The following is a 144,179-nucleotide window of genomic DNA, read 5'->3' on the forward strand; positions in this document are numbered from 1 at the left end:
TTTTTCACCGTTACAGCTGACTGGGGAGTTGGGGGGTGCAGAAGGGGTGTTACTGGTTTCTAGTGGACAGCAGGCAGAGATGCCACACAATATCCTATGAAGCACAAGACAGTTATCCAGCAAAGAACTATTTACTGGACCCAGAATGTGGATTTTGCTGTGGTTGAGAAACACTACTGCAGAGGACTGAAATGCAGGTCTCTGAGTGTCTGATTCAACCTATAACAAATCGTTAACTTATGACTCACTAAATGGAGAATGTAATTCTTCCAATAAGAGGAAAATGAACCCAATTCTCGTGTTTGACCTAGGGGAAGTGCTATCTCTATGATGTCTTTATCAAATTAGAGGAAACTGCATTTATCAACTCCTACAGCCTTAGCATTGCTGCAAAACCAGACACATGATTTACATTTTTTTATATGAGCACAGTATCTGTGGCCACAGCAAGTCTGTTTAGGAGCTGTGGCTGGGAGGGTAGCCTGCTAGTCCCCTCACCACTAAGAAAGATCAGAATAAACCAGGCATTCCTTGTGCCCCCCACCCACTGCTTACTTGAAGTAAATGAAAATTGCAGCTTTTTCCATCTTTCAGATGAAAATATTTTAGTTACTTGTGATTCCCACACCTATAAAAACAATGTGCTTAAAATGCTACAGTCTTAAAAAACAAATATTAAAACCCCAGTTCATTCAAGACATCAGGGGAAACAAAAATGATTTGTGGGATTTTTTTTTTTCTTTCCTGATCAAGTAACGAACAAAATCTGCTACAACACTACAGTTTTAAAACATTTTAAGCCATAGCATTTCACTGTAATGAGTCTGTGGCTTTGCAAGGCAAGCTCAAAAGTTATGACAATCAACTAAATCCCAGGGGGAAGAGTTTAGTTGTGTATGTGCTGGTTTTGGGAATGAGTATTTTGTAGAATCAAAGATTCCAATAGTAGCTGGGTTTTCTCAAGCCTAAATTCTTCTAAGATGCATAATTGGATATTATGCAGTTAACTGAGAAGGACTTTTAGAGAAAACAAAAACCGAGGTTCTTTTAGATCTTCTTGAACATTAAAAGCTAAGCTTTCAACTCCAGCCAAATGCCATTACCATGAATTTCTTCCAATATATTGTTTAGTCACAATGCTTTATCCTTGATATTACATATGGTCCTGAAAGTTCAAAATTATAAACCAAGACTCCAGGACTTGTAATCCTAGAGACAGACTGTGACCAACACATAGCATGTGATACGTTTATTTTGTAAAATGCTACTAACGATAAAGCTGAACTGTGTGGGATTTGATCAAAGCCTCCGCTGAGAGGTTTGTGAAAGGTGGCATGGATAAAAGCGGCCGGTCCCCCCAAGTGGATGCGACAGCAACCAGGGTAGGGACGGCTACTATACAATTACAGAAAGGGTAGTGCGTTTCCTGCTTGAAGCCTCCAGTTTTGAAAGGAATTTGGGACTTTTTTAGGCTGAGAATAATCGTTTCCTTGGAAACGTCACACCACATCCTCAAGGACTTGGACTCTCCCCATCATGGACAACTGTTGTGGGGACCAGGTAACAATGGCCTCCATGTTACCCAAGACAAGCCGTGAAAGCAACGGTGGTGACTATTATCCAAGACCCCACCCCTCCCCTGTCACTGCCTTCCTTCATCCTGTCCTCAAGCCCAGCCCCAGTCCTCATTCCCACCCTTCTTATGACAGCCACCTCACAAAGCAGCCCGTCCTTACCTCTGTCTACAGCCTGCCCCATGTTCTCTCTCACCATCCCTCCGGGACTTCCTTAGCACGATGGCACCATCGAGCCCTCTCTTTGCTTCCTGCTGATGCTGCACAGGATGAGCTCGGGCTTCTAGTTGGTTGGTGACCAACTGGAGGTGTCTTTCAAGCAGAATCACTTAAGCACTCAAGACGTACGGGGCAGTTCTCGATGGTGAACATAAAATTAGTTTTGCTTTGAAAATTTGGACTGATTGGCATGACAGAGAGGAAAAGAGAGTTTTTTCTTTTCTTTTCTTTCTTTTGTTTTTTGCCACGTGAAAGAGTAGGAACAAAACTTCATAGACAAAAAATGTCAAGGCATTTCTAGCAAATAGTTTGTCCAGAACCACGGCAAGTAAGCTTTAATAGCAAAGGTCGGCACCACCCTGGATGTAAGGCTGAAAAAAGTTTTGTTTTGTCAAACAAGACAGAGGAGTTATTAATGTTTTGAGGTCAGAGTGGTTACGTGATCAAAGTGTTTCAGGAAAATTAATTAGATAGTGTTATGGGTTGGGGTTGAATGTGGATGGAAAAGAGTCCAAAAAAGAAAAAGGATCACTTAGGAGCTATTAGAGTGATGAGGACTGAGGGGATGAAGGCCTGAGCCTGGGTGGCAAGAGAATGGAAAAAAGTATGAAAGACAGAACCAGCAGCAAGCACAATGCACATGCTCGTCCAGACATCCGGGCAGCGGGAGGAGGAGGAGAAGGGAAGTCAGACATGACTGGGAAGGCTTCCATCACCTGCCTCGTCAGGGATGTGAGACGCCCCTGGGGTACTTGCATCCCTCACAATCGTCAAGCTGGGACAGCGTGGCGGCGGGACCCCCTAACAAGTGGCTGGTGCTGCAGGAGCAGGTGCTTCCTGCATTCTGAGTCTCAGCCCGCCCAGGCCCTGGCCCCAGGCCGCCCACATGCCGCTCCTGTTGACTCTGTCAAGTTGAAGGCAACCTTTCAGAACGGGCCCTCCCTCGGTTTTTGAAGAAGCACAAAATCTTGTTTTCTGGGGCAATTGTGAAGACACCACCCTTCTTCAGCCCTCTAGTTTGAGCCCTTCAAGCCGGCTTAGTCAGCGTGGTGGAAGCAACACGGTTTCACGGAGTCGCGTGGCCCAAGATCTGAGTCCTGACCTTCTTTCACTTTCTGTCTAAGTGATTTGGGACAACTTATTTAAGCTTGCTGGGCCTCAGTTTTCCCCATTTAAGAATGGGGCTGATAATAACAGCCATGCACGGATTATAAAAATTAAATAATATATAAAAGCAACTGGCATGCTGTAGAGTGGCTGTACATTTAGTTCTAAAACAACAATGATAAAACAGGTGTTTTGTTGTTACTGTGATGCCTACAGAACACTCCGAAGTAAAGATGCCCAATGGGACCCCCTCCCCGAGGAGCCCGTGACCACAAACAAATCTCTCTGCTCATTAATCTGCCACGTGAAGACCCAGACCCAGACACACAGGGGCTCAGTTAACTCAGGAGTCACTCTCACAGTTAGGACCCTAAATTCCTCCAGTCATGAACATGCCCGTGAATTTAGAGCTTTTCTTTTTTTCAAAACCAAGTGAATTCATCCTAATTTAATAAAGAGTTTAATAAAGAGAACTTTAAAATAGCGATGTATGATAACTCCTTTTAAACAGTTAAGTTAGTATGTAGCGTTTAAGTGAAAAACTGAAAAATGTGAATCAACTCTTTCAAAATAATAAAACTTAGCTTCTGTTTGGTTTTTTAAATGAACTCCCTTTTCCTCAAATCCTGGATCAACTTCTCCTTGCACTTGGGAGAGTCCTGCATATCAGTTTGCAGCATAACCAGTCCATTTACAAATGGGCCCATTTCTGAAAATAGACTTTAACATAAACACAAATCTTTCCCAGAAATCAGAACTTAAATAAGAAAAGCAAGGCTGTTTGGTAGGATTTGTTCAGCTACTCAGCTTTTCCTTCTCCCCTTCTGCTCATTTGAGGAAACGAGTTGACTGTAAGGAAACCACAATAGCCTAGTGTTCGTTTACCTTTACTGAGAAAACTGATGAAAACTCAACATGGTGACTTTCTGCCATTTATTTACATGGAAAGTGTAAGTGGGGGAGGGGAAGCCATGCTTGTGATGCATATGATTGCTTCTGTATCTGGGGTAAACTTGTGATTTGTGTTTGCTCTATCCTTGCAAAGCCCCCTTTAAACGTCATCTTACGGGATATAGCTTTTCACCCCTGCCTAAACAGAAAGCTTTCTTCCTCATCAAAGTCCAAAGCTTTTGATCTCCCTAATCTCCAGCTTGCTCACCGTCTGTGCATCCACAAGTAAATGATGTTCTCTTCAGTGCCTACTGAATCTCTTAAAACTCAAGGAAATGTGCTTTTTTAAATTTCATTCTTCATCTAAGCTTAGAGACCGCTGATAGTGATTGAATGCTGAAGAGGTGTGGGTGGTGTAGACAATTCATGCCCATTTTTATTACTGCTTAAATTTTGAATTAAAGATTCAATATTTCAGAAAAACAAATGCTACATTAGCACCTGACCTGAATTTTTATGGTGTCATTTAACTGCTTTCGGCAACCTGCTCACCCCTTCGAGCCCAACCGAGCAGTGGCCACAAGTTTCTGGGGAGCCCTTCAGGCCTGATCTTTGGACATCTTTCAATGTGATTATTGGTAGTTTGGTTTTGCAGAGAAATGTTATGATAGAAATCTTATTTAAGTTATGTATCAATTTTAATTAAATACTGATATTGAATATTATAATCCATTTTGTACAGTAAGAAAATTGGAAAGTATATCATCCCATTACTCAGAAATAACCCGTGTCCACATACGGGCAAAAGTTATTCTAATCTTTGTCTGTTTCCCACATGCTTGAGATCATTCTTTATATACAATTTTACATTCTACTTTTGTTTTGCTTAAAAATCATATCATTAGGTAGGTCATTAAACACTCTTCACAGACATCTGAATGGTTATCTGATATTCTGCCGTGTGGATATACTTAGGTCAATTATCCAAGGTGGATGTTTGGGTCATTTCCTACTTATATTAAAGCTGCCATAAATATCACTATTCATAAATCTCTATCTACGCTTCTAAATATTTCCCTGGGATAGCATCCTAGAAGCATAACTTCAGGATTAAAGGATCTTGGATTTTAAGGGTATTTCCCCCGACATTTAAAAATCGGAATGACTTCTGAGGTTTGGTAAAATGTGGTATTTCACAATTATCAGGGAGAATAAATACTCTTTAAATATCCACAGGGGTGAAGTTCATGGTGTGACCATAAGTTTCCTTCTGTTTCTTCTTTTGGCTTTTTATAATTTAAAATAGAAGATAATTTTTGGAGAAATAAACAGAAGTTTCTATCATCCAATTCATAATGAAAATTATTACTGGAAAAAGTCAACAAAAAGTTAAACTCTTGGCAACTAAAATTGTACATGGTACAATATATTATTAAATAAAAATATAAATGTAAAATATGAAAAACAGAATCTTTGTTAAATGAGAGAAACAAAATTTGGCAGTGCTTCACTGTCACAGCTGTTGCTCCTGAAGCTTCCAGGGCTTTCATTGATCCACAACTCGGAATATTTATTTAGCATCTATCTCGTTCCATGCAGATACATAGTGCTTTTAAGCAGTGAGCATCCAAACTCCCCCTGAGCTTTGCCACAGTCCACCCCCCCAAACGTAACAGAGTATTAGGTGAGTCTTACATGCCTAGGGCCACCATAGTGAGGTTCCATAAACTGGATGATTCAAACACCAGTCACAAGACTAGAAGTTCAAAATGAAGGCGTTGGCAGCACTGGTTCCTCCTGAGGCTGTGAGGGAGATGCCCCTCCATGCCTCTCTCTTAGCTTCTGGTGGTTTGCTGCCTTCCTCGACTTGCAGATACATCACCCCAACCTCTGCCTTCATCTTCACGTGGCATCTTCTCTCTGTGCATGTCTGTCTCTGTGTCCAAGTTTCCCTTGTTATAAGGACACCAGCCACACTGGATTGGGGTCTAACCTAATGACCTGTTTCCAATAAGGTCACATTCTAAGCATTTCCACTGTTCTGGTCAGAACAAAATACACATGCATACAAGCTATGAAACACAAACTGTGTAATTTTGGTGATTCTGCATACATGTTGAATGTGCTTATATTTACACTTAAGACTGGCATTGTATGATATTAAGGAAATGGTAAAGTTCATGTTAATAATTTAACATTTTAATTTATTTTTACTTAAAAGGATATTAAATAGCAAATTAAAAATTCACAGTAAATTGGGAGAGAAATGACAGCAAAAAGGAAAAAAGCTTTATATTTTAATACCTTAAACAGCACTATTTTCCAACATCTTGAACAAGGGCCCCACATTTCTATTTTGCACTGGGCCCTACAAGTTATGTCCCATCTAGTAGACTAGAATAGCCCAGCCCCCCACAAATGGTCCCAACATAAACCCTCAGCCACCATGATGGACACCCGGCACCAGTGACTCCAAACACCAAATGCTAGAGCTCCAGCTCAGACGCCCTGAAGAATTACCACATGTGTAGTGGCTTAAACAACCCACTATATTGTCTTACATTCTGGAGACAGAAGTCCGATGTGAATGTCACTCGGTTAAAACTGAGGTGTTGGCAGGACTGGGTTCCTTGCTGGACACTGGAGAAGACTCTGCCCTCCTGCCTTTTCCACCTGCTGGAAGCGCCTGCATTTCCTGGCTGGTGGCCTCTTCCTCCATCTCCAGGGCCAGCAGCGGTGGGCAGAGTCCCTCTCACGTATCAAGTCTCTCCTCCTGCCTCTTTCTCTTCTCTCTAACCCTGCTGGGAAAGTCTCTCTGATTTTAAGGACTCACGTGATGAGACTGGAGGAACCCAGATATCTCAGGATAATCATAGCCCGCACGGTATCCAGAGACTTAATCTCCCAGCCATATCCACCTCCAGGTCTCATGGAAGGGCAGTCACTTGTCAGGACGTGGAGAACAGGGGGAACCCTTACAGCAGGAGGGCTAAGGAGACCAAGGCTTTCGTCTTCCTGGCTGGGTCGCACAGGAAGAGAAAGCAGGTTCTGGGTAGAATACCCAGCAGCTGCAACAGCATGTTCATTGGTGGAGAGAGAGGGCAGAGACAGAGGCAAGAATTACACGAGATCCTGGTTCCAAAGCAACATCGCACAATGCGGCAGGAGGCCAGGTCGAAGAGGCATGGTCTGCCACCCGCACACCGCTGCCGTGGGCGCTTACGGCGGTCCCCCCAGGACTGGACTTGCAATATCCTGCCACACTCTAAATGCAGCAATTAACTTTGTTGTCCTATTTTCTCCAGTGTCAGATTTATGTTTCTTTTGCCTGATTAGATAGCCACAATAATCATGTCAGAGAGAGATGAAGACACTCTAGGAAACGTAAAATTCACATATAGCTTTCGAGTCCTTTAAGTCAAAATGGAATTTTTAAATCTGGGTATTATTTATGGTGATATTAAATTTGGTTGTTGTTTTTAATGCCGTTTAAATTGCTATAGAGGCATAAAGCAACAACAACAATAACCAAAAAAAGAAAAAAAAAAAGATTTTAGTGACACCTAACAAGCAGGCTTGTGAGTCAGGCTTTTAGCCTAAAACTTAATTAACTCTGCAGTAATATAGCAGAGGCCATGCACCATGTGTAAAAGAAATCCAAAAGAAAGGGGAGAAAATTCATGCCTACAATAGCAATAGCATTTTTACACTGCTGATTTCTGAGTAAGCAAGGCACTGGAATCAGAGAGTATACTCATTTTTAGTTGGCACATATTTTTTGAAGAAATAGAATATTTTTAGCTAGGGGAAAAAAAAAGCATGCAACAATTTAAAAAGAAAATGACTCTAAGTGCTTTCACCCAAAACTCTAATTTTCACACAACCTAGACAAGCTACAGGCACTGTAACAAGTCTTTGATTAGGGAAGCTGGTGACGGAGGAAGAGGGAGGGGGCTGGACATTAAGGGGGGCTGAGTGCTGATCAGAAAGCAGACATGGAAATAACACATCAGGGTTAAGAAGAAGAATGGAGGAGGGCTGTCACAATATCCCTAGGCCGCCAGGAACTCACGGGAGCACATTTTATTTACAGGTAAAGGTGATTCTTTCCTGGGCTCCAACCAGTAAGCAAACATAAACCACTGCTCTGTCCTAAGGGGTGAAAGAAACCCTGTTCTTGGGTTCTGTTTCTGGCCGCCTGGGCAGCCTGCCCAGGATGAAGGCCAGCATGGGAGGCTGGAGGGAAGTGGACGCACAGATCAGCCTGGGCTGTTGCAGCCCGGTGAAGCCTTCTCAGCTGAGCTCTGGCTGGACGCTAAATGTTCAGCACACATCAAAGCTCTTGACTGGCGCTCACACCATCGGCACCAAAACTGTTACAGCAACAAGGCAGCTCCACGGGGATCCCCAGGAAGGGGATGGAGATGCCAGACGAGGGTGGGTGCTGGAGTTCAACTCTTTTGTCTTCGTGGAGTGTGCCACGGTGTCGTGACAGAGCACACACGGGGGTGATACCCGAGGTCACCGCCCACTGGTGAGGCTCTCCAAGCCAGAGCCGAGGCCTGCACAGCACAGCGCCACACAGGGGCCTGAGACCCGCTCTGAGTGGGATGCTTTCTGATGTATTCCTCCTTTCCAACTTGACTCTCTTTGCCCTCTTCTCCCAGAGGCCTGCTCTCCCCGGGAGGCAATGAGTAATACAATGCTGTCCTTCCCAGGATGCGGTGGACAATCCATGTCAAAGGCTAAGTCCCCAGAAGGTTGTAAGAGGTGTGCCCATAGCAGAATGTCAGGGCACTGGGGCAGACTAGTAACAGATCATTTTAGTCAGGTGGTCTTTTGGTGCCCCCCCAGATTATACTGTCGAGTAATCATCATCTCATTCTGTCTTCTGTATTGTGATGCATTTATACACACTTGGTTTTGTTAGATCAATTGTTAATGCAGCAGGTTTTCTAAAGCAACTACGGGGGGATGGAACAAAAATAGGACACCATTCCGTCCTTCAAGGATCTGACAGTCCCACAGGGGAAACAGGTATGGGCTGTGATACCAGGCTGACTGTAAAATATGCGTGTTTTAGGTCCACTGTGGAACTGTGCAGAGGAAGCACTGGCCTCAGACCGGGGCCAGGGTGGGGAGGTGAGAAAATGTCGGGGGAGGGAAGCGTGGTGCCAAGAAATCGTGATAGCCGAGGGTGGAAAGGTCAGCCACGTGGTGTATTTGGAGAAAGGCAAGTAGCCCGTGTGCTTGCACCATAGGCAGAGGAATAAAATCAAAGATGACATGGTAAAGGTGGTCTGGAGCCAAACTACGAAGACTTGAAAATCATACAAAGCAACATGATCCGACCCACTCCACAAACTCCCAGATGGGAGAGACCCCGGCACTCCCCTTCACAGACACGGAACCTCAGTGGCCAAACCACTCAGCCACCGAGCAGCAGGGGTGGTCCTCCTATGCCGGCCTCGTACTGCCAACCCGCTTTCCCCCTTGACACAGAGTAGCCAGGCCCAGGGCCTTCTGTGCTGCTTACCCTCAGGGCCGGTCACCTCAGTTCTACATGTGTCTGTTGTGGGATTACCTGTGTCCCCCCAAAAGACATGTAGAAATCCGAGCCCCTGGTGTGTGCGGATGTGACCTTATTTGGAAATAAGGTTTCTGCAGTGTCATTAAGGTGGAAGTTAGGATGGGGGTCGTCCAGCATAGGATGGGCCATTAATCCAATATGAGTGGTGTCCTTATAAGAAGGGAAGAGACACCGAGACGAACGCAGAGGGGAGAACCCCATGTGAAGACAGACACAGAGAGGATGCCACAAGTGATGACGGAGGCAGAGATGGGGAGGTGTAGCTGCCAGCTGAGGGACGCCAGGGGCAGCCAGCACCACCAGAAGCCCAGACGTGGCTCTGCTGACACGGACTCAGATGTCTCACCTCCAGAACTGTGATCACACACATCTCTGCAGTGGGAGTTTGTTGCAGCAGCCCTAGGAAATGCATGCCACGTCCAAAGCAGCTCTGGAGCAAATGTACAGCTATCTGAGTGCTGGGTTTAGGCCAAGGGTAGAACTTACAGAGCATCTGTATGGATGAACAGGCTTTCCAGCCTCCAGGTAATTCAAACCTGGAGTCTCCTCACCTTGCTTAAGGGCTAGAGTTTAATGCCCTCCCATCACCGGCTCAGGGGCTGTGGACTGGCTTTGCTTTCCCAGCTGTTCCCGTCCAGAGCAGGACAAAGGGAAGAATTCTCCAAAAGGGTAAAACTGGGCCAATCCCAGGCTCATATAATTTGTAAGAGCATTCAAAACCAGACAGAGAAATGTTTGACTCAAACATTTGAAAAGAGACTCAAAGTTCACCCTCCTCTGCCCATTCCCTCCTCCAGCAAAACAGAGACACGGTCATCTCAACTGCCTGCTGTTTACACATAAACTTTATCCCAGAAACACATTTTGGAGTTAGCAAAACTGTAAGGATGCCAGAACAGAAATTCAGAAGGCAGAAAGTCAAAAAAAAAAAAAAAAAAAAAAAAAGGCTGACTTTTCTAAAAACTACGGAAACCAAGACCAAATAACAAGGATTGTTCTAGAATTCAAAACAGCTTGAGAGAAAGTATCTTTGCCAACAATGGAAAACTCAATAACGAGACAGAACAGAGGAAAACGCTACCCAAATGAAGACAAGAAAGAAGCATGGGAGGGCTGAAACATCCGTGGACTAAGTCCGTCCTGCACCCAGGAACACCCAAGATGTGGTCGCTTACTCCACTTGCAGGAGACAAACATTATAAACTTCGTTTTACGGATGAGAAAACAGAGACGCAGAGTTGGGCTTGTCTGTCGCCGTCACAGAGATAATGAATGGGAGAGCTGCGTTTCAAAATCCAGTGTTTTCGATTGGATTTTGTTTTTAGGATTTTTTTTCCAGATTACCCAGGCACAGCAAGAAGATGGAATTTTGGCATCCTGATTAAGACGTATCAGTACTGAAATGAAAACACAAAGGAGTTAAATTGAAGACTGTATACATTTTTTAAAATACGGATAATGAGAAATGAGAGCTTCCAGGAAAAAACAGAAAACTTAGTTTTGTCCAGGTATCACTGTTCTAAGGCAAGCATGAACAAACCAGGCCATAATGCAAGAAAGAAAAATCTGCTGAGAAAAAAATGACAGTTTTTTTGCTTGCCTTTGAATCTCAAAATATTTGGCACAAACCTTGAGAACAGTTCATAGATATTTCCTACCAGCTATAAGTTAAATATTAGAAGTGAATGTCCTCATTGTGAATACAAACATAAAGCAAGAACATAAAACGGCCAGTTTCAAAGAAGACTGTGTTTCTTGTGCAGCTGGTACCTTATGAAAGGAGCATGAACCCCATCCTTTTCTTCATTCTCATATGTGACCCTGGTGTTGGGGTGCCCATGGCCTGCAGCAAGATGATACTTCCTAGAAGGTTTTGAACAGTTTGCTTAACTCGGAGCATGGGGAGAGAACAGGGCATGAGCTGGCAGGTCATAAATACAGATACTTGAATCCTAGCACTGCCACTCTCTGGGGCAAGGCAGCCAAATTCTTTTTCCAAGTACCCTTATCCATGAAACGAGGCTACTGAAGAGCTGTTGTAAAGACTAAATTAGGTAAGTGTGTGTAAGACACTGGCTGTCCTTGCTTGAGTGGCGGCTCCCAACAAACTATGTTCACTTCCGACCCCCAGAACCACTGAATGTGATCTTATTTGAAAAAAGGGTCTCAACAGATGTAATTAAGTTGAAGATCTTGAGGTGAGATCATCCTGGAACACCTGGGCAGGCCCTAAATCCAATGACAAGTGTTCTAAGAGGTAGAGAACAGAAAACACAGCCAGGGAGGAGAAGGCCATGAGAAGATGGAGGCAAAAACTGGAGAAACCACAGGCCAAGGAACGCCTGGGGCCACCAGAAGCTGGAAGAGGCCAGGAACAACTGCTCCCTGAAGCCTTTAGAGGGCACACAGCCCTGCTGACACCCTGATTTCAGCCTCTAGCCTCCAGACTCTGAGAGAATAAGTTTCTGTTGTTGTCAGTCACCCAGTTGACATCAGTTTGTTAAGGAGCCCTAAGAAATAAACATGCCTGGAAAATTCTCTAAAAAGAGTTCATTCTTTCCTCTCCTTCACCCCTTTCCCCAGCTTGAAGGCCCCCATCCTTAGACCTAGGACACAGACCCCTCATGGACAGCCCTCCATGCTCCCCACCTGTATGAAAGAGGAGAAGTCAGAATTGTCCCCACTGTACCGGGGCATCACCGCGAGGAGCAGAGGCCCTGCCATGCCTTCATGAGGACTTCCCGCCATGACTTGTGGTCCCGCGCAGCTGGAGAGGCAGGCTGGGATGCACACGGCAGACAATCGGTAGAAACAGCCAATGAGGAGAGAGTTATGCTCTGTGCCAAGCACTGTCAACGTACCTGCTCTCCTGCATCAACACATTTCATCTCTGTAACAAGTTTATGAGGCCTATCCAGCCCCGTCTTACAGAGGAGAAGACCGATGCCCAGAGAAGCTGAATTATTTGCTCACAGCAACAAAGCCAGGAAATGCCAAAGCCAGGGGATTTGTGGCCTGCCACTCTGATTCTGGAATCCATGCTTTTAACCCCTGTATTTGGTTCCTGTGGCTGCCATGACACACTGGGTGGCTTATGCAACAGAGATGTATTGTCTCACTGTTCCGGAGGCCAGAAGTCTGAAATGAAGGTGTCGGCAGAGTCAGTTCCTTCTGAAGGCCGTTCTCGCCCCATCTCTTCACACCGTCTTCCCTCTGAGCATGTTATTCTGTCCAGATTTCCCCTTTTAATAGGGACACTAGTCGTCTTGGATTAGAGCCTGCCCTGAAGGCCCCATTTACCTTGATTACCCCTGTAAAGACCCCGTCACGCAATAAGATCACACGCTGACCTGTTAGGGGTTAAGACTTCAACATACGAATTTGGGGAGAACACACTCCAGTGCATAACAGCCACTGCGCCACGCTGGTTCTCATAACTGAAAAGTGAATGAGTGAATGAATGAGAAGTTGAACCACCACGTGTCCTGCCGGAAGTCACCAGCTCTGAGGCACACTTCGCTGCTAGCATTGCTCTTACTGATTTTCAGTCCAAGCTCTTGCAAAACCAGCAGATGCAGCAAGAGCCATCGGTGGATGTGAGGACAGTCTGTTGGAATCAAATCCTGGTTCTGACACTTCTTCACTGAGGGACTTTGAGGAAAGTTTTCAATTTCTGATCTGAGCCTCTGTCTCTTTTTCTGATGCGAAAAATACACAGTCCAGACATCACAGGGCAGTGAGAGGACGAAATGCGAGCCTGTGGAAAGCAGAGCGCGTGCGAGGGCTCTGTCCTCAGCCAGCGCTGCCTCTCTCCTTCTTCTGGGGTCACTCTGCTCATGTCCTCTGCTGGCCTCTTCCCTGGGTGGCTCTAGGGCTCACCACTGGATGGGTATTCCCAGCCTTGAATTCTCACAGCATCTCTTCATCATCCTTTTCCTCCTTTTGACATCAGTGGGAATTAGGACTTTCTCAAGAACCCGTCTTGGTGGAGCAGCGTAACAGCAGGTCTGGGCATGGCCAGGGCTGAGCAACCAAGGGCCAGCTGTCAAATTACAGGGTCCAGAAAAGCAGAGAAAACTCAGGCTTGACTCAAGCCAGAGTCTCTATTCAAAGGCATATAATTCAGCTGTACTTCTGGGCTCCTCATTTGATACTCAAAAATCCTGTGAGATTCATAAACCAGACACTGGTTTTCAACTTAGAGAGAGTGTAAGTGACTTGTCCAGTGATAGTCCAAATGCAGTGGCCAAAATCAACAACAGTACAAATGCCAGGGGGTGGGGAGTCAGAGGGCACCACTCAGCTCAGTTCAATTGGTTTAACAAACATTTACTGAGAATCAAGCAATCACTAGAGCCAGTGCCAGAAAACAAGGGCCCAGAGTAGCAACAGAGAGGTGTCTTTGCCTGCTCCCCAGGCACTCCCAGGAAGAGGGAGCAGGAGTGTGGGGGTTATGGGAGGGGAGTGTGCACATGGCTCAGCAGGCATTCTGGAGCACGAGTGACCAACCCCGCTCAGGGGTTCAGGGGAAACTGCACAGAACCATTGGCAAGGCGGTAGAGGTGTGAGGAACGAGAGATTTCCGAGCAGAAAGCGGAAGAAGGAAGTGGAGACAATGGTGTGGTCTGTCGGCCTTTGTAGGCAGAGGAAAGAGCCATGGAAGCTGAAAAAACGTTCTGCTAACTGGAGAGCGAACCTCGGCGAGGGGGGTGTGCCAGTAGGACCCAAGCTGGCATGGGGGCGGGGGCCAGGTGACAAAAGGCTGCCTGCCTATTGCCCACCCCACGTGAACGTTAAAGGTGGTTGCAGGAGGCATTAAGTGTTTTACACAGAAAAGACAAACCAGCTTTGAATCTGAAGAACAGCTCGCCACAGAGAATGGACTAGGGCAATGGTCCTTAGTCTCCACTACTAGCAGAATCTCCTGGAAGGCTCCTTCAAACACAGATTGACAGGCCCGCCCGCAGAGTTTCTAATTCGGTAAGTCTGGGGTAAGGCCCGAGAATCTGCACTTCTATCTAGTTTCCAGTGGCTCCTGCTGCTCTGGTGATCTTGCCTTGAAAGCCACTGCACTAGACAGTGGTAATCCTGAAGGGAGGGGCTCTGGTTCAAGGACACTGAGAGATAAGGCCCTGAGCTAAGGCGGTGCGGGCTGCGTACAGGGGCTGCATCTGAGTCTGGGCAGCAGTGGGACATAACAAGAGGGGGCTGGAGCCCGAGGTTTCTGGCTGGTGCTACTGGGTGGACTGGGGTGAGCACCTGAGTTGGTGGGTGGTGGGGAAGTGATGGTTCTGGGAGGCCAACCAGGGAAAACCCTGCCAGGCTTCACACATCTTGGGTCGGAGGGTCTTCCGTGGAAATGGACAGAGCTCTCCAGTTTGGGGCTCAAGGACAGGGTCTGACTAGAGACCAACTTGGTTTTACAGCTGTCATAGTGACTCATCTCGGCAGCCTTTATTTCATCAACCATGCAATCAGTGAGAAAATTGCAATCTGTGTTACTGCTTTAGAATAATGTGATGGATTATCAATACCTCTTAGCATGTATTTTCAACACCAACTACTCATAGTCCAGAAAAGTGCAAAATGAGATACTCTACATTTTGCATTAATTTGCTAATCACCTTCTGAAAATATTATTTACCGATGAATTTGAAATACCTCCAATGTAGTCTGTCTTATGCATCCAGGCTTTATTTTAGGGAATAATCTAGGTCATCCACTTTAAGTACCACAGTAGGAAATGTATAATTTGTATCTTATTGTTTTCTTAATAATCCTGTTCTCCATAAGTTAGGTTTTATTAAATTTTACAGTGAAGAGAAGTTGCAACAAGCATCATTTTTCACTGTTCTCTACCGACATTTTAAGTTTCATTTCTCTCTACTATTATTAAAAATATACAAATGATTTTATTTATTAGAAAACAACTAAAATAGGAAACATAAATAAGTGAAAAACATCTCAGTTACTATACTAAGCTTGGCAAATATCAATTCCAACATGACTTCAATTACTCAAATTACTATATTGCATCTATTACTGAAATTTTCCGTCGTATCAGAATGGAAGTGGACAGATCTTTGAGAGAGAGGTTTGTGTGTGCTGCGTCTTCTCCATGAGGAAGGCCGTTTCCCAGGCTCTGGAGACCCACGTCGTGTCACTTGAGCAGCATGGTTCCTGCCATCCCGTGAAGGGCTCTGTTGGGTGGATCCCAGAGGTGCCCTTTCTCCCACATGGCCTGGCAGCTGCGTCTGCCCACGCGGCTCCCTCTCTGGGAACCCTCTGCTGCTGGTCACTCCCTCCTCGTCCAGTTAACCTCTGACTCTTCCTTCACAGCTCAGCTGGAATAATCTCCCCTCAAGAAAGCTCACCCTGACTTTGCTGATGAAGCAAATCTCCTCTTACTCATCCTTAGGGAACCAGGTCCCTCTTCTTAGAAATGCCCCAGTCGTTACTGTTATGTTTCTCATTACAGCAGACTCTGTTAACATCCGTCTCTCCCACTGAGTGGTAAGCTCCCTGAGGGCCAGAACCAGGGCTCCGTGGTGGTGTTTCCAACATGAAGGGCAACACCCGACCCCAACTAGACACTCAAACGGCATCTGCTGAATGAATGAATGAATAAAACCTGTAAAATAAACATGAAAGAGCAGAGGCTCCTCTGTGCCAAGTCCTATGATTAAAAGATGAGAAAATGCTGTTGGTTTTCTTTCTTTGCTTTTGCAAGTCTTTTTCCCAGTTCCTCTTCCTGGAATCAGTTAATACAGCAAACGTGGATAAGAGCTGAACTCTGAGATCCAGCCGCAAATAAAGTGCAGTATTTGTAAACATTTAACCCAGGACAAATGCTGGAGTGAACCGCAGCCATGTGGCAGGGAGCTGTGCAGAGTTTCTCTGGATTTTAATTGAATTGAGGGTTGGAAGCCCTTGCTACAAGGCCCCTCCCCAACACAAAGAAAAATGTTTTTAACCTTTAGAAAACTTCCATATTTGAATCAACTCTCAACTTCTCCTCCCCGCTGCAAAGTTCAAAAGTTGGGAAGTTCCTCTTGCTTAACTCTCGAAATGCAATTCTGTCCTAAGCTGGGCTTTTCTTCCCAGTACGGTGGCTAAATAGGTCAGCCATTGAGTTAAACTTCCCGTCCCCAGTTCGGCGGTACTGGACCCATAAATCCGTAAGGAAGCATTAGCAATTCAGAAAGAATGAACAATTTCAATAGGAATGCATTTCTTCCTTCACCCTCAACTAGGAATCAGAAATGCCTAACATCAGTAGAGCTGGTGAGGCCTGAAAAGCTGTAACCTGCACATCTTTTCAACGTATGAGGAGCTGTGATCTGAAGAAAAGGCTGAAACTATAAAGATCTTTATGGCTCTGTGGCCCCTAATAATAAACTCCATGCAGGCAAATATTTTCACCTGTGTTACCCATAGCTTAAAACAGTTCCCGGAACAGAACTCAATAAATATCTCTTGCATGATGAATGAGTGAATAGGTAAATGCATTGAAAACTTAGTCAGTTCCAGGTGCTCTTCTAAGTATGTGACATGTTGCAACTCATTTCATCCTGACAACCACCTTATAATGGTGGCCACTATTACTCCGTTTCCAGATGAAGAAACTCGAGAGAGGTGGAATAATTTGTGCCAGGCCACCGAGCTTGAAAGGCAGGCCTCATCCCCGCTATGGCCAGACCATGAAGCCAACGGTCTCCCAGGGCAATGGGCTCGGTTCACACTCGTGTCCCTGCCGCCCACGCCTTCAGTGACAAACTCGGGCTTCAAGCCTGTGTGTCCACACCATGTTGACACCCAGGCCTCCGCACCTTCCTAGATGCCTGGGCCTGGAGTGCACTAGCCTGGGACACCCCACTACCACCCAGTTATAAGGGGGCTTGTCTACGAATGTATTTCCTACCCTGCGTGGTTACCCACCCGGGAAGAGTTCTGTTAAGCAGAGCAAGTAAGTAGTCGGGGCGACAGGCCCTTGAGGCTGAAGCAGCAGGAGCTGTGCTTTGCTGAAGTCCATTTTGCGTATTTCCTGGCATCACTAGGTTGTGACTGTGAGATGCAATCATTCTTATTTTTAAGAACTGAGTAGTTGTGGCAAAGCCCGGAGCCTTCACGCCCCTGGGTGTGGCCTCTGTGTGTTCCTCCATCCTGACCTCTTCCTGCATCACAGCCATTGCCTCTGCCCCTCAGGATACAGCGTCTCCCAGGCATACGCGCCCTGAATTACTCTACACCTTCTTGGAGAAGGAGCTCTGCCCTCCTAATCGCCCCAGCACAAACCACAGCCCCTGCGACCTTTAAGAAGAATGTACGGAAGGTTTATTGTTCTCAGAGAGACAGCACCATGTGTGTGTCACAGTCACTCCTGGAGCCAGGCAGGTGCAGATCCATGGGTCCCCACTGGACTGCAGCATTCCTGCCTGGCCCAGAGGAGCCACTCTGTCTCCGTCTGTGGAAGTCCTGGTGTCTCCAAACCTCCGAGTCCTGACTGGCTTCTTCCTCTCCCTGCCCCAGGCTCACCTTTCCTTCAGGGTGTAGCCTGTGGCCCATCCTCTAGCATCTAACTCAGAAGGCCTGCACCAAAAAATGACAATAATTCACAGAACAATACCCAAAGTCTGCCTTATTCAGTTTTAAATAACACCACGTGTGGAAATCCACCAGTCCAATTCCAGAAACTCTGTGCTGAGCCCAGTTTCATTGTCTTCCATCCCAAACAAGGGAAGAAAACACCAGGCCTGCTTGTCCCTCATGCCAAGGTCCAGTTTTCCAACTGACCATCTAAGTACTTGGGGAAGAACTCTCACACACACGCACATAGACAGACAGACACACACACACACACACACACACACACACACACGCACACACCCTTTAAGAACAAATAATGACTTTCAGACATAGGGAGCTTTAAATTATGATTCAAGGGGGAGAAAGAACATAGGACACAAGGAGACAATCTGGGTGAGGCCTACAATTTACGTTACTCAGCAGAACACTGAGCCGCCCACCAGACACGTGTGCCTTCACGTTACGCTGGGCATCTAGGGCCGTCCAGATATGGCCCATTTGTCCTTTCAGACCCACTCTCCCTCCCTGCTCACCTTGCTGTCTGATCTCTGACTGCTCGGTGTGCAGTGTACCCTGAATTACAACTCATCTTGGCCGATGAGGAGTCCAGAGGGACCTGTTAGAGGGGTGGGGTGTCCCCTTGGAGCTGGCCATGTCCCTCAGTCCTCTCTGTATGACTCTCCCAGGTCGCGGTAACTACTCCTCCCCTTGTCACTCTAGGTCCAGGGGTGGTGACAGCTCTGTGTTATCAGGACTGGTTACTGCACTATCTTCCGGGCTCCCAAACAGCCTGCCCACCCCTTTGTAAGCAGTCCCTTCGTTCAACCCGCCCTAAATCATCCTAACTTGAGATACCAGCCATCTCCTGGTAGGATGCTGACTGACAAAGGTTTTTCAAGAATAGAACTGCGTGGCTGGAAGAGCTGAACATGTTCGAGCAAAGGAACAGTCTCCTGGTAGTTTCTGAAACTACTGAATGTTTTAAGTTCCTGTCGGGTCGCTCCTGGGCCCAGTGTTTTTCTCTTCCTCTATCTCCACCCAACACTCTCTTCCTTGCGCTGTAGCTGGGCTTTTGTTCCCAAACACAATAAAAAGTGCCGGAAAGCTAACAATACAAGTCTTGGCACCTGTACGCAAACTATACTATTCTCCTTATTTTCCTATGACCTGCAAAAGAAACAACATGGAAAGCAGAGGAATGTTGTTATGAGCTGGACAACCTCCATCCCGGCCTTTCTAGGCTGACGTTTAGAACTTATTACTTTAGGGTTTCTGTTTTATAGGGAACACTGGCTACAGTCATATTTTTCTCCTTTCTAACCACTTGCTTTCTAAATATTATTAAACATTTACCCCTAGACTGAGGTTCTATTGCATTTTTAAATTGTAATATTTCTCAAGTGATTTGAAATGTCTGCTTATAGCAATGTTAAAAGGACCCACAGATTCTATGATTATGGTACTCTTAACCAAGGAGAGACCATCGTTTGTCTTTTGAAATACCCTTTTGGGACTGGGGAGCTACATGCTACATTGGGGAAACAGTCAAGCAAATCAGAGGTGAATGGTGAGATGGATGCAAAGCAGAAGTGTGGGGCAGCCTCGGGGAGGGCCTGTGCCTGGAGATCTGGAAGCACACGTGGGTTCAGTCTGGGATGGCTGTGCCCAGCGACCGACTGCGGTCTGCAGCTGTGAGTTTCCCCATGTCTCTCGGTGGGAACAGCATGCTGGTGGTGCACACGGCAGGGAGAAGGCTCTTCTTCCTTCTGGGAGTCTTCTGTTCTCCAAGGAAGGTCTATTCAGGTGAGTGTCCAGAGCACCCAGCTCACTGATTTCCCACTGCCCGGAAACCAGGTCTACCCCACTGTTTCCTGTGTTGATTGAACTGGGTTCAATCATCAGAATGGCCCCAGAAGTCACTAACGCGATTTCTGCCCTCTTTGTCTTCTAGAGACTGATAAGACTGATATCGCCTCACTCACTGACAGGGTTCCCCCAAACCTCCCAGTTCCATGGGCCCTGCTTGGAGCGGGGGCAGCATCTAAGCCCCCACCCCCACTGCTGCCACTTTCTATTCCTGCCACGTCAGAGGAAGGAGAAGGGAGGCGTGAAGAGAGAGATGGAAGCATGGGGACAGGAGGATGCAGAAAGATCTAGAACATTCATCCCACCTGATGGATGGAGAAAGGGCCTGGTTCCACGTAACAGGACCTAAGTTCAAATCTGGAATACTGCCCTTGCTGAAATTCTCCAAACTATGTCCCCAGTAGGAGAACAGAGATGGTGTGGACATCACCAGGCTGCTGTGAAGAGCAAGCAGGGAAGACACACGCAGGTGTCTGAAACAAGGACAGACGGGGAAAGGGCATGCTGTCATTTAGTAGGGTCATATCGGAGAGTGTGAGTGTCAGCCCCGAAATGCTTTCTCTTTCTTATTCCATGAAATGCCGATCATCTCCTCAACAGGAATCTGCTGGGTGTTTGGTGTGTGGATGGAAAGACTAGAAGAGAGCACCCTACGTGTGTGGACACCAGTGTGGTGTCAGTGACCTAGGAAGTGTTTCAGCTCTGCTCGCCAGAAAGCACTGCGTCTGAGAAAGGATGGAAGTGCACTGGGCAAGACTGGAATGACTGATGGAGAGACCCCAAACTACAAAGTATGAAAAACAGATGAAAAATGGAGGCTAATTAGCCTAAAGGAAAGGAAACTCCAGAGGAAATTACTAGGCGCCTTCAATAGTAATAGTAATGACAATCTGTTACTGAGTCACTACTGTATGCCTTACACACATTTTCTGGAATCTTTACAACTACCATGTAAGTCAGTTTTTACAGTCAGCATTTTACAGACGAGAAGACCAAGGGTCAGAGAGAATGGGACCCTGTCTGCCCACAAATCCCTCTCACTCTGCCACTGCCTCCCTCCGAGAGTTGACTGCTGTCATAGAATGCAAAACAAGCCTGTTTCTTTCTGGGTCTGAGGCATATAACTGGGAACAATGGGTGGAAATTACAGGAAGACAGATTTGATAGCAGGAACTCTGTAACACTGGGGTTGTTCACCGACGGAAGGCGCTGCCTTTGGAGACTCAATTTCCCATCACCGGAGAAACTGGAGGGTTGTTTGGAAGGGGGTTTTGGAGAGGAGAATGGAAGAGCAAAAGCGCACCTGCAGTAGATGGCTTTTAAGGTTCCTTCCCACTCTCCAAAATGTGTTTGGCCTGTGAGACGATCAAATCCCAAACTCACAGGGGAGAGGGACATCTTTGCTTTCTCCATCATGTTTGCTCTCCCATGATGACTGAGCAAAAGTTCTAAGACAGTCCAGTGCTCTGGGGGGAGAGCTCCCCACGTCCACCTCCAGCCCATTCCATGGACTGAAGAACTCTTGGTTCAAGAGGTATTTTAAATAAGTCCTGAACCTGATCCCAGTGTCTTAGCTTGTGTGTGATGTTGGCTGCAAAGTGTCCTGAGCCCTCACCCTCAAGAGTAGTCTCACCTTCCAGGCTCTTTTGTCCTTACAATCATGCATTTAGGTGTAATAATTCAATATCTCACTAAATCTTAGCAAAATAAAAGTGAAACATAAAATGTAGAATAACACAACTTCCTTGCACACAAAGCTTTACAAAGGAGGCCAGCAAGTGTGTTTCATACATCTCACAAAGTTCACATTGTATTGTGAAACTATTTTTAATGAAGCTGTTATTATGCTACAAGAATGCAATAAAACATCTGAAACCTGAAATTTCTTATTTTTATAACCTCCTGTAAAATTTAAAAGGGCCAAAATGATTTGTTTCAAAATGTGTACAGAAATAATTGGATTGAGAGTTTTCATGCCAAGTTTCCATTTGGATTGAAACCTACAGACTGTTACTTCATAAACCACTGCAACCATGAGTACAAATGAAAAGGGTAAAACATTATGGAATACAAGTATAATCAAACTTAACACACCCTGGAAGCAACCACACTGATCTGCCATCTCCCAGTGTCGGGTTCAGCACAGGGACCTCTTTTACATCACAGAGTGTTCACAAATAATTGGTTTTACCTGAATCCCCTAATTACTTCTGGAAAGAGAAACGCTATATACATGAACTTCTGTATGTGAACACACAATACAAAGTGCTAATCCTACACTGGTTAATTTTTTTTTTTTTTTGCCTACATTGGTTAATTTTTAAGCACAAAAGTATTCTGGATCGTTCAGAAGAATGAAATACCAGCTCCCTCAATTTTCTCCTTGCAACACAAATCCTTATTCCTTGTTACAAAACTCTGGCAAAAATCTAATCTTTGGGTGCCAAGCAGATACATTTTAGCATACAAATTGAATATAAGAAGTTTATTTCAGATTGTGATTTGTTGTAACAGTCCTGCCAAATGACCAGAAATTAATCATACTCCCAAACATGTAAGGATATAGGGAGATGTTACTTATCTCATGATTTCAGATTTAATTTTAATTCACACCTTTCTTAAAGCCATTCTTGAAGATCAGTCACTTAGGAAACAGGCAAACCCTCCTCAATTGCAAATCAAGTTTCTGTTTTTGGTGGAAGTCCTTTCCAAAGCATTCATCTCTGTCAGTGTATCCAGTGTATGGTCTTTCGTGAACAGCTTTCAGAATTAAGTAGAGCAATTCTGTGTACCATCTGGCTCCATGAGCAAAAAGTTTTTTTTTTCCTACGTGAAAATGTAAAACTGATCTGCTCCCTAGTCTAGACATACAATCTTTCCAGGGATAACGTCCATCTCCTCATCCATTCCAAATGGATGGAATTTTAGATGGACCAGTAATCAGAGGAGAAAGGAATGGAATCTTATTTCATATGTTTACTTAAGTTGTTTTTTAAAGAACATAAGATTGGAATCACTTTTTTAAGAGTACCACCATCCCTGGGAACTGGCCCAATACTTATTTTTTACTATGTGACAATTGAGCATGTTTTCAGAAATACAGTAGAAAACACTGCATAACGGAGGCAACACGGGTCTTATTTAGCTGCTGCAGATGTCAGTGGTTAGAACTACCCAGCTTTCACTGGTTGATCCGGAATTAGATCTCCTTCCCTTGGTAACAGGTCCAAACACACGGGTTTACGCTAATGCACTAGATAAAATCACAGCCAGTGGGGGAACTACAATAAGAGTGAATTAGATCTCTCTTTTATCGTTCTATTAACTCAGTGGATTGTCTGCATGCACAAAGTGAGTTTGGGTTTCAGTCATGGAGTGGTTTTTCCTCCCATCTTTCTGCAGCCCCACCAGAACAGTATGCTGTGCGGTGACAAGTATGGACAAGGCCACAGGGCCTAAGTTCTCCAGCTCCTGCTGCCGTGAAACTTTTCGATTGATGATTTTTAAAACACTTAAACCACCCAAATAAACTTTCCTAAAGAAAGCTTGTCTTTGTTCTACAAAAAAATAATTGATGTAATGGGTGTCCATGGGGGTGGAGGTGGGTGAAGAGTGTTCTCCTCTCTACTGTGCAAACCTGTAGAAATTGAGGCCACCTAGATTCCAACTGATCTGTTTAGAATTCCTCTTAGAATCCTGAAGGATAAGATAGGATTCTGTGTGCTAAATTAAGCTTCAGTGTAAGACGATCTTTTATCAGGATTGATGGATAATCAATCAAGGAGCCCTAAAAGGTCATGGTCGATTCACTGCAAAGATCAGATCAGCTCACATTTCCAAAGCTGAGCCATGCGCCCCTCCAGCTGGAAGAGCAGCTCCAGCACATGTGCTGAAGTGCCCCCGGGCTGGAACCTGCCCCCTCCCTTCCTCTAGGCAAGTCACTGACTGTCTCTGTGCCTCAGTTAATCTGCACTATGACTATAACAGTGCCTCCCTTGGAATGCTGTTCGGAGGGTTTAATGTGTTAATACTTAGGTAACTTAAAGAATAAAGGTCTTTCTCTCAGCCCTTGACCTGTACCACTGACATTTTGAGGAGAGAAATTTTCATAAAGACTCATGAAATAGAAATTTTCAAAAGTGGTCCCCTAGGACAGCTGGAGGTAAAGCTGTGAGCTCCCCATTCACACCCTTTTGTCACTTGGAATGCTCCCCCATCCTCTGTCCCTACTTCTCATTCTGCTCTTTAGTTTCCCTGTGGCATGAAAATAGACACAGCTCCTTCAGCACTCTCTTTTCACCCCTTCCCAGAGGCTCAGATTTAGGCTTTTAGAGATTTAACAATGGAAAGGAAAAAGAGCCCATAATCAATTGATTCTAATGACATCTGCTTATTGATAAGAGCGTTTGACATTGGCCCAAGGTAAGTGTATCGTTTCAGACCACGTGATATGGGGTAAAATTTTTAGCTGCAGGTCTTCCTAGCCTTCACATCAAGCAGCTCACCCCAATTCTTAAGACTATCAGCCTCAGAAATTCAGCCTCAGAAATTCAGGCATAACCCTAGGATCACACTTTTCTTTCAGTGAACCATGTTGATTCCACTCAAAAGAGCAGTCAATGTGACCAGTATCAGTCTTACAGAACCAACTTATCCACATGGCATTCAGATAGAAACATTCAAAGAACGTTTTTACTTTTCATCAACTGTATTTTTATGCGTAATAACAGAAAAACACCTAAAAGGCTTGATGATTTAAGTTAACAAATTCTGATTTATAGAGGCACAATTTTTCATGTGTAATTTTTTTCTGTGTAATCAAACAGCAAAGAATAAATATCTCGCGATTTCCAATGGGACTGTCTGTTGTGGTTAAAATAAAAACTTTGAGTGATAAGTGTTTGTCTTTCTGTCATGTTAACATGTTTTCAGTCTGCGCTGGAGTGGGTGAGCTGGAGCTACTGTAGCCCACACGCCAGCGGGTGATTTACCGTTCTTGCCGCTAGGGGGAGGCGAAGCGAAGACAGTGAGCCACTTCTGCACAGAATGGACAGGGAGAAGCGGCAGGAAGGTAGTGAAGGCAAAGCCCAAGTGAAAGGGGAAAGAGGAGGTGCCAGGAGGGAAAGGGGCTCCGGCTGGGCCTCAGGGGTATTTAGGGAATCGGCCATGAGTGTCCTGGGGTTAATGATTAGGTGCTTTGGTAAGCAAGCAAAGGCGGCGGCCTGCCAAAGGGAGCTTGCCAGGGGCTTCCGTTTCTGAGACAACAGAGATGGACCCCTGCTCCCTCTTTCATCTGTGCTCCCCAGCGAGGAGTGCAGGGAAATGAAGTCACGGGTTCTCAATGAGAACCGGGATTTTTGAGAAATTATCAGCCATGATGTGGAACCCACTGATAACCTGCTTAGTTTTGTTTTGTTTTTGTTTAGTTTTCCTACTTGGCACAAATTCCTTCCATAACCTCAGGGAGGTGGAGTTGGGGAGGGGGTGCTGGGCTGGGAGGGGGCAATGCCAAGTGTGGGGACTGCAAATCAAGCCCCAGTGACAGGCTCAGTAGAAGTGAGCACTGCACCTGTGTTTCAAACAACAACAAAATCTCCTCCCCCAAAATCATGGCAGAAATGGCCGTTGAAATCGATTGTTAATTGTCTGGGTTCAGTCACTGATAAGAGTAAACCTGCTGAGGCCAGTGGGCTTTTGTCACTGTGGCTCCTAAGGGACATTGTTCCAGCCAGGGGATCCTGGGAGGATAAGGGAAGGAAGAGGGGATGGGGAGGAGGAACACAGGCAGCCGGCCTGGCCCTCCAGGAAAAGCCTTTCCCCAAATGACCAGATCCAAGAGGCAGGAAGAACCCCCATCTGTCCCTGCCAGGAGCCCAAAACTTGTCTCCAGAGGGGCCTTTTGTGTCAAGCCAGAGTCCAAACCATACCCAGAAGAGAGCTGGAAAGCTTTGCTAGCCATGCCAGCACTCTATCACATTATTCTAATTCTTGGCATAGCATTTATCACTGTCTAATATTGACTTATGTGTTCACTCATTTATCCATTTCTTTATTGTAATTGCCTGTATCTCCCCATTGAAACGTGAGCTCCAGGAGAGCAGAGACTTTTTCTGCATCGCTCACCATGCCAGGCCCAGAAAATAATCTAGGCACGACATTGCAAGTGCTCGGTCACTATGCCTGCATGAATAAAGATCTGTATTTGAGAGACATCCCCCCTGTAGCAGTGTGGATGATGGACTGTGGTTTGGGGGATGGAAGGAGAGAGCAAAATTGGAAACTGAGGCAGGAAGTAGGAAACATGCATGTAATGTATCTCATTTCCACTCCCAGGGGTTGTGATAATCTGTGCTGGGAGACAGCAGGACAGAAGCCTGAGTCTACAGTGTGTGGGGCAGGGAGGCAATTAGGGCCAAGTATAGGAGCAGTGTTTAGGGGGCGAATCAGGTGACACAAGAGGTGGGCATTCCAGAGGGGCCAGGTGCGAACAGAAGTATAAACCAGGGGGCAGGAAACCCTGTGGTCCCAGGCACCGGGGGCTAGTGACAGCCAGGAGAGCAGGTGTCATGCACCCTCCCTTCCCCCAAAGAAATGGGAGTCAAAGAAAAAGCCTGAGAATGGGCCCTGGGGAGAAGCAATGCTTAATAAGGGATGGACAGGTCAAGAGGAGTTTAAAAGGGGACAGTGTGGCTGCAGTGGTGCCCAGGTTCCCCTCGTTGTCCCCCAACTCTGGTAGTGTTGGTAGCTCCAGGCTCTCTTCTTAGCCCCTCGCTGGGAACTGCCCTCAGTGAAAAGAGCCGCCCCTCACCAAGTTCACAGCATCCAGTGGCTGGTCCGGGAAGGGAGGAGATAGAGGCCTGAACCCTCCCTCAAGGGTTGGACAAGTCTGAAAGGCCACCTCAGCTCAGAGTCCCTGTGGGATGGACTGAGGCCCTTCTTACAGGTACAATTCTACTTCTGCTCAGGGTTACTTCTGTGATTCCTTTGAGGCAAAGACACCAAGGTCAATTCTCAGGAAACCTGTTTCACACTAATCTTCATCTTCATGTCTGTCTCCAGAGAACCTGACCTCAGACAGCTGGTGCTGTGAGTGAGCCGAGGAAATAGACACTAAAGCGGAATCACAGAGCTGGGTCACCCACCTGCCAGCTATAAACGAAGCCCCATCCCTGGTGGTCCCCAGTGCTGGGCGAGGCCCTGAGAGTCCCAGCTTGCTGGAGAAGCACCATTGTTAAAACCTGCAGTGGTGATGTGGGTGATGAACTAGGATGGGTCGTCCCAGAGAGAATGCCCTGACCCAGGAGACAGAAGTCTACTGGGATTTGCTTTAATATAATCTAGTTAGAGGGTCACAGAGGGAGAGTGAAGGTAGGTATATGTGAAGCTAGAGTGGCTGTGACATTGGGAAGTTGGGTAATGGGTACAAGGCGATTCATTTATGCTTTCTCTATTATGTATATATATATATAAGGTTTCCATAATAAAAGCTAAAAAACAGAAAGGGAGTAGATATCAATGAATACTGTTTGGGTGGTAAAAACAGAAAATCAGGAAACCAAGACTTACCTTTTTGCCATCTCTCAGCAGCGCTGTCCTGGATGTTGGGGATATAGTGGTGAACAACACAGGTGAAAATTCTTGCCCTTATGAAGATTACATTCTAGTGGGGAGAAACAGATAGTGAACAAAATGATTGGGACTGAGAAAGTGTTTTTGTGCACTTATGTGTTGACTCTGCTTTTTCTTCCTTCCCCTAAGAGCACAGATTGTAGTCTTGGAAACAACATAACTGGTTCAGGGATCAATACAGTGCAATGAAAATACTGTATGAAAGGACTAGGATCACAGGCTGCATATACAAGTCCTTCATTGACCGAGCGGCCATGTGTCCCTGACCCATAAAGTAGAAATACTGTTTCCTTCTCCTCGAATTTAGCAGTACTTATGGCCTGGAAAGAATCCCCTTGAGGGAACCAGAGCCAGCTACATGTTTTCCTACAGCTTATGAGATGCAAAATGACTTCAGCAGCTCCACACCCTACAAGCTCTGTCACTCAGGTTGGCGGGGAAGACCAGAGTTTCTCTTCCCAGATATTAAGCAAAAGCTCCATTACATGCCATTGGCTCTGATTGGGTCGTGTACCCTGGACCAATGATTGTCATCAGATGAATACAGTCACTGATTGACTCAGGCTAAGTCTTATGCTCCTTTCCTGAGCTGAGGGTGGAGTCTTGCTCAAGGACTAATCACACAGGGTTTGTTTTGACAGTTGAGTTGACGGGATTTGATGATGATTTTTAAAGGAATAATAGAGCAGCGATTTTCAATGGGGTGCCACCACTCAGACGGGAGTTTTTAAATTTTGTGGGAGTATTTCCGATTGTCACAATTATTAAAGGGGAGCTGCTGGCATTTAGTAGGAAAGAGCCAAGGATATCTTGCCTTGCACAGGGTAGTTTTCAAAAAGAAGATAGCTCTGAATCCTGCATAATCTTCATGTATCTCATCCAAAATTAACCCTGAATGTATGCTCTACCGCAAGATGAGTTGCAAAGCGATTTGTTTTCTATAATACTATTGCCACCCTGACCCATATCATAACATAGAAAATTTTGTCCCTACACTTATAAATAATAAATAAAGCTGAACTCGTGTGTAAGATTCCCACACCTCCTCATTTTTTTCACTTTAATGGTCTCAGTCTGTAACTTGTCTTGACATGTTATCAACTTAACCAGTTCAATTAAGGATATTTCCTTCATCCTTGTGAGAAAGAGATCAAACTGTGAAGCCCCTTCAAGGTTTTCCCCTTGGTCATTACAGAAGGAGGAGCCTCATACCATCAAAGAGGGAAGACCAGACATCCTGATGCCAAGGAGAGAAGGAAAAAGTGCAGTTATAGTCAAAGTTTAGCACATATTTAAGTGGAGGTAAAAAAACTATTTCAAAGAGCACTGATAATATGTGTTTTGAAGATTAAAACATTTGCCCAGGAAAAGATTTAGATTCTATAAACAAACTATTCTGCTTGTCCAGGGAAGTAAAACATCAAGAGCCCCACTGTTCACTAAGTTTTTAAATTTAGAATACATGGTACGAAGATTCCTTGGCTACAAAGGGGATGATTTTTGCCGACATTGGAGTAACTCCAGTTTTCCTAAAACTAGTTTGCAATCTAACATTGTTTTTTTTAGTCATCTCTGCTCTCTCCCAGTCCTGAACTTTCTGTTCAGAATGACTTCTGCTCTTAATTCCCTTAAACAAATGATTCTTCAGAAACAGATGCAAGCATCTGACCACTTCATTATGCAGTGTTGGTTTCTACTGCTAAGTAACTCTGTATCCTGAAATTTAGTTGCTTAGAAAAACGTGTATTATCTCACATTACTCTGGGTCAGGAATCCAGGTACAGCTCAGCTGGTCCCTCTGGCTCAGGGCCTCTGGACAAGGCTGCAATCAAGATATCCACTAGGGCTGCTGTCTCCTGTGAAGGCTCACTGGGGATGGATCCACTTCTAAGCTCATTCATATGGTTACTGCAGGATTCAGTTCCATACAGGCTTTAGGACTGAGGGTCTCAGCTCCTCACTGGTGGTCGGCCAGAGCTTCTACATAGTTTGTTCCAACATAGTCCTTTCTGTAAGTCTGCTTGCTTCATCAGAATAAGCAAAAACCAGAGAGAGAGGGAAGGAGACAGAGGATGGAAGTCACAGTTTTTATAATGTAATCCTGGAAGTGGCATCTCATCATTTCGCTGCATTCTATTCATTAGAAGTAAGTCACTTGGTCCATCCCACACTCAAGTGGAAGAGATGACACAAAAGAATAATTTAACTTGGAGCCATTTAAGATGCTACCTACCACACAACCCAAGCATTTGCACAATAAAATAAATCTTCCTATTATAAATTGTATTCCTTTTATTTCTCTACTTTATTATGGCTAAGGCATTACTGGGTGTAAGTTACATTGTCAATGAATTCCAGTATAGAAGAGAAAGAGAGCTCTGCAAAATATTTGCTATAAAAAGGGGGATGTCGAGTCTGCCAGAGCTGGGCATACCATCCCAGATTATGCACAGTTCTAATAGGAATGAAGCACTCGGCAGGGAGAGATTGACAGTGGAGCAGGTTGGAACAGAAACCCTTGAGAAGCCAGAGGAGATGGGAATCAGAGCATATTAGAGGGGCTGGATTTTGATAAAGACAGAAAAATATGCATCAGAGAAACTTAGAGGAAATAGGATGATTATTTTCAAATATCTGAATGACATCCTGTGGAAGAGGAGTTAGATATATTTAACATGGCCCCAATTGGTAGGATTTAGACTAATGAATGGGAATTAGAAGGCACAATGATGCATGAATGGGAAAGAAGAGATTTTTACCAAGCAGAGCCATCCAAAGCTAAACAAGGCTGCCAGAAAATGGGTTTAACAAAACTTACTGCCTGCAAGCATTGGATCCATGCCTATGTTACCTCATCACATGATGGAAAGATTAGAGCAAGAAGTGGTGGGAAGGAGGGGAGGGTATAGCTCAAGTGTAGAGCACGTGCTTAGCATGCAGGAGATCCTGGGATCAATCCCCAGTACCTCCATTAATTAAACAAACAAATAAACCTAATTACCTCCCCTCCAAAATTAAAAAAAAAATAGTAATAATAATAATAAGTGGTGGGAATAAATGGCCGTTAAGAGGAGGTGGAAGATTAAGAGGTAAAAACTATCAGGTATAAAATAAGCTACAATATATTGTACAACATGGGGAATATAGCCAATATTTTGTAATAGTGATGAATGGAATATAACCTTTAAAAATAGTGACTCCCTATAGTGTATACCTGTAACATATAATATTGCACATCAACCATACTTCAATTTAAAAAATAAGATTTTGTAAAATAAATACATAAATAAAGAAAAAAAAAAAAAGGTTTCTTCCAGCCACAAGCTTCTCGGACATGCTGAAGTATCATTTGTTAAGAGACTGTTTTGTGAAGATACCTGTGCTAGATCCCTTTTTCTTTCTCAAGAGCTTGTCTTTTAAAAGAAGAGAAGCTTTGACCTTTTAGTTTTTGTCTTGTTTATGTGGAAGCAGAAGTCAGCACCTCCTCAAGGTTCCAGATCCTAGAGGGCAAAAGATACCAACTAGAGCAAGGACAGCATGAGGCTAATGGACAAAAGTCCATCAAAGGAATCGATTAAGTTATTCCTTCATTTAAAAATATTTATTGAATACCTTCCATGTGCCAGATCTTGTAAATTAATGGGCATTCTGCTAGAGGCTAGTTACAATTTTAATAGCAAGATATCCTTATCTGAGTGAAAGTAGGTCAGAGAGACAGAAGGACTTAAGCAGAACTTCTTAACTAGCTCCAAAATTTTCAGACACGTGATAGACTGGCATCTTGGCAAAGGTTAATTAAAACAGTTAGGAAAGCTTCATATTTGACACAGACGTGGGCAGTTTTTCTCTGAACATGAAGTGATGAGGCACAGAGGAGCTGTCTCAGGGTTGCTAGAAGCAGAGCCTGAGAGAGGCTATCTATACAAGAGGTTTATCAGAGAGTGACCATGGGAAAAGGGAGGTACAGGAAGTAGGTTAGAGCAAGGGAAAAAGCTAAGCAAGAATGTGGTTCCCCTGGAGATGAGCCCACAGGGAGGCTCGGGAGTGGAGATGCACACAGTTTGTCCTACCTTGAGGCCATTTATGCCCATTTATTCAGCAACATGAATATCACTCCTGACCTTAGTGAAAGCAGGCTGGGTGGTGAGGTAGGGGCAGAAACCTCCTTACTCTATTCAAGAGAACAGGAAGGGAGAAACTGCAGACAATGGGTGTGGACAACTCTTCTGACGATGGTAGACAATTGCAAATGAGAGCAGAGAAATGGAGTCATAGCTGGATAGGTACACAGGGTCAAGAGGGTCTTTTTCAAATGGGAAAAAAATTATCGTATTTCTACGCTGATAGGGATAATCCAAGTGAGTAGAAAACATGACGGTGCCAAGAGAAAGGTGAGAGTGGAGGGAGTGAAGGGAGGGGCAGCCAGAGCACGAGTGGAGGGTGTGTCCTTGGGATGATTCACCTCCAGGAACATGGGGAAAGATGGACTACAGGGGGATATACTCATATGACAGGAGGTCAGGGATGGTGATGGGAGCGTGTGGGAGTTCTCTTCTGATTGCTTCCATTTTTCCCTGAAATAGAAAGCCCCGTCATGAGGGAAAGTGAGGAGGACTGGAGACTGAGGACAGAAAACATGCTGGGGTTCGGGGAGAGAGGACAGAGGGTGAAACAGTCACCTGGAGAGTGAGAAAGCAACTGGGATGAGGAAATTCTTGGTTAGAGATAACTTCACTAATTCAAGTAATCTTTAGTTGATGACCTGAGAGTCCCTCAGGTGTGCAGCCTGAAAGACTGACTTCTCTTGCTTTTTCCGTATCACAGTATGTCCTTTACTTCTGTTCCATTCTCACTGTACTCACCAGAACTTCCAAAACATAGTGTGCTGTTGATTTCTGTCTTCTAAACATCTCTCATTCTACTCCTTTCTCTTCATCTCAACTGCCACCACCTTAGGACAAGCTAATATTTCTCACCTGGACACTACAACAGCGTGTTAATTCATCTCCTCACATCTTGTCTGGCCCTCTTTCAATCCATCCTATGTTCCAAAGGCTGAGTGCATTTTTCAACACACAAATCTGATCTTGTCACCATCACTCATCCCTGCAATGGCTCCCACTGCTTTTTAGCTTAAGACCCTGTACAAGCTGCTCTCTCCTGTGTCCCCAGCTCCCTCCCACTCCTCTCCCTCACCCTGTGAGCATCAGCCACAGGTGCCTTCTCTCAGCTGTCCTCTGGTAACCACATGCCCTTCCCTCTGAAATACCCCTGCACCTCCCCAACTTTGCTCAGTTAATGCCTAGTCATCTTTCATATCTTGTAAAACATGAACGAGAAGTAAAGAGGAATGGTAGGGACATTGAGGAGATGAATATATGATTAGAGTTGCATAAGTAATCAAGAGAGAAAGAGTAAAGAACAAGCAATGCCTGCAGATGTATTTACACAGACCTTTGCACAAGGACATCAGGACATATATTCAAGTATGCAAAAAATGCCAGCCATGATAAATAAAAAGAAATCTATACCTGGACACATTATAGAAAAACTGAAGAACACCAATGACAAAGAGAAAAACATATTTTAAAAATGAGAGAAAGAAAGAGAGAGAAACCAGAAAAATAAACAATACACACACACACACACACACACACACACACACACACACAAATAATAGAAGAGACAACGTCAGATGAGTGAGGAATTCAGAGCATTATTATAAGTTGGAACATGGAAGCAGCACAGTCACTGGTTGTGTTCAGAGAGGGGATGGAATCTGGAATCTTTCCAAATGTTTCTAGAAGTAGAGTATCAAGAAGTAAGCCACGGGAAGTGGTCTTTAGCTAAAAGGCAGTGACAATAAAAAATTATTCCCTCTCAACTGAGATAAAGTTTTGCTTTGAATCCAATCTCTAAGTTTTTCAAAATAAATGCACACAAAAGCACACATGTGCACATCCACCCACGCACCCACCCCTAAACACTGCAAAGATTCAGAGACCAACCAAGGAGCCCCACGTTTAAAATAAAATGATCGCAGACTCTCGGCAGTAGGCATGCCCAGCATGACATATAGCCGGCAGAGGCAAAAATAATAATGACTTGCCCCACAGATAGAAATGTACTCTAAGCACGCATGACTTTGCATTTCAATCCTGTCACTATCGGGTAGAACCAACTTCTGTGAAAGAAACTTAAGCAACGGAAAGAAAAGTCAGTTATTTAAAAATGAGCTAGAGTCCATACTCATCCAAACAAATAAGAAAGTCGTAGACCTAAATTCCGGATAGCCTGAGGTTTTGCTCTGGCCTTCAGATATCACGCACGCTGGAAATATGAGTTTGGGAGGGTTAGCATTCAGGTGGTGTGCAGGGCCTGGGGATCTCCTGCGGAGAGAGTGTAAGTGAGAGAATCAGAGGGCCCAGGGGAGAGAAGGAGAATGCAGAGGAATGACCAGTGAGGGAGGGCAGGGTGTGGTGCCCTGAGATGGAGAGAGGACAGTGTGTTAAGAAAGAAGGAAGGATCTGCTCCTTCAAGCTGCTGAGGGGTGGCTAAGGTCAAGACTGCAAATGGGTCACTGGGTTCGTGAGCTCAAGGTCATTGGCAACACAGATAAGAACTGTTGCAGGAGGAGAGGGTTCCCAGCTGAGTATGGGGAGAAGAGAACAGGGGTGAAGCACAGAACACTGGAAACAGAAGTAGGTGTTTGGAGGCTGTTTGGAGAAGGTGTGTAGAATCAGGGACTATTTTTTTTTAATGGAAACTAATTCAGCATGTTTGCACGCTGATGAAGTAACCAAGGAGAAAGAAAAAATGAACCATGCAGATGAGGGATATAAAATCAGAAACAAGAAGGAACAGGATCTGAACCCAGTTCAGGGGTTGAGCTTCGTTTGGGGCAAGGACAGTTCTCCCATTTCTATTCTGACCTATTCATTTGTCTCTCTAGCCTTGGCCTAAACCCACTCAATTCAAGAAATCTATAAAACACTTTGATGTCTAATGAAGCAAGGGGCCTCTTGCTAACATTATTTTTAACTCTTACTTTAAAAATCTGTCATAAGTATTTGAGCACATATGTATTTCTAGCTGACCTAAGTTTTTAGGATCAAGTTGGTTTCATTTGAAATGATAATACTTTTTATATGGCTTGAAATTCAAAAGCTACAAAAGGCATACAACAACAACAACAAAAAAACTCCCTTTACACTGTATCTTCCAAACATGCATGTTCCCCATCTGGAGGGCAATAATGTCACAATTTCTTGGATATTCTTTCAGAGAATATTTTCTGAATGTACAAACACACTTATAATTCTTCTTTCTTTTCCCAATTTTAATCAATTAGTGATACACGGCTCTGTTGTTTTTTTTTTCCTTTAAAATACATCAGAGATTATTTGATACCAGTAACTAAGGAATATTCTCATTCTTAAAAAAAAGAAAGAAAGAAATCTAATAAGGAAACAGTCTCTATGAAGACACCTTAAGAGAAACACGAGAATGCAAGTAAGAAACAGCAAGATGAGACAAAAATAAAAGAAAAAAATCAGATAAAGAAGATACATTGGGAGGCAAACAAGGGATAAGAGATGCTGTTGAAAACATAGTGAGGGAAATAAAAAATAAAAATTAGAAAAGTAAATAATGGAAATTATAAGTTTAAAAGAATTAGAGGGAAGATGAAAGCGACCAGAGACTGCAAAGGGACACAAGGTACACGTGGTTAGAACTCCCCACCTGTAATGACAACAATAATGATGTCAATAGTAATGGGATAGAATATATACTTAAACGCATAGTTAAAAACAATCTTTTCTCAGATAAAAGAAAACATGATTTTAAGTGAGAAAAGCACACATTACATCTGAGAAACTGATAATATAGATACACATTCTAGTAAAGTTATCTGAACTTAAAGAAAGAGTCCTTTCGGTAAGTAGGCAGAAAGACCCGCCTGGCTTCTGATTTCCTCCCAGCAATAGTCAACCCCAGAAGACAATGGAACAATAACTCTAAGGTTAAAAACAAACAAACAGCACCAACCCCACGACCCGAAGATTTTATATCCAGCCAAGTTGCGCTTCAAATGTAAAGGTGATAGAGAGTTTTGAAATTGCACAAACTCAGGGACCATGACTCCCAAGAGACATTCTTGAGGAACCCTCAAAGGGTGAACTTCAGTTAAGCAAAACCACCGCAGCAAGAATGGCAGTGAAGGTGCTGTCGTGACGAAGCAGGAGGGAAAGAGCCTAAAGTCCATCTGCACTGAGGATACAGACATGACACAAGTAACAAATAGGGGCAGCTGGAGAAAATGGGAGGTAGGGTCCATCTGACCATTACCCTAGTCGGAGGATGTGATTTAAAGCTGCCACACCAAGTATGAGAAGTGCAAGCAGATTATACTGCTCAAATGTACATGCTAGGAAATACATTATTAAGATCAGGTTATAGACGAAAAGGAGGGCAGAGGAAGGATCTGATCTCATCACTGCCATCTAAAAAAATAAAGCAGTAAAAGTAAGTGTAATATTATATTTATCAAAGTAGCCAATAAAACAAGAATATGCACCTTAAATAAAAAGACTCTATACAAAAAGCAAAGAAAACAGATTGTATAATCGAAGACTTTAAAAAAATATTCGAAACATAGAAATACAACATTAAATAGTGTAACAGATAAATGTCAGCCATAAAATTCAAACTAGAATGTCCAACATTTCAACTGGTACAATTACAGGAAGAACCATAAAATCATAGCTCTGCAAAGGAGCTGTGCATCCACCTAATACAGCCCTTCATCCTGCAGTTGAGGAATGTGAGGGCTATAGAGGGGCAATATCTTACTCAAAATCAAACAGAAACTGGAGAGTAGCTTTCAACTAGCATGTGGCACTATTTTCATTATATGATACTTGAAAAATTCATTGGTAAAATGTATTGTGAAGACTTTTACACACATTGGCGCATTCTGTTGAACACTCATCAAGAGGTGGTGTCCCAGGCTTCTCCCCTTCAGTCTGGGCTAGCCTTAGTGATTTCTTTGTCACCAACGGAATGCACAGAAGTGATGACACAGCTGCTGAAGGTATGTGAGAAAAGGCTAGGTAGTCTCTGCCCCTCTTATTCTCTTGTGACACTCACATTTGGAGCACTGAGCTGCTGTGAGGCTGCCATGTTGTGAGGAAGCCCAGGCCACATACAGGTGATGCAGCTGATAGCCTCAGGGAGGTTCCAGGCAACAGCTTTATGTGAGTCCCTGTGGCCTCTGGCTACTGAGTCACAGTCCCCCTTCTGCTTTCTGCCATTGAGTCTCCTTAGCTCAGCCCCAAGACATTGGGGACCAGAGACAAGCCATTCCCACCACTGTACGGTCCCTGAATTCCTAACCCACAGTATCTCTGAGCATAACAAAATGGTTGTTTTATTGACGCTAAGTTTTTGGGTCATTTATTACACAGCAGCAGGAATAGGAACATTCTTTTTTTCCCTACTACTATGGACTTTTAAATGGGGAGCAAAGAGGAAAAATTCATTCCTAGTCTATTTCATCTTCATTTGAGGTCAACTAATGCCAAAATACTGTACTTGATTTCAGAAGAGGAATGAAATAAAACTTGGTTCTGAATTTTAAGTTTCTGCAGCACAGATGTTTTTGAGGAGCAAATATAAGGCAACCCCAAGAAGTTTTTCTTTTTTAAATGTCATGAGATTTGGGGATGATAAACACTTGCTTAGCAGTACAGTTCTTGAGCAAATATCCAGGCAATTAATCACATGCATACAAAATGTGTTCCCTGTGGAGAAAAAATTTTTTCTTGGAAAATAGGGTTTACTTTAAAAGTATTTGTAAACAAAAGCAAAGCAGGGGCTTCTCTGCTCTCATGTACAATAAGACTGATTTACTTTCATAATGTGAACATTTTTTTTTCTAATTTTCTTAATCCAAGTAAGCAAAGGAGGATGAGAGCTTGTGCTGTTGTGAAGTATTTTTGGCAGCCACTGAACATGCGTGATGACAGTCCAGCATGGCAGTGAGCTTCGCTCAGAGACCTGGAAAACCAAGGTATTGCACTAAGTGTTTTTATTAGTCTCCGATGGCTGCTGTAACAAATGATCTCAAACTTGGAGGCTTAAAACAACAGAATTGCATTGTTTGGCAGTTATGGAGGTGAGAAGTCCCAAATCAAGGTGCTGGCACAGACACATTCTCTGAAGCCTCTAGGGGTGAATCCTTTCCAGGCTTTTCCAACTTCTGCGGGTGGCTCACAATCCTTGGGGTTCCTTGTCTGGTGGCTGTATCACTCTAATCTTGGCTTCAGATTCACCTGGCCTGCTCCTCTTCGTGTGTCTGTGTTGCTCTCCTCTGCTTATAAGGACATAGCTCATATTGGATTTCGGGTCTCACTACTCTAGTTTGATCTCATTTTACTTGACTATATCTGCAAAGATCCTATTTTCAAATTAAGGACAGTCACAGGTATGGGGTTAGGGGACACAACTCAACTAACAACCATGTCCTAAACAGAGATCTAAATAAAGGGCTGTGATTGTGGGAAGACGGGATAATTAACCACAGGGATCCCTTTGCCACTTCTGAAGTCTGAAGAACCTGGATTTAAACACTGACTAGCTGGGAAGCTGTGTAAAAGCTTTTTTATTTCACCTCTTCAGTCTCAGAGTACTTACACGTAAGTAGGGATTAACGGAGACAAGTGTGGCCATAGATCAGCAACCTGGGCACCACCTTGTCAGAAATGCTGGAACTCAGACCTCCCCCTGACCAACTGAGCCAGAATCTGCATTTAAGCCAGAGCTCTAGCTGCTTCAGGTGCACGCTGAAGCTTGAGGAGCACTTAGCACTGTCCTTAGGGCACTGTAATTTGCCAATAAATGCTAATCCCCTCTGCCCATAAACACCACAAAGCACTGAGTTTACGTTTAACTTAACTGTGGACTGAAAGGAAAGAAGACAGGAGAGGAGGCCATTCTTAGAATCTCTCCTTCAAAAAGGATTGGCTAACTAGCAACAGGCTGGTAGTGAGACACAAACTTTTGGGACTCTTGAATCTGTCAACTTGTTTTGTTTTGGAGTGGGGAGGTAATTAGGTTTATTTAATTAATGGAGGTACTAGGGATTGAACCCAGGACCTTCTGCTAAGCATGTACTCTACCACTGAGCTATATCTTCCCCCCCAAATTTTTAAATTTTTGTAATTTTTTGTTTGTTTTTATTTTTTAATTTCTAATTTTTTTATTTGAGGGGAAGTAATTAGGTATATTTATTTGTTTTTAATGGAGGTACTAGGGATTGAATCCAGGTTTTTCTGTTTGTTTGTTTGTTTGTTTGTTTGTTTTTAAGAAAAGACCACTCACTAAATGGGGAAAAGAAATCCAGAGATGGGATGCAACTCAGGCACATTTTAAAAAATAGTGTTATTTGAAAGAAATAGGTGAATTCATAGGTTACTAGTGTATAATTCTTGTGGGAATTAAAACCATTATTTAAATGTAAAAACAGAACAAGAACCTTGGAAATCACATCTCCATCCCTCACAGCAAGAAAAAAGCTGAACAAACAGAAAATCAATGACTTTTCTTAGATCTTAGAGAATTGAGCTTCCAGGATAAACCACCACGGTGAAAGTTGGAGAGACAGGTGAGGACAGAGAACATGGACCACACAGACCTGCCTGCCTGAAGCAGAAGCCACTGGAGCCAGGATCAGGAAGGAACACTTACATGGTATCTGCAACAAACTGCTGGATACTGAGGATGAACTAGCCATCTAAGCAAGGATCCCCCACATTTTCCTGGATTTTACCTCTGCCACCCCCACCAGGTTCTCACAGCGAGGACAGAGAAAACCCCCTTGTTTGGCTGGGGTGAGGGGAGTAGCCATTTTGAAATATGTCACAATAAATGCCAACCCAGCAAAAGATTCCGGCCAAATCTTGACTTAGTAAGGGGAAGCTTTACTCAAAAGAATTATTGCAAGGCGTGAGGAGCGGGGAGGAAGACTCTCACAATAGGGGGAGGGAGACTATGGAAGTAGGCAGTGCCATAACCATAAGATCTGCAGGCTTCTCCAGTCAGGCAAAAAGGGGTTTTCTTTTATACAAGGAGTAAACAAGGTTAGAAAGACGCAGCTATGGGGGAGTGGAGGGAAAAAGGGGCATGATCAATCAGATAGTAGATCAGAGAATGTTCTACTGGGGCTAGCCTCTTCTCAGGAGGGGCTGTCTGCTGGCTCAGGCGGAGGGTGGGCAAAGTTAAGGCGTCCAGGGCAGGAGAGCTTAACCAAAGTCTGACTAATGCATTTGGTTCCCACTGATCAGTGGTGACAACACAGTTCAGCTCGTTTACGAGGCAAAGATTGGGAACGTGGAGGGTCTGTGTCTGGCCTTTTCGTAACTAATCAAGCGGAGGTGGGGAGGGTGCTCCTGTGAGATGTGTCTACTCACACGGGGAGGAGGGGTTTCTTGCAGTGAGACATTTTCTCTGAACACAAAGGATGGGAGATCTCTTAACCTTCACTGTTTTCCAGGAGCTCGGGGTTCAGGTACTATTCAACACTGTCAATGCCAAGGGCTTCCAAGGACAACGTTAACGCTCTCACTTATTTCTTCTCTGACTCCCTTTCTTTACACAGATCTGAGTTTCTGACCCTCATCCTTTTTCTTCTCTATGAAGAGCTTTTTAAAATATTTCTTGCATGACAGGTCTACTGGTGACAAATTTTCTCAGTTTTTGTTTATCTGAGAAAGTCTGTATTTCTCCTTTACTTTTGAAGGACAGTTTTGCTAAGTGCAGAATTCAAGGTTAGTGTATTTTTATTCCCCTTTCAAAACTCTGAATATTTCACCCCAGTGTCTTCTTCCTTGCATGGTTTCTGGTAGGAAGTCTGATAAATGCTGATCTTTGTTCCTCTGTAGGTAAGGTAAGTTGAAGGAATGTGCAATGCTGAGATTATGATAATTATAAAGTGGAAGAGTAAATTGTGTGTGTGTCCCTTATTGCTTTGGTGCATCCTCAGAGATAATCCCTAGTAATTCGAGTGGTTTGATGCATTTTTTTCTCCCAGGTTTTTCTTTTCTTTTTCTTTTTTCTTTTTTTCAGGGGCAACAAAAAGATATGGCTTGAGTGGGATAAATATCATCTTCCTTTAAAAGTTCCATAATTAGCTAAATAAAATAGATTACTCACTTTGCAAGCAACTTCAGACTAAGTTCCCCAGCTTACTCCTTCAATTCTAGACCCTTCTCTGTAATATGTAGGTATCATTTACACAGGTAAATATAAACATGCAAATATGCTTTTAGAAACAAAAATGAGATTGCACTCTGCACATTTTTCTACAACTTTCTTTTCTCATCTAATAGCCATAATTATACTAAGGGCATATTTGCAAATCAGTTCATATAGATCTCCATTGTGTTCCATTTGTGGGTGCACACAGACTTTTTATCTTTTAACATTCAGACTGTCTGCCATCCAAACAATGCCACAATGAATATCCTTGCACACTGTTATATCATATAGATTGTGCTGTTATATCTGTGGGACAGACTCTTCAAAGTGAGATGGCTAGGACATGGGATGTAAAAACTTAAAGTACTGGTAGACATGGCCAAATTACACTCTAAAGAGGTTGTAATGAACTATTACTAACAGTATACATGGGTGTTTGTCTTAGCTCCTCTTCCCTTCCCCTTATTAACACCTTATTAGTAATTTTTAAGATCATTGTCAATCTTACAAAAAACACACACATACTCATTATTAAATTTAAATTCCCATTTCCTAGTAATTAGTGAGATTTAGATTGCTTTACCTGTTTTTTTGGGGGGGGGGATCAGTTGTATTTGTTTTGTGAATTGCTTGTTTATAGCCGTTCCTCTTTTTTCTATTGAGATGTCTTTCTCTTACTGATTATTAGAAACTCATTATATAGATATTAATGCCTTGCTTGCTAATTACTACAAGTATTTTCTCCCAAAGTCTTGTCTTTTATTTATGTTTATATATATATAAACCTATTCATTGATACCACTACTACTCAAACTGTGGTTGGCAGAGTGACTATAAGAGAAAGTGTAGGGTGGTTGATAAAAATGGAGATTCCGGGGCCCAAGCACTCTCTGAGAATTTCTGGGACTCTAGGACACAGGATTTAAAACAAATCTCTTGGTGGTGAAAACACTGCTTCATAGTCACTTAATTTTATGTCTTACATAGTTATTTTAAAAAGTGACATTTTATGCCTTTGCATGTACTTAGATTTCAATCCATCTTAATTTTATTCCTGTTATGATCCAAAACTCCAAATTAACTGTATTTTATTTTTAATGTCTTTATTTTAATTATGCCAGGAACACTTATTAATAATACATTCTTTTCCCACTAATGCATCATCCTTATCATAGATTGTGGTTTCTCACATTTCTGTACTTTTAAAAAGAAACATCCTTTTATTCCTTTTTGTAAAATATCATGTACTTATTATAAAGGATTCATGACATGCAGAATAATAATAAGAAAAAAAATTTTTAAACCCAGCTGTAGAAGACAGAATAGTATTCCTCCAAAATTCATGTCCACTTGGACACATGATCTTAGCTGGAAATAGGATCTGTATAGATGTAATTAAGTTAAGATAAGGTTATACTGGATTAGGGTGGGTCCTAATTAAAGAGTTGGTATCCATATATAGGACAGATGCACAGTGAGTGCCATGTGAAGACAGAGACTGAGATTGGAAGCCACAGGACACCAAGGAAAGTCAAGGATTGCCAGCAACCATCCACCTAAGCTAAGACAGAGGTATGGAATAGGCCCTTCCTCAGAGCCTCCAAGAGAACAAACCATGCCGACATTTGGTTTTGACCTGTTAGACCCCAGAACTGCTTTCTGTTATTTTATGTCACCAGTTTGTCGTACTGTAGGAAACTGACAGACCAACTAATCAGAAATAACCGTCTTTAACATTAGGTTGTCATCATTCCAGGTGTGTGTATCTGTATTTACATATGTAAAATATTAGACTGACAGAAATATTTCCAGTATAAAGAGGTAATTCTGTACATTCTACGTTATTAAATATTATTTTACTTAAATTTGTCTCAAGAAAAGGAATAGATCTGTCCTACTAGTTCACTGATGGTTTTTTCTATTTCTTGGTGTTTAATTTTTTTCATAGGGCAAACCCTTATTACTCTTCCTTTTCAAGGTTTTCTTGCTCATTCACAACTGTGTGATCTTCCATACAGAACTTAAAATCAGTTAGTTCCAACTTTTCCCCAAGAGAATCTGGGACTCTAATGAGAACTGCACTCATTTTGAAATCTGACTTGGGAAGAATTGGCGTATTTCCAGTACTGATACCTCACCCAAAAATATGACATGTTTTTCATTTATTCAGGTCTTGTGTCTGCCTTTCAGCAAAGGTTGAGGGATTTCATCACCAGGATCTTGTAACTCGTTACAGTTTATACCTGATTATTTTATAGTTTTTGATGCCATTGCAGATAAATTCTTTAAATTTTATTTTTAATAGGTTATTGCTTGTTCAAAAGGAAAACTGCTAATTTTTCTTCGACTTGGCCCCCTAGAGTCAAGCCTTTTACTGAACTCAGTTTTTAAATTGAGGCATCTGAGTTTTCTAGGCATCAGTGAATAGTAAGTAACGCCGCCTCTTCTCTTGGGGGGACTTGGCAGTGACATTTCGCTGTTTGTACCATTGAGGGCCACGACTTCCCCGGCTAGGGCTCGGTGGGGTTTACCGGTTCCTGGCAGGGGCTCTGCGACCTCGGCAGGCACCCTGCTCGGCCACCTGCTCCCCTCCGGACCTGGCGTCCGCACTCCTAAGACACGACTGACACTAGTTCACAACGCAACACGCTGGGAACGACGGCCGGCGCGGAGGCCCCGCGTCGAGCTCCGGCTCCACTTCTCCGCCTCCCGCGCGCCCCGCGAGCCTCACCGCCACTTCACGAGGCGCGGCGGCGCCCGCTGCACGCAGAGGGAGGCTACCTCAGAGACGCAGGTGTCACCCTGACACCGGGCCGGTCTGCCTGACAGAACCGGCTCCTAGAAAGCAACGTGGCCGGTCAGTCCGTTCCAAGGCACGGTTTCATCCGCACCAGAACGTCACAGGCCCATTCTCACCGTATTGGTGTCTTACCGGAAAGTAAAGGGCTCGAAAGCTCGAAAGCTGAGGCGAAAAGCTCCGGCTCCCGCGCGTCAGGCTGGGGCGGGGCTGGCGGAAGGAGCCGAGCGCGCTCGGAAGCGCTCGCCTCGCCTTCGGCAATAAGCGTCGGGGGCGGGGCGCGCGCGACGGCGCGTTCCGCGCGGGGCATTGTGGGAGGGGCGGCCGGTGCAGCCGCGGCTGCCATCTTAGCAACTCCTGGCGTTGCGGCCTTGTCGTTGGAGGCGGCCTTCGTGGCGGTCTTCGGCCTCAGGGAGCGATAGAAAGTCAACTGACTGACAGCTTTCTTTCCCCGGGCTTCGACAGGACGGTCGGCCCGCATCCGGAGGCGGAGGCGAGGGTAGCCGGGCACGTGTGGGGCCCGAGGCCAGCGGTTAGTCACAGCGTCGCCCGGAAGGATGGGCCGGTCTCGGAGCCGGAGCTCGTCCCGCTCCAAACACACCAAGAGCAGCAAGCACAACAAGAAGCGGAGCCGGTCCCGATCGCGGTCTCGGGACAAGGAGCGCGTGCGGAAGCGCTCCAAATCCCGGGACAGTAAACGGAACCGGCGGCGGGAGTCGCGGTCGCGCTCGCGCTCCACCAACACGGCCGTGTCCCGGCGCGAGCGGGACCGGGAGCGCGCCTCGTCCCCGCCCGACCGCATCGACATCTTCGGGCGCACGGTGAGCAAGCGCAGCAGCCTGGACGAGAAGCAGAAGCGAGAGGAGGAGGAGAAGAAAGCAGAGTTCGAGCGGCAACGAAAAATGTGAGCCCCCTCGGGGGGAGGGGCCGCGAGGTGGGGGGTGGCGTGGGGAGAGGAGAGGGGGCTGGCGTGGGGAGTAGGGGGTGGTGTGGAAAGTAGGGAGTGAGGCGAGTGGCAAGTGGCGGGGAGTGAGAAGTGGGGAATACGGTGGAAGGGAGTTGGGGGTGGTGGGGAGGGGGGAGTAGGAAGTGGCGTGGGGGGAGTGGGAAGTCGCATGGGGAGGGGAGTGAGGGTTGGCGAGTGGGGGGAGGGGAGTCTGGGGTGAAGGAGGTTGGCGAGGTCGTAGGAAGCGGCCTCAAGGGGCTGCAGCCCGACGTATGCAAAGCCTGGAGCAGGAAAGACCCACAAGTTGGTTGGGAAGGAAGATAGTGGGTCTCGGGTAGGAAGGCTTCGAGGAGAGAAAGCTTTTTGGCGCGAGAGGAGGAGAGTCCCGGAAGTAGGGGGTGGAGTTGAGAGTGGGCTTGGAGAGCCGCGTGGATCCTTGAGAGTGAGGAATAAGCTACCTCAGAGATGGGGATGGGGAGCGTTTGTAGGCCCCCTGGAGAAGAGCACTCTTGTATTGCATCTTAAACTTGGGACAAGGTTTCTCAGGAATAAAACGTTTGAGGTGGTTCAACAGTACACCCAAAAAACTGCGTCTTACTTTGGTGTATTCCTGTTAGAGTTGTTGCGGTCGCTTTTCTTTTCTTGGGTCTACTCTTTGTCTACTCTTTGTATTTTGAGGTGTAAAAACAAAATGCGCACACCTCAAGGGTCCAGTAAGATGAGTTTTGACGCTTGAATTCACCAGTGTAACCACCATCCCAATCACAGCCTATTCCATTTGTTTACTTTTTTATTCATTTTGCTTTAGAGTTCTCTGTAGCAAACTTCAGCGCAATCCTACTCATTTCTCCTTGTGGTGTACCTGCTGCTTAGAAGATCCTTGAATGTTTGCTTTTACTTGGCATTGATCACATACAGAAGAGTCACACCAAAAGTATCTTTTATCTAAGAGTAGGTGCAAATAATCCCAAACTAATGAGATCTTGGTTGTAAAATGTAGAGTTTTGTTTTGATTCAAGACCATGGAACTCTGATGCTCTAGGTGTTCTTTCCCAAAGCCATATTGAAAGGTAGAGTTAGATTTGCTAACTCTCCCTGCTTAATCAGCCATCTTCCTCAGTTCTGCAGTGCATGTTTAGAAGGTGTTCATGCAGCAGGAAAGGTACCGAAAATAGAGTTTTCCTGAGACAAGTTTATGTGTACTTAATTTTGTAGGGGTTTTACATTTTTCTGCAGTGTAGTTTGTGTTACGTAGATGTTTCAGCAGAACTTGTTTCTAAAAGCAAATCATTAAGAGACAGGGAACTAGGGCACTATCTAGTATTATAGAGGAAGCAGTACCTGGAGAGCTCTCTTGCTGTACTCCTTTAAAACATGCACAATGCTTTCAGTTTTTTCCTTTAGTTAGAACTGTCAGTGGTACGAAAACCAAGTACAAGTAATTGTGTCACAACAAACCTTGATTACATAGAATCCAGTTTTTTTGGTCTGGAATAAGGTCCTTGACTGAAGATGTAGCTCTCAAATAACTTTCAACAGATGAACATTTAAAAAAATTATCTAAGACATTTTGGAGGTGATTTTTCCGTGTGATAGCAAAGGATATCTCCAAAGAGTAATGATTTGCCTTTCACTAGAAAGCTGAGACTTACAGGCAGAGTGAAAGGGAACTTGGTATGCGAGGAATAATCAAGCTGCGCATGAATAGAGAAGAAATCTGGGGATGAAATGAGAAAATAGAGCAGCTGTATAGTTCCAAGTTGATACAAGGAGCACACTATCATTAGCACTTAGGAAGGGAGGAGGGAGCAGGGCTAGCAGCCACCTGCACACTGAATTCCTGTGTGTCATGCAGTGGGCACTGCTATGGGCTAATGCCTAGTAATGCAAAGGTGACAATGGAAAGACCTAGGTTTTGCAGCCATGGGAATGATCAGAAGTTGTTGCCAGTCTGCAAATCCTGTTGGCTAGTTTATTCAACTAATATTTATGGAGCATTTAATAATAAGTGCCAGGCATTATACTTGGAGTTGTTAATATAAAGATGATTGCCCCCTCTTTAAAATGTTGATCTAACTTAAAGACAGGTAGGTAGATAGGTAATAGTACAGTGTGGTAAGTACAGTGATGGTGATGTGATGGTAAGAAGGAACCATCCTGGATGGGTAAATACCTTAGTTCCCCTAAGAAATGAGTGACAGATAAAAAAAATACGAGACTGTTGAGCTAGGCATAGGAGAATACACGTGGACCAAAGGAGGGTGACCCCTCCACTCCTGTCAGTATAAAGGGAGGGCTGCAAAGTGGTCTTTGGTGGAGTAAAAAGGTGAGTATTGACTGGAACTTGAGTAAGTACTGAAGTCATGGAGGGACTGGAGAGGTAACTAGAGGTTGGGAATCATGGGAAGAGTCTTGTATACCATATTAGGAGCTGAGATTTCATCTTAGAAACCAAAAAGGTTTTAAGCAGGTCAATGCATGGGTTTGTTTGCTTGTTTTTAAACAGATATAGGAAAATAGTTACACTAAGTCCACACAGGAGTAGTAAGGGAGCAGTTGTTGGAATGGAAAGGAGGAACAGATTTAAGAAACATTTAGAAAGAAACTACTGTGTGTCAGACACTAGTTAAAATGTCAGAAACCTGGTGGATGGGGGAGAGGGAAAAGTCAAAGGGAGTTTCCACTTGGCACTTCCAATGTAGGCACTAGATTTTGGATATAGTGAGTTTATCCAGAGTTGACATGGGGGACTGAAGCCTCAGGGAAATCTTGAAAGTAGATAGAATGACCCAGGGAGAGTGTGGACAGAGAAGAAAGAGCAGTTAATTCATGGGGCTGAAAGAACCTTAGGAAATATCTGTATTTACAGTTGGAAGGAGGAAGACAAGTGCATGGTGGAGCAGAGAAGGTACCAGAAGAACACACACGTCAAGTGTATCTTCAAGAGGTCCAGTGTGAGACGGAGAGATAGCAAAATTAAAATCTATTGAGCTTAACCAATTAGAAAGTCTCAGTAAGATGGGCAACCATATTGTTTTGCCATTTACAGTTCTGAGGCCTTGAATAAACTACTTGCTTGTAAGCTTGATTTCTTATCTGTAAGTGAAGATACTTGTCTTGCTTATTGTGAAGATTAGAAGATTATTGTGCATTTAAATTATCTAGATGATACTTGGCATGTATTTAATGGGACACAGTAATGTTTAATGTCATTTATATACATGCAGCCAGACTGAACCTAGTGAATTTAAGAAGTGATCTTACAAGTTATCTTAATGCAATAAAAAGTAGACCTTAAAATTAAAAAATTTTTTTCTCAGTTTTGAATAGCTCATTCACATTGTTCAAAATTCAGTTCAAAAGGTCTCCTCCGTATGTCCCACTCATTTAGTGTTGTTCCATCTCTCCCCTCCCCTCCACCCTTTTCATTTTCATGTAATTGTGAGATGCTTTATGTGTGTTGTACTAACTGTTGGAAAAAAATGGGCAGCTGAAAGTGACTTGTAGCAAATCAGGATAATAATGTTAATGACAGTAACTTACTGTAGCTTGTGATATTAGATTCTCATATACTTAGTGTTCAACTACATGGCCTATCAAGAGCCTTCTAAATTAGAGTACCTCACGTGAACTGGGACCTGTGTGAGTGATTCTTAGAGGAATACTTGAGCTCATTGTGAGAGCAAATTCAGTATATGGAACTATGTGTTTTGGGGAGCTTAGGGCTTTGAGACAGAACATTAGGGCGTAAGATCAAGCTGATGTTGATAAGAATTTTATCAATTTTTAAGTAATTATTTTGGTAGTTAAATTCTTGTGCATACGGTTGCCGTTCACGTTTGTTGTGGAGAAACAGTGTAGGGTAGTACAGTGCTCAAGAATCTGAGCTTGGGAGTTACGTAGGTTGAGAGTCACCCCTCAGCAAGGGGCATTGTGCCGGAGCCCAGCTAGTAGACTGCTTAGCCTCAGGAGCCATCAGAGAGGTAAATGATGATGTCGTGTATAGAGCTGTCGGCAGAGTTTTGGGTATCTGTTCAGTACTGAGTAAATGCTGTTCGCAAATATTATGAAGCAGTTCCTAGAAGTAAGCTCCTAGGGTGAGTTTGTACATTTTAAAGACAAAATAATATTGCCAGTTGCTCTGTACACATAGTCGCACTCACATTTAACAGTATTTTATTGCTACACCCTTGCCGTGTGTTTTAATAGTTGTCATTTTAAAGTTGTGATTAGTGTTTTTAAAATACCTGATAGCATGGAGAAAAATGAGGAACTACTCTTAATGCCATTTTCATTAAAAAACTTGAAGATTTTGATTCAGCCCATTTATCAGGTTGAAATTTTTAGCAAGGGGATGGATTCAGCAGAGAAGCCTGAGGAAAAGATTAGAGAGATTGGGGAAGGGTATATAGCTCAGTGGTAGAGCACATCCTTAGCATGCATGAGGTCATGGGTTCGATCCCCAGTACCTCCATTAAATATGAAAAATAATAATCATGATAAACAAATCTGTTTACCTCCCTCCGAAAAACAGAAAGACAAAAAAGAGACATAAAAGAACATTGAAGTTGGCAACTCATATGACAAAACTTTTAAGGAATGAATAGGCAATTTCCTAAGATACTGGTGACAAAAGTATGTGTTCGTTTTGTTTTTGTTTCCCTGAGAAAGTTTCAGTGGCTCTTAGAAAAGTTAGCCTAATACCTGCTTAATCATTGATTATGATAATAAGTTTGTCATCAATGAAAATCAATTTCTTTTTTGAATTTTGAGAGCTACCCATCTTCTACCACCACCACGCCAGGTGGTAAAAGGGAGGCTCCTTTGTGCTGAGCTTTGCTCAGTTCTGTACCTTCTATCTTTGTACTTTTATGGGAAAAGACAGACAAGAAAGTGACACAGGTGTATAGAGATTGCAGAAACATGCAGAGAATTTTTATTTATGTATGTTAGTACTTAGATTTAGTTGTAGAAGAGTCACAGAAGCACAGGTTGTATTAGTAGGATTCAGGGTTCTAGCACAGCATCTAGTACACAGTAGGTTGTTCAGTACTGACCTGCCATATCCCTTAAATGCTTAATTCCATTGTTTGTGGGCCCGTTGGTTTTCTGGGTTCGGGTGTGTTGGAGGAGGGGAATTAAAGCAATATTGGGCTTTAACTTTTTCAGCACTGGATCTAAAAATTGGTTTAAATTTTTCTTCTGATTACTGAAGTAGCAATTTCAACCTTAACAAGAATAACACAACAATGAAAGTTACATGTTTAGTAATACTTGTAGGGGAACAGCTCTGCTCTGGTGCCCTGACCTTGCTTGTCTCCAAGTAGGAAACAGCAGCAGGGCTTAATTACAGTCCTGGGGGGTGCCCTGTGGTTCCCTCAGGGACAAAGGGAGATAAGCAGCCTTGTGAGAAACTCCACCAGGTCATTTCTCATCCTCCTGGTCTCAGCTGAGCTTGAGAGTTTCCACGTACCCTCCCCTTTAGGCTATAAGACTGCGGAGTTGTAGTGAGAATTGAATCCTCCGCAGCAGCCACCTGGGCCTGCACTTCTCACCCAGTACTGCTTGTCACCTAGCCTGTCTGGTTTGGTGTGTGAGCAGAGACACAGGGAGCTGACACCATGCTGATCTGGCTTTTGCTGTAAGTAAGAAACTGAATTTATTTAGGCTCGTTTTCTCATTACTGAACAAATCTATGGAACTGTGGCCTATTAGCCATTGTGCCATACTGCTATTATTTAGGGACTGTTTGCTTGACAAAAACCCTGAATATGTATCCACCTTTACCAAATTCCTAATTGGGCAACTTTTCTACAGATAAGCTAACCCAAAGCCTTATCCCATTCCTTTCCCTCTGTGTGGAAAGTTTTCATTGAAACTTGGTTTACATTGTCCTTTTAAGTTAAATTGTACCATTCTTGAAATTTTGAAGTGAAGTTTCATCTTAAACTTCTCTACATTTATTAATTTTGTAGGAACCATCTAACAAAAGAATGTGTTTGGGTGTGTTCTTTTAAAACTTTATGTTACGGAAACTTTCTGACTCAGCAGAAGTAGAGTATTGTTATCCTGGTATACCTTTCATCCATGTTCAGCAGGTGTCAGCCTTACTTGTTACATCTCTTATTTCTGTCTTTTTCTTTGGACTAAGTAGAGAAACAACATTTTTATATTTGAAATAAAGTTTAATTTCCATTTAAATCGCTGCCTGATTTTCTTTAGACATTCCTGGCGATTCATTTTTAGTGTTGGGGTAGATACCTGTTCTTCACTGAGCTGCTGTATAGGCTTATTGAAACTATCCTAGTACTGTATTTTATTGGATGTTAAAAAAGAAGGAAAAGGAGCACAGAGTACATTTTAGGCTTTTTTTTTTTTTTCATAAAGATCACTAATAATTTAGTGTTGGGGAGGGGATATCTAAGAAACAAGCAACAAAATCTTTGGAATGGTTACTGCAGATATCTAGAAACTAGCAAATTATGCTTTCTCAAGTAGCTACTATATCCCTGACAGAAGTATGTCTAGATTATAAATGCAGAAACAGATGTGAATCAGAATGTTAGATACACTGGTGTTAGTATGGTATCACCGTGAATAAGTAGCAGGGGTTGAAATTGAAAGCACTTGAGTGGGAATTGAATCATCCCCCAAAATAGTTCTGAATTGAAGTGGGGGTTTATTTAAAGATCACTTAGAAACTATAGTCTTTACTAAACAGATAAATTGAATGACTCTCATACATATGTATGAGTCATCAAAAGATACAAAGGTTACAGATTTGTTTAATCTTGTGGATTATAAGAAAGGTGAAGCATTGATAGATTGGTCTCTTAGGATTTAGATGTACTTTCAGAGTCTACATTCATTCATCACAAACTATTATCTCAGATAATGCTCTTCAGTAGAAATACAGTGTGAGCCACATGTGTAATTTAAAATCTTCTAGTAGCCACATTAAAAAAAAACTAGTGAAATTAGTTTTAATATATTCAGTCCCTCAAAATATATTGTCATTTAACATGTAATCAGATAAAAATATTTATGAGATCTTTTATATTTTGTTTTCCTGTTAGTCGTCAGTTCAAACTAGATACATGTGACTAGTGGCTATCCTATTTAAGATCATTAGTATAAAATGTGTAAGGTTTCCACTGTTGTTCCTTGATAACTGTTGGTATCTGCAGTGCAGAATTTCATTTTGAGTATAAGTTCATTTATAGTGTTTATATGGGATTAGAATAATTAAACAGTATCATGCTTTATTAAACTCTTTAGTAGAAGTGATAATAAAAATATATTTTCATCCACTTTCCCATGTATAGAAGAGCTTTTAATTGAAAATTAATACGAGAAAGAAAAAGTGCTGTAAAGGGTATAGAGTTCGGAACTTGAATAAATTGGTCTGTATTTTCGCTGAAAGCTACAGTATTGTTGCTTTAGCAGTCTGAATCTCTTTGAGCCTCTATATATTCTGACCTTGCTTGGGGAGAGGGGGATGAATTTAGCAGATCTGAATTGCTTGCTACATAATAGTTTCTTCTGACTTCTCTGTAATTCAGTCCTTAGACTGAATGGATTGGCAGATAGGCAAATTATGTATTTAACAGCTTGTCCCTTCATTATAAAGCTGATGACAAAAGTAGATTTCCTGTTTCAGATTTACTCTACAGTTCCTAAAACTAATGTATTTGCTCTTTGTATATACTAGTCTTTTTATTTACTTTAGAAAATGGTAGAGGAAAAAACCGTGATTTTCTGTTCATTTGAATTTCTGTATCACTTAACATCTTGGTATCTATCTTTTCTTAAATGTTACTTGAAAATGAATTGCAAAATCATAGAAATATATAATCAGACTCAATGTTTTGCAGGCTTAGAACTAGTTTTATTTCATTTTTGGGGTCTATTTCTTACCATTATCTAAGCCATTTTTCCCACTTTGTTTGCTAGTCGGCAGCAGGAAATAGAAGAAAAACTCATCGAGGAAGAAACAGCACGAAGAGTGGAAGAATTGGTGGCAAAAAGGGTAGAGGAAGAATTGGAGAAAAGGAAGGATGAAATTGAGCGAGAAGTTCTCCGAAGGGTGGAGGAAGCCAAGCGCATCATGGAAAAGCAGTTGCTCGAAGAACTCGAGCGACAGAGACAAGCTGAGCTTGCAGCACAAAAAGCCAGAGAGGTAACGCTCGGTCGTTTGGAAAGTAGAGACAGTCCATGGCAAAACTTTCAGTGTCAGGTGTGCCTCCTGCTCAGTTCAGAAAGAAATGGAATACAGACTAATTCCTTTCTCATCTAAACTTAACATTGCTGCGAAAGTTAATTTTTTAGCCTATTCAGATGTGCTGACTGATATTTAAAAGTTATTTTCATAAAACATATTCAAGGATACTTTTTGATATACTGGAACTGGCTTACATATTTGAGAAGAGTTTGAAACTTTTGCCATGGCTGCAGGACTTACATTCTTTTTTGGAAGGGTGCGGGGAGACAGGGAGTGGCGAAGGGAAAAGGTTAAACATCCACCTGTGGTTATGTGTTCTTCTTTTCTCTCTTATTACCTAGACTGTGAGAGGCTTTTTGCCTTCAGTCAGATTAAAAAGAGCAGGGCCTAACATTGAGTGACAGCACCTGCTTTTGATAAATAGGTTTTCTTGCTCTTCTTTTTTCCTCCTTTTATTCCTCACCCCCTACCCCCAATCCTGCTTCAACACAATGGACTAATTCTAGCATTCTGATCATAAGGCCCTCCATTTTCCTAATGTGTTTCAAAGAATCTTTTTAGGAAAAATGTCCAGATTATTCATCCACTTTTTTAGTATCTACTAACAACTCCTTTTTTTCTCTAGAGAGTTATGAAGGAACAGGTTGTCCTTGTCTGGAGTCAAGCTAAACACATGATTTGTTTTATCAGCAGCTGGAGCAGAAGTTGAAAATGTCTTTCTGTGAGACAGTAATTTGCTACTGAAGCTTTATGGCTTATTTGCACTGATTACTCCAGGATCCTAAAACTTGTTGAAAGTCACTGAAATACTCAAGGCAAATTACTTTACAGCACTGAGTGCTCCTCAGCATAGTTTGCATAATGAAAATGAATTCCACTGGTGTGTGCCATACGAAATCCTGTCATAGTTTTTTGAACTTCAATATTTGACTCAAAATATGTGACTCGTCATTTTTAATCTTGGCATTATTGTGGACAAGCTGACATATTATTAAATCTCTGTTTGCCAGTAAGCTTAGCTTTTCAAATGCATTTTCCCTGTGTTGTCTTTAATTAGATATACATACCTGTATTTGGTGGATATCACAGACTGTGCAATTGAATGTATGAAATTTTTATTAGTGCCTTTAATAACGAAGATATTTTTGGAGTAATGGTGCTGTCTTGTAGCGAGTTATTAATCATAGGAAGATTTTTTTCTCTTCATTTACTTTTTGTTTCATATTAACAATTTTTTTTTACACGGACACAACCCTCTGACAGTCTTTCCAAATAATCAAAATCATTTGACTATGTATGCTGTGATCTCAACACTGCCCAAACCATCAAGCAGTCTTCATATAGTTTGCATTATAAAATCTCATTAAATTCTCCAAGAAAAAATAAATTACAGAATTTTATTTCCTGACCATGCACCCCCTGGATTCCTGAATTTCAGTTCAGACTGTAGATGACCAGATAAGCTGCCTTTAGAAATTGTCAACATCTGAATGTTAAGTCCATTTTCCCCATGGAAGAAGCCCTTAGTTCCATGAAGTATGGATTACCATTTGTATTTTCCACTAACAGTAAATGTATTTTTCTTATTAATTGTTTGCCTTAGGAATGATGAATTACATTTTTTGTTCCTTCTTACCATAAACATCTGCATTCCTCAGCTCAGCCTTCCTTGTATGTTGTTTCTTTATAAATGGTTGAGCTGCTGATGCAGGTATTGCCAAGCTAACAGTACAAATCATTTTAAAGAGGAAGCTGGCGCGTATGGCAGCCGAGGAGCACACTCTGCAGGACACTGGACAAGACAGTAAATATGCAACTTTTAATGCTGATTAAAGGAGTATAGGTAAAGAATACGTAGGTATACATAATTGGTGAGACAAATATTCACTTTATTTATATTTTATATATTATTTTTTTAATTTGGTAAATACTATCCAGTTTTGTAGTTGTCCTTGTTGATTTGTGTGATATTAAAGTACTAGTAATAATTGCCAGGAAACTATCATTAGGGAGGGTTTAGTCGGTTGCTGTTTGGACTGGGAGGGATGATTTAAATTTAGTGCTAGAAACAAATTTTAGTGACTGCACAGTTTATCATTTGTCAGACAGAAGGTAGCTATAGAGCTACCCTGTAAGTCAGATCAAAAAAGTTCAGAGAAAGATTAGTAAATATTTATCAATTTTTAAAAAACATTTTATTTTTCTAACATCTTAACATGTCCTCCCCTTTAGGAGGAAGAACGTGCAAAACGTGAGGAGCTAGAGCGAATACTAGAAGAGAATAACCGAAAAATTGCAGAAGCACAAGCCAAACTGGTATGTGTAAAGCGTGCATGAAAAGTGCTATATTGTTACTTTATTTTTTTCAGGGTTTGTGGAGTGATTTTTGTACTCTATAAGTGACTTCGTTTTTAGAGTTTTGGGGAATTTTAAGGGATTTTAGGCAAGAGTAGGAATAGTTGACTAGATTTTAGCTGCTGTCTTCCAGAGGAATCTGTTCGAGGCAGTCCAAAAATTCTGATTAATCTGGAGACAATTCCAAAATTTGCAGTGGTTTAAAACAGATTCCTAAGGGAAATTGTATTATCCCTATCACCAACTTTTTCTATCCTACTCTCATTCACATTTCCCCTGTGCCTATAAAACAAAAAAGCTTGGAGGTATTTAAACCAAGTAATATGCAGCATTTTACTTGGCATTAGTTGCCTTGTTACTAGACAGAATAAGTAAAGAGTATATATTTGATAGTAAGTGCTCCAGATTACTTTTTAAAATAGTTTAAGTTTAAAATATTTAACTTGATTAATATTATTTAAGTCTCTGTGACTTAAGTAATTGCATTATGATACAGAGATGTAAAACGAGATACAATTTTTAAACTTTAATAAGCCAGTGTAAGAATGCTGAAGTAATTTTTTAAATGGAAAAACTAATAATACGTATTATTTCACATCTGTCTTTTTTCCCTATTCTATATAAAGTGGAATAAAAAGTAGATAACATTTTTAGTGTATTAGAGTGTTCCCAGTTAAGAGTATGAATATGTTTTGGAACATCATCAGTATGCTGATAAAGAAAACTAGAGTTAAAGGACTATGGATATAAATAAATCAAAAAACAAGGATAGTCAGACATTATAAGGGAAAATTTTCTTTTCCACATGAAGATGGCATATAGACATTCTATTTCAAAGTAAGAATATAAATTAGAGATAGAAGGAAGTTTACTTAAGATGAATGAGGATCAATGCTATTACTGCCTAGGAATGAAGACATGACCCAGGAGGGGCTCTTGGTTCTAGACAAGTTTTGTCTAGTTAAGAAATGTGTTGAGAATAATACAGCCATAGGAAGAAATTTGCTGCTAAGTCATACTGTTGACTGAAGGGAAAAAAGCAAGATGTAGGCTCCAGTGGTTTAGAAAAAACAAATTCTGTGACTGTGTTGATAAAAGCAGAGAAAAAGATCAGGGAGGGTCTAAGTAATTAACGGTGGATCCCATGGGAGTACAGTGAAGGAAGACTGTAAATAATTGTCCTATTGTGGATAAGAATGTGAAAGTGAAAAACGTGGTTCCAGAGCATGATCTTTTAAAAGATAGTCTGCCCCAGATAAGAGCCAAACTAGAAATATATAAGCAACTTACTGAGCATTACAATGGATTCTTAACTTCATACCAGTGCACTGGCTGTTGTGAAAGCCACAGGCAAGGAGAAGACTTACTCCTGCTTTACCAATGAAGACCTTAAAATCTGCCTAGGTGAAAAAAAGCAGAATATGAAATGGATGAGGAGTCATAATAAGATGTATCACTATATGCTAATTAATAAGTATGTGATAATGCTTTTTTTGGTGATCAACATAAGGAGAAAGTCTCAGTGCAAGTGGGAGGAATAAGATGAGAAGTCTGCATCTTAATTTGGGTTTTGAAGGTTGAGCTTTGAAAGGTAAATGTAGACTGGTTTGTAAGGCATGGATGTTTTGGGAAGAGAGGAACAGTATAATTGATACTTAAAACATTGAAGCAAAATTACCCAGCATGAGGGATAGAATTCCTCTTAGAACATGGTGTAAGAGCCTGGATAGTATAGAGAGTTCAGTTTGTGGGTGGCGTGAAATACCAGAGGGTGACTTCTAGAGCAAAACTCCTAGAACTTGGTATGCACTGCCAAGGTTTCGATCCCTTCTGACCCTGGTGTGGCTGTCTGAGTGCCTAGGGACAGCCTGGCCTCCTTATGTTCCTCTGGCAGCCTTTGTTTACCCATGAACCATAAAATAGAGCCTTCTGTGTGTCATTACTGGGAAAAGATTAGCAAGCATATTCTAGAGCAGTGCTTCACAAGTGGTGGTAATTGGCCAGATTTTTTTTTTTTAACCTTTTAATCCCAGTTTGTCTCCAAACCCTACTTTTGCAAAATACAGTTAAATGAATTATTAGAAAATGAGATCACATTGCTATAGAAGTTTCTAAAACACTTCTTAGCTTCTATGTAACTTGTGTGTAGAACCCATTACAGTTGACACTGTCATTGGTCCGTGGGCCATACTTAACACTAGCACTGGGCTAGAACATTTGATTTTGACTTAATTTTCTGTGCAGTGACTACTCTGACTGCGTGCTATCAGTAAAAGTTCCATGAAAAGATACCTTAGGGGAAAAGAAGCTTGAATTTGAGAAAAATTGGTAAGAAATTGGATATAATTAGCTCATTTGCTTCTTGTGATCAGTAAAGTTGGAAGCCTAAGAAATTGTTGATGATAGAGAAAAATAATTTTTATTTGGTTCTGTTGGTGGTCATTTACTTACAGGGAAAGTAAGAGTGTCTTGTGTAGGAGACAAAAAATGTTACTGTATAAAGATGCAAGACATATATTTTTGAGGTTTCTTTCATTTTTTGTTGTCCTCTTCCTCTCAGTTTTGAGCACAGTTATTTAATCTTTATACATTTTTACTAGGAAATACTACATGGACTATATTGAAAGTCTCATTAAAATAATAGATATTTTGATAGCTCAAGTGGTAGAGCACATGCTTAGCCACACAAGGTCCTGGGTTCAATCCCCAGTATCTCCTCTAAAAATAAATAAGTGAACCTAATTATCTCCCATAAATAAGTAAGTAAATAAATAAATATTTTTTAAAAATCATAGTTACTTCACAGGGAACTATATTCAGTATCTTGTAGTAGCTTATGGTGAAAACGAATATATGTATATTCATGTATGACTGAAGCATTGTGCTGTACACCAGAAATTGACACAACATTGTAAACTGACTGTACTTCAATTAAAAAAAGGTAAAAAAAAAAAAATATTTAAGAAATAAGGGGGCTATAATAGAGTGCTGTAGAGAGCATGTGACTTTCCTGGGTCTGTCAATAGTAATAGTATATCTTGTTGAACCAACAGTTCTCTTTGCTTTGTTACATAATATAGATGTTAGAGATATGGACCTGTTCATTGCTGTGTATAAATTTAAGAAGAAAAATGGGAAGCATTCTTGCTTCTAGAAAGCAAAGGAGGAAGAGGAGTGGCTAAGCTTTGCTATTAACGTAACCTATTTGAGAAACTAATGTGTATAAAAAGCAATTTGGAGATAAAAATAGCCAAGATGTTAAGTTCTCTTAAAGACTATTCATTGTGGAGACAAGAGCAACTGCAGGAAAAGTTAACTAATAATATGGAACTATTTGGTAAGTGACATGAACTATATGAGATAACTGACATTTGATAGTTGCTCTGGGAAGTTTACTGGAAGAGATACCCCTGAGCTGGGCCTTGGTGGATAGTGAGACATTGAATTTAGGATGGGGACAAGAGTGGGTGGAAATGAAGTTGGGCAAAGGCCTTTAGGGAAGTAGAATTAGAAAAAAGTCAGAGTGTGGGGTATCTCTTGGGATAATGGGGAAAGGAGTAGTGGTGGTTGTAAAGGAACTGTGTGTGTAAGAAGTTTGTGTGATAAACATGGGAGATGAGGTTCTGAAAGCAGATTAAAGATTGATTGGAAAAGAACGTACCCTGGAGGAGACTTCTTCAACATTATAACCATGAAAGAACAGCACAGTGATCTCTTATTAATAAAGAAGGCCAACTCCCTGAAAGGGAAAAAAAAATTACTTTGAGATGTAAAAGAGGTAATTCACACAAATAAGATGAAAAGTAGCTGTAATAAATTCCTGAAAATAAATCCCAACCTCAGTAGGAAAGCAAAGAAATGCCCCCTCCTTTTTCTTTTTCTCTAGTAACTACATACCAACTTCGAAAAGATTTTTTCCCCCATTAGTACCAAGTGTTGGCAAGGATATGGTATACAGAGACCCTTTGTATAGTAATCCTGGGAGTTTAAATGGATATGACCATTTTAGAAAATAACAGTAAATCAGTAAATACCAGGAACCTTTTATTCCTAAGAATTTGTCTCATGGAAATTGAATCATATACAAATCAACTTACACCCAAAAATGTTTTCCCCCTATTATTTGAAAAGTGAAAATTGCCCAGGTGTTTAGATAAATTATATCCACAGTGGATTTTTTGGCAGTCAGAGAGCACTTGATAATACAGGGGAAATATCTAAATACAGAACTTACATATGCATTATGATTTTCCTAATTTGAAACTTATATTTGAACATTATAATAGAAAAATATGCCTAAGTGCTAAGAATAGTTCTCTCTAATTAGTGAGCTTACATGTAACTTTATGCTTTTCTCCAGTTTCTACATTTTCTGAAAGTAACATTTGTCACCATTATGATCACATAAAAATAATTAGTAAAGACAGTAAATTTAAGCCACCCTTAGACTAACTTTTAAGTAGGTCCCCATGACAGAACTTCAAAGATTGGTCCCAGTGATGTCTATAGTAAGGAACACATTAGCTAAGCCACGTGGGGCTCTCATGTATGGTAATCATATTAAGTGCTCTAGACCGAGTTATTTTTGCTCATTTCGGTTCCAAGTTGTTAATCAACATACTTGATTTTACCTGTCCATAAGGAGGCAAGGAAATATTAACCAACACACATACTTCATTTATAAAATCAAACAAGAATTAATCCAAATGTGGATTGGCTTGACTTGACTTGGCTTTTTGGCAGATTGGTTCCTAGTTCTTGGGTTAGTATTGGCAATGCACAGCTATCTTCAAGTATTTGAAAGGCTGTTGTTACTAAAATGGAGAATTCTAATTTTCTTTAAAATGTTAAAAATAGTATTTAAAATTTTTTTAAGTTCTCTTCTTCACACAGTTTTTTTTTTTAATAATGTGCCTAGGAAAACCCCAGCTACTGTTCTGAAATTTATATGCATCTTATGTATCAGAAGGGGAAACAGACTAAGTGAAGGTGATAGATGTTGCTGTGGGATGAAATGTTCTAGGAGGGTATGTCAGTAGGAACAACGACCCTCATGACTGTCCCCTGAAATTCTAGATCTATAGTACATTTCCTCTCTATAAAATTGAAATAGCTTTCCATTTTTCCCTTGCCAAAAAGGGAGATTTATCATGCTCATTGTGCTGTATATATAACACTTGGTATCTCACCAGTTTGAGAGATGAAAAACATAGTACCATGTTTACACACTGACTGTATATGAAATATAGTCCACATACTTAATTAAGTTTAAAGTAAACCAGATCTTGCCTTGCAATTAAGAGATAGCTCTGAAAAGAGTTCAGAGAAAAATGTAAGAAATAATTTTTTAATATTTGTGTAGTAGACTGAAAAATGTCGCCTACCTCACAAAAAAAGACGTTCATGTTCTAATCCCTGGAACCTGTGAACGTCACCTTATATGGCAAATAAAGGGTCTTTACAGATGTGAGTAAGTTAAGAATCTTGAGGGAGAGTTTTTCCTGGATTATCACTGCGCCCTAAATGTCATTACTTACATCCTCAAAAGAGGGAGACAATGGGAGATTTTACCACAAAGCACACATAAGGGAAGCCAAAGACAGAGCAGAGAGAGATTTGAAAGTGTTGAACTTGAAGATTGGAGTGATGTGGTCAAAGTCTAGGAATCCTCGCAGCCAGGAGGAGCTGCAAGAAACAAAGAATAGACTCCTCTAGGTCCTCCAGGGGGAGCACAGCTTGCTGACATCTTGATTTGGGTCCAGTAATCCTAATGTTTAACTTTTGGCAGTCAGAATAATTTTGTGTTGTTTTGAGCCTATCTAGTTTGTGATGATTTGTTTTTGTGAAAATGTGGTAGTGTTTTTTGAAATTGGACAGTGGGAAGAGGCTGGAAGAATTTTGAGACATGATCAGAAATGCCTAGACTGCCTTAAAAAGACTGTTGGTAGGAATATGGACTTTAAAAGGTACTTTTGTTTAGAACCAAGAAGTAAAATGAGAACTTGATGTTTGGGGAAAATTTTAGCTGATTTAGATTGCAAAAGATACTAAAATTAGGAGGTTCACTGTTAGAAAACTGGAGCAGAAATGCTCTGGAAAGAAGGCTTAATGGCGTGACTTTTTGCTAACCATTTGTGAATGCTGAAGAGATTATGTGGCTCATCCGGCTACCTCACCCATTTTAGCAAAAGCCAGGATTAGATGAGATTATCCAGAAAAGACCTGTGGAAGAGCCTGTTTTCTAGTGGCCTGGTGTGTATGGGAGACCCACAATGTTTTTGAGGATGTTATATCAGCAGAAACTGCCAACATGGGCTGAGAGGGAGAGAGGACATAATGATGAAAGGCTTTCATACTCCAGTAACATAGGAAAAGGTGATGTGAAGACAGAACAGAGATTCGAAGATACTGGCAGAAGGAATGTGACTCTGTCAACACTTTGATTTTTTTTTTTTTGTAGGCATACTGATTTTGGATTTCTTCCCTCTAGAATAAACTTCTGCTGTTTTAAGCCATCCAGTTTGTGGTCATTTGTTCCAGTGGCTACAGGAAACAGCTGGAAAGAGAATGGGCATTTATAGTAGAGTAAGCGTATGTAAGTTGAAGTAACACAGTACTTAGGATGGCCAGTAGTGATGTATTTACCTGTATTAAGAGACAGAAAAGTATGGTATGGCACCAAATGTGTCAGTTAAGTATTTTAATTTGAAATGAAATGGTGGGGAAGTTAGACAAGGATTTTCTTTCAGTCAGTGAGAACTTGTTCCCAGTTGATAAGATAGAAAGCTGATTTAATTATGGCAACGAATTTGTTTTTTAAGCTTTCTGGACGTTAGTGATATGACATTGTGTGAGGTGGAAAGAAGGACAAAGGCTAGAAACAGAGCTGCTGATGTCAGTGAAAAGATGGAGGCTTGAATTGATAAGGTGGCAGTAGAAACAGTAGAGAGAGAATAGGTAAATTTGGTGAGTGAAAAGGATATACAGAGAGGGAAAGAAGAGGAACAAGGAAGGGAAAGCAAAGGCGTGGTAGGAACCAGGGAAGACCTGCTGCAGTCATGCTAACAGCCAGGGATCACCAGGCGTTTAAGGAAGACTTTCACAGAAAGCAGTGGATACTGAACAAGACACACAAAAGAACTGACTTGAAGGAACAGAGCATATGGGATACAGAAGATGAAAAGAATCACATCTAGAAGAGTAATTTTTTGTGAAAATTTAAGAAATGAATGGTAAAATCCTGAAGGCATCAGGTTTCTCTTTTGGCAGTAACATCAATCTCTCCACAGCTCAGGAGGACTGATTTTTGTACCTAGTATTTCATTTTACCTTAACTATCGGTCCTTGAAGCAAATGTCTGTACTTTAGGTAAAACAGAATCTCAGGAGATGTTATCTAATGTTGAAGTCCCCAAAATTATATTTATATAGGCTATAAGGATAATAAAGGGGAATTAAATTGAAAAGGGGGCTAGAGGGTGTGTGGTGGTATGAATTCTCTTTCAGTGGGTAGCTAATGATGTCCCACAGTAATAGTATATATCCTAAGGAGGTAACTGTCGGAATAACTAAATAACTATGGTCCCTTGGGGGAGGAAGAGGAATTGCTTTTTTCAATCCTTCTGTTATTTTTTTAACCTTGTACATGAGTAACAATAATAATATAGTTTGCTAGGAGTCAAAACTAACTACATCAAATTTCTTAATTTTTTTTTACTCATTGTTTAAAATGGGACTTACATTATATTTGTTATGGAGGGGAAGGTACATCAAAGACTTAAATTGAAAATGGCAGAGTGGAACAGGAGGGTGTTTCAGAAGGTTAAAATGCAGAAATTCACATTTCCAAGTAGAGGCATGTTTCCTAATTGTAGTTTTTTTCTCATTCTGTCCCATCATTCCTATAATCACTCCCCATAACAACTGTTTCTACCTTTGGATTTTTTTTGTAAAAATTCATATATATTTCAAGTAGTAGTAGATTTTCAGTATCCCTGTTTACTAAAGAAACTGCTGTTAAGGATCTTGATCTAGAATTATGGACAGTGTAAAAGGAGGATGCTTAGAAAAGTAATTTTGAAAAAGGCAGCGTGACATCTCCAGGGAAAGGGGGATAGAAGATACTGGGAGGAGTAAATAGACCCTTCTCCTATAATGCTGTATTTTGCTTTTGTGTATTTCATCTCACTAATCATTCTTTTGAGTGGGGTAAAGGTTGAAAGACTTTTTGAGACCTAACAAGTCCTGGATGTAGTGGCTAGGAGGGCCTGCCCCAGTGTGATAGGTGTTGACTATCTTTTGGCTTCCGTGATGTCCACCACATAAGGAGAGCTTAGTGTCGCTCATCTGTGTGAATACAAATGTACATACCCTTCCCCCGTCACTTGAAATAATGCTTTCTTTTGCATACATTTGAAACAAAAGAAGAGGGGACAGGAACAATGGGTAATATTCGCCAGCAAATGGGGTCAACAGGAATGAAGCAGCATTTCAGACAATTACTGCAGGCGCGGGGGTTTGGAAGAATACCTAGCAAGTGGGGTGCAGGGTCAAACCGCTTACAGATGGATGGGCAGTTTTTCATCTCTTGAAAGTCACTATATTAAAATGAAAGATGACTTTGGTTTTTCTGAACTAGTGCTTTTTTTATATATAATTTACTTTTATTGTCAAGATTTTATCAACTCATCAAGACATTCATCAACTTCCAGTTGAGAAAGTTTCTGTGACTTCCAGTTCAACATGGTTTTCTTATTTTAGAGCTAAAGTAACTTTTTTCCTTCTTCGGTCACTCTTAGGCCCTCAAATATTTTTTGTTTGGTTTAAAGGGTAATTTCCAGCATTTATAAAGTATTGCACTTTACAGTGTGTTCTCTCATTATCTTACTTCATCTTGTAATTACCCTGTGAGATAATTGCTCTGTGATCATTTCATATATAGATATAAAATAAGGGTCACAGAAATTAAGATTTTTCTCAAAATTATTGAAGAAGCTTAAAGACCAGGTATGCACATCGTAAAATTCTTTTTTGTTTTACAAGCCTAAGGGGTATTAACTTTACAACTAGGGAGCCTTCCCCTCATATATTAAAGTTGCTAAAAACTTACTTTAACTTCTGAGTCTTAATTTTTAATACCTATATTGTGTTATGTTTCCTGTACAACCCAGTTTATCCCTTCCCACTCCCTTTACCCCCTGGTAACCATAAGTTCTCTGTCTGTGAGTCTGTTTCTGTTTTGTAGACAAGTTACTTGATTGACTTTTAAAAATCATTCCATTATCAAGTACCTCTAGTAGCACTGTATGCTTAGCACCAGGGATAACACTATTAGCTATAGTCCCAAAGAAATTACTCCCCCTCTAAATATATACACTCTTTAATCTCCTATGTTTGTAGACTTAAGTGTGAGACTGAACCTTGTCTTTTTCTTTACTCAATCTAAAGGCAATTTCAGTGTAGTAGAAATAGTATTTTCTGTCAGTGAAGGGAATTAACTTCTTAAATCTTATTTAATTTTTTGATTAGGTAATAGCACATGATTCAAGTTTATTTTTAATAGCCACACAGTATTTTCTTTTATAGATCTTCCATAATTTAATAGTTCCATATTGAGTATTTGGGTTTTTCCAGTCTTTTACAAATCATGTTGCAATAAACTTGTTCAATTTTGCATGCATGCAAGTATATTTAAAGGATAAATTCCAGAAAATTAAATTGCTGGATAAAAGTATTACAAAATGCAGTTTAGGGTAAAGAGTGCCAAAGTACTATTCATGAATTTCTCTTATGGGTTGAGGTTGTGATGTTCATTTCAAACCCTTTACTCCCAAAGATTCTTTCTAATCTGCTTTCCTAGGTGCTGAATTAGAACCTTAGGGAAAAGTGAGTGTGGGGTGTTTATATAGGTAATAGTTTCCCAAGCACATGCACACACTCTGAACCTTTACCATATGCCCTGATTCAGTTGCGTGTGCCATTCCCTTACCCAAATGTGTTCTGATTTATGAAAACTGTGGGTAAAGTAATTGTCATACGAATTTACTAATGATGATGAGAAGCAGATAATTATTTCTTGTGTAATTATCAGTGTCTAAACAAGAGAGAGGTCTTTTAAAATGGACCCTGACGTACAGGTGGGATTTCAGTAAGAAAGCGTGGCATGAGCTATAGAGAAGGGGGGGGGCAAGATAGAAAGGGTCATTTAGGAGAGAATAGTAGAAACAGAGTTGGAGCCAGATTATAGCAAGTTGTAAATATGCTAATTTAGGAGGTTAAGCCGTATTCTGTGCACACTGGAAGTTTGAGGGCAAGAGAGCGCAGTGCTCAAGAAAGGTGAGGCTAGCAGCATTGTATGGATTGGATTGAAGGGCAGAGGCTGGAAACGAGGAAAGCATTTCAGATCTGCAAGAGATGTGGGCCCCTGAACTGCAATGGAAGAAAACTCTAGATGAGAGAATATAAAGGAAGAATGAACAAGTTTAATGACTATTTGGTTGTGTCAAGGGAAAAGGTGAAATAAAGCTATACTATATACTCTTTGGGTGGCAGTAGGTAAGACAGAAAGGTTAGGCTTGAAGAAGTTTAAATCTTGAACATGTTGAATTTTGAAGACATTGAAGAAATTCCCCAGTTGAATGTTCATCAGCCAGCTGGAAATGTAGTTTAGGAGGATGGTATGAGAGAAGGTGTATTTCAGCTCTCTGGTGGGTTTTCCACCTTATACAAAGATAGAAATATATGAAAATCCACTTTTCCATCTTGCCTGCCCATCAAATTCCCACTTCTTAAATTTTGGATCTTCTTCATCTCTGACCTTACTTGATTACAGTGGATTCGCTCACTGCCTGTCTTTCACCTTTTACTCCTCATAATCCTTTAGCTTACACCCTCTCCTGCTCTCTATCCCTCATCTTAAAGTAAAACAAACCTCTTTTATCTGGTGGTGGGGTTTTTTTTAACCCCCACAGGATAAAATTTAAATGTTTTATGTTACATACCAGAATTTGTTACTTTTCCCATGCGTTCTGCCATAAGCCCTGTAATTCAGTCACATTGATTTTTATTATTCCTGAATAGAAAAACCTGTCGCTGGCAACAGACATGACTGGTCTGGTGGAGGACCTTAGCCTTTTGAACCTTAGTGTGTCATGTGTGGGAGGAGGGAAAATTTTTAAGACTCAAGTTGAAGTGAACAGAAGACTGAATAAAGATAAAGTTCACTAAACTTACGATTAGTTTTTGATCGTCTAGGAAATTTCAGTAGAGTAATGGGGATGGAAGCAGTAAGTTTTTAAAATTTAACTTTGAATGGAAATAGACATTTGAAGGATGCAGTGATGTTTTTAAGATCAAGGTCAGATAGGAAGAAGACAACTCTGATAACATTAAAAAGTCAAGAGTTAGAGCAGGTTTTATCAACCTTGGCACTATTAACTTTTGGGGCTAGATAATTCTTTGTTGTGGGGGGCTGTCTTACACATTGTAGGATGTCTAGCAGCCTGTCCTCTACCCACTAGATGCCAGGAGCCATCCCCCAGTTGTGACAACCAAAATCACCACCACACACTACCTGATGTCCCCTGGGAGATGGGAGTAAAATTGCTGCTGGTTGAGAATTAAGGAAGTGAACATGGTATCTTTGGGAAAGAAGGAGAGACTTGATGAGGAAGGAACTCATGCGAATGGCCTGAATTTTCTTGGTAAAGAAGGGAAGTCTGTAGGGAACACAGGAAGGGGTTTTGTTGCTTGAGACTGAAGGAATTGAAAGCATTGCAGAAATTAATTATATTGGTGTCTGTTTGAAATTAGATATCATTTTATAGTCAGCCAGGTCAGAAAGATTTCTTGTTATTTTTCTCTCCAGAAAAAAATTTAGTATGCTCTTGGTTGTATATTGACAACATAATGTAGCTCCATTGGAGATTGTGTGTATAGTTTCTTGAATGCCTTTCTAATGGTACATTTAGTTTTGGTAATTGGTAGATAAAATGCTCTGAAAAATTCATTCTTTGATTCATAATTGAGAGTTTATTAATCTGGTGCACCGAAGGTGTAGATAAGAAAGTAGTAGAACAAAATGTATACTGATCTCTAGACATGGTTTGTAGAAACTTTGTTTTCAGGATGTTCAAGTGCATTCCTATAATTTGTTCATATACTTTACATAAAAAACAAAATCAGGAAATGTAGGAATAATTACTTGATTAAATATTAAGGAGTTCTAATTCCTCAACATTTTTTCTTCTGTCAACTTTTTGTGTCATCTTAGGCAAGTTTTCTTAAACATACACTTCTGTATGCTCCTTTTGATTAATTTGTTACCTAATTTCCAAAATATTACTAATAGAAATGAAATTCTGATTTTTTACTTTTAACTTCTAGGCTGAAGAACAGTTGAGAATTGTTGAAGAACAAAGAAAGATTCATGAGGAAAGGATGAAACTAGAACAAGAGCGACAACGTCAACAAAAAGAAGAACAAAAAATTATCCTGGGCAAGGGGAAGTCCAGGCCAAAACTGTCCTTCTCATTAAAAACCCAGGATTAAATTGCAAACTCTGAACTTTTTACAAAGAAAAATGGAAAAACTTTGTATGGTAGCTTCATGTTGAAGTGGTTTTTTTGTTTCGTTTTTGTTTTTTTAATTTGGAAAATCTGGAAAGTTAGCTTGTTCTAATAGGGGCTATGCTCTGCAATTCCTTTTTCCCCCCTCCCCCCACCCCCTTAACTTCCATTAAGTCAAATCCTTATCAGATCATTGTTATCTTCTAAAAAAGTGATATATTTTTCACCTGTTGGATTCTGTAGTAGTGGTCTGAAGAAGAGCAGATCACTTTGTAAACTATGGATGGTCTGATAAGGCTTTTACTGACCCACTGACTTCAGAGTTATACTCTGTTTACTACATCATAATGCTGGTTTTGCTGACTTTTTGTTTTTTTATATATTTATAAAAAAAGAAAAAGTCGGTAATTGCATTGGAAGCGCCCAGGGTGTCACTGGACGTTTGTGTGGTGTATTGTTAGACCAGTGTCCTTGCGACACTGTTGCTCTTGACGTTCCCGACACAGGTAAGGAAACGGTCGGTCAGCTCTGATACACGATATATATACAGTGCAGTATTGTCTCTGTTCAGTTTGTTCTTATTTCATTGACAAAATCAAACCAGCATTCCCCATTGTGTAAATAAATGATTTTGCTGAATAAAGTAAAGTCTTAAATTCATATGTTGAAGCAATTTTTTTTAAAGTTCTGTTAAGTCTTAAAGAGGGTGGTTTACTTTTTGATGGTCAACAATCTAGAATTCCTAGAACTATGCTATGTATTTCCCCTCATTTATACTTTTAACATAGGATTTATATGTACATTAAATATACTTGAGAATTAGTATTTAATGGCTATTTTTACAGATATTGAATTTATGCTGATACAGCAATTATGACAACAGTATTACCTTTAAGAAAGACTAAGCACCCAGAAAAAGATTTAAATTCTCAATCCTGTGCCTCTGTTTTAGGATATAAGTATTAATCACCACAAATTATACTTAATAAAGACAGAAAAATGCTTCTAAAAATTTATAGTATCTTAGATTATTTTCAAAGTGGGCCATCAGAAAGAACTTAGCTTTGTACTTTTACAAAAGGCTAAGGGTAGCCAAATCATCTTCAGGGTAGGGTATCTGCACGTTTATTTTTGGGACAAACACATTTAAACTTACAAGCTTTTGTTTTTGCATGTAATATCTTATGAATGACTCTTATACACTAGAATCTGCCTCATTTATCTTTACATATGTTTGTTTGAAGTCTACTGGTATGAAAACATTTATTCAAGAAAAGGATATGGATGAAAAATGCTGCCTGAGATGCATAGACATGTCATCAAAGTAGAGAAGCTTTCTCCAGTATTTTTGAGACAGTTTGATCAGTCTTTGAAAACATGAGTTAATGAGATGACTAAATGGTAGATTATTTTGTGTGTGCATGCTAAGAAAAATGCTATTACTTTAGTTTGAGCTCTTCAATGAGTAATTGTGGTAAGGAACAATAAAATCAGTTTAAATATCTTTAAAGGTAGAATTTTAAATAGGCATGAACTGTAGTGAGAACTGACTTTTTAGTAAACATGATACCTGTTACTCTGAAACATTCACTTTACCTAAAGAATTTAGGTTGCTTACAAATCTTTTTTTAATCTTTAAATTAGGTTAGCTCTAATTATTTCATGATTCTTACACTTTTTTTTAAAATGTAATCTTTTTTTGGTACAGATCCATTGTTCCTAAGTTGTGTATTCAAATTTTTGGAAATGTTTATTTAAAAATTGTTTTGCTATACAAGTGTTCTAGACATTGTATCTAAGAGAGTAGCCTGGACTTAAAAATATTTGAAATCAGCTTATGCGTGCCTTTTAATTTTTAAAAAATTTCTTACTGCCACATATGGTGTGAAATCACAGTAAGTTGCTTAGTAACATTTGCAGTATCTGCTTGCTGTTGGAGACTCACATCAGATACTTAAATTGTTCCTGTGCCAGGCTGCAGGAAAGAAGATGTAATTGTCAATAAAATACACCCAATCTTTTCTGTGCTGCAACAATGTGTAGTGATTTGTTTTCTTCATTTGTTCTCACTGCTTTTGTGTACATTTTATGAAAGTTCAAATTCTTTCCCAAACCATTAGCAGTTCAGATGTTCCCTAATTTATTAAATATGCCTTTATTCACAATTTGTTTTTTAAGGTTATTATTTCTTAATGCATTATAGAATTAACTAATGACTGTTTATTTTTATTACAGTATTTAAATATGTAGTTATTGCCATTTATATTGTGGAGCTTGCAGAATTAAATCAGTTGTATAAACTAAACCTTTAAATTAGCTTGGTGTGAGGACTCTTCAATGCTTGCAAAGAGGGGAAGGGGTTTGTAGGTAAGATTTACTGCTCTAGTTCTCTTAAGATACAGCAAATCAGGCTGTCTCTGTCCTCAGTTCATTGTTTAGTCATTCAGTTGTGGTATATGTTCATAGTTTTTCTGTATGGCCACCAGTACCTTAAGAATTGGCAAAAGAAAGTTTGTACTTTTTAATTTTCTGAAGTTAAATAAGCACAGAATCCTGGCCAGTTGAACTCTGTGTATCATTTCTAATGTCTCATTTTACATCAAGGGTCCTCCTTAACTAAAATTTCCCCAAAGCTCTTAATACTCACTAGAGCTTCTGTTTTCAGTTGTCTCAATTGTTTGCTCCTTTACACCCAGAACCATCCATCTGTTTTGTATTGGCCATGAGACATTCTGAAAACAGGATACCTTAATTTTTGAGACTTGCCACTCCCTCCAGGAATCATATGAACACTCAAATACCAGTGTTATTAGTGAGAGGACCTAAAAGGACCACTGAAAGTCAAACTAGAATGGGTCCTGAAGCGCGGGCAGTAGGTCCCACCCTGATAGGTTGAGTTGCCTCTCCTGGCAGTCGTGGTACCTTCACAATCAGGTCACCTTTGTTAACGCATAATTTTTTTTGTTTACTCTTGTGTTTAGGGTTTGTTTTTTTTTAAAAAAACATCTGTTGTCCATAGTCACTGAGTTGCTAATGGTGCAGAAATACAGATTTGCATTTGCTAGTACACTGCACTATGTATTTTGTAGCAGATTTACCATAATTGGTTTTCAGATGGTTAGATCGCATTGCCTGTTCTATATTGTGTCTCTGTAGTTACGAGAGTAACTGACTTGCAGCTAGGAAACAATGGAAGGGGGATACAGAGGACCCAATGTCAATTAAAGCTGGTGTGTGTGTGTGATTGAAATTCATAGGAAGTCATTTGGAAAGATTGTTCCTTTTCTGAGCCTACAGTGGTTGACAGAGGATGTTGACAGTTTCATTTTTTATACATACTTCTTTATAGTCTTCCGACGTCTGAAGCAGAATCAGTGATCCAGTAGTTTTACTCTCAGGCAAAGGTGTGTGTTCAGTAGTGTCAGTATCTTCGAGGATTGATAAAACTGCTCCTTACGAAACCTGGTTATTAGGGTTAGAATTAAATGGGTTTGTTCTTTGCATACATTTGTGTAATGATTGTTGCCTTCCTCATTTTCCAGGCTTTTGCTATGGATTAAATCAATGACAAGTAACAGGAATTAACAAAGGAGTATGCAATTGCAATATTTCAGGTGCTGTTGAATCTTACTGTAAAGTGGAATAAAGAAGGAACAAAAATGGTTTTATGGACCCCAATATCTCCTTATGACTGCTGTCAGTAACAACCCTTATATGTTCAGAGTCGAATTTGACTTAGAATATTACAGTATGTCTTCTGCTTCTTGCCAGTCCATAAAGTGGGAATCACGGACACAAAGTTAGTGATGAAACTGCAGCTAGTTTATCTCCACCAAACTACCTAATTCAATTTGGAATGGTGACTAGAACTGGTTGGTCCTCTAAACTTGTTGGTTTGCCTATAAGGAAATGAGGTCTTAGGCCAGGTGCCTGAGCTAGTTGGAGCCATAGCTGTATTCTTTCCACATATGCTGCTTTTGCATTAATAATGTTACAACAGTAATGATAGTTTGAGCTAGAGATTTAAATTATTACGATGGAAGATAATGGTATTTTGGTTCTATAAAAAACGTGTTACTGTCTGTGAGGTATGAGTTGTGAAACTTCTGAAAAGGAAAGATGATTTTCTTTTCACCAAGATCCCCATGTAATGACTAATACTTTTCCTAGCAAACTAGTAAGTAGACACTAATTTAACAGCGACAGGGTGTAATACGAATCTTAGAAGCAGACAGGCGAGGTGCGGCAGGAGTGTATGGCAAAGTTGGTCTAAGTTTTATTTTACTCTTGTTTTGAAGGGTCTTTCCCCTGGAGTAAACTGAGCAAAGTGTCATTTGTGGAAGAATTCTAGACATATCAGTAATTTGTATGAAATAAACTGCACACAGTGCCAGGGGACAGAGTTTAGGTCTCCAGCTACGTAGAAAGTTCATGGCTTGGACAACATTTAATCAACACACATAATAAATTTCACTAATTTTTCTGTAATGTTACATTTAGATAAGGCTTTTCTTTGTTTTTACAGAAATTACATTAAAGATGTCTTTTGAAGTACATCTTAGACTGTACAAGGAATATATAAGAAACAACTATAAGTTTTAAAGACCAGTTTTACTTAGGAATTCAAAGCGGCAGAAATGTGACTATTTCCTTGGGCAAAATTGATCTTATTTTTAAAACTAGAATTCTCCAACTTACATTTGCCACTTCATTCTACATTTATTCAAATTTATATCAACTTTTATAACTAACTGTAACTATGTCTCTGAAATCCCCCCAATTTTTTTATTAGGCTTTTAGAACAATTGCTGAAATCTCACTTTTTGATGTGAGGTTAAATACGTGCTGGTAAAATTACAGACTTTCAAAAATAACCACACCTCTCCAAAAATTTGCTTGTAAAATTAAGTCCAGATACAAAGAAGTATTAAACTGACATGATTGGCATGCTTTAAAATTTCAACTTTTGTCTTGTACATGCAGATGTTACTGATTTTTTTTTTCCTAGTATGATATCCACACAGTAGATAAGTGGTTTGAGGTGATCTTTTTAATGACTGAAATTTTTGTCTAGAAAGCAGCATGGGAAATTAGCATCCTGGAGTTGCTACTGCTGATGCTTTTCACCTCGTTTCCACAGCTAATTATATTTACTGGAAGTAAGTTAAAGTATATTCACACTAAAGTTACACAACAGAAATCTTTTTGTGTAGGATTTTATTTTTTGCTCAAATATACACTTTGCTTATAAAAAGGAAGCAATTTAAACATGTACATTTACATTTTTCCCAAGGTAGAATGATTCGGGTGTGAAAATAATCTGATTTACTAAAAATGGAAGCCTGGGTTATTTTCAGACAACGCAAATTTCCTTTATTTCCTCTACTTTGCTTAGAGAGGATGTAGACACCAAGAGGTCACAACTTAAATTTCACAATGTAAGTTTGCTAAGTAAGAAACATGGTACTGAGATACTCAGCTCTTTTAAAAGATTATTAAGCTAGATTTATGTTAAATTTCAAGTGAATGCTGTAAGCTTATTAAAAACGACTCTTGCCTTCGTGCAGTTACGAGTAACACTGCCTGCCCTTTCGTAGTATTTTAGTTGCCTGGGAACCTGCCGATGACTTTGAATCGGTTTACCGTCTTTGAGTCTTTAAAAAAAATTGCCTCCTCAAATTGGAGGCTTTAATTTAAAACTAGCAGTTGCGGAAAATAAAGTTGTTTTCTTTTTTCAAAGATCTACTTGGAATAATATGAATATTTGCAACCGACCTCGCATGCCTTAGTGTTTTCAGTCTTAACAAATCAGTGTTTACAAATTTTTACCCTCCCAGTCGAAATGTACATTAACTCACGTTTAATGTTCAAAAAACGAATACTTAATGCACCATAAAAACCTTCAAAAGTTACAAAGAAGAGTGAAAGAAAACGTAGTATATACATGAGATATTTTTGCCCCATATATTTTCTCTTTTAAATTTAGCTTAGTGGATAATTTGCATACACACACACACACTCATAATTTGTAGGAATACTGTCCGGTTCTTGCATTTAAAATATTAAAGGAATCTTGGAAAGGATTTTTTTAAAGCATGTTGTAGGTACACAGCATATTTTATTTATTGTTTCAAGCTGTGAAACAAGTAAATTTGAACTGTGCACTGTTTCTGCCAAGCTCTACCCGCTGCTGGTCTCAGCCAATTCTCCTTTGGACTTTCTGCGTGATTGGGCGCGCGGGTTCTGGTTCCGGGTGGCGCGACCTTCGTGCTCTCGCCGCGGAGCGCGCACCGGCCGCTAGTGGGCGCTGTGGGTCCGTGGAAGCGCGCGGCGCGGCGGCCCTCGTCCCGGCCGCTCTTTGGGTAAGCGCTTCGCCGGAGATCCAATTGAAGCATTCGTGCCGCCTTTCTGTTTCAGCGCTATTTGTCACCGTCACCCCTAAATTCCCGGTCACCTTGGGGAGGCGTGAGTGTGTCCCAGAGGCTAATTAAGGAGAAGGTCCAGCGGCGGGCGCGATGTGCCGGCGACACTTGGGGGAAAGGCGCTGCCTTCGCAGGAAGCGAGGCTCGGAGGGCGCGGGGCCAGGACGTCTGCGCCCTAGGAGTCGGCTGCCCCGCCGGCGCCGCGTTCCCGGGAGTCGTTTTGTATCTCCCGGTCCCACTGACTTGGGTCGAGGCCCACCTTACGTCTGGTACCGGAATCAAATGTGAAACGCATCACTGAGAGGCCTGGTGGGGGCAGCGAAGGGATGCGCGAGGAGGGTGTGAGCCAGTCCCTGCGGAGTGGGCACTTCGCTTAAGGAAGAAGACCCACGGGAAACCCCCTTGCCTTCCACTCCGTAGGGAAAGTTTCGCCCTCGTCGCTGTCCCCCTGCTGAAGTTAGGGCACTTCCCGGGCAATGAGAGCGCGTGCTGGGCGCGGGGACAGGTGGTCTGTGCTATCCCGCTCCCCACTCGCCCGCCCCATCACCGCCCCGGCCCCACCGCTCAAGGGGCGCGGGGTGCACGCGCAGGCCCCTCTCCCTCGCCGGTTCCCGGGCACTCAGCTCGTGCCGCCGCCCGGGGCTGGGGGCGGGGCTCACCTGTCAGCCGGCGCCCCGCCTCGCGGCGCCCAATGTCGGGCGGGGGCGGCTGACGGACGGGCCTATTGCCCAACCGGCTCGCGGCTGCCGAGTGGCGGGCCAATGGGCTGTGCATTGTGGGGCGGGGCCCCCCGTTTATAGAGCTCTGACAGCGCGCCGGCGGAGCTGACTCTCCTCGGCGGGGACGGCGGCGCCGGCCGAAGCGAGGAGCCGCGCGCGGAGCTGGTCCCGGCGCCCTCCCCGCACACAAAGGCCCGCGCGCGTCCGGCGCCTGCGGCGAGGACCGAGACCCTCCTGCCTGCCTCGCGGGCTGGGAGCCGCGAGGACTGTGGAGGCTCCCGTGCGCCCGGAGGCGCCCCTCGCCGCTCGCGCTCCGCGCTTCGGGACATGGAACCGCGCCGAAGCGGCGCCCGCGCGCTCGGGCCGCTGCCCGCCCCCCTGGATCTATAGTGCGAGGCGGCGCCGCTCGGGGCTCAGAGCCCGTTGCTCGCGCCGAGTCGTGTCTCCGCCTTTGTGTCCCGGCCCCGCGCCCTTCCTGCCGCCCCGCGCCCGGCACCCTGGAGCCGCACGGGAGCCGGCTGTCCGAGCTGCGTCCGGCGCGGCGCCCCGGAGCCCCGAGCCCGCCGCGCCGCCGCGCCCCGCGCGTGCGCTCCCGCCCTGCGCTCTGAGGGCCCCGAAGGGAGCGCCCACGGCCTCGGCGACCGCTGGAGCTACTCGGCGCGCCCAGGAGCTGTCTGCGGTCTCCCCCTTTTCTGCCCCGAGGATTGGGGCTCCGCGCCCGGTTCCTCCGACGCCAGGAGTGCTCGGAGCTGGGAACGGCTTGACCATGGCCGCGAGGAGGGACTCCGTGTGGAAGTACTGCTGGGGAGTTTTGATGGTTTTATGCAGAACTGCGATTTCCAGATCGATAGTTTTAGAGCCCATCTATTGGAATTCCTCGAACTCCAAGTAAGTAGCGTCTGCGATCCCCCTCGATTGTCGCCCAGGGTCCGCCGCGCCGCGCTGTCCTGGTGGGAGGAAGGGTCGGGCCGCCGAGCCTCCGAGCCTGTTTCTGGAACCTCTGTTCGTCGCGCTTCCTTGCCCCCAACCCTTCCACGTTTTACTTGGTCGTGACTCTGCTCGGCCTTGCAGCTGGAGCGTCGCCCTCCTCGTTCTCCTTCCCCAGTGAACTCCCCGGCGCTAAAAAGCCCCTGTTGGCTCGGGTGTCACGTTCGGGAAGGTGTCCGATGACGATACCTGACTCTCACTTATTTTCAAGGACGGAGAACAGGGCTACAAACAGGGCTGGCGAGCACGCGGGGACTGGCGGGCTCGGGAGAGTCGGGGATGCTGCGCTACCGAGGAGCGGCGGAGCGCTGTCCGAGCCCCGCGGGCGGGCGGGGTCGGCGGGCTGGGAGCAGTGGGGCGCACCCTGGAGAAGGGAGCCTGTGGTCCCTGGGCCTCCGGGAGCTCACGCGCCTCGGCGCCGCGCCGCCTGGCCGAAGGTGCGCAGGGAGCTCGCCTGCTGGGGAAAACTTGAGCAGCGAGCCCTTCCCTCCCTGCCCGGGAGACGGGCCTTAGGCTGCTCCCGAGGAACCCTATGCGCAGAGACCTCTCCCTTGGTTTCTAAACCAATGGCCCCGAACTCTGTGCGGTCCCGATTGTTGACTTGATTTTAAGGACGCTTTCTGCAAAAGCTTAATTAAGGCCCTGCCCATTCTATACAGTCCCTGAAGGCTTCGCGCTTGAGGAGCCTGGGCGGGAATGGGATCCTTGGAAACGACTTGCTTTTATCTACAATGCAGCCGGGAGGAAGCCAGGCCTTGTGGAGATTAAGTTTCGGGGTGAGCTACCAGAGTAGTTTAGAATTTAGAAAAGGCCAACCATCCAGAAATATACGTGGCTGTGCCTCGTAATTAGTCATCTGTGCATTCGGTATTGCGTATTACCTCATTCTCGGGATGTATTTCGAATCATAGCCGACAACATTTTACAGAATCGTGGAATTTTAACCTTGGGAAACTTGGGATGCGAAGTATGAAGACATTGGCCATTCGGGAGTAAGCATTTGAGATCAGAAGCAAAATCAGTGACCTAATTGAAGTTGAGCAAGTTGGTCATGTATTTAGGAATAAAGGGGCGGCGTATTGATTTAGAAATCACGTCTTAATTAAAGAATTATATCTACTCTTTTAAAAGTGGTAAATTTCAAATTCACCAACATGTTCACCACGAACTCCCCATTAAAGGGCGAAAAACGTCACAGCCGTAAATCGGATTAAACAGAAATTCTTGTAGGATGCTGGATGGCAGGTCCCAACACTGCTCGTAGGTAAAAGTTGCCGAATGCAGCCTCCTTCCACATAGCCCGATCTTCTATGGACTTCTTTTTTCTTTTTAATTCGATGTAAGATACTGTGTTTGCTGAGAAAGTAGTGGCGGGAACATCTTTATAGTCATGCGGGATCGTGAAACACCGAGGGGTGCGGGAAAGCGCGGAGCTCGGACCTGCGCGCCGGGGCGGGCGTCGGCGAGGCCGGGCGGGCCGGGAGCTGGGCCGAGACCAGCCAGTGCTCGCTTTGTGCCTACAGAGGTCACTCTAACATGCGCAATGCTCGCGGCGCCCCGCTCCCCACGAGGCCGCCTGCTCTACTTTGCACTTTCACTGATGGACTGCCGTTGGGGGCTGGTTGGTTCCCCCTCCCCCAAAAAGGATTGAATTTTTATATTTGTATCTTGTTTAAAGAAGTTCCCATTACTTTCAGCGTTCAGCTCAGTGTAAGTTATTTTCGCGTTAACTACCCGCTCTGCGTGTATTCGGGAGGATCACAAATACCTACTTGGGGAAAAAAGGTAGAGCAGTAATTATTTCAATCTAAGATTTAGACATTAATTCCTTCTTCCCCCAGTGTGTTGGGGGAGGGGGAATGACTGATACTTACTCACTATCCTGATACGAGGATTAGGCTGTTTTTCGGAGCTGTGGCCACAGATTTAGAGACCTCCTGGAGGCCTGCTTTTGGAGAGGCCTGCCGCCCTGCACTGATGATGTTGCTGTTGGCGTGGCTGCCCCGGTCTTTCAAGAGTAGAATTTCTTTTAAAATTCTCATGATAATGGCTGGCCTAGAGGGTGAGATAATTTGTCCCTGAAAAAGGTCTGCTTAGTAAAGTATGCAGCGGAATGCTAGCTTGAGAGATCAGAAAGATTTCGTCCTGGAGGAATGATATGAAAGAGCCTTTTCTAAGTTTGAGAATGAATTTTTTTAAAAAAGAGAACAAAAAACCCTGGTGCCAAGGAGTTGATTTATTTGGGGGGAGGTGCGCATTTATTTCCAGGAAAAAGTTTCTCGGTCAGTAAATGTGACGTGGCAGGAAAGTAATCAGATGCATTGAAGTTTCACATCAGTTCGTGTGAATTGTGGAACAATTCATTTGTAATGAAGCAGCCATCAGTAATTAGATTTGTTTCATTTGGAGGTCAGCTTTTTTAGCAGGTGGTGAACATGGGGAGCATGCAGCAGCTGTTTGGATACAGGGTCCAGAAAATCCTCTGTAAATTCACTGTCTCCATAACTACTTCAATCACACTGTCTGCTGCTCCCATCCCCGAGAGTCTTTGCAGCAGCGGGAAGAAGTTCTGTGTGCTGAAACGTTAGTGACTGCATCTGTAGGTTCTGGAAGAGCTGTGTCAGTTGTAGCCCTTTAAGTTGTGTAGCTTTTTTTTTTTTTAACTCTGGAGCGAAAAGCAAAGCTTGGCTTTCATTTCTAATTAACATTTCAGTAGGACAGTTTTTTTTCCAAGCATGATGTTTTTGCCAAAATAAAATAGTTGGCTCTTTTAAATATATATATATTAATTTCACTTTAGAGTGAGCAAGTCTGTATTGGTGTGGTATTCTAGAGTGATTTACACCGCCTGTGTTGGAAATTTTAGTGGAGCATTAATTTCTTACGTCTAGGAGTGCTATTCCCTATGCACCACGTACTCGTTAGTTAACGAAGCATTTTGCTTTTCCCATGTCATTTTCCCGGACATAATACTGAATTCCTGATATTGATTGACTTGATACAAAAGAATGGCTGGATATTATCCAGATAACCTATAATACATGGGCTTCACCACAGTTGGGCTCTGAATAAATACGGACCTGTCAGAGATTGATAAAATAAACTACAACGGATAGTGCTGTTTAAACAGTCCATTCAATACCATATATCAGCCAGCCTGCCTTCCATTGTGTCTGAAATTCTTATTTTTGTAGGTAAACAAATGCACATTCAGCACTGATTGAATAGCCCCTTGAACTATGCTCCACAGTTTGCGTTTGGGTTAATCTTGTCGGTTTTAATATAGAGAGAAAAAAGCACAAAGCACCAGGGGTGGAATTGTGAGTGCTTTCACATCCACATTCCTCACATTTTGTCAGGATGATAAACTGTAGGTAATGGACTGTCGCTGTTCCCCAGGACAACTGAGCCGGGGAGAGCACAAAGACGGAGCTGCAGCGACATCTCACAACATGCCTGGTAGCCTTCTGTTCAGACGAGGAGAGAATTTATTTGGGAATCTGGTGTCCAGGGACTGCACTTTTTAACCTCAGCAATTACAACTCCAAGGCTCAGAAACGGGAGCTGGAGGTTGAGATGATTTGTTAAGCTCTAGGTCCTCAATCTTTCATAAAGCGTAGCTGTTGACACTTGTCCTGCGATGCAAAGAAATGCAAATGACTCCAGCGTTCCTCAGTTTTCCTGACGGCCAGGCGAAAGTAGGGGGGCAGGTAAATTAGCCACCGTCCCCAGACCAGCCGAAAACTGCCCATGGGAGTGGTTCCTCCACCTGGAGTCATCGGTAGATTTAGATTCATTATCGGAAAACCTCTTAGCTGGCAGTTTGCTCAGAGAAATCCTTCAGTGGGTGGGTCAGCAGGGTAACCGCCTCCAGAGGGGCATCGCTGCCTGGCCCTCCACTGACAGGCTTCAGGTAGCTCCCGGGAGGTGGAGGTGACACCTGTCTTCCAGCAGCGTTTCCCAGCGCATTCACCTAAAGGGAAACGATTTGAGATCCCAGCATGACCGCAGTGACGCGTCACAGGAATGGGAGTGGCGGGGGAAGGAAACACAGCCTGGAGACCCCCATCCAGGAAGAAAAAAAAATTTAAGAAGGATATTTCTTTCCTATCTTAGGAAAACTTTGTCCTTAAACCCTCCCATTGCCAATTAGACAAAAAAGCAGGGCTCCCTAAGAACCCTCCTGGAGATGGTACTCCTGGCCGCAGACACACACAGCTTGTTTTTCAGGTCACTTATCGTACATCTACATAGATTTGCTTACGAACGCACCCTTTGTGCATGGGGTAGAGCCTTAAATAGGAGTGTTCAACTGTTTAAAATATTTTGATTAAAATATGCAGAACCCATAGAACTATAAGCTGCTAGTCATCCCCCACCCACCTCCATCTTTTTTTTTTTTTTTTTTTTTTTTTTTTTTTTTTTTTGAGGGGAGGATTTAGAATGGGGCTGGGAGAGGAATATAAGAAAAGCAAAGAGGGAAGGGTAGGGTATGGAACAGTGTTCCGAACAGCTTGGAAAAACTCCTGTGGCTTCATTGTCTCCCTAAAGCCAAAGAATACAAAGACATGAGCCGTTCAGCCCTACTCCCATGATGGAAAGTGTAGGCCGTGGACGTGGCTCTCCTGTTTGACTTGTTTAATTCTCATTTTAAATTCAGGACTATACTAGCCGTGTGAACTCTGAAGATTTCTTTAGTAATCCATTTTGTCGTTCCGAATCAAAAACAAAGTGAAAGGGTCTGACACAATTTGCTTTTATTTTTAGGCAAATCAACCCTGGTCATAGTTAGTAAGAGGATTACAACCCAGGCTGGGTCTTTACAGATGTAATGTAAATCAAGGGCAGAGTATAAAGAAACTGATCTCTTTTGATTGAAGTGTGGTAAAAAGGCATAGAGAAACTAGCAGCCGTAATCTGATTGTATGGCAATAAAACCACCATTTTCTGTCTTTCAGATAAAAATAATGTGGTAAATCCATGCAGTTCATAAGATGTAAAGGCAGATAAAGGGGGACGCCATGGCAACATATAGATTAGCTTGAAGTTGGGAATGACACGTCTCTGAAAAGGGTGCAGAAAGGAAGGCCCTTGCTCCAGGCTGTTGGCTATTATGTGAGAACCACACAGACTTGGAAACTCGGATTAGAAAGTATGAAAGCCCCACTTGTGGCCCCAGGATGGTTGAAGCCGCAAAGAAAAGATGCTCAGTTCTTGCTCATTGGTGGCGGATAATACGGCAAAGGTGGATTTCATTGACGGCCTTTTGCAGAGACGGAGATTGGGGCTGATTAAAACTTCAGATCGCCGCAGTGGTGAAGGCCTGCAAGGTTTTCCTTTTTAACTCCTGGCCTGACAGCAGCAGCCCTTCTGCAGGATTAGCTGCACTTGGCGGTGCTTGTCTTCATCTCCGTGGGCCCCAGGCGGGGACCTGCTGGGAAGGAACAGAGAGCAGGGGGATAGGTAGGGCCCAAGTTATCGGAAAAGAAAACACAGCCCTTTTGATTCCGGCCACCTTTCAGCCTCAGCACCATCTCACGCCGCGTGGGAGAAGCCGAGGTAAACATTTTGCATCGTTCCCCCTCCCTCAGCCAGAGGGCTCCACTCTGACCTTTGTCTCTCCCACCCTGGAAAAGAAAATACATAATAAAGTAAATAAAGGGGGGAATTTCATGTTCATTCACATCAATAGTGATCCAAGTGCCCAGAGCAGCTGATGGGCTCTGTCTAGATGAGATTTCACTGGTAACCTTGAGTCGAGTTGAAGGGGGTAGGCCCCCCTCATGGAAGCCACAGGGTTGCAAAGGGTTAGTGCTGCCCAGCTCTAAAGTTCAAAACAAAAGAGGCTCGCCAAGCTCTTGAATCTTACTGCCCCCTGTCCCAACCAGCCTGGTCGGTGAGCTGGGCTTTTGTTTCCACCGTCCGCACTTTCCATGTTGGGCCATTGAGGCAGGGACTGGGCTACATGCGGAGTGGCATCCGCCCACTGGGTCAAGCCAGAAGGGAGAGATTTGCTGTATTGCCTCCTACCTGGCGCTATAGAAGAGTCTCAGCATTTGTGCAGGACAGTCTGAACTCTTCAGATGTTGACAGCACTGAAGGCTGCAAACACCCCAAGTGTCTGTCTCTCTGGAGAGGATGAAGGGGATTCAGTGCCGGTCTCTTAACAGCAACCTGGGGCCTTCCTAGACTGACAGTCTGTGTCTGCAGACCCTCCCTGGATCCTAAACAGTCGTTCTCAGACCCACTGTGTTGATTTTGTTCCTAATTCTCAGAGCGCTGACTTGACTCTTCAGGGCTATAGATTTATTTACTGCATTTGTTGCCTGTTTTTCTGGTCATGACTGTGTGGCTTTCACCATTTAAGGACGTTCAAAAATGATCGCTCAGAGATCTGCCATACCCAGTGCCCTGCTCCCTGACCTCCCTTCCTAATTTAATTCAAAAATCATATCAAAAGATCCAGTGCACTGGTCCAGATTCATCAAAGAGAGGGGACCCCCCCCCCCATTCACAAGCTGGTCACATCCAAGCACCTTGCATTCTCCATTTGACAATGACTGCTAATGGCCCATTCAGCTAAAGTATTTGCTTGTTAACAGGGAACAGAGCATGATAAATGTCCAGCAAGCTTGCGGCCTCCTTCAGCCTTTCAAATGCAGACTGGTGCATATTTATGGCAGGCAAACAACAAAAGGAGACGCTGAATTGCCCTGGCCTCCAGCTTTCTATTAGGAACAGGGTTAAAGTGATTAAAGAAGTGATGCTGAAAAGTCCTGCCACTCGTTTACCGACCGGCGTCCCACACTTTCGGCTTTGCATCCTACCTTAGAGAAGAGTGCACAGTATTCAGATAAGGATGGTTGGATCCGGCCACCCAGGGAAAGGAGTAGGTGATCAGTTATGAAATGTTTTCCACGCACACTGAGTGCCATGTGCCCCCATTTCTCTTGCTCCTGCAGAGAATCTGCAGAGGCTCTTTATTTTCCTTTTCATGGATAAATATCAAATATGTAATTCTAGTCCACAGTCTTTTGTGGCTGGCGAGGGCATACATGCTGATTTCAAATAAAAAAACATAGTAGGAGAAAGCGCCGTTAAAGAAAAACAAGTTGTTTCTGCCCTTTGTAATTCTCCAAACAACATATGAAGGGAAAATTGGCAGCAGTGAAGTGTTAATAGTTTGCTATTTCCATCCTCCAGAACATGGGTAGGTGAAGGTTCTAACTTCTCAGTGGTGGGCAGACATTCAGAATGCGATGAATGAACCCAGCTCTGAAAACTTCAGTGTCTTCATGTTTCCTTTCTGAAACGGTTCAACAGTCCAGTTCATTTTCTCAGTTTAAGTTTGGTTGCACCCAGTTTTAATTACAGCCCTTGGATCCTTCTACCAGTACTTGCTAGTTAAGCCTCTGTTGCCCCTGAGGCATGACTCCCTGCTTTTCAGGTCCTGATGACTCCCATAGCACCCCCCCCCCGAATAATGAGGAGTGCTACCCACACACCCCTGTGCACACCAGGACCTCTGGCCTGCAGAGCCGCTGTCCAAAATGCCACCCTCCGGCATCTCGCCAGCCTCTCCCATCCCAGCTGAGGACCAGGAGGCCCAGCGTGGGGCCACCCCCTGATGAAATGCTACTGAATCTCAGTTCTTGCTCTTCCCGCCCGTTAAGCTGACTCCCTGCGGCCTGAAAGCATTTGTCCTGAATGGTAACTGCCTGATGAGTGAGTGGGGCCTGGCCATTGACGTTCCAGGCCAGCTCAGAATGGATCTACCCGCAGAAGTTAGAAAATGTCCGTTTTCACTTGGCTACCAGAACTCTATTTGAGGGTACATTTTAGATAAAAACAAGCTCGCTGAGCCCCGAATCCCTCTTTGTCTGTGGGAAAACGGACTGTCCTTCAAGTTCACAACTCCCCCTGAACGAGTGCTCGCTCTCCCCATGGTGTGGATCAAACATAATTTCTTTAACCCCTTTCTCTGTAATCCCACAGCACTTCAGTTAAATACCCAGGGCAAAGGGAGGACGTTATTCGCGGCACAGCCATGATTTATAGGCACATCTTAATCCCCTTCGCCACCCTGCCCATCCCTAAAAGACAGGGACCAGAATTCGTTCATGCCATCAATCGCTGCCTGCTAGCATTGACATCCAGTAAGTATTAGCTGAAAGAGGAGACAGAACCCAGATGTCAGTTTATGGCCGCCCGCCCCTGCTGTGTTAACAGATCACCTGCTACTGGAGATACACCTCCAGCCCAGCGGTTCTAGGAGTTCAGGGCATCAGAATCACCTGAAGGGCTTGTTAAAACAGGATTGCTGGCCCGTCCCCAGAGTTCCAGATTCCTAAGGTCTGGGTGGGCCTTGAAATTCACATTTCTAACAAGCTCTCAGCTGAGGGGGCTGAGACCACACCTTGAGAACTGTTGCCCTAAATCTGCTTTTTTTTCTTTTTAGAAAACAGCTCAAGATTAGGTCATCATCCTCTTAAAGGCTGCCTTGAATCTCTGGAGAAGGCCTTACCTCCCTGCTGGCAGCCTCCATTCCTGCTTTGTTGATCATTGGCGGCAGACAGTTCATCGATCTGTTCAACAAGCGTTTGCTGCCTGTGAGGCCTGTTATGTGAGGCTCTGAGAGTGCAAAGAGCAATCTCTGCCCTCAAGGGACTTAAACCCTAAAGCAATTAGGGAGGGGTTCCTGCAGGAAGCCAACGCGTTCTGTGCGGTGGTGCATGGGACGTGTGTGCGGGAAGGGATGGCGTTCCTCCCCAGCGGAGGGGAAGCTGAGTCAGGAGAGACCACAGGCCAGGTCATGGGAGATCTCTGAGAGGAAAAACACTGAGCAAGTCAAAGGAATACATTTCAGCTGAGGGCAGCGAGCGCCTGTGAAGCGGCCGTCTGTAACAACCTACGCTGTTTGATGCGTCTGGGCAGAGCTCAAAGACAGACCCCACAAGTGAAACAGACAGACCCCGTGGGGAGAGCTAGCCCCGTGACTCCAGCCCCCTTGTTCTTATGAGAGTTAGCACCGTCTGCTGGTTCTAAGAGTGTCTGTGCTGATCATGGGAAGGCCAGGCAGTTCAGCTTAGCAGAGACAGCCGGGCAGGTGCTGTTCAGTTAAGAGTACATGCTCGGGAATCTGGCTGTGCGGGTCCGCTCCTGGCTAGTCATTTTTCAGCTCTGTAACTTTGCGAGCATATCCTTCACTTCTCTCCATTCTCCCAAACCTAAAGTGGGGACAGTAGTCTCCCAGGACCAAGTGAAAGGGTGATACGGCTGTGGTCAGCAGGCAGAGACTTGAGCTCTGTACTTGGCACGATGAACCAGTAAGTGTCAGCTGCTGTTGATAAACATTAAATGAGTATCCACCGTGTGCCTGGCTCTGGTTCAGTTTGTCTTCTACATACAAATGCAGGATAAAGAAAAATAAAACGTTAAGAAAGGTGATAACATGGCACTTGTGCCTTTGACAGTCCTTGATGTTACGTTGTGCCTTGTTTAGCTGCCAGACTTCTCCTCACTCTCGCTACGTGAGGCACCTTTTCATTTCCCTTCCCCTATCCAGGTACGTGCTCCTCTTCTGCTTCTTGCCCCTGATGCTTCGTTGTCACGTTTATAACCCTGAATTCATTCACCTTCCCCTGGGCTGAACCCACTCGAGGTACAGGGCAGAGTAAGAGATGGGCTTGTTGAATGAATACACAATGGCAACCTGCAGGGACAGCAAGGTGGCACTTTTGCATTAATGTTACAGGCTACTTAGAAGCCTGCTCACCTGAGGGACAGTTTGCTTTATTTAACAACTGCTGCACGTGGCACTTACTGCGGCCAGTCGCTGCTGTAACTGCTACACAAATACTGACTCATCAACCTTCACAATAACTGCCTGAGAGAGGTGCTCTCATGCTTCCCCATGGTACCGAGGGGGAAACCAAGGCACAGACAGGTTAATTAACTTGCCCAAAGTCACGTGGCTGAGAAGTGGTGCAGCCTGCATTTGAACCTGAGTATTCTGTTCAGGATGCCTCCTCTTCGTTTTCCGCCTCTTTTTCTTAGGCTGTTACCTGGAGTGGCTAGAAATCACGTGACTAAGGTAAGCAGGCGTTTGCTCCAAGCAGTACATTCGAGGCAGCTGAAAAGAAAGTTCTGGGCCTAACTCTCCCCTGTTCTGTTGTGATTTATGGTCTTTCCCGTGACAGGCCTGCAATTCTAAGTGGAGCTTTTGAATCTTTGATAACAAGGTTCTTTACAAAGGAAACTAGGCAGTTATGAAAGTGTACAATATTAATGCCTTTACTGAGTATTATTCCATTGACTATTAACATTTGCCTTTTAAAAATTTAAACATTTGATTCGTTTCTTTGCTGGGAGAAGAAAGGTCAGGTTTTTGAGGAGTTACGTTTGGTCCGATGCTGAGCGCGCGTCAGGCGAAGGAGGTAGTGTGACATCTCTTTTAGAGCCTCGTCACAATTAAATGCCATTTTATTTTGGATTTTGGGACCTGTGCCAGCCTCCAGCTTGTCAGAGCTGAGAAGACTCAAATCAAGTCCAGGCCTGTTTCGGCAGCAAACTGGGCTTCTGGCCTCTTGCCTGTGGATTCATTCAGTCGAGCCCATCTGGCTTTTGATGTTCCGCGAGTTCGGAGCAGTTTGTTTCAGGAAGCCGGGTGGGGAGTGCCGGTGGGCCTGGGGTGCTCTGACTCCCGGGTGAGCCTCTGGTTGCACGTCCCTGGGGCTCGGGGCCCACTGAGCTGCAGGGCCAGATCCTTACTCCTTTCTGAGCTCCGGGCTCAGGACACCCTCTTCTCTCCTGTCCAGCTCCCCTCTTTTAGCCTAGTAGCCGCCTTTGCCAGTAACTGAGGGTGTGTGATTTTGTGTGTCTGTTTTTGGCTCAAGCTAATCCAGGCTGCTTGTGGTGACCGAGCAGGAAAGATGTTGTCCGCAGAGTTACAACGGCGTGCCTCTCACACTTTGGGGGCGATCTGACACAGTCTGGGGGTGGTCTGGGTAGAGGGCAGTCCCCCCATCCAGCTCTCCTCCTTTTCAGTGTTCACGGCACAGACCTGGCTGTTGGGATGGCTTCCTGGGGGTTGTGTGGCTTCGTTTCTCCTCTCTCTTCTTCCCCTGTCCCCTGGGCTGTGGCCCAGCGGGAGAGGGGGAATGTCTCACGTCACCCATCCACAGCGGGCCCTGACCTCTGTGGAGCCAAGACCAAGCAAGGCCCAGAAGGTGGCCACACAGGTGGCTGTGAAGTGACTGCACACAGCCTTGTCAGTTGTGCTGGCAGACATGATGCTTGCCTGGCAAGGAGACTCTCTTCTCTTTTTGAACCTTACTTGTGGACATGCTCCTTCTGTGATGACAGACGCCTATGAGCAAGGCACTGGGGTGGGGGGCCCGGGGTCCCAGCCTGGAGAGCAGGGTCACATCCCCTGGATATATTCACTTCCTCTCAGTGCTGTTTTCCCCACCACAGGGGACTGGTTTCATTCACCCATAAATCATGGGGGAGTTGTCTCTCTCAAGAGGCAAAATTCTTTGAAGTTTAAAAAAAAAAATACGGACGGCAATGAAAGGGATGAGGAGGGTGGATGGGAGAGGTGCACCCAAGCTCCAGCTGGCAATGCTGTGCTAAGATCTTCATTCCATTTCTTCCGGTTCTGAAAATGCCAGCCCGTTTCTGTCTGATGTCTATGTGCTTTTCCTCCCAGTGATGGCCCCACTTGGGGAGGTGAGCACATGGATGTCCACGCTGATGTCTGAAACAGCAGAGAACCCGCTAGAGATGCCCTTCGAGTCTCCTGTAGGAAAGCCACTTTTCATAATGAGAGTTCCACCGTCCTTTGTAGATACTGGCAAAGAGCGTGGTTGGGAACAAGACCATGCAGGTGCAAACAGTTAGGAAAGAGGCTGACACCGTCTCTTGCCTCTGAAGGGTATGAAATCCCTGCTTCCAGAGCGGAGCCAGCGTGGTCGGGTGGCAGGACAGAGGTTGTCCCTGGTGATTCACCTCCCAGCCATTTCCCACTCACCGCACATCACAGCCTCCCAGCCTTCCTTTTCCAGTCCCCCACCTCCCACTTTTGCCTCAGCTAGCTACAGAATTCATGGCATGATTTTTTTGTTTGTTTTTCGAAACTTTTTGGTGGGGGGTGGTGTTTAGATCAGTTCCATAAATAAAGACCTCTGTGTTTTTGTTGTGAGGTTGGTGGTTGATTTGTGTTAATTCCGTGCCAGAGATGAGCTCGTCTCCTGAACATGCAAAAATAAAATGATACCTGTGCGTCACACACTTAAAGGCTGACTTTCGAGGGGAAGATACCTTTTTCAGCCTCAGCTCATCATAGGCTGTCCTTCTGCGAACTGGAGGGTTTTGTAAACGGTGAAAGTTATGGGATGGATAAAAATTAAGTAAATACTTGTGTTCTTTGCCTGAAAGAAAATTTAAACCACGAGAATCTTACCTTTGAGCATTCAGAAGTACAATTTACTCTAGCCACCAGCGTTCTGGGCATTACCTCACAAATAAAAAACAAGATTAACATCAAAAGGAGTCAGCTTTCGTTCAGTTGTGCAGCCTGGTAGGCTGTGAAATTTAATATGATTCTGACTTGTACAGTAATTGTAGGATGACAGAGGGAAATGGATTCAGTTTAAGTAAAAAGTGTACATTACACAGCAGCAGGGTGAGGTTGGTGGGCTGAGAATGGGGCACCTGAGCTCTGCCACTGCAGGTGGGGATCCTGTAGGGAAAACGTGCCTTTAGACGGCAGCTTACACTTTTTTGAAGTGTCTGCAGAGGCCGCCTCCGCTGGAAGAGTTGCTAAACTGGATTCAGTGCGCCTAGAGGCTCAGGCTGCTTTTGAATTCGTGTGCGGCTCATCTTTCCTCTCCTGGAAAAGATCTCGCTTGTCCTGGCTGCGAAGTTTGAAGTGCACCCCGCCCCCTGCCTTAGCTCTCAGATTGAGAACACTTTCATGGCCCCATATTGTACAGCCTACTTTTTAGGCCTCTTTTCTTTGCTTTGAGTAAATCAGTTTCATGTTGCAGATGATCTTTGCTTTAGGAAAGTGTGAAAGAAAGGGCCCCTGCGAAAACGGGCAGCCGTTCCAGCGCCCTTACACGCCAGCATCAAAGCAGAAAATGTCAATTAAAGCCTCCAATTACTACCTTATTTCTTGGAGGTTTAAAGCCACCGAGACGATAGCGATGTCCTGGCTTGAAGTTTTAAAGTAATTATTTGTTAGTCCAAGCGTGGTATCTGGTAACCTACTTCCATGTAAGCCTGACACCCTATAGCTGCACCCCACTCTCTCTCTGGTTTCAGAGGAAGTTTGTGCAGAAACTTGTTCTCATGTTAAAGTGCAAAAGGGGGCAGTAAAGTGCTATCCACAAAATAGGGAAAATTTTCCCCCAAGTCTTTCTCATGGTAGATATTGCCTGAGTCTTCCCTGGGCCCCGCTTTGATTCGTGATCACAGAGTCTTCGGTGGGGGCTCGTGGAGATGATCTCGTTAAGCCACAGCAGCAGCCCAGCGTTAGACAGAAGTAAGGCCAGGCTGACCCTCCTGCCTGTTTATGGAACGGGCCAGCAAATTCACACACTCACGAATTCAAGTCATTTTTCTGGGGGATTCATATTCCCAAGTGCACAGAGCATTTCGGAAAGGAATCCTGGGCTTCGGTGTAAAAGCTGTTTTTGCTCCACATAGATCTGGAAGGCCCCGAGTGCGTGGGGAGGTTACAGGTCAGGGGTTGGGACGCATCACTTGCAGTGAGCATCTTTGTCGGGAGGGGCCTGGGGAGATGAGCCACTTACAGCAAAGCTGCAGCCGGCTTGTCCTCACTCAGAATTTCAGCTGAACCTACTTACAAACTGTTCTTCTTCCTTCAGCCTTTGACATTTAATTAAAAATAAAAGCATTTTATGGGAAAAGTGCACATTCCCCAAAACATGCTAAACTCAAAGTGGACTTCAGAACCCTGGCTAACCAGCAAACCTACCCTATGGTGCGATTTTTGGGGTGCAAACTGCTAGGGAAAACTCGTTCCCAGAGCTGGGATTCAGAGTCCCTGGAATGTTAACCAGCTCCCAGATCTGTGCAGTTTAGTGATTAAGCATAAACTGTATCCCATATTTTTCATTTATTTGAATAAACTTGTGGTACTTTATTACAGCTTTTGTGGACTCGAGAATTGATGTGTTAAATAAGCCACAATTCAGAGAATAATGATTTTACTTAGTTGGCGTTCTAAGGAAATGCATCACCAAGAAGTTTAAAAGTCTACAGGCCTTAAGTATATTGTTTTAAATCAGAGTCAGGAACAGTGGCTCAAGAATATGACACAGTTTGTCTCTGAAACCGCCCCTTGAAACGTAATTTTCCAGTCTGATCACAGAAGCATTTTATGTTTATTGCAGAAAATGCTGAAAAACACAGAAAGCTAAAAATCACCCCAAGTCCACCATCCAGTAGCCCAGAGCAGTCTCAGGAAAGGCCCCACGTTGGACCATCTGTGTGTATGTTCTCTGTAACGTCGGCAAAACAAGCAGAGTGACACCCCGCACACTGTGTGGGTGTGGATGTCTTCAACTGAAAGTAGCCATTTACTTACAGTTACCATATACACTCCTGATGTAATATTGAAATGAAAGGAAAAATAAAATCAGTTTTCCATGGAAAAGTCAAGTCTGCTCATTCAAACATGGAATCTTTTGCTTGGCAGTTTGCTCCAAAAATAGAGGGAGATCATCTGTAGGTCTCTGTCCCCCCAGTTTGTGCGTCGACAGAGTTTGCATCAGTCCTGTTACATGAGTAACACGGTCCCATTTCTCAGGTGGATGACACCTGCCCTAAGTATGTAGGAAATACTAGCTATTTAAATAGATACTTAACTTGTATGTGCATAACTGTACACAGACACAGCTCTGGATCTGAGCTGACACTTTTTCAGTGAGAAGCACTGTGGTCACATCTGTCTGGAGGGGGTTTGCATGATCCAGGTATTTGGACCCAGAAACTGGTCACTCCTGCCTATCTCCTTTTATTCTGGTCTCTTTCATTCGGTGTCAGCTTGATATTCTTGCATTCAGCTACAACATGCAAGATTTGCCCTGGTCTGGATGGTAGTTTGGCGTGCTCGTCCACCATTTACCTCTGGGGGGACCTGGGGCTTCTATTTCCTGTCTGCTTTCACAGACTGTAGCAGCATCGAGAGGCCATAGTGATTTGGCTGTTTTTCCAGGTTAACCTACGTATTTCTGGCAACCTTGAAGCAAAGTGTGAGAAGTGAGTGCATGTTTGTCCTGAGGGGCATGTGTTTTGTCCAGGAGTGGGAGGAGCAGAGAAGAGAAGCAGGGAAACTGGGGCATCTTTAGGGGGTTGGGGGTGCAACTCTGGTGTCACTACACAGCCTGCCCTGAGCATCTCAGCTCCTGGCTTCCCGGGGACCTCGCTGCTCAATCGGGCCAGGCTCACAAGTCAGCCAACAGCCATTGCCTCCCGCGGACTGACCTGTGAGACCTGGGAAGGCAGTCCTGGCCACCAGAGGGGTCCAGACTTGAGATCACAATGTGTGATGTTCTGGTCTGTCAGAGAACACTGTGTGTCATGCCCCTGAACTCTTGAGTGGCAGGTTCATGCTTTAAATGCATTCTGCTAGTTTTTTAACAAACATGGGTTCCTAGTGTGGATTAAAACTCTGAAGAATATTGTTTCACATGATGGCTGTGTTATTTGGTGGGGGGGGTGGGGAGGAGAGGTAATTAGGCTTATTTTTTTATTCACTCATTATCACTTTTTTAATGAAGGTGCTGGGGATTGAGCCCCTGACCTTGTGCATGCTAAGCATGTGCTCTACCACTGAGCTATCCCCTCCCACCATGGCTGCATTATTTTAAAATCTTCTCCAGTAATGAGTATGAAGTTGAACTATCTAATTGAGAGTATTAGAGATCTAATTTAGATTATCACATATTAATGCTTAATTTCGGTTGTTAGAGTGACTTGAAGTACTCCCCATGGAAGTGTCAGAGTCCGGTCTGGTGAATAACTTTTAAGAATTTGGGTTAAGTTTGATAGGTAATCAGAATATAAAAAACAAGTTCTAGTATCCTTTCATTTCAGGCAGGGAACCTTTGGAAGCCCTACTCAGAGGTTCCATTTCACTCCACATTATATTGTCTCTGTATCTGACCCAGCGTCACCACATCTTATTGTCTTGCTTGGGGATGATTCATTGGGAAAAACCATGGGAGTTGCCTCTTTCTGCCCAGCACACGCGGCTCCTGTGGGCACCCCGAGGAAGCCCTCCCGTGAGAGATGTAAGCCACAGCGCCAATGCCCAGGAAGCAGTCCTGACCCCGAGCTCTCCTGACGGGGAGGAGGGTGTGGCTCCCCCCCTGCCGGAGGGCAGAGGGGTGACTGACTCTGACTCTGAGTCCCTGGCCCGGAGGGGATCTGGCCCTCTGAGTCCTCTCTCCTACACAGAACAGGAGACACTGTGAGTCTTCTTTGTGTTCTGTTTTGAAATAAAAACCAGCAGATGTTAGTAAATAAGAGCTCTAACCACTTTCTTTTTGGATATAGTTTAACAAACACAGCCTTCCCTCTGTGGTGTGAATTACAAACATGGGGATTTTCCTCTGTGTGTCTTTGGCTGCAAAGTGGACGTTGTCTCATCACCCAAAAAAGAAATCTGCATTTGATATTCACTGTGCAGAGTCAGGGTAGTCATTTAAAATTAGCTAGTTGTCACCACCATAATTATTCTTAAAAAAAATAAATAAATTCCGAAGTCAACAATAGGACACATACATTATTGACTGTTACCGAACTTGCAAGGCATAGATGTGCTGTGTGGTCTGACTTGTAAAGATCTGTGAGCAATCGTGAGGTAACAGAATCCATGTAAAAGTGACCTGGCTTCAGAAATTGAACTTCGTGGTCACTGATTTGATTTTAACCTCTCGGACATACTGTTTTCCATTCAAAAATGATATTGCTAAGAAATTCATCCCGTTTTCTTTTCACATACATTCTACGATTCTCATAAATTGTCTAGAGTCCATCTGTAATACCACATTTAAAACACAAGCCCATGTGTGGTCAGTCTCTCCCTCACCCTGTGGTTCCTGGCCTCCTAGGGCACCGCAGGCGTACCAGATGGCCACCCTTATGATGCTCTCAAGCCTGTGTGTGCATTGACTTTCTTTCTCTTGATTTGCCTCAACTTCATGGCTTATCTCTGAAGAGCTCAATTTAGGAAGAGATGCATTTCCCCAAACCAGATTTATGCTGTAATGTGATGCAGTGAGAACTGGGAAGTGTGCAGGGAAAGGGGCTTTTCCTGTCGCAACTTGGGTTTGGCACAGCGCGTCTTCATCTGTTTTGTGTGTTACGTTCGTTTGCGGTGACAGAACAAGACCGTGTGGTGGAAGGTGCTTTGATCAGTGCTTAGCAAAGAGTAAGTGCTTGAAAGCAGTGGTGCTTCTGGTGTTAGAGCTTCTGGAGGTGGTACATGGCCTTGCATTTTAACTAGGGATGGCAGAAAACCGGTGACACTCATAAATCCAGAGAGAACGGGTCCAAAACTCCATCCGCACCGCTCCATGCTGTCTGGAAGCGCCGTGGTGCTGGGGATGGGCCACTCCGCTCTCAGCACACCCCTGTCCCCACTCCGGGTCATCCTGTCTTCAGAATTCCCTCCATGCCTCTGATCTGCAAATTAGTTTGTGGCACTTAATTTGACTTAAATTTATGTGTGTGTCTCAGCTGCCATTTGTCCTTCCATGTTTTTTCCAAAGAACACATTATTCATTGAGCACCTACCAGATGCCAGCCCTTGGGCACTCGGTGTTGAATCAGCCACGCATGGGACCCGCCTGCCCGCAGGAAGCTAGACCGTAGCTCTGGCAATCAGGGTCCTCTGCTCGTCTGTCACTCAGAGCGTCTGGCACGAACGCGGCTGCCTTAGTTGTTACGCTCACGGTAATTACTCTCTTTGCTCCCATGTTGCCTTAGAAACTGCGAAGGCACGTGGACGGGCCTGGAGGCCATGAGGCTTTGTGAAATAAGTCAAGAGAAAGACAAATACTGTATGTTATCGCTTATATGTGGAATCTGAAAAATAAACAAACTAGTGAATATGACAAGGAAAAAACAGGCTCACAGATGTAGAGAACAAACAACTGGTTCCCGGTGGGGAGAGGGGAGGGGGAGGGGCCAGATAGGGACAGGGGATTAAGAGGTACAAACCACCGTGTAGGAAATAAATACGCTGCGAGTGTGTATTGTCCAGCACAGGGAATACAGCCAGAATTTTATAGTAACTATAAATGGAGTAGAACTGTAAAACTTTTGCATCACTATGTTGTACACCTGAAACTAATATTATATTGTAAATCAACTATAGCTCAATTTAAAAAAAACAACTGTGAAGTCTCCTGAGAGGCAAAGGGACTTCTGGGCTCGACGCACTTAGTTGTAACGTCCGCAAGAAACCTGTGATTTGGGCTCTCAGCTCAGCCTCAGCCTTTGTCTCCAGAGAAACCGCAATCTCATCAGTTAAAGAGGCCACTGTGCTAGTGTAGCTGTGTAGCTGTGTGCCATGTATGCTTAAAAAGTAAACCTCTAAAGCACTCAAGTCTTGGGTCCTTTTGTATGGATTTAAATAAAGAAGCAGTAGTGTGTGTTTGTTTGTTTAGGAACTCTTAAAACCATTTTTCAGAGTAAAGGATCAAATCCTTGCCCTACTCTTCGCCACAGTGTATTCTGAAAAGTGAACTGATGCTTTTGGAAACATTAGGAATAGTGGGTTTTGTCAGAATTTACTCTTTAAGGGCATATCAAACATGCTTGTTGAAATTAGCGATTCCTCCCCTTCCCTTTCATTCTGATAAGACATCCCTTGGGTTGCTCTCTCCCCATACATGGCTCCCACATCACTGACCAGTAAAGCTTTTTATGTGGTTTGTACCTTCAGAAAATATGGTCTGAACCACGGAGAGCCTTCTAGCCAAACCAGCCCATGTGCCCAATGGTCTTAACTTCACCCCATCAGCACCAGTAAAAACTAGAACTTGGATTTGGTGAGTGAAGAGGGAGTCACGAGGAGGCTCTTACTTGGGCAGGGAGGAAATCCACAGGGAGTCTTGGTGAAGCAGGAAAGAACAATCTTCATGAAGGAAACAGGATCTTGGTAGCATTTTGAATGAAGAAGGAGCTGGGTGAGCCAGATTTGAGACGTAGGTGTGATGTGGGAGAGTTCTGAGATGTGCAGAGATGATCTGCAGCTTGCGGGTGGGGGGAGGTCTGATGTATTTTCTTAAAGGAATTGAACGGATGAACAGGAAGATGAGTCCATCTGTCTGCTGAGGGTCCGGATGTCTGAAGCCTGAGCAGACCCTCGGGGAAGGTGGTCCGTGGTCAGAGTCGCTCAGGGTGAAGATCAGAGCTGAGAGGAGGCAGGTACCAGTGCCTGGCTGCAGACTTCAGTTGTGATTTAGGAATCCTTTTAACAGTGGCTAATGCGGGGCAGTCACTCTGTGCCAGCTACTAAAGGAGCAGGTTTAGAATAGAAAATGTTTGGAGTGGAGTGGGGAACCCCGGCCAGGAGTTGGTCTCTGGTTCTGGGATGCAATGAAGATTTCTTAAGAAGATGGAGGAGTAAGAGATGAGAAAAAGGATGTGTCAGGAAGGTGAGCGATGTGGTACCCAATCACTGTCAGGCTTCTTCCCCCACTTCTCAACCACATCAAAATTACCGTGGGGCACAGGGGTAAAGACTGAAGGGCCTCATCCACAAATACTCGGACTGAGTCCTTCAGTCTGTCCACCGGAAGCCGGAGCGGTGTTTCATCCACAGAGAGCATGGACTTGAGAGACTACACTGGGCCTCGGGACGTCGGGGACAGCCCTGGGCGTCCTCCAGTCCGCTGGAGCTGGGCTTTCAAAGCACTTCCCCAGAAGACTGTAGAAACGGCCAAGAAGGCCACAGAGATGTTCTTGCTCAGTGGCGAGCTACATTGACCAACAGTTCCAGAGAGTTCTACGAGGGTGCACACATGACTGTATGAAATTTGTCATAGTAATAAAAAATACTTATTTTGAATTCTGCTTCACAGTATTTGGTTAGGTGATTCTCTTCCACTTACTCCTTTTCTCCACCCTCCCCTTTTTTTTAAAAATAAATGTCATATGTCCTTGCTTTTTAGCAAGCTCAGTTAAAAAAACAAAAAAGAGGAAAGAAAGGGGGACCACCCTCCCTCTGGGATTTTGAAAGACCATGTTTCCAGGGAAGAGTGACGAGCCACTGTCTGCAACGTGCATTTTTTTCCTGCCCTAAAAAGTACTGGGTTTTGATATAAACCTGTAACGTAGTTTCTGTTGTGTTTTGTGATATTTCATAACCAACCTCATGCACTGTTCAGAAAATTCATACCATTCATTAGCATAAGTCATCATCTGTTCCCTCAGTATCGATTTGAAATTGGGGGTGCCTCACCGTCCTGTTTTTTCTCTCTCAGTGAATTATCATCCATTAATCGTCGTGGCCGGTGGGCGTCCCTTGGTTAAACAGAAGGTTGGATTGGAAGGGTTCTGACGTGATGCTTTGTTCTCGGGCTTTAATATTTTAATGAGCCTGCAGGCTTGGCTGCTTCGGAGGAAAGAACGAGATGCGATTTCTAAGTGTGTTTTTAGTGTTAGCACTTGTAGAAGGATGTTCATTAGGAAGCTCTTGTTTCAGTTCCTCAGAGAAGCTCCCCATTAAGAAAGATCTTTCAGCAGCGTGGCTCGGAAGAAAGAGAGGGGCGGAGGGAGGCATTAAGCTGTAGGCATCAGGGGGGTAGTGTATCCGTAGTTTTAGTTGTAAAGATTTGCTTCTACGAATTAATTGGAGAAAATACATCTCAAGGGAGGGGGAAGAAAAGGTTTGTGGGGCAAGGACAGTGGTTGCTGTTCTCCTGAGTCAGGAACTTTTCATCTTGCAGCTGAATCAATACCTCAGCTAATTATTTCTGGTTATCTTTTATGGGTTTGTAAGACGCTTCTTTTGTTCAGTGTAATAAAAAACCCATTGTTTGATCAGTGACTGACTAATTATGATAAGTAATTTGAAACATTCTTGATGAAACTTGTCTGTTAATTAGCATCAGCAGCAAATGGAAACTAACAGGACAACAAAGAATCAGTGCATCCACTGTTCCCGGAGCTGAGGCCATCCTTCTGTGGCATGCCCAGTAAACCCAGGCTGCCAACGGTTAAAAAATAACAAACAGGCGGGAAGGCAGACTCCCCTCCAAGGAGAAGTTACTGTGTGAAGTTACACAAAGGAGAACTGAAGTGTTACAAGCCGAGGGGGTGGTAAACTGTCAGCAAGTTGACTGATCCTACTGGATGGAGGAAGGAGAGTGGTTTCTTTCTCCTTCTCTTGCTTTTTTTTTTTTTCCTCTAAAGCATAATTCCTAAATTCTTTCACCCCATGCTGATCTGAACTAAGTTACTTATGATAAATAAAAGTGTGGGTCTATAAAACTGTAGGTTGAAATTATTGATGTTGTCTGGCTGTACTGTCATTATCATGAATACTGTTCATTTTTATCAACTCAATGGTGCTTTTTTTTTACGCTTTTAGATTTCTACCTGGACAAGGACTGGTACTGTATCCACAGATAGGAGACAAATTGGATATTATTTGCCCCAAAGTGGACTCTAAAACTGTTGGCCAGTATGAATATTATAAAGTTTATATGGTTGATAAAGACCAAGCAGACAGATGTACTATTAAAAAAGAAAACACCCCTCTCCTCAACTGTGCCAGACCCGACCAGGATGTGAAATTCACCATCAAGTTCCAAGAATTCAGCCCTAACCTCTGGGGTCTAGAATTTCAGAAGAACAGAGATTATTACATTATATGTAAGTATAATTCTATTCCTTTATTTTATAGACATAGAATAAGCTAAATAGGTTTGTATCAACTTTTGTTTCCTTAAAATTATTATTGTGGCAAATAATTTGGTGGGAATCTTTGCTGAAAATTGTCCTTTTTTTTTTTTTTTTAAAGAAACCTTAATTGAATGAGGGACCCGGTACTAATAGTACTCGTTAATATAAATACGCAAAGAGAAGAAGCCTCCTAGAGTTTTTGGAGTATTGAAATAAGTGGATGTATATGAATATACTCAGCATTTTTACTGACAAAACCATTTTTAAGAACCATTGGTCAGATTTTGATAGGTAAATCTTGTGCGATGACTTTTCTCTCCACTCATTAATCCATCCATCCATCCATCCACTCATTCATTTAGTATTTACTCTGTGCCAGAAACTGTGCATAAGTGCTAGGGATTCAACAGTGACAAGATGGTAAAATGGTACCCAGTCCTCATGGAGCTCATAGGTTGGAAGGTTGAGGGTTACTGCCAGACACAGCTGTCCGTGGGCATATTAAAACCAGATTTAGAAGAATAAGAGAAAATTTGAGTTTGTTCAATGAATTACTTTCTCTTCTATCCACGTAATCATTTGACACGTTGTTTTAGGAACAGATACCATGTATCCTTCAGGTCATGTCTGAGCTAGTGTCCACACCCGAGGCTGTGAAACCAGACTGTGCGTGTGCCTGTTAGGTGCAGGCCACGTGCTGGCACGGAGCTAGGACTGTTCCAGGCCCAGGGTTTGTCAGAGTGCAGTCTGGGTGACTGAAATCGTTATTGCCATCACCGAAGCAATGGAAGAGTTTTTCTCCGTTTCTTGGACTGGCGTCTCCACTCTCTGGTCCCGACGGGCTCCAGGTCGTCAGAGGTGCTGAGCCACTGTCCGCTGGGTGTGCTCTGCTGTCTCTGGTGATCAGATTGAAACTTTGGCTTTCTGCACCTCCTCGCTGCTCTGGAGAGTACACAACCAATAATTCATTGAATACTTACCAAGTACTCAATAATATACTATTTTCTGTTTTTTCCTCCATTCATTAGTAATTAAAACAAAGATAGTCAGAGCTGTGTCATTCCTGTCCTTTGCCATGAATCTGAAATGCCACAGAGATTGCAAGCCTATTTTTAAGCCAACTTGCTACGTGGAGAGTGGCTTAGCGAGATAAGTAACAAAGGAGAAGGGAAAGTGGTGAATTATAGATGTCAGAGAACAGTCATCATACAATGAAAATAAAAGCATTTTGAGGGAAGAGATAAGCAGGTGGGTGAGAATGTATACAAAATAAGAGGAATCTTTGAAAATGTAAAATAGTTATTAGGTAAAATAAATGAAAACCTTAAGCTTTTGGAAGCATAACAGTGTATTCAAAAAAAAGGAAAGACTTTTTAAAGTAAGACTGCTTACCAGGGTGCTAATGTGTAGCACACCATTTATAGGGCGCTGAACCCAATGCTGAATTCATTACAGAGGCCAATGCCCCTGGGTAGGGTGGGACAAGGAACATGGGGGTCCCTGGAGAGCAGGTACCCTGGACATTAGCGGTTCCTCTGTGTTAAGTGTTTGTCAGTAGCACAATGCCTGGAGCCCAGCCTTCCACCTGGCTCTTCGTGGAAATAAGCCAACAGACCCAGGGTCTCTCCTCTTCCCTTAGTTTATGACTTCATAAAGATGGCTTTGTCGAGCCTAAGTTTCCACTGGGCGCAAGTTGGATTTCAGCAAACGTTGCAGGTTTAGTCTGAAACCATACGCAAGCAGTGCAGGTAAACACGTGGTTAGTCAGCATCTCTGTGTTCAATGCAGTGAGCATTTAATAACGACTTGCTATCCACACACGACAGGTTTGTATTTAGAAGGGCAACTTAATTTATAATTATCGTCTGAATCCACACAATAATGGCATCGCTCATTTATCCTCCCCTCAAAACTCACTGTTGGGTTCAGGAGCAGGTGCCGTGGCAGGAGGTGGCGAGCTACGCCGGCCTTTCACACCCTCCTGGAGTTGTGGTTTAAAGGCAGGAGCATGTGGTGGTCTGGGATGAATGAAGCACTCTTAAAAGTCGAGTGGAGGGTTTCTAGTTTGAATGCCACTGGTTGACTGATTGTCACAGGCCAGGGAAAGGGCCCAGGGCCGAGGGGTCTGCCTGAAGCCCAGGAAGGCTCAGGAGAGAGCTGAAAGGGCCCTGCCGTGTCCCAGACACAGGAAGACGCTTCAGACGTTGCAAAAATGCAGGCACCAATTTCCCGCCCACCCTACGGCAAAGCCAGCTGATGGACAGCTTTTCCTGGAGAGGAAAGGAAGGGTGAGAAGCACAAATTTCTAAAAGTTTAAAAGTTAATGTTGACTTTCCGTTGCCTCTTCAGGAATCCCAGGGCTCCAGAACAATGAAGAGATTTTTGAAAGTCACCACTTTCCACATCAAACAACCCCTCCCACGTGCACACAGGGTCACACCCTACTTAAACCAGTAACTACCCTAGGTGGCACCGTGGAAAGTACCTGAATTCACATGCGCGTCACATTTCGGACTGTCCCTTCCCTTGGAGAGAGTTAACAATATGGGTATTTTTGAGTTGCTACCATGCATGTATTACATGTGTTTAACTCCAAATCCTCTTGTCTGGTTAGTAAGCACCTTCTTCATACCTGAGAGTTATCAGTATGCACGGCCTCCTTGTCATGTGCTGGTTTCTTCCCACGGGAAGGAAAAAGAGAAGCGATAGTTTGGAGTAGCCCCCGAGGGGAACAGTCCAAGTTACCCAGGGAGGAGCTGGTGTTGGGTGATTCCCTAGATGAACCGATTTCAGGAGCCACTGGGATGAGAGCCGGAGACCCGGGTTCTAGTCCTGCTTCCTGAGGTTAATAAGAAGATCACTTTATTTCTCTGAATTTTCATTTCTTCTCTAGACACTGCTTTTGTTGCTGCTCTTCTGGCTAGAGATGGAAGTCTTCAGTTCCACACCACTCTGTGGTTGGACACACTCAGCCAGGAGGGGGTCTCTTGTTAGTGGGGCTCTTCTGCAGCCGAATGAACGGGATCCACCGTGATTTGATCGGTAGTGTTACCAGGTGTAAAATACAGGCATCACACTTGTAAGGTTTAGAAGTGAATACTGATTTTTCACTGGGAGTGTATTTTTGAGTCTGCTGAGTGTCCCCTGAACTCCCCTAGGAAGTGACCTGACAACGCTGCCCGTTCTCATTAGTTTCTCTCGTAGATGATGATTTGCTTTGACAAGTGGCAAGATGATATATGTGGGTTTCCTTAATGTTTAGAGTTGACTTTTTCAAGTGACTCGGTTCAGTAATTAGCCTTGGGTTTCATTTGCATAATAAAAGCTCCTAATCTTAAATGATCCAGAGGTGGGGGGTGTTCTGACCATTTGGTGTGTTTCTCATTACATTCAGATTCTTAATTGCCTTAAAAACACAGTAAATATGTTATATACCCTACAGTTATTTTTATGTCTTTAATTTTTTTTAAGTTTATAAAATAACTATCTGTTCTAAAGTTGCCCATTGTCCAGGGAGGCTCTGGCTTGGAAAAATACTCCAGTTGGTGTAAGGAAAGCTTTCCTAACTGTGTTCTCAGCCTTCATCATATTTGTGTCAAAACCCTTTCCTGGAGATGCTTTCTGGTGCTTGGTTTCCAGTTCCTTTTCAGAAGTCTAACTGGGAACTGAATGAGTCAGCAGTTGGGGTGAGGATGGAGGCCCTTTGCAGTGTCCGCCCCAGCGAAGGTCATCTAGCCTCACATCAAACCTTGCAAAATACCTACAAAGAAGTTTTCATCACACGACCAAAATTATGTGAGTCAGCGACAGATGAAAATGGACGCCATTGTGTTGATACTTTATAAGCGAACAATGGCCTGGGCCCAGCCGTTGGACAGGACGTCATGCCCTGGGCACTTCCCGACTTAGCTGTGTGTGGCTTTTACGTTATTTTACCTCAGATTCATAGCCAAGATGTGGACTTGTGGAATAGTCTAAAAGTCATTACTTCTTTCTTCCTTTTTCTCTGTGGGGGCACTGGGGACAGAACCCAGGACCTTGTGCATGCTAAGCACGCGCTCTACCTCTGGGCTATTACTGCTTCCCCCCAAGTCATCATTTCTAATGACTGTTTGATTGAACGTTGTTCTGTAGCTGTACCCTGCTGTGTTCACAGTGGTCCTTCCTAAAGCCACCCCTCACTCTCCTTGCCTGGGAAAGTCTTCCTTGAGAAACACTGAATGAGTTCAAGTGAGTCATCATTTCATAGGCCCCTCACTGATTTCATTCTCCAAAGCACTTAAAAAAAAAATTATCAGAGGATGTGAAATTGGAAAGCTCTGCAGTCAGCTTTGCTATTTCTTCGGCATAAACTCTGCTTCTGAGCAGAAATAAAATCAATTAAAATGCTTGCACACAAATATAGGGAAACACTGTTCTTAAAGAATGAAAACAGAAGAACAGCAGATTCCATCCCGTGATTTCTGTTGAGTGTTTATTTTCCTTTTTTTGTTTGTTTGGCTTTTTCTTTTAGGTTTTTGACTTGCTTGTTTCTGGGGAGTAGGTGTGGCAGGTGGCACGCAAACGTGCTGGACGCACCGTGAGCCCTTTCCCGAGCAAGAGAGTCAAGGGAGGCTTCAAGCGTCCCCTTACATGCAGACTTCTAAGAATGGGAGGCCTCTGCAACGTGACTATATGCTTTAGGTGACAAATTATTTACACGATAAATGTGGCAGAAGCTACATCTCCATCACTAAGTGTCATCAGGTTCAGAGATGGCACATCAGCCTGTCACTTGTGTCCTCGGACTTTGGGGTGGGGATTTATGCCTGAGACCTTGCAGGTCATTGCTGAATCCAAGCATTCAGACACATCTTTCCTTTCCACCCACAACTGCTGGCTTTGCAACAGAATTATCATCAGAGTCCTGGGTGTTTGGAGGATTTATGGAGGCGCCACTTAGAGCGACAGAGGCACGTGGCAGTTGGGAGTCTGGAGTCAGGCAGAGCTGGTTCTGGAAGGCCCTTCGACAAATGGCTTGACCAGTCTCTCCTCGGCCTCTGCTTCTATAAAGTGGTGGTGATGCCAGTACCCGCTTTCTCCGCACGATGTGCATTTCAACAGGGTAGTGTCTGCAGAGTGCTGGCTTCCACGCCCGGCACCAAATACACACACCTGAGGGTCCCTGTGGGGCGCGGGGGGCGGGGCGGGGGAGCTGCGAGGCAGACCCCTGCTCTCCTGCAAGCTAGCGGGCGGGGGAGAGGGGCTTAGAACGTGTCATTTATCTGAAAACCATCCACAAAATGAAACTCCAGAGGCTTTGCAAGTTTCAGTAATGCTGCATAACTTAATTATAAGCTCTTCCCTCTTTTTTGTCTTCTCAAAGTGTTATAAAAGTTCTTTTGTCCTTGGGCTTCCTTTACCAAGAAACAAGCATTTATGCCTCTTTTTGCTGGTGGCATTGCCCAAGCTTGTTAGCGGATCCTCCGTGAGACCCGGAAGGGACAGCCTGGGAGGAGGCTTCCACAGGGACAGTCATCGCCCACTCACCACCTCCCAGCCTTGCCAGGGCTTTTTCTCTGTGCCCTGTCACCCAAAGTAGATGCTGTACTTTTTATTGATCATTTCAGCAGCGTTCCGATGTAGTATAAATATTCTTCTAGAGAAAAAAAGATTTACATGTCAGAGCTGCCCTGTCCCTGAAGCTGGCTGGGGAGGTACACCATTTCATCTGCCTGGTGATTAGAAGCATCATTTCTACTTTTTTTTTTTTAACATAACATAAAATCCTTTTTGGACTGGATTGAAGGCTCTCTCCCAGAGTGTATCAGTAAGGCTCCTTGTTGAATTTAATATGAACCAAGCTTAAGTTCTTAACACTGTGAGGAGTAAAATCTCAGCTTCCGCTTAATGGGACCTTCTGCCGAGAAACTCCTGGCTCACAGGTCTGAGGGAGTCACGGCCACGGGGATGTTTATCCCGTGTCTCCCGGAGTTCAGGAGGATCAGGCTGCTGGAGACTGAGACTCAGGTCGCACTGAGTGGCATCACCTGGGCAGTAGTGACAGGTTATCTCATTTAAGGCTAGACAGGGATTGCCCTGTGAGCACCATTCCTTGTCCCCCCCCCCCCCCAAAAAACCGTGAATGAGTAAGAGGACTCTGGTTCTTAAAGCAGTGGGGAGAGACTGAATAAGACCAGGAGCGAATGGGGATGACGGCGGCGACTCGGGCACAGGAGGATTGTTTAGGAATCGCTCAGAATAAAACCACCCCTACTGGTTTATAGGATGCATCCCAATATCTCTAGCTCCTGTGTTGATAGCTCTTTTTAAAGTTTACTTAGACTTGTAAATAATTGAACAGTGCTGGAGACCTCGTTCAAGCATGAGAACGAGTTTCCTTCTTAATAGCTTTTAAATATTTATCGGGAAGATCAAAATTTAAAGCAAAATAAAGCACTTTAAGAAATAGCCAAGAGGCATTAGACAGACATGAAAAGATTACTTTGCGAAAACTTACTTACACAGTTCTTAAGAGGCACACGTTTGCTCCTCACATTCTGAAGTCTCAGGCTGGGTGTCTGATCCCTTAGAGGCGAGTGTGGTGGCCTGCCACATTCTGTGTCACTTTGTAGTCTGGGAACACAGGTGACAGAGGAATTTTTAGCGCTGTGAGGAAAGAGAAACTTGGAAAGTGGGAGTAGTTTAGTACAGTTCACACAGCCATGAAGTTTCAGGGGAAGAAGTCAGACCAGGGCTGTCAGGCCCTTAGACCAGCATCATTAGTTTATGACGGTGCCCCTGGCTCACCAAGTGTATGAACATGTGCAGAGCAAGAGGAAAGATGGTGTATGTCCACAGCACACCACGTACACAGTGTAGTAAGGAGTCCGCGTCCGCACACGCCACATACGCGGTGCCAGTGGAGAGGGCGTGCGCACACACCCAGTACAGATGCAGCCATCGCAGGGACCCAGAGAGCGCTGTGCTGAGTCAGACGCGTTGGACCAGAGGTCCTGTCTCGTGCTGCGTCTCGTGTAACCAACCTCAATCATGGCCCCCAAAGCTGACCTCAGCACGTTGCGCAGCACAGTAGGAAAGGAGAAGGGCCACTGGTTAAAGGTGGTTGTCATGGCAATTTGTCAGGTCTTCTGAATTTTTTTTTCTGTTTTGATCTACTGCCTGTTCATTCCGGTTCTTCAATAAGACTACACTTTGTGTTTTGTCAAGTACAGTTGACCCTTGAACAACATGGGTTTGAACTGCTTGGGTCCACTTACAGGCAGATTTTTTTCAGTAGTAAATCTTACAGCACTGCACCATCTGCTGTTGGTTAAATCCTGGAATATGACAGAACCGTGGGGACTGAGGGCAGACTGAGTTATACTCAAATTTTTTACTGTGTGTGGGTCGGCGTCCCTAACCCCTGTGCTGTTCAAGGGTCACATGTATTTTGCACCCCTCGATACAAAGTTGCTAAGTCGTAAAGTTAAAAATAATAAAAATCTTTCAAATGTACAAAAGAGGTAATAAGAGACTTTACATTTCCTTAGCAAAGGATAAGTGCTACGGTTTGTGTGGATGGATGGGTGGGTGGACAGCCAAAACCTCTGGCAGGAGCATAACTGATCACTTCACTTCACAGAGAAGCCAGACTGTGTTGCTGAAAGACAGTCCTGCCTCTCAAATGGCTTTTTGCATCAGTGAAGTAACCCAGTTTCATTGTTCCTGATGTTAAGCCAGGAGATGAAGGTATTCTTTTATTGAAGCAAACATGTGGAAAATTGCTCCGGATTCTTGGGAGTAGAGAACATGTCCCCTGAACGGAATTAGGTTCATGTGTAGGGCAGATTCAGACAGGGCGCTTTATCGGGGTTACCGCTGGTCTCTAGATGGTCAAAGCAAATAACATCACGTCCATCTAAACTATTATGCCATTAGAGTGGTGCATTTTCTCATCGGCAGTGTTATGTTCTAAACTGTCAGCAGACATTAATTCCGTCACCGGTGAAGCCCTACCACCCAGAGATGACCTCTGCCTCAGATGGAGGGTTTCCACTTCAGTGCTGCGGTCTCCCAATTACTGGGTCATTAATATCATTGCATGTGATTAGGGACGGCAGAATGAGCAGGAGGTCTGCGGGCTGTGTGCGCTCCCCACCATGAACTTTTTACTCCGACCCTTTGCTATCTAGACTTTTCCACATCTCCACAAAGCTATTTTAATGATGAAGACCATTAAAAACTCAGGAGTGGGCTAGAAATTGTGTGCTAGAAATAATTCACTCAAACGCACGCTTCTTCATGGCTCAGAATATTTTTATTAGATATTATCACCATCTCTTGACCAGGAAGTCTCATTTTTAAAGAATCGGAATGCTTAAGTAAAGCTAATGTGGACAATGGGGGATTATGTTTTATCTTTAGAACTCTGACATCACTCCTTTGTTTTGTTTTGTTTTAAATGTGAGTTTGGTCATTATATTGAAGTGGTCATCTGGCCACCTATTTTTAAAACATAATTCCTCTTTCTTAGTAGGTTTTGGTGCATAATGAGGTTGACTCTCATATATAAAGGTAATTGTTCTCTTACCATTGACTGTCACATTCTCATGATGTTAACTCTGGATCGCTGTGACAAGATGAGCTCCCTGAAAGCACACTAGATGCAGTTTTTTTAATGAAATCTGGTTGAAATTATTTTCCCTAATGAGACTCCACCTGCATGAATCATCGTAACTTTTAGCCATAAAATTTTAGACTTAGAAAGAGCCATTTTCCCTCAACAGAATTGATTAAAAATCAAGACATCAAGGTGTTGCAAGCAGTATTTTGAGGGGGAAAAAAGAGAAGCCACTCACGAATGATTGCACGTGTTTATGCATGCGTCTTATAGAAGGAGGGGACAGGTGATTTATTGCCAGGACAGTTTGATCTTTCTCAGGAAAGCATCAGTACATGCTGGGAGGTGTTTCTGTCATGACATATACCCTATGTGTGCACGCACACACACACATGCACACGTTCAAGGCTTCTCTTTCTCCCATTTTTTCACTCTGGTTGTAGGTAATCAGTGACTTTCCAGGGCTAGCTCATCAAAGGTAACTATGACTCTGAGCCTTCAATGATTGTCACTAACTTGATCTTTGGGTACAGTTGTTAATGGTGAAAAGATTTTATGAGTGAGCTGTGCTAGAATGTCTTACGTTCTAGAGGTAGTGTTGATTACTTTATGTTATTACTGTTCTCTTGATAGGGTGACCTCCCGCAGTGTCCAAGTCTCATGTGGTAGATGAGATAGGAGAGAAAATAACTTACATTGGCTCCTTTAGACTCAGTTCTGCCTAGTTTCTTCCTCTCTCCCCTCTTCCCAAAAGAGTGATACAAAAGTGGCAGTGTCATATGTCATTAAATCTTTTAGTCAACTCACCAGGAGAAGCAGTGTACTAAACTGTTTCAAGGTTGTTACATTTTTAAAAACTCTTATTTCTGAGCTGTCATTAGCAGATCCAATCATTGTTCATGGTGAACACTGAAAATTGAGGAAATTATTCTACCGTTTTATTTAAGAGCATCCATTTATACTGGATACCTGGTGCCTTTACTCATTTAATGCCAGAATATGGGAGGAGGGTCTGGTTTTTAATTCATTTTTTCAAATCATTCTGTCTACTGGAGAAGCTAATGGATTACTTTGTACAGAAGTCACTGGGGCTAAGCCAGCTACTACCTTTTAATGCCTGATTTACTGCTTTACAATTTCAAAACGCAGCCAGGGTGATGTGGTTTTAATTCAAGTGTTTCTTCCTGTCCCACTGGCACAAAGTTTCCTGGGGTAAAAAGCACACCTATCCTGTATCTTCCTTTGTATTTTTCTTTTTTCCAACTGAGGCCATTTTAAGAAGTATTTATAAAACTTTTACTCTAAGATCAGGCATTCTGGGATGAAATGCTATATGATTTGAAATAATGCTAATTTTTTTTTTAATATTACACCAAGCAAAAATAGCAAGGCTCTTGGAAAATCATGATGGTATATATTCGTCATTTCTTTGACTGTAAATCCACAGAGAAACACATAAAAGGGAAGAAGTTAGAAGAAGTGATTTTTTTTTCATCTTCCTTTTGGCACATCATACAGATGTTTTTGCTCCAGACGCTTTTATTAATTTTTTAAAAAGGCATTTATTTTTAGCATTCAGTGAGTATTATCATTTCCACGTTTAGAATTATTTTCTAAGTTAGAGTCTTAAAGGGTAATCGTGATATTCAAGGCATTAAACTACACCGAGTTCTGGAAATGGAATTCCTGTTTCCTTAGTGCGTATCTTGAATGTGCACCCCACATTTTCAATTTGAATTCATGTCTGGGTGTTAAGTAGGTAGATCTTAACTTCCTGGTTGCATGTTCACATTAAATAGTTATATTTCTATCAGCCTTCTGGTTTTCAACTTACATATGTCATTTCATTTTTTTTTTCTTTCCTTTTAGACACTCAAAGGTTGGCTAGCCCTGCTAGAAGAAAACAGTAACAAGTTTATGTGTCATATTTATTTTAATGTCCCAGCTTTACTCTTTGTGTTTATGACTTGATTCTGTTGCTTTTGGCTCCTCAGTATGCCAGGTTATATGCTTTTGAGCTCTGAATTGAGTTTCCAGAGACTGATGTGTAGAAACACTGGCCTGAGAAATCACAATTAGCAGGGCCAGTGGATGGTGACCTGGAGGAAGAGAGTAGCTCTAAGAGGATGCTGCTGATAGAGGGTTTTCATAAAATGTTCTTTGTTTCATAATCAAATAAGAGCAAATTACACCATGGGCTGCTTTATATGAAGACAAGGTTCTTACTCTTATGAGAAAGCTGAACTCTCTGGTTTTCCTGACTCTGTATGCTCAGTATTGTCTGTGTCTCTTTGGTGGACCTCCTTGATGAAGTTGATAAAAAAATATTTGCTTTTGAGTGTCCATCAGTTCCCCACCCTGTCCCGGCCCTGTCCTGACCCCATCCCAGTAAGTCGCATCTTGAAATAGTTTGTTTCTGTTTTGTAAATAAGTGTCTTTTTTTTTTTTTTTTTAGATTTGAGATTTGTAGATACTAACTACAATATATATAAAATAGATAAACAGCAAGGTCCTACTGTATAGCACAGGGAACTCTATTCAGTATCTTATAATAACCTATAATGAGAATGAATATATGCATGTATACGTATAACTGAATCACTACGCTGTACACCAGAAACGAACACAGCATTGTAAATCAACTCTACTTCAATTAAGATAAACTTGCTTGAGTATTTTACTCAGTTCTCTGGAGCAGAAGTATAAGCTGGTGTTCCGTGCTTTCCATGATAACCCGAGTTCTCCTTCACAGTCATGCTCTTATTCTGTAGACTTTTTGGTGCTGCCCTCACTCTTCGTGCAGGGGGACCCATCTGTCTGCACAGGTCCGGCAGGTGAATTCTTCATCTGATTAGCACAACGTTGCCCAAGTGATAGACTGAAGTAAAAACAGCCAGGTCCCCCTGCCCCCTCTCCTCGGGGTGCAGAGCAACCACAGCTGGATGAAGACATGTCACAATGCAGCATGACTTCCTCTCCATGGGCCCCATCTAAAAGTCACAGCCAGAATATATCCCTGCCTTTTCAGGCTGCTTGGCTCACGGGTTCTCCTTTTTATCTACTCAGATAACCAGTGTGCCATCCCCAGTGAGGAGGCACTGCAGGCAAGTTCCTGTGCAAATACACGGGAAACCACAGGTGCTGGCTGAGTAGTTTCTAGACGTGAGGAGAACTTTTAGGCCGTGTGGACTCAGGGTGCTTTTTTCTTGCTGAGCAATGATCTCCACCCACTTAAAATCAGGCCCTGGGGGAACAATGTCGAGATCCCAGCACACTCACTACATGCAGTTAGAGCCCGGAAGCAGAAGCCTTCAAGAGCAGGTGGTGAAGTGCCTACGTTTCTTTCTGAAACCTGTTTTCTAACTAGATGGAGATAATTTTCTAGTAATTTTTAGTTTTATAAAGTCTATTTTTTTCCCTGGGCCAAGGAGGGGGTAAAAATGGGCACTAAAAGCTTAGATAGAACAGTGTTATTTTTTTCTAGTTAAAGATTAAAGGCAATTTCAACCATTTAGTATACTAGTAGCAGGACTGTGGTGGCTTTAGATGATGCTGGTAGAAAAATACAAAGAAAAACTAATATAATGAGGTTAACAATTTATTTTTACTCTTTCTCTAAAGTTAAAAATTCCTAATACATTCAAATCAATAGTAAAATAATTGCAACACTGTCTCCTGAAATGGAGGTAGAGTTTATTCTCCAAGCATTGGCAATTTCTTTTTGTATTTCAGAGTTGGCCACCGAGCCTCTTAAATAAAGCCTCTTGGTGACTGACTGTTGCAGCAGAAATCAGAATATTAATCTTGGGGCTTTATTTCAGAGTTCACTGCCGGTAACAAGGTGCCATCAGGACAGGACACTTAAGGCTGTGCCATTTCTCAAGGCAGGAGGAGCGGGGAAGGAGAAGGGGATACCCCTGGAATTAGGCCCACAATCCCCTTCCTCAGTAGGAGGTCATGGGGAGGAGAGACATTCATTTGTACTGTGGGATCAAATAGAAAGTACGTTGAAGTTACTCTGAGTTATTTTATAATTAAACTTTCCATGACATTTACCTTCTGAAGAAGCATCAGTTGGTACTAACATCTTAAAACCTGATTTCCCTGACAGATGAGATCATTCCTAACTTAAGGCAAAAATCTTTCCTGGAGGAACACCTAACTAACTGTATGTTAAAGTGTAGCCACCTTTGAAACAGCCAAGTGTTGGGGATGCTATTTCAAAGTTAGTACTAAATTTTTCAATATCTTCCAATAACCTCTGCACCTTCCACACTGACTTAAAGGGGGAAGACGCAGAGCCCAGAATGCAGAGGAAGCACCATCCTCACCCAGTGGCCTGCCTCTTGGCCCGCCCTCCCCTTCACCACCCCACCCCGGCCCACCAGCAGTGACCTCTACCTCCAGGAACTCAGCAAAGGCAGCGTCTGCAAATTTCCCTCTGCATCTCCAGGGCTTGAGGTTTTTTTCTCCCCGAGGAATAAAAAAAAGTTCCAGCTGTGAAAGATGCGAAGCACAATCTTCTTCCTACCATGCACAGCCTGTGGATGTTAGGTTCTAGCCTGCAGTTTAAGTTGAATTCTTTTGGAGCTCTCTACATCTGGGGGCTCTTCAGGCATCACTGTGAGTAAACCAGAGGGAGTTCCCCATGCAGGCGCTGGTATTCAGGAAAGGCACTGGCCTGCAAATTAAAATCAAAAGAAAAAGCCACTCAAATTAAGTGCACCTCCAAACTGGCAAAGGAGAAGTTTGTAGCTTCTGCCTCTGCAGACGCTATTCTGAATTACACTTACCAGTGACTCTTCTCTGCCTGCCTTGTCTGTCCTTTCTTGAGTTTTTAAATTTATTTTTGTCCTTCAGACCTGAATCTTTGATCTTTTTACCTCAAGGTTTAAATAAATAAATCTATATTCCTCCCCACAACCTTTTTTTCTCGGTATATACCCTGCAGATCTTATTTTTATCACTCATCAGCTTAGTGTTAACGTTTTAGCAAGAAAAAGTCAGTCATTTAACTGTGCACTGGGGTGCATTCATGTGTATGTGACTGAGAAAACATGGAGATTCCACTTGAATTAAGTCAACTAAACCTTTGAAACTAGCAGCCACACAAAGACATCATTCTTCCACTTTTTTCCTATATAAAAACATATCCTAAATTTTGACAAAGATCAGTTGAGAAAACTCTAAATAATTAAGTGAAGATTTTAGCACTGCTCTGAAATGAACCAGAGAGTGCCAGCTCGGAGATCCCCATACTGTTCTAAGCCTTTATGAGGGAAGGATGCTTTGAAATTGAGGAGGAAAAAGGGAGAGAAGATGGAGAAAATGGGGAGAAAAGTTTTTGTTTTTTTTTTAGAGTCACACAAGCATGTGAAGTTCTCAGGTATTTGTTCTAACTTATCTGCCAAACATTTTCTCAACAATCAACAAGAAGATACTGTCTACTTTTTACTGTAAAAGAAAAAAATTATGGCAATTTCTGCCCAGTTTCCCAGGAGAAACTCAGTGTCAGCAATAGCAGAAGCGTGAGATACGATTGTGAGACTGGACGTTAAGGAAACACTCAGATAAGCAAAGAGACATTTCTACACACAAGAGGCAGCCATTGTTTGTAAGAAAAACAGTGAAAGTACAAGTCGAGAGCTCGAGACCCAAAGGCACGTCATTCCGTGCCTTGTTTCCCAGCTGATGTTGGTATCCACAGCCCGCATATTTCTCTGCACGAGTGTCTGCCGCCCCGCCACCTCGAAAACAAACAGCTCATTAAAAGAATACCTTTGGATTTATTTTACCAGAAAGTCTATCCCTCTTTCAGGGCTTTTAATAGTGTTGGTAGACAAGACTCTGATAATCAAAGTAGAGAAGGATTTACATGGCAGAAGCGTATATGAAACACCTGTGTTCCTCGCCCCTTGAACTTTGGAGGAAGGAAAATGTCTAACTCGCCACCTCCTTTTCTCTTCTGGAACTCGACCTGGAATGGAAAGCCCGTTTCTCAGCAAGGTGCTGGGTAGCCTGTCTTTCTACAGCTTTAGTTATAACACTATTCAGAGAACTCAGCATCCTAATGCGATAGAAGAGTGTGTTTCAACAGAGCAGAGCATAGGCTGTTTAAAAAAATACATACTGAAAGCAGTCAAATGTTCTGTCCTCCTCCTCCTCCTCCTCCTCCGCCTCCATCCTGAGGTGGAAAGGGAGTCAAGCTGGTGAACCGGAGGCAGGTGGCTGCTGGAGGTTGTCCCCCTGTGTCCCGGGCTGCCCCAGTGCCCTCACAGAGCCGTGGGCACATGTGGTTCCCTCTGTCCATCCAGAGATGTTCTGCCCCAGGGAGCCTGGTTGGGGTTTGGATTTATTTAACAAGGTCGATATTGGTGGTAATAACACATCCCTTCTTTCGGGTCGAGTACCAAATGATGGAGGAGAGCTTCAGAATTTGAAGACCAGAATTCTAGTACATCTCTTCAGCTCAAAGAAAGTTGAGGAAAGAAAAGGGGCGAGGAGTCTCCTCTTTTGAGTGTTTACAGAACTTGGACTCTTGACAAACAGGGAGCATCAAGGTAATTGTTCTCAAAGCAGAAAGTCTGTAGTAGAGGAAGCAGGTGTTGTGTGATGATTACTACATTTTGAAATTACCATATTTACTATCTTGCTCCTTGGAGGTTGACCCCAAAGTAGTCAGTAAGCTTTTTGGAAGATGCTGGCCCTTTCATCTCCAGACTCACGTGAAATCCCTTGATCACGAAGGGAGGAGAGAGCACTTAAGTACACTGGAAACCAGAGGTCATCCATCCGGCAGTGTTGACACTGTATCCATCTTTCTTTCTTTCTTTCTGTTTTTCTTTTTTTGCCTTTCAGCATCCCATACGTTCAGAAAACTTGTGACTAAGAGTGAATTCTTATTTTTCAAATTGCTTTCAGACATTTCATGTTCATGTAAACTTGGCTTATTGATTTCCTGATTTTTTCTTTATTTTTTTGTTTTGTCCATTTTATTTTTAATCAGCTACATCAAATGGGTCTTTGGAGGGCCTGGATAACCAGGAGGGAGGGGTGTGCCAGACAAGAGCCATGAAGATCCTCATGAAAGTTGGACAAGGTAAAGACCGCCCGCCGCTTCACGAAGCCACTGTAGCCGGCTTGAGTCCCCAGCGAGTGCGGCGCCAGCATGGCTGGCGCGCGCCTCCCCTCGCTCTCCAGTGTAGTTTCGAAAGCAACCCTTTCTCCATCCCTTGAGCCACTGACACATTTCCTCCTTCAGCTGATGTGACACTTCTTTTATTGGAGACAGTTGTAAAAGTTGAGGTCGGCCAGGTACAATGTCTGTTGCCATGTACATATACACAGATAGATGCTTTCTTCTTAAAAGCAAAACACCTCTTTGGTTCAAAATTTAAATATCCAGAGCGATAACTAAGTTTCTGCCATTTTGCCCATGTCTGTCCCATGACTACAGAAGACATGTGTTCACTGAGCCTCTCCACCTAGAGGTGACCTATTTTGCAGAAAGAATTATTCTTCTAATTAGAGACTGGGATAGTAGTCAGTCAGCTTGCTCAAATTGAAATGTCATCTGCAACGCTCTGCCTGCCAAATGCAAGAATCCCTATAGCTTCCACAGATGGCCTCACAATCTAAACCTCTGAAATAACTAGTATAAGCATTTTGTTTTAAAAGGAAAATTATATTCCTGCATCTTGCAGTACTTTGCATAAAGAATCTTATGCTCATTGCTATTCATGCCTCTTGAGATACATATCCAGCTCCTAGAGCTAGACCCCATCAGCTGTCTGGGCTGTGAGTAATCGTTTGTTTTTCACATAGATGCAAGTTCCGCTGGGTCAACCAGGCATAATGATCCAACAAGACGCCCAGAACTAGAAGCTGGGACAAATGGAAGAAGTTCAACAACAAGTCCTTTTGTCAAACCAAACCCAGGTAGGGCAGCATGATACGCGCGGGTCTCGGTCGGTGCGGGCCGCCCGGCGGGCACTGTAGGGGCAGCACGGGGTCCGAGTGCTTCTGCGTCAGAGGGCCACCTTGTAGTGAGGAGACTCAGTGATCTTTGCTCTAGGTTGGTTGCTATTAGTTACTCAATCAGAACAAAATAACTCATTCCCACAAAAGTCGTACACTCAGAGAGTCGAATTCATCAGGTTTAAGTGCTGATTGTCGACACTGCTCTTGCAGATCAAAGTTGTTTTCGTTGGCTGACAAGTTACTGCGCTGGTTGCAACGCTAGCTTCAAGTCAGTGTTAATGTATATATAATTAAGGTTCTAATGCCTCATCTAATTATACCTGATCCACAAAGAGCCTGATTAATCCTCTTCTACGTTTAAGATGGTAATGTCTTAAAATATTGCACAATGCCACATTTTTTTTGGGTGGTTTCATAGAAATTTTTTTTTCATATTTTCAGTATAAGATAAAATATAAAGCGAATTCCTGGCAAAAGTTTAAAATACAGGATACAATTGGCTGTCATTTAACTTCATTTTTTGCAGTCTTTGAACAAATAGCTATGTATTTGTTACCACACAAGTGAATTTTCTATGTCGTGGCCGCAGAGCAGACGTCAGCAGCCGCAGCCGGGATCCACAGGCCTGGCTGGTAGTCGCACGAACGTAGCGTCTGCAGCAAAATTCCATCTCTTTCCCAGCGTCAAGGAGGGAAGTTGTTATTTCTAACTTTCAATGACAAGATGTGTCAAATTCTTATGACAAACTGATAAATGGGTAATATAATGATGCCAGGCAATTTTTTAGTACTGAACATTTGGGTTGGCAGTCTGTTCTGTGTGAGAGTTTCTGCTGCCTTCCAAATATACTTTAAGTGTAAATCAAATAATACAAACGAGTTACGGGTTGAACACTTTCCCAGGCCCCATCCTCCCCGTGAGTTCTGGAGCGGATCTGCGGGTAGGCAGGGCTTGTCTTTAAAGGCAGGTGGTGTGGCACTGGCTGCTCCCCACCCTCCTCCTGCTCCCTGTGGTGGCCGCAGGCCAGCCGACGTGGGTTAAGACGTGAGACAAGGTCAAGGGCTGGCTGTCACAGCCCGTCCCCGAGGCTGAAGGATGATGACGGGTAGAAAAGAAGCCGTGGGGTCGGCTCTGACCGGGAGTCACGTCTCCCATATTGCTGGCTTCTGCGTTTTGCTCTTAAAGGAGGTGCTCGGTTTGCCAGCATCTGGCCGCCAGGGAGGTCTGGGGAGGCCCTGCTCAGCGTTCCCGTCTGAGGGGCCCTGCAGGCAGCCGGCCAGCCCCGGGCTCAGAGGTGACTGCTGTGCTTCCTTCTTCCCGCCCCGCAGGGTCCAGCACAGACGGCAACAGCGCCGGACATTCTGGGAACAATATCCTCGGTTCCGAAGTGGCCTTATTCGCCGGGATTGCTTCAGGATGCATCATCTTCATCGTCATCATCATCACGCTGGTGGTCCTGCTGCTCAAGTACCGGCGGAGACACCGCAAGCACTCCCCGCAGCACACGGCCACGCTGTCGCTCAGCACGCTGGCCACGCCCAAGCGCGGCGGCAACAACAACGGCTCGGAGCCCAGTGACATTATCATCCCGCTGAGGACTGCGGACAGCGTCTTCTGCCCCCACTACGAGAAGGTCAGCGGGGACTACGGGCACCCGGTGTACATAGTCCAGGAGATGCCCCCGCAGAGCCCGGCCAACATTTACTACAAGGTCTGAGCCTCGGTGGTGCCTTCGCTTTCCCGGAGGAAACTTACTGTCCTGCTGCCGCCCGCGGGGGGTCGGGGCCCCCTGTGCCTGCGACGGACTGACTAACAGCGCGGGGAGAGGACAGGCCTCCTCGCAGAGCCCCGTGGGGTCGGACAGCTTGCTAGTCTGTAGCGTTTCGGCCGTGGTGACGACGATGCTCACCGACTGCTGGCGACTCCTGTAGAAGATGCGCACTCGGACCGGCGCGCCGGGCACCTCCCCTCCGCCGGGGCCACGGGGACGCAGAGCGCGTGGTGGGCGGGAGCGAGAGCTGGCAGCCCCCGGGACGGCGGCCCGGGCCGCCAGGCCTTGGAACGTGGCCCCCCGCGCTGCACCCCGGACTTGGCTCACAGACTGGCTGCGTGAGGCTTTCCGCGGGCGCGAGCTTTGCGTCCTCGCCGTTGCACACACGCCTGTCAGCCAGGGCTCTGCAGCCCTGCACACGAGATGCCCTCTCACGCCACACTGCATCACTAACGGAACACTGCTACTCCGAGTCTCCCGCTCCCTCCGTTGGCAACAACAGCTGCAGCCGAACGGGTCACACACTTACAGAAGCCCCGTTTGTCCGTCAGGAGCCTTCCAGCCAGACCAGGCTGTCGGCCGAGGAAGACGAAGAGTTCTTGGAAGGGGGGGCCCGGAGAAAGGGCTGTCTGCAAATGCAGTTCAGTGCTGCTGCCTCTGAAACAGAGTTGGGAGGGAAAACCCCAATTAGATAGCACAGCACTTTGGTTTCGCTAAGATTTTCAGACACACACAGTAGATTAGGGTGCATTTGAAGGAATTCACTCTTATCAAATAGCAATGCACAGGGGAAAACAGTTAGTCCCTCCACGCTGGGTGGAACACAGGGGCGTTGTTGGGAGAGGAGCAGGCTGGGCGGGAAGGGAGCGGGAGGCCGCTGGTGGCGGATTCGGGCAGCACTGTCGTGGTACCGGCAATAAGGTGGCAGCTCGGAAGCTGCAGGGAAGTCGGTCTGCTCTGGATGATGTTTCCAGCAGACTCAGCTGCTATACTTACCACATTTTACTAAACACAGGGAGAGCATTTAGGAGAAGAGCAGAGAGCCAAATCTGACCTAGAAGTTTGAAAGCCAAAGGTCAAACAGGCTGTGATTCCATCATCACCGAGGTTATTAAGGAATTCTCATATACACAAGGTGGGTCAGACACCCCGGACCCCGGACCCCTTCCCCGCCCCCCTCCCCATTGAGCCTTACTGACACTTTGGTTTACTGCGGTGCTGTCCTGGCTGTGAGGGCCGAGGGGTAGGTACTGAGCGAGGCCAGGGCTCTGTATCCAGGCGAGGAGCACCTGGCAAACCTCTTAGAGTCCTGAGGACCGAAATAAATTATGATGTCGACGGGGAGAAGGAAGGTAGGATGTATTTATAATAGGTATATAGAACACAAGGGATATAAAGTGAAAGATTTTTACTAATATATATTTTAAGATTGCACACAGTCCACACCAGAAGATGTGAAATTCATTTGTGGCAATTAAGTGGTCCCAACGCTCAGTGCTTTAAAAAAAAAAAAAAATTGGACAGCTACTTCTGGGAAAAACGTCACTCCAGAAATAACAATTATGGGAGCAAATACAAAAATAACCAAGTCCTCTGAAGGCATCTCACGTAACTGTAGATTAGGAAATGCAAGCCCCAAATACCAGGAAATCGGTGTTCCTGCATCATGTATTCGACAGTGACGTGTGCCGGCATTTCTTTTCTGTGCTGTGTTTTCCCCTTGCCTTATGGGCTGAAGTGTTCGCTAGAATCCACCGGGTCACATCGAAGGGGTTTCAGCTGAAAATTCAGCTCGAGCCCCTTCCTTCCTCCCTCCCCCGTCCCTCGCCCCCTCCCTTCTGGGAAACGAACCCAGTAAACAGGAAACCTACTTTTTATGTGCTATGCAAAATAGACATCTTTAACATAGTCCTGTTACTATGGTAACACTTTACTTTCTGAATTGGGAGAGAAAAAAATGTAGCAACAGCATTTTAAGGTTCTCAAAACCTCCAGTGAATACCTGCAAAACTGAATTGTCGTGGAAATTATTCTTCTCTATTTCCTGAACCTGAAAATGCTGTTGGTCCAAAGTGTGTGTGTGTATGTATGAGTGGGTGTGTGGTTTACATGTGTACATATATGTATAATATATATCTACAATATATATTATATATATCTATATCATATTTCTGGGGAAGGTTGCCATGGTGACCAGCCACAGTACATATGTAATTCTTTCCATCACCCTAACCTCTCCTGTACGTGCGTTCATACAAGATTTTCTTGTAAGCCATCAAAAATTACCTTTAGGATGGGGGAGAGAGGCAAGAAGGGGGAAAATGGGAAATAGTTTGATTTTAATGAAATCAAAGGTGTGTATCATCAGTTGGCTACATTTTGGTTATATGCTAAACTGTGAAAAATCAGATGAATTGACGAAGCGTTACTGCAAGCAGTTGAAAAGTGTTCTGTGCGTCTGTTTTGTGTCTGGTGCAGGATATGACAATCTACCAACTGTCCCTTTCTTTGAAGTTGGTTCCGCTTTGGAAAGTTACTGTAAATGCCTTCCTTGTATTCTCATCCCTAGTCGCCCGACTTTGGAATTTGCACCACAATGTTTAAAGTGAAGATGATGTAAATAGGTTCAGATTTTACTGTATATGGATTTGGGGTGTTACAGTAGCCTTATTCACCTTTTTAATAAAAATACACATGAAAACAAGACAGAAATGGCTTTTCTTACCCAGATTGTGTACATAGAGCAATGTTGGTTTTTTATAAAGTCTAAGCAAGATGTTTTGTATAAAATCTGAATTTTGCAATGTATTTAGCTACAGCTTGTTAAACGGCAGTGTCATTCCCCTTTGCACTGTATCGAGGAAAAAAAAATGGTATAAAAGGTTGCCAAATTGCTGCATATTTGTGCCGTAATTATGTACCATGAATATTTATTTAAAATTTCGTTGTCCAATTTGTAAGTAACACAGTATTATGCTTGAGTTATAAATATTTTTCCTTTCCTTTGTTTTATTTTAATAGGCTGTCCTAGGTTTTTGATCTGCTTTAGTTCCACATTGCAGTTAGCCTCCAGAAAATGAAATCCGTGAGGTCACATTCCACGTCTGTTTCAAACTGAATTTGTTCTAAAAAAAATAAAATATTTTTTTCCTATGGAAAAAGCGCCTTCAAAGTATTTGCCTTTCCTTTTTTCTTTTCCTTTTTCTTTCTTTTTTGTTTGTTATTTTAATTTGCCTGCTCCTGCTGTTTCTCTCTGATTACACTTATCCAGAGCCTCTACCCACGGGCATGTGTGTGCCCGTTTTTCAAATCAGACCGTGCATGCACACAATGTGAATATTAGTCTTGCAAAGAGTGATGAGTCCATTGGTTTGCTCACAAAACTACTGAACTCACATTTCACAAATAACACTGTATCATAAACTTTTATAAACTCATCATCCTGAACAGAAAATGTCTACAGTTAGACCAGCACAGTCTGAAAGTGGCGACAGAAAGAGAAGGAGGGACTCCTGCTTTTATCTCCACCCTTAGTTCCAGGTTAATCGAATTTCCATTCAAGCAAACCAGTTTGCTATTGACAGCTTCATTTTTCTTCACAAAATAATCCCAGAAGGAAGGAAAAAGTCATGTGTTCTTTGTAACAATTTGACATGGATGAAAGTGTGTGTTGTGATGGTGGACAGAGGCAAGCAAGAGGCCAGTGGGGAATGCAGCTACACTCGCACTGCTGGCCTTCCTGGGGACAGTGACCCAGTGCTCTGAGTGTTTGCCCTGCTTGCCTGGACTTTGTGTCTTGAGATTGATCATCAGATTCCCACCCTCATCATCCTTTGAGATCTGAGGGCAGAGCTGTGGTCAAGGCAGAAGCAGCGACTGGTTACCAAGAAGTGCTCAGATCTCTATCTGCATTAACTCTGGTTAATCCTTACCTTAAGGAGTGAAGCATTTTAGGTTGGGAGCTTGAGAAAGGGCCCCTGAAGTAAGGACCCAGATTCTCCAGCCCAGACTGATTTGCCCAAGATCACAGCCCCAGTCAGTCAAGAATCTGTGTGTTTAAAAGCCCCTCAGGAGATTCTCATCAAAGGCTGGTTTTGGAAGCAGGTCTCTCTGCAGCATCCTCCTGGCAGATTTGAACTAAAGGAGTGTTTGTCGGATAAATGCTCTCCTTCCAAAAAACAAAACCAAAAAAAATTCTCCAGAGGCCCACAGTGTCATTTGGTGCCAGAATAGTAGTTTCATCTTCTCCATCACTTTGTTTCACTCTGCCTCTCGGTCCCTCCACTGCAAACTCAAGTTTGGGGACATAATTCACAGCCACAGCATTGAGCTGCATGCTCGACCCCACACACCAAAGATCATGAATGATTAGTCTGAGTAAAACAATGATGAAGCATTGCATTTTCAACTTTGACTTGGTGACCTCTGTTACAATTTAAATGATCAAATACACAGCGTCGTTTTTCCCTACCTTGTTTTTGAAACCACATTTTCCAAACTGAGTAAAGCCAACCTTAACTAAGAAAAATAAAATGTGCCCAGTGGTTATTCTTTTCAACCAGCAGGAAGGAATCGCACAGCACAGAAACCTCTTGCGAGCCTGTAGGTGCAGATGCTCCTTGCTCCACCTGAAAGGCAAACCTGCTGTTGTGACAACCCTGCGTTGCAAGGCTAAGTGTGGCCTGGCCAGCTGGCGACTCTTCGGCCAACAGCTCTCACTATTCAGTTTCCTCTAACGTAAACCGGTTGCCCATTCAAATACTGTGATAAACGTTCACAATAGAAATAAGAAAAAAGATCAACAAAATATCACTTGCAGGACTCTGCAGCTGGCTGTCAGTCTCTGGACCCAACCCAGAGAAGCATCAGCAAAAGAAGAAAAGAAAAAATCCCAGAGGAGTAAAACCGACTTCCTAATGTACGTAGAAAAGGACACTCACCCTACTTCTTGGCTGGGTAGAAAACAGGGCTTCAGATGGGTCAAAAGGAGAAGTAATTGTCACTAGTACAAAGGACCTGGCTGTTCTTTTGTTTTTATTTTCAGTGACTTTGGGATTATGTTGTGGTATTTACACCACAGACATCCTTGAAGGCAAATTTGCTGCGTTATGATAGGGGAGAGCATTTCCTCCCCCTCATTTTTTCCAGGTAGAGAAGCATTTAACAGTGATCGGGGGGGGAACAGTAAAGCTGTATTTTTTGTAGTAAAGTCCAGCACACCAGGTAGATGTAGAAATTTTTTAGTGATCAAACTGTGCCCCAAAAGCTGAAGAAATACTCATCTCAAGATTTTTAGACTGGAATCAATGAATTAATAGAATCTCTTAAAAATAAGTCTTCATAGGAAGTCAACTGTATTTTAAAAACGACCAACCCCCTTGTAAAAATTCTCCCCAGACAGCTGTACGCAGCACGAAGGAAACCCTAATACCCACAGAGCGTGTGGCCGCCGTAGGGAGCTGGGAAGCGCGGCAATGAATGAGAGGGAGACCTGGCTCCCTGCTCTCCTTCTGACTGTGGGCCCCGTGGCCTTTCAGCAAAGCCCTTTATGTTCTGTGCCCCGGCAGCCTCCCCTGCAAAGTGAGGGGCTGGGCCTCGAACGCACTGGAGCTCACTTTCAACTTTCTGCAGGATCTGAAGCAAAGCCATCAGCCTTTTCAGCTGTACAAGCGTCTCTGTGTAAGCTTCTGCTTGTCCCGGCATCCCACGGGCAAAGCTCTGAAGACCCTAGAGCGGCTCACAGCCAAACCCCCTCCCTCCAACCCCGGCCCCAGCTCTGAGCTGCACTGGGCCACTCGCCCCTCCCCCACCAGGAGGGCACACCTGGCTCAGAGCGCTGCTGTTCTCTGCCCCTTCCTCGCGCTGAAACTCACCGAGACCCAGTAACTAACAATTCACACGCCCTGATTGGACTGGGAGCCCTCTCTTGTGTTTTCAGCCTTTTATCCATAATTTTTAAATACAGGCACACACACCTCAAAGGTATTTCAGCTTTGGTTCCAGATTGCCAAAACAACGCAAATACTGCAGTAAAGTGAGCCACGTGAATTTGCTGACTTTCCAGTGCTATAAAAGTTACATTTACACTACACTGCAGTCTAGGAAGTGTGCAACAGCGTGATGTCGATAAACATGTACAGACCTTAACTTTTAAAACGACTTTATTGCTAAAAATCAAAGATCACTGATCACAGGTCACCGTAACAAATATAATAAAAAATTCAAAATATTAGGAGAGTTTGCTGACACAAAGTGAACAGATGCTGCTGGAAAAATGGTTCTGACAGACTTGCTTGGAGCAGGGTTGCCACAAACCTTCAATCTGTAAAGAACACACTAAAGCAAAGTGCAGTAAAACGAGGTACATCTGTAAATCTTTTTCTTTTATTTAAAACCATTGTCAGGTCACCGCAAGCAGGCCCCAGCTTCTATTTAAGCATTTCATGAGGGTCCACTAGAGGCAAGGAGATGTGTTAGGTGTTGGTGATGTTCTTGTCCACCAGCTGTCCGAGCCCAGCCTCACTCTGCCTTCCTGGCATTTGAGATTAATTTTCTTAGCAGTTAATTCTCTTCACGCTGGAACACATCCTTTTACTGACACATCCCTCATTATTCATACCTCTCACGCTGTAGTCTGTGGCAATGAACTGTATGACTGGAAAACATCTTTTGGTTGATAAGAGAGCTATTATTTCCTAAGTGCCATTCATGCTTAATCAAGAGATTAGAGTTTTCGTGTGTGTTTTGTTTTTAAAGCCATGGTGACTATTTATTCTAAAAAATCCAAGAACAGGGAGGAGATAAAAGTCATCAAAGAAGACTGCTTATATCGACTGAATCTGAGGCCAAATGAAAGATTCCTCTTGAGGTATACCATTTTTGTGCAGTGGCTTCGTTAATGCAACATTAAAGGAAGACCAAAAAAGTAGTCAGGATGAACGTCTAGCTCTTGGACCCATCAAACTGGGGGAAAAACCAACATGACAACGCTACAGAAAAAGCTCCCAGCTGCTCCATCTTTCACTCTGGTCTGTGAGTTATTTGGTCCCTAACCTTGGTTTTTCATCATGTGGGTAATCTGCATATTACTCACGATGCTGAGAAAGATGTAAACACAGCTCCAAATTTCTTTGTTTTACATGTGCAATTTAGTGTATCTGGATTCCTTAACATCCTTTTGATGAAGTGTCATTTGATTCCAAGAGAAAGCATCACCCACAGAATTGGGGACACCTGTCCGGCTCCTTGTACGACCTCAGGCAAACCGCACAGCCGCTCCTCCACCAAGGCCAGTCCTCTGAATGTGCGTTCTTAGGACTCGGACCGAAGGTTTAACTCAGTCACACGCATCTAACTGTGAAGCATAGCTTATAAAACACAACAAATCAAAACCAGTATCTCTGTAGTGTATCAGCAGTGAACACTTAGAGGTTAGTAGGCGGTAATGACAGAGAGGCAGAAGAAGCCATCCTTGGCTAGAGCCTTCTCATTGGACCGGTCCAAGACACCAAAAAGGGGCCCACCCTAGCAGACTCTCCAAGTCTAGACGCTTCTGTCCAGTGAACACACACACTTAGTTTACCCACTTAGCCATCACGCATCCACTTAGCACTTAATATATGCCTGGCAGTGTGCTGAGCACTGGAGGTGCCGGCGTGAAAGACAAGATTCCTTCTACTGAGGAGGTTACGATCCAGGCAGCCATTCAAAACTTTCATGAATAAAAATTAAGTGTCTCAGACATGTGTAAAGAAACGAAGTAATGACAATAACCACTCTCTGTCTTAAACATCTTCCAGAATCTTTAAAAAAAAATTTGTCCATTAGTAGCCTCTATCTTTTTTACCCTGGGTTGAATTTCTTCCCTTTTAAATCTTTCATTACATATATGCCAACCGGTTGGTTCAGATGCTAAATTTAGTAAAACTGTTCTTCAAAACATCTTAGGAGTTTGCCTGAAGTGCCTGTCTCTGGCCTTAAAGGGCAAATCAAAATGTTTCCAATTGGTTTTCAGCCCACATTACAATGTGTATGTGTACTTGAAAGACTGTTTCTTGGCTATAATTGGTAGTTTTCTTGTAGCTAGTTCTGAGGGAAGAATTGCAGCGAGCTTCATGTCTGCTAACAGTAGTTAGCACTGAGCTCAAAAACAGCAGGGAAAAAAACCAAGCCTGAGCATCTGGGATGTTTGCCAGAGTGACCTCTGAGTTCCGTGCCGCAGAAGCATCAGAAGCATTTCAGCCAAGCAGACACAGGGTTCCTCCTGCCCAGACCCCGGCTTCTGCCTTTTAACTGCTCTCCTTGTAAAGCAGAGAGAGAAGATAAGGGGCTCCTGTTAGCTCCCTTAAACATCTTAGAAAAAATAATGCCTGTGTTAATTTCACTGTAATTTACACACAAGTATTCCTCAATACTGTTGGCCGAGCATCAGGAACAGACAGGAACACACCAGTTTCCAGGAGCAGTATTCACCACCCCAAAGAGGACCCTATAGTTCATTTTGTCAAACACTGAAAAATACAGGTGGATGGTCCCCTCTTTCAGCCCCAACGCCACCGCACCGTGGCCACTGCACTGTGGGGAGAGAGCTCAGCTGCAGAGAATTGCCGAAATGTGGGAAACATCAGGGTTTGTGTGGAACGCAATCGGCAAGATTCCTAGACCTTTGTGTGCGGCATCATTAAGGCCACAGGGAGAGGCAGCCTCCAACTAGAATGTCAGCAAACCTGCCTCCCCAAGAACGACCTGGAGGGACATACTTTCTCCGTGAGTCACCACCACCTCAGTCGCGGGAGAGAATGGATTACAGTCATATGGCTTTTCATCCCCTGAGCATTGTTTTAAAGAGTCCCATTTATGTTTACTTCAAGAACAGATTCCAGAAAAGTGTTTGAAACATGTCAACAGAATATTTTAAACAGCATCCTCAGCCAAGCAGGTACCATGATTACGACAGTGATAAAGCAATTCAAAGAGTCTGGTTATGCTTAACAAGGTTGCCCATTTTTCCACAGGCCTGGACAGAAATCCTTTAAGAACTCCTGCCACTACAGACCATTGTCACCACCGTTCCCTGTGATGTGTCTTGATTTCAGATTTTGATGCCTGATTTCTGACGTTTAATATGGCTACCTCTGAACACCATCTTACATCAGTCCTAAGGGAGAAAGATGGGAGATCTGCAAACCTCTCTGTTCTCTGGTGCTATGATTTTTGTCATTTTGTTTCATTTAATTTTCCTCAGCTTTTTACTCTGAGAATTTTCAGGTATCTGGAAAAGTTGAAAGACCAGAACAACAAACTGCTAAATATCTACCATGCAGATTCAATCATTAATGTCTCGCACGTGTGTGTTCTATGTGACCACACAACACACACACACAATTAACTGGCTAAAGCATTTGAAAGTAGTTGCAGACCCCATAACACTTCCTTCTAAAAACATTTCTGCATCCAAGAATAAAGATCCCCGCTCATGCACCCAGAATACCATTATCAATCTGAGAAAATTAAGAATTTCAGAAATATGATCAACTAGTGTGTTAGATTTCTCCCTACCTTTCTTATTTTAGGTAAAATTAGTACTGTGCTCCATCTGGTAAAAACAATGTCTCCTTTCCCATCCCTTCATCCCTCAAAGCAATCAGTGTAAACGGAATCTTGTCTGTCTGTTCAGAAAAATACTTACATATATGCTTGCGTGGCTACATGTTTAAAAAAGAATCACACTACGCGCACTGTTCATGCTTTTTTGGAAATTATTCATCTTGGAGCTCTTCCCTCTTTGGTACATTCAGATTCACTTTTTTTTTTTAACCACCATGTAATAGACCGCAGTTCATTTACATCATCACCCACCAGCAGAAACTGGTTTCTGAGCTCCTGTATACGACAGAACACGTGTATCTCCTGGTTAGTGGCGGGGAAGGCGGGGCTCATTGGGTCACTGATGTCCTCCCCTGTTTTTCTCACCGTCACTTGCAAACAGGTTGAGGCCAATGGGCCACGGTGGGAATGTCGTGGGAAGGATAAGGGAGCAGGGATGGGGTCCCCATGCTCCCCTCCTCCCCTGGAGCAGCGATGAGGCTGTCACAAGTTCCAGAGGGTGCAGCTCAACGGCAGGGGTGGCTGTCAGCCTCGGTTCCCAGGGACGGTGAGCGGCAGAGCCTGCTGCCGCTCTGTCCCCCACTGAGCTCTGTGAGTCAGGGCTCACGTCCGCACGGGAAACCAGAGGCTCTGGGGGTCTGCTTGTTTCCGTGTCGTGTGCCCACCCACCCTAGTTTACACATGCTTACCATCTCGAGGGGTTTTTCCAAGTATATCCTTAAGGTAAATTCCTAGTAGCAACATTGCGGTAAGAAAGGGAACACACATTTGAAATTCGGATAAACACTGCCAGACTGCCTTCCAGTTTCCTTCCTCTTTTCTTTTTTTTCCCCCTGATTTAAATATATAACTTCTGCTCCACTGCATTGCCTCCCTTCTCCAGTTTGCTTACATTTTTATCCTGTGATGTGCTTCAAAACCTTCAAGAGGCAAATAGGATGAAAAACACAAATACCACCAGGAGCTTTTTGTTTGCGTGTGTCGCTGTATTTAAAGTACCATCTCTTTAAGTACTGATGGTTCAGACACTACATATTGCTTTGGTGCCCAGCTCTGGGAATTAGAAGTGTCACATATACACGTTCATTAATGTGCTCAGAACTAACATAGGACCCAGTTTCTGCCAGCGTGTCCAGAACCCGTGGTCTTCGGCTGGGATCATGATGCAGACAGTTTGCTTCTAGCAAGAAGATGCTTAGAGAGGGGAGGGTATATATAGCTCAGTGGTAGGGTGCATGCTTAGCATGCATGAGGTCCTGGGTTCAATCCCCAGCACCTCCGTTAAAAATAAACAAACAAACCTAATTACCTCCCCCTACAAATTTTTTCTTTTGAAAAAAGAGTATGCTTTGATAGAGGCCACTTAATCACAGTCCGTTATTCGGCTAATGCAAACTGCATTAAGTATCCAGGATCAAATAAAAATTTCGTCCAGTGGGATTTTGGTAGTAATCCTCTCACGAATTTGATCTATTTTTTTACTTCTGTCTCTGTTTTGACTTTACACATGACCTGAAATCTAGAACCAGTTAGATTACCAGATGTGTTAACAGTTCTATGGAAAGACCTTGCGATGTGGGCTTTATTTAGTTCACCCCGTGTTTACTGGGTGTCTCCCCCAAATGATCCTCACTTGCCTAAAACTGTGCTGGAAGTTTTGAAGGAGAAACAGAAAGCACCTAAGATAGAGGTGCTTTGAGAGTAGTGATTACAGCCCAGTGCCTTAACCTGAGTTTTCAAGAGGAATATATTTTTAGGAAATTAATTTGTGTTTATTAAAAAAATTGTGGGACAATAAAGAATTGTTCTAAGAATTATGACTTTGATGTCCCATTTTAAAATAGAGCTTCCTGCACCCAAAGGCAGAGGTTCAGATTCAACAAGGACTGACATGTGACCCCCAAATCCTTTTCCCAACAAGCGTGAACGATGGCTGACATGCAAACGTCTGGTAACACCTTGGTGTTTTTTCTCTCGTGGGGGGCATTTCCTTTTCAAACAGGCCTCAATCTCTTCAATTAAAGGACATTAACTCTCTAACATAATTCCAGTTATCAGACATGGTTACCAAAGGGGAAAGGTAGGGGAGGGATAAATCAGGAGTCTGGGATTAGCCGATACACACTACTGTATATAAAACAGGTAAACAACAAGGACCTGCTGGAGAGCACAGGGAACTATAGTCAGTATCTTGTAATAACCTTGTAATGGAGAAGAAGCTGAAAAAGAATATCTATGTGTATGTATAACTGCATCACTTTGCTGCACACCTGAAACTAACAGAACACTGTAAATCAACTACACTTCAATAAAAAAAAAAAGACGATAAGGTCACCTGAGCAGTTGACAAAGCGAGAAATAGTCTCGCTTCCACATGCTTATACTTCTTAAATCTTGCCTTATACTGAGTACAGGTTTCTAACTGGGTCCGTGCCTCAGTTTCCTCATCTGTAAAGTGGGGAAACTAACAGTACCAGTGTCCTAGGGTGATTGTGATGGTAGATGGGTTAAAAAAGGAAAGTGCTTAAAATAGCATTGTCTGTAGCAAGACTGCTAGATTTTGTTGCTATCATCACCGTTGCTGTATTTCCACGCAGCAGAAAGACACAGACATTTACTCAGTCCTTACTGACACAGTGGTTTCTGGGCGCAACACAAGGCGCTTGAAACCACAGCCCAGGATGAAAGCTTTGGCTTCCCTGCACTCCGCATTTCAGGGCAGCCGTTAACAATCGCACTTACAATGCCTAACCGTAAATTAGCAGCTCCCGTGGGGTTTGTCTTAATAATCTTTACCAATTCACAACTGGCACCATTTCCCAATCGTCTATTATTAGCACAATATGCCAATGAAAAGAATATTGGCAAGCCTTGATTTTACAGAAACCACAAGTTCCATCTCAGTTATTAAGGCCTCCCCCCACGCCTCCCCCAGCTCTGTTCTGTGTAATGGAACTTCAGGGCAGCTGGAGGCGAGGCTCCAGGATTCGGCTTCATCACTCACACTCGAGGTGGGACCAGGCCTGGGCCTGAACTCCATCACCGTGGGGTCTGCACGTGCCCAGCGAGATGGCTGGTGGACAGGGCGCTGGTGCCCCAGGCTGTGTCTGGGAGAAGCCGGGAGTTTCTTGGGAAAGGATCACCGGAAAGCCAGCAAGAGACAGGGCTCGTCGGCTCAAGGCCACATGACAAGGTCCAGGGAAGGCCTGATTCAGAACTAACGCTCTGCCCCTTCTCCAGCCCCCGGCCCAAGCCCTCACATGCACCTGAGCGGGGACTGAAATCAAGGCCGTGTACAAATGAGAAGAACAATTTTACCAAAATCTCTGCTGCCTGGTGAGAGCACAAGGCCTCATTTCACTTCCAAAAACAGCTAAGCCTGCAGACCCCCCCCCCCCCGGGCACGGGGTAGGGGCGCCCCTGAAGGCCCGGCCTCGGCACCGCCGGGCGGTCACTGACACAAGCAGCTGGGCCTCCGCGCCCAGGTGGACAGCACCGCAGGGCCCCTCTCATGCAGTGGCATCGCCCTGGGCACAGGGGACTTCGGGGGACACTGGGCCACTCAGCAACAAGGAGCTGGTTCACAGTTATCCCGAGCTGAAGCAGGAAGAAAGGTGACGATCTCATGATCACCCAGAGGAATCTAGGAATGCACATCAAACCCTCCCAGGGAACCACACTCACTGAGGGGAGTTTAAACACACTTATGAGGAAGGGAGGCCTGCCAGGGAGATAGTGAGTCATGACTGGAACTGGGAGCCCATTACCCACCGCCCCAGGTCAGAAAGATCCCAAACATGTGAGCTACCTTTCCAATCGTCCACGGCCAACGTGAGACCTGGGCAGTCTGGAGGATATAACTCAGGAATCTGTGCACCCAAACAGAAAACCAAACCAAAGCAAACCTCCATCTTTATTTTCACTAACCTCAGACTGAAACTGAGTACTTCCTTCCGTTGTGTGCAGGAGCATCGTCCTTTGCGGGAGCGACTTTATTCTACGGCCCCCTCTGTTATGTTAGGATGTTGAGAAGCAAAGAGACAGGTCGGGGGTGGGGGTGGGGGTGGGCAAAACAGGTGAAAGGGGTTAAAAAATACAAGCTTCCAGTTATAAGATAAGTAAGTCCTGGGGAGGAAACGTACAGCCTGGTGACTTTATAGTTAATAATACCGTGTAGCATATGGGGAAGTTGGTGAGAGAGGAGATCTTAGAAGGTTTCACCACAAGGAAAAAAAACCTTCATAACTGTGCGTGGTGATGGGTGGTAACCAGACTCATTAAGGTGATCATTTCACAATACAGACAAATACTGAATCATTACATTGCACACCTGAAACTAATACAATGTTATATGTCAGTTACATCTAAAAGAGAGAGAAGTCGGCTTGGTCAGATAAGTCATTTCTAGAAAGATCGGCTGAGTCAAGGAGCAGGCAGGGAGCAGGAGCTTTGGTAGCCAGGAGTCAGGACCTTCTAGGTCCAAGCTGAGATGGAAACACACCAGACCTCAGAAATGGAGATGAAGGGGAGGGCGTCAAATAGCGGCTGGGAACCCAAAGCCAAAGTGAGACCAGGAGAAGTGCACGCAGAGCCTGGGGCTTAAGGGGAGGCCGGCGCCTCACCTGTCACTTCCCACACTCCGGGCACAGGGGACTCAGTTCCAGGCAGGGCGGTGAAACCAGCCCAACTCCAGACCCGGCCTGGCCCCACCCTCTGGCCACAGAGGCTGCCTCCTGTAGGTACACACGCATGCTCCTTAGAGAAGGAGGAGGAGCCAGGTGCCCATTTTCAAGAAGGCTGTTCACAGCTGAGAAGGACTGATGTCTGCCCACGAGAGGCAGTAAGAAGGGTTTACCAGTTTTTGAGCCAAAGACCCCTGTAGCAATCTGTGAAGCTTAAGGATCCCTACTGAGAATGATATTTTAAAACCCATACCATGAAAACACAGGAACCAATCAGGTGGAAATAGAGTTACCAAAGAAAACCAAATATCAAGAGATATCAAGAGTTATCAAAATAAGAGGATGGCAGTACCAGTGCCTCCTCATTAACTCGTTGAGTAGCAAGAGCTGCACGTAACTCAGAAGCCGTGATGAGTGGCGATGACATTTTGAGGTATTTGCCCAACCTCCAATGCTCTGGGAAAACAGCTCCATTTTCCACTAGTGATAAAGTGACACTTCATGTCACACATTCTTTCAGGGGAAGGATGGCGTGTTTGCCTGCCTCCAGAACAGCATGGTGCTTACAGCAGGCCGTTCACAGGAAAGCAGCGTTCACTGATGCCGCTGGGGCACTGAGTAGCGTCAAACGCTCCATCTTCTGAGGAGGAATGTTACTGTACAGTAATACTAAAAATGGCTGGAACGTACTGTTTCTGTTAAGAGTAAGGACTCTCAAAACTATACAATGGACAAAGAACTGTCTCTTCAATAAATGGTGCTGGGAAAGCTGGACAGTTACATGCAAAAGAATCAAACTGGACCACTGTCTTGCACCATATACAAAAATCAGGCCCAAGTGGATTAAAGACTTGAACGTAAGACCTGAAACCATGAAATTCCTAGAAGAAATCCTAGGTGGTAAGCTCCTTGACATCAATCTTGATGATGATTTTTTTGGCGTCTGACAAAAGCAAAGGCAACAAAAGCAAAAATAAGTGGAAACACATCAAACTGCAAAGCTTCTGCACGGTAAAGGAAATCATCAACAAAATGAAAAAGCAAACCACTGAACAGGAGAACGTATCTGCAAATCATATATCTGATAATGGGTTAATATCCAAAATACATAAAGAACTCACACAACTCACTGGCAAAAAACAAAACAGTCCAATTAAAAAATGGGCAGAAGATCTGAGTAGACACTTTTCCCAATTAAGACACACAGATGTCCAACAGGTGCCTGAAAAGATGCTCAACATCATTAATCAGAAGGGAAATGCAGATCAAAACCACAGTGAGATAGCACCTCACGCCTGTCAGAATGGCTATTATCAAAAAGGCAAGAAATAACAAATGTTGGTGAGGATGTGGAGAAAAGGGGGCTCCCACTGTTGGTGGGAATGTTAATTGGTGCAGCCACAATGGAAAACAGCACAAAGGCTTCTCAAAAAGTTAAAAATAGAACCACCACATGATCCAGCAAGTCCACTCCTGGATTATTTATCTGAAGAAAATGAAAAAACTAACTCAAAAAGATACATGCACCCCCTCATGGCAGCTTTACTGACAACAGTCAAGACTGGAAACAACCTAAATGTCCATCAATGAAACTGTGGTGTATATATATAAAGAAACTGTGGCGTATATATATAAAGAAACTGTATACACACACACACACACACACACACACACACACACATATATATATGGAATACTATTCAGCCATAAAAAAGATGAGATCTTGCCATCTGTGACAACATGAATGGACCTTGAGGGTGTTATGCTAAGTTAAATAAGTCAGACAGAGAAAGACAAATGCCTTATGATCTCACTTATATGTGGCATCTAAAAACAAAAAACCCCAAGTTTATAGATACAGAGAACAGACCGATGGCTGCCAGAGATGGGGGGTGGGGTGAGAGAAGTGGGTGAGGGGAGTTAAAAGGTACAAACCTCCAGTTATGAAATGAACATAAATAAGCCCTGGGGATGTAACGTGCAGCCTGGTGACTATGCTGCGTATTTGAAAATTGCTAGGAGAGTAGATCTGAAAACTTCTCATCACGAGAAAAAAAATTTTGTGTAACTACAGATGGTGACAAATGTTAACTAGACTGACTGTGGTAATCATTGCAAACTGTATACTAATATCAAATCACTATGCTGTATGCCTGAAACTAATATGACATTGTATGTCCAATATACCCCAATGTAAATAATTATTAGCAATAAACAGACCATGGGCTTTACTGCCTGACTGAGCGCTGCAGTCCCAGCTGAGCCACTCACTCCCTCTGTGACCAGAGAGAAGCCCCTCTCCCTCCCCCAGCCTCAGTTCACCCTTGGGTCACACAGGGCCCCTTCAAGAATCGCTATGAAGAGCTCATGAGACTATGCTCCGAGGTGCTTAGCACGTAGCTGGGCATCTGTGACACACCCAGTATGACTTACTGTTTTATTGTCTACTAGTCAGGTAGTAAGTACACACTGAACAGTGAATGAGCAAGAATTCAAGGGGACTGTAATTTGCTTGTAAATTCCTATGTGGGCAGAGAGGGTCTCTCTAGAGGGGCGGGTTATTGCTCAGTAGTTCAATCCCCAGCACCTCTATTTAAAACAAACAAACAAACAAATGAACCTAATTACCTGCCCTTCAAAAACGGTTTTTAAAAAAATAAAAAAATTAAATAAAATTCCTATGTGGGTGTTATACATAAATGGACTTAACTAAATTCACGTTAGCGTGTTCATAGTAGGAACGTCAGCAGGGTGAGTGGTCCTCAGGCTCAGAGGGAAGGGAATTCAAGGAAGGGAACCTCAGTAAACATCAGAGACTTGGCGGGGGGGGGGGTGTCAAGCTGTGAATCCTGGGGCACTGGGGAAATATCTGAGGTCAGCGCCCTACTAAGCAGAACAGAAGAGCAGCAGCACCGGTCACTGGCATAACTGGAGCTAAGGGACATTTTATTTTTCAATGAAAATATTTTCTTTGGAAATAGGAAAAGGGATGCTTGAAAAGATAACGAATTAACCATTTCCAAGTCAATTCACTTTAACATACTCAAAGCAAAAAGTGTTTTTCTTTGACTTTCCTCAAGAGAATTCATGAAACTAGAAAGTTGGGCATAAACAGCAGGGAACAAACTGAATCCCCCCCCTTACTTCCTGACAGTCACAGAGGTAAGCCATCCAAAAACATAAACAGCATTAACATAGGAGAGATGCAATGCTGGCTTTTGTTTGTGTTTGTTTTTATTGTGCTTGTAATCAATAAGGTTTTATTTGCAACTAAATAAACCAGGTTGGTAACCACTAGTTTGGTCTAAATGGCTCTTTTCAAAACTAAACTTGTATGCAGAGGCAATAAACCCAGAACAGCCAACACAGTATTTAAGGAGGAGAATGAAGCGGAGAACTGACACCACCTGACTTCAGGACTTACCATGAAGCCTAGTAATCAAGCCTTCCTGTTGAAAGAATAAGCAAAACAGTGGAACAGAACAGAGAGCCCATTTGACCCACAGAAACAGCCAGCTGACCTGTGACAGAGGAACAGTGGGGATGCAACAGAGAAAAGACAGTCCTTCCAGCAAAGGGAACAGCTGGACATGCACATGCGGAAAAACCAACTTAGCCCCAGATCCTACACTTGTCACCCACATTGACTCAACATGGGTCACAGACATTAACGTGAGGCTCAAAGCCATAAAACTCCTAGAAGATAACACAGGAGAAAACCTGGATGACCTCGGAGATGGCGACAACGTTTTAGATACAAAACTAAAGGCATAATCCATAAAGAAATAATTGATAACGTGGACTTCATTAAAATTTTAAAATTCTGCTTTATAGAAGACACGCTCAAGAGAATGAAAAGACAAGCCACAGACTTGGGAGCAAATATTTGCAAAGGGCATATCTGATAAAGGACTGTTATCCAAAATACACAAAGAACTCTTAAAACTCGACAATAAGAAAATAAGTAATTTGATTAAAAAATGGGCCAAAAACTTTAACAGATACCTCACCAGAGAAGATATACAGATGGCAAATAAACACATGAAAATGTGCTCCACATCAGTGTTATCAGGAACAAGTAGATTAAAACAAGGAAATACCATTACATACCCTTCAGATGGTCAAAATCCAAAACACTGACACCACCAGGTCCTGGTGTGGATGTGGAGCAACAGAAACTCTCATGCATGGCTGATGGGAATGCAAACTGGTGCAGCCACATTGGAAGACACTTCAGAGGTTTCTTAAATACACTCAAACTATCCTATCCAGCAACTGCGCTCGTTGGTGTTTTTCCAGAGGAGGGGGAAAACTTACGTTCACACAAAAACCTACACCTGGTTTTTTACAGCAGCTTTCTAACTGCCCAAACTTGGAGAACCAAGATGTCCTTCAGTCGGTGAATGGAGAAACAAGGTCCAGTCCATCCAGACAATGGAATATTATCCAGTAATAAAAAGAAACGAGCTACCAAGCCATGAAAAGACGGAACAGAATCTTAAATGCGTATTACTAAGTGAAAGGAGCCAATCTGAAAAGGCTGCACACTGCACAATTTCAACTATATGACATTCTGGGAAAAGGCACAATTACAACGACAGTGAAAAGACCTGTGGGAGGTGGGGGATGAAGAGGTGGAGCATAAAGGAATTTCAGGGCAGTGAAAATGCTCTGTGTAACACTGACATGTTGGATACCTGTCATCTTACATGTGTTCAAACCCACAGGACGTACAACACTAAGAGTGAACCCTACTGTTAACTGCAAACTTTGGGTGGTGGTGATGTGTCCATGTAAGTGCCTCCACGGTAACAAAAGTCTCACTCTGGCGAGGGCTGTTGATGACAGGGAGGCTGTGCTTGTGAGGGGAAAGGGGTTTTATCAGCAATCTTGCTTGGTACCTTTCCCTTAAATTTGCCGTAAACCTAAAGCCGCTCAAAAATAAATTAATAAATTAAAAAATAAAGTTTAATAAAAAAGAATGGAATTTACCTTTTCTTTCAGACCATTCTCCTTGAGTTTTTCCCCATTTCTGCCAGAGGTTTTAATATTCTTGTAGTCATCTAGGCTCAAAACGGTAGTCAAAGGACCGCACAAGGAAGCAAACACAAATCCACAATGGGACGGCCTTCTGCAGGCGAGGGGCTGGGATTCCCACACAAGTCAATGAAATGAACAAAGCAAATGAACAAACAAAAACCAGTGAGGACGGCTCTGGATGACATGTGACTTACAGGTCATAACAATCAAATGCACTGTGTCGACCTTGTTTGGACCCTGATTTGAATAACTCAACTGTAAAAGGACATTTTTGAGACCACGGGGAAATCTGCTTATGGACTGGGCGTTATGACTCAAGGGACCACTGTTGATTTCGGGGGCATATAAGAGAACCAGCGTGCTTGTCAGAGACGCCAAAGTGCGGTGATCTGCTCTTTGGGATTTCCTATAAAATACTGAGCAAAGAAAAAAAGTGCAAATAAAGCAAACATGACAGAATCTTGGTAATTATTAAATTTGTGAAGTGAGTGTGAAAGTTCATTATATTATTCGATTTTAGGTTCTGTATGAAAAATTATATAATTAGAAAATTTGTTAATTCTTTGATTTTTTTTCCTCCTCTGTTCAAATACTTCCCATGCTCTATCAAGTCTGATGCCCTAAAAGCCTGGCCATTTGCTCTTGCCTCTCGTCTTTCACTCCTGTGCCCCAATTCTGTCCCTTCTGGACTTGTCTAGCCTTGGGCCAGCTGGGGTCCATCCCTCCTCCGCTGGGCCCCTGTCCCACCTCTGTCTGGGAGCCCAGAAAGGCCCAGCTACCATCTCCTCTCTCTTCTTCAGAAGGAGAAAAACAAACTTAAACTCAATCAAACATACAGAGACTAATTTTCTCCATGTTCAGGGTTTCTGTATGTAAAATCTGATCTTGACTCAAGTGACAGAGCTGGAGAGCTCACCTTAACCTCAGAAAGCGAAACTACTCTTTGAAGTTGTTGCTTTTCCCCGTAGTTTGTCCGCAAAACCAAGAGCTGAATAATCACGCGTCGCTGAGATCAGTGTGGAGGACAGTCCAGCCTGAGCCCTCTTTGGAGCTGTTAGCAGGAGCTCCGATTACTCAGGGTCTCTCCCCATGCCTGCCCAGCGCTCCCTCTGCACACAGCCTGCAAGAGGAGGCCAGAGACGTGAGTGGAGTGGTTCAAAAGCTTTCCTGGGGCCAAGTCAGAAGCGTGAGTTTCTCCATATATTTTTCCAGGACCGGCCTCCAGGCCATTATGAAGATCAGAGTCATTTCTCTGCGGTAAAATCATCTCATGTGGTGGCGATGCCCTAACGTGGCTGGTACCAAGGGCTGGACTGTCACTTGCAGGTAGATTTCGATGAAAACTCCCTGCCTTTCCTGTGCCCACTGGATGATGAGATCTCCAGAAGCACCTGCCAAGCTGCCCACACGCCTGCAGGGAACCAGTGTCCCCTCTGCGGAAACTGAAGGACTGCCTGCACCTCCATCGCACACGTGCTGAAAGACCAATGTGCCTCCTGCCTCCAGTTTGGTTTCCCGAAGAAAGGGGAGCTCCGACTGCCCACGGCTGTGTCTCCCAGGCACCGCTTAAAAAGACAACTGAAAAGAATCATGTCATTCATTGGTAGGATTTGGTTTTTTTTTTGCAATTCACCTACATTTTCCAGTCCAAAGTGTATTTTGTCTTGAATCCCAAGCTACCAAGGTGTCAACTTGATTCCTTCAGAATGAGACATACAGGGAAGGGTCAGGGAACCATATTTAAGACTGAGACACAGCATGGTGCGTTTTCAAGTTCGGTAGAGAAGTCAGGTCTGAACTTGCCCTCTTTTATTCTGGCCACATTCCCCCTGTCACCAGAGACAGGAGTTTCAGGGCCTTTGGCCCCATCAGGTCCCCACCCTGCACCCCTCCCCCCAGTTCCTCTCTCTGATTGGCTGTTGTTGTTCACTGTCAACTGCAGTCCGTCTTTCACAGATTTGGCTGTGTTGCCCATCTGAGGTAGCTGACAGGTGGCCAGCTCGGCAGAGCAAAGTGCTAACTGAAAGTCACCATCATCACTGGCTCCCAGTGGCCTCCTCCACTAGGTGGATGCTTCTGACAATGTCATCAGCCAAGGCTCAGTCTGGAGAACTGGAGACCTGTGAACCCCGGACCTGTGAACCCCGTCTTCAAGTGGGTGGGGGCCTGGCATCTGCTGCAAAGCTGGGAGGTTGGCACATGCCTGAGGCCACTCAAAATCTGGCCTTTTCACTTGCAATCTAATTCCAATAGTGAGGAAAACTCTTTGATTGAAAACTGTGTCTCTCTGCCGAACTGTGTACTGAGGTGGCTGGGTTTGTCTATGGAGATAATTTGGGGGCAAGTTAAAAGAAGTCCTCCATGTGTTACCCGTGGGCTCCAACTCCTGTTTGGCTTCTAAAAGAACAGCTCTGAAAGGCCCAAAAAGGGAAAGGTTGAAGGTACCCCCTCCCCACCCGCAGAGGGGAGATGCCAGCCCAGTAAAGGGCAGGTCACGGGGGTCACTGGAGACAATGGAATTTCAAAAACTTTGTAAAGGAGCTGTCAGCCCGGACATGCTGAGGGGGAATGAGGTCCGATCCCAGCAATGTGATGTCCAGGAGTAATGCAATGATGGGTCTATTTCACACAATGGACCTGTCAAGAAAAATAGTGTCCCTTCAGAGGCAGCTTGGAGAGCTCTCCTCAGTGGCCTTCAAAGTATCAATTTTCAGGTGCTAAGTGGTGATTAAAGTTAGCAAGTTATAGTAGCATCCAGTGAAATGAGATCATGTCAAAGACCACAGAAGGGGTCAGGATTAGCGCTCGTTCCCATGGATGGAACATTCCAACCCCCTGATACTTACAACACTGAAGAACACTTTCAGGCTGAAAAGGGGAATGCATCTTTTTATCTCACCGAAATGCTCCGTTCCTGCGGGTTGAAATTCTCCCTTGAGGGAAGGGTCTGCTTTAATCTTTACTTATCTTTAATACTCAGATAAATGGTTCCTTGTTGAAAAAAAATTCTTCATTGAGTCTTCAATTTTTTTCTTAACGTTCAATGGCAGGACATTGTTTTCCTCCAAATGGAGTAATATGCTTCCTTTATTTGATAGTTAAGTCACATAACTTGTACTAATTCATAATCTTTCTCCCTCCTGCCCTTTGTTTTTTCCTGGCCGTGGTTTCTGTGATGCTGAGAACTGTTAAAAGCACCGCTGGAATACCTATGGGTTAGACTTAGGTTTTTTGGTACAATTCTCCCCCACCCTCTTTTGCAGGGGGGTGTAGGTAATTTGGTTTTACTTATTTATTTTTAGAGGAGGTACTGGGGATTGAACCCTGGACCTTGTGTATGCTAAGCATGTGCTCTACCACTGAGCTATACCCTCCTCCACTCCCCCACCCTCTTCATTAGTGGATTTTTTTCATTCTGTTTCTTGTTCTAATCATTTTACTACATCTGTGCATTTCTTCTAAGTTTTTGTTTCAGCAAATAATTAAAAGTAGATGAGCTAAATGAATCCACAAGTAGAATAATTAAGCAGTAAGAGATGAGTACAAATTCACCTGGTGGTCAGCCCAGGCCTTGCCCGGGAGGCTCTGCCGAGGGAGGGACGGGTCTAGGGGCCAGTGGACCAGCACGGGTGCTGATGGGAAGGCTGTTTGTTTTATCGAAGAGTCAAAGAAGAGAGATGAAAGCCAGAGGCAAGAGGAGAGCTGAGGTCACAGACTAAGAGAAGGTGGATCATGCATCAAATTGGAATGACAAGGAAAGGTATAAACAGAGATTAGACCAAGAGAGCAGTAGCAAAGGAGGCTGCAGACGTGGAGCGGGAAACCAGGTGCACACTAAGTGACATTTGACAGTTGGGGAACTAAATCTTCCATATGAGGCACTCAGTTGGGTCTTTCTTTTATGGAGACCAGGCCAGATAACATCTGTATAATATCCTCCTGCTGGCTGGTCAGAGAAACAAGCCCCGGGGCCAACAGGAGGCAGAAGAGAGGCGCTGGAGGGTCACATGGGCTGCAGGGCTGGGTGGACGGGGCAGCGCATACCCCGCCTACTGGAGACGCCAGTTCCTCCAGCCTGCTGGTACCTGTGGGAGCTCAGAGTTGCCAGGAAGATGAATTTTTATAGGAACGCTCTGAGTTATTATTAAATGTTGCCTTGAATTTATGAAACTGTGCCAGTCAAAAAAAAATAACAATAAAAAAAAACATGTCTGTGGACTGCATATGGCCTCTGGGCCACCTGTTTGCATCGCAAAATTACAGAGCTCTGTTTTAGAGTCAAAAGAACCCAAGTTCAATCAGCACCGGCTGGCTGTTTGACTGTGGGTAAGGACAATGGGAGCCCACACCACCTGGGAGTCCTCCTTATCTGTACCTGTCCCTTGGTTTTTCTCAATAGCGTAAATTGCTTTTCCATCTGTTTACATCCAGCACGTGAGGTCTGGGGAGTCAGATACTGTGGTTTACATTTTTTTGAGGCGCCCTTTCAGACACTATAATACCTAAGAGCTTAACAAATATGCTTAGTGGACACCTGGCTGAACTTCCACCAAGCATAGAGCTATTCATTTTTACATCCTCTGTAACTTAGCTTCTTCCACGTGATAGTACCACGCTGTAACTCACAATTTTGAGCAGTCTCAGTAACTTCTCCTCATTTCTAATTCCTCATGTTCTAATTAGGTTATTTTCTTAAATAAGTCCTAGCTGTACAACCTTTCAAGTGATCCTTTAAAATTATATTAAATAAAATACTAAACTGTAAAATCCTCGCTTATTAAAAAAGAAAAGATATGACAAAATGTGTTGTGACATCCGGAGACGGTTGAACGGTTACACACCTCTGCAAATGGGAAATCACGAGGCTTAAAAAATTTGCCGAAGGAAGTTTTCCCGGTATACAGACCACTTCTTATTGCTCTCCTGATGTAGAAGGTTGGATTTTTCCCCGCTTTCACCTGCTACGTGCGGTGATGACAGGAAATCGCAGTTCTTCTGTTCTGACAAAAGACATTCAAAACGCTAGGACAGCATAGCATCTCGGTGTCATCTCAACCCGCGGTCCGCTCTGGGCCAGCCTCGGCACAGTCCTAGAGCCATCCTTCCTTCATGCACAACGTTTTCATTCATTCATTTAATTTGCTACAGCTGCTACCCCCAGTGCTTGTCTTCATTCTGAAAATGCGCATCACAGGACAGGCACGGTTACACTACCACGGTGGGCACATCGTCTTAGTGGGTTCTGACAAGAAAAGCTTATATCTCATTCCTGCTTTGTGTCCTTTTGGGGTGACTGAAGCTCTGCTCTCCTCACTCTGGGCCCTGCAGTGAAGAAGCAGCCCCTGGAAAATCGCTGGGCAGACAGCGGAGAAAGACCCAGGGAGCCAGGGGCTGGCTCCTAGAACTTCTGCTTGGAAAGGATGCACATCACTCTTTACCTACTTTCCATTGGCAAAAGTGCACGGGGTCAGTGACACACAATTCTCCCACCGTGAGGGCCCCACACAGGGGCCACCAGAACATCCCACCAACAATAACGTGAGCGGCTCTCTGTGCCTGGTGGCGTCTTCCCTTGGTCCAGCCCATCACTTACAAACATGCTGCTCTCAGTCACCAGGAATCCCTAGGGTTTGGCCGACTGAACGGCCAACTCCCTTTTTGTTGGGAATCTCCCCAAAATACTTGTATTTGTTGGGAAGATGGATTGACTCAGTATCTTTAGAGAGCAAATTGGCAATTGCTGCTAAAGTTTCACAGAGGATATTCCACTGTGAGGCGCACATCCTAGGCACATTTACACTTTTGCACAGAAGGGGAGGTAAACAGGAGTATTCACCACAGCACTGTGAATGGATAAAAAATTGTTACGTGTTCTTATAGTAGAATTAACATGAATGTGCAACAATTAAAATGGGGGAACTAGACTTGGCACATTCATGCTATGAAATTAAAATATATACACAATAGTTGAAATAAATAAGATAGCTGTGTATTACCATGAATAGATACCAAAACCCTCTATGGAATCCAAAACAGCAAGATAAAGAATGATACAGCACTGCACAATAATATTTATATATATAACATATACATACACTTTAAACAGCAACACCATCTAATGTGTGTGTGTGTGTAACACAGACGGGAAATACATACATCAAATTTCCACCATGACTGTCTCTGAGGAGGGAAGAAATGGGACTCGAGCTACAAAATGGAAGGAACAATTCATGTTATCAAATGTTTTATTACTTTCTTAAAAAAATTCAAAACAACAAATGTTGACATCTGTTGATTCTGGGTAGTAGCTGGCAGGTGTTTGTTTTGCTATGTTCTATACTTTCCCGCAGTCTTTTTTTTAAACATAAACACAAGTCGTCATATTTGCAGATATTCTGCATGCTTTTGCATTTGTATTTCTCCTCTGGGTCGCCTCCCCCACTGAGGTTTTTGCAAAGTAGACAGCTGTTTTTCTCCATGGATTTCAGCTTTTCATCCGGGTGTCATCAGTGAACTCATTCATATTCACTACCCGGAATCTATCACCTGCCTTTTATTCCACCGCCTGAAATCTTAGCCCTTCAACCCACAGCCAGGGCTGGCAGACACTCAGTGTTACCTCATCTTGTCACTCAGAATCGCCCGTGTTTCATTCTCAAACTGCACAGTGTTTACCCCAAATCCGCAGCTACCCTTAGAAACAGACAGGAAATACATCGAGTTGTCAGATATATTTATCTGTGGCCTCAGCCAAGAAGTGACTGTATTCCTTTTCTATCTAGGATGCTTCCCAACGTGTAAATGATACCACTTTCCCAGACTCCCCATCAAGCACACAGTGCAGGACGAGTCTGGGATTCATGCCAAGAAAGCACCCCCGTGCTCCGGACAAATGCAGACTCTCAACATGCTTCGACAGGTAGCCAATGGGACTGGGGAGTGGGGTAGGAATTAAGGCTCACATGCCGCCCACCACTTTCATGAAAATCTTTTATTTTTTTCCTACATTGAGGTTCGTGAATAACACTGATAAATTTCTGAGTTTTCCTTTCCACTCTTTGGCTGCTCTTGGTTTGGCAGTACGGAATGAGAGTGTCACCTGATGACTGGCTTTCCTTTGCCTAATAGATGACTCCACCCATGACGGTTGCCTTCTAAACTTTTTGGCTTTGACATTGCTATTGAAACTCCTTTAGCCACTAGAAACTTAAGACTCACAGCAAGAAAGCCAGTGGAATAAAAAAAGAGCATAATACAAGATATTAAATATAGTTTCCTGTGCTATACAGTAGGACCTTGTTGTTTATCTATTTTGTATACAGTAGTTTGTATCTGCTAATCCCCAGCTCCTAATTTATCCCTCTGCTATCCTTTCCCCTTTGGTAACCACAAGTTTGTTTTCTGTGTCTGTGAGTCTGCTTCTGTTCTGTAAATAAGTTCATTAGTGTCATAATTAGATTCCACATATAAGTGAGAGCATATGATATTTGTCTTTCCCCGTCTGACTTATGTCATTTAGTATGGCCATCTCTAGGTCCATCCATGTTGTTGCAAATGGCCTTTTTTTCCTATAATGAAAAAGAATATGTATATATAACTGTATAACTGAATTACTAGGCTGTACACCAGAAACTAACAACACTGTAAATCAACAAAATTTCAGCTAAAAAAAAAAAGAACTCAGTAAAGATATTGTCTTCACATACCGCCCAGCTATGAGGGGAGAAAAGTTAGAAATGTGAGCTACTGTTGGTGCATTCAAAATCCTTTCTCCCTATCTGTCCCTTTCCAATCAACCAGCTAAACTGTCCGTCTGAGCCAAATTTTCATTCAACAGTCTGCCTCCTGGACGATCAAAAACTCTCCATGAGTCTTTGAAACTCTAGAAACCACCAGGGCTGTGTCCTCACTTGATGGCATCAACCCCATGGCACCAAGAATCCCGTTCAGTCTCATAACTTGACGGAGAGACAAGCTGTATACCCAAAATTGCAGATTTCAGTAGCTAAAATCGTCCTCATCCAATTGTCCCACAGGCACTGCGCACTCAAGATGGCCCCAGACATACTTCAACAGCTTTCTACCCCAATTGACAAAAAACAAAAAGAAATGAACAAACCAGCTCTTCATTCTGTACCCTCTGCTCTGGTGGTGCCATCAGGCATCACTGGGATTCTCCTCTCCCTTACGCCCACACCTAGGCAAGAGCATGCTTATCCCACCTCCGAAAGCAGGTTTCCACCCCTATGCTCCGGTGTCATCATCTCCTGTCTTGACTGCACATCAAACAGGCTCCACTGCCTCCTCCAAGCCCCGCCCCTGGAATCCATACTTGCCTGGTCACCACAGTAATTTAATTAAAACTCAAATCTGCCCAGCATTCTTCACTGGGTCCCCACTGTCTAAGGGCTAAAGTGTGCGGTGGGTAACATGCCGTGAAAATCCCTCCAGGTTTGCACGGTTTTTAGACCTCCCCTTCTTCAGAAAGTCTGCCCCGCCCCCTCCCCGGCTGGGCCAGGGTGCCATTATTTCCTCCTATCATAACACTCCTTTTCTTTGTTTTCCTTCAAACAAATTTGTCAAGCACATCCTGTCCTTTATGTTGCTAAATCCAGTGGTTAGTGCAGTTTATCTTAGATTAAACTCTCGGCACCATTTCACAAGGTGGCCCACTCCCCGCTTCTTGAAACAGTTTCTACCCCTGGTTTCATAAAATCCTTCTTTCTGGGTTCTCTTTCTGCTTCAGTCTTTATTTAGTCTAATCTGCTGACTCATGATTCTTGCCACAAACTTTCAACATGGGGATGTTCCATGATTTA

The 144,179-nt window shown here is 43.6% G+C and overlaps 3 protein-coding genes and 1 long non-coding RNA gene across 5 annotated transcripts; 3 read left to right on the plus strand and 1 right to left on the minus strand.

Moving 5' to 3' along the window:
* Positions 1 to 6,074: 6,074 nt before the first annotated feature.
* LOC116668466 lies at positions 6,075 to 44,324 on the minus strand. Its single transcript, XM_032496007.1, has 3 exons — positions 43,652 to 44,324; positions 27,400 to 27,493; positions 6,075 to 10,778 (listed from the first exon to the last, which is right to left on the minus strand). Exons 1-2 carry the CDS (start codon positions 44,322 to 44,324, stop codon positions 27,414 to 27,416), a joined length of 753 nt encoding a protein of 250 aa, XP_032351898.1. The 3' UTR covers positions 6,075 to 10,778; positions 27,400 to 27,413.
* ARGLU1 (arginine and glutamate rich 1) lies at positions 43,847 to 68,263 on the plus strand. 2 transcript variants are annotated; one of them, XM_032496679.1, is made up of 4 exons: positions 43,847 to 44,420; positions 52,416 to 52,641; positions 54,916 to 54,999; positions 67,422 to 68,263. In XM_032496679.1, exons 1-4 carry the CDS (start codon positions 44,074 to 44,076, stop codon positions 67,584 to 67,586), a joined length of 822 nt encoding a protein of 273 aa, XP_032352570.1. In that variant the 5' UTR covers positions 43,847 to 44,073; the 3' UTR covers positions 67,587 to 68,263. The 2 variants fall into 2 exon arrangements, with proteins under 2 accessions (XP_032352570.1, XP_032352571.1); XM_032496680.1 differs by lacking the exon at positions 67,422 to 68,263 and having other exon boundaries at positions 43,850 to 44,420; positions 54,430 to 54,984.
* A 6,594-nt stretch (positions 68,264 to 74,857) lies between these two features.
* On the plus strand, positions 74,858 to 119,193 carry EFNB2 (ephrin B2). Its single transcript, XM_032496681.1, has 5 exons — positions 74,858 to 75,632; positions 97,366 to 97,649; positions 113,288 to 113,380; positions 114,106 to 114,219; positions 115,590 to 119,193. The coding sequence occupies exons 1-5, from the start codon at positions 75,511 to 75,513 to the stop codon at positions 115,976 to 115,978; spliced, it is 1,002 nt and encodes a 333-aa protein (XP_032352572.1). The 5' UTR covers positions 74,858 to 75,510; the 3' UTR covers positions 115,979 to 119,193.
* LOC116668640 lies at positions 81,807 to 89,835 on the plus strand. Its single transcript, XR_004325871.1, has 3 exons — positions 81,807 to 81,816; positions 82,250 to 82,252; positions 84,612 to 89,835. It is a non-coding gene; the product is annotated as an uncharacterized LOC116668640 (long non-coding RNA).
* Positions 119,194 to 144,179: the final 24,986 nt, after the last annotated feature.

This window comes from Camelus ferus, chromosome 14 (genome assembly GCF_009834535.1).
Source record: "Camelus ferus isolate YT-003-E chromosome 14, BCGSAC_Cfer_1.0, whole genome shotgun sequence".
Classification (NCBI taxonomy): Eukaryota; Metazoa; Chordata; class Mammalia; order Artiodactyla; family Camelidae; genus Camelus; species Camelus ferus.

Coding starts and splice junctions, on each gene's coding strand:
- ARGLU1 (XM_032496679.1), top strand. CDS start 44,074: ATGGGCCGGTCTCGGAGCCGGAGCTCGTCCCGCTCCAAACACACCAAG. Junction 44,421..52,415: donor TTCGAGCGGCAACGAAAAAT/GTGAGCCCCCTC, acceptor TTTGTTTGCTAG/TCGGCAGCAGGAAATAGAAG. Junction 52,642..54,915: donor CAGCACAAAAAGCCAGAGAG/GTAACGCTCGGT, acceptor CCTCCCCTTTAG/GAGGAAGAACGTGCAAAACG.
- EFNB2 (XM_032496681.1), top strand. CDS start 75,511: ATGGCCGCGAGGAGGGACTCCGTGTGGAAGTACTGCTGGGGAGTTTTG. Junction 75,633..97,365: donor TGGAATTCCTCGAACTCCAA/GTAAGTAGCGTC, acceptor TTACGCTTTTAG/ATTTCTACCTGGACAAGGAC. Junction 97,650..113,287: donor CAGAGATTATTACATTATAT/GTAAGTATAATT, acceptor ATTTTTAATCAG/CTACATCAAATGGGTCTTTG.
- LOC116668466 (XM_032496007.1), bottom strand. CDS start 44,324: ATGTCGATGCGGTCGGGCGGGGACGAGGCGCGCTCCCGGTCCCGCTCG. Junction 27,494..43,651: donor TTCGAGCCCTTTACTTTCCG/GTAAGACACCAA, acceptor TCTCCCCACTAG/AATGTAATCTTCATAAGGGC.